General features: G+C 32.3%; 6 protein-coding genes across 6 annotated transcripts; 2 read left to right on the top strand and 4 right to left on the bottom strand.

The window, feature by feature from the left end:
• Nucleotides 1-18,963: 18,963 nt before the first annotated feature.
• LOC134716770 (homeobox-like protein HDP1) lies at nucleotides 18,964-19,608 on the bottom strand. The gene is made up of 2 exons (XM_063579778.1): nucleotides 19,366-19,608; nucleotides 18,964-19,290 (listed from the first exon to the last, which is right to left on the bottom strand). The coding sequence occupies exons 1-2, from the start codon at nucleotides 19,606-19,608 to the stop codon at nucleotides 18,964-18,966; spliced, it is 570 nt and encodes a 189-aa protein (XP_063435848.1).
• Nucleotides 19,609-32,197: 12,589 nt separating this feature from the next.
• Nucleotides 32,198-43,644, bottom strand: LOC134715817 (uncharacterized). Its single transcript, XM_063578298.1, has 2 exons — nucleotides 43,556-43,644; nucleotides 32,198-33,923 (listed from the first exon to the last, which is right to left on the bottom strand). Exons 1-2 carry the CDS (start codon nucleotides 43,582-43,584, stop codon nucleotides 32,408-32,410), a joined length of 1,545 nt encoding a protein of 514 aa, XP_063434368.1. The 5' UTR covers nucleotides 43,585-43,644; the 3' UTR covers nucleotides 32,198-32,407.
• Nucleotides 43,645-47,294: 3,650 nt separating this feature from the next.
• LOC134714137 (neuroplastin-like) lies at nucleotides 47,295-54,909 on the bottom strand. The gene is made up of 4 exons (XM_063575381.1): nucleotides 54,838-54,909; nucleotides 50,106-50,402; nucleotides 49,258-49,530; nucleotides 47,295-47,709 (listed from the first exon to the last, which is right to left on the bottom strand). Exons 1-4 carry the CDS (start codon nucleotides 54,896-54,898, stop codon nucleotides 47,594-47,596), a joined length of 747 nt encoding a protein of 248 aa, XP_063431451.1. The 5' UTR covers nucleotides 54,899-54,909; the 3' UTR covers nucleotides 47,295-47,593.
• Nucleotides 54,910-56,639: 1,730 nt separating this feature from the next.
• LOC134715816 (uncharacterized) lies at nucleotides 56,640-74,709 on the top strand. The gene is made up of 12 exons (XM_063578297.1): nucleotides 56,640-56,798; nucleotides 60,042-60,198; nucleotides 61,229-61,297; nucleotides 62,622-62,698; nucleotides 63,374-63,424; nucleotides 64,378-64,451; nucleotides 66,208-66,327; nucleotides 67,890-67,970; nucleotides 69,426-69,564; nucleotides 71,340-71,422; nucleotides 72,439-72,535; nucleotides 74,523-74,709. Exons 1-12 carry the CDS (start codon nucleotides 56,709-56,711, stop codon nucleotides 74,694-74,696), a joined length of 1,212 nt encoding a protein of 403 aa, XP_063434367.1. The 5' UTR covers nucleotides 56,640-56,708; the 3' UTR covers nucleotides 74,697-74,709.
• Nucleotides 74,710-82,017: 7,308 nt separating this feature from the next.
• LOC134715815 (lamin-B1-like) lies at nucleotides 82,018-93,995 on the bottom strand. The gene is made up of 11 exons (XM_063578296.1): nucleotides 93,468-93,995; nucleotides 92,305-92,437; nucleotides 91,682-91,831; nucleotides 90,814-90,984; nucleotides 90,302-90,427; nucleotides 89,477-89,697; nucleotides 86,522-86,729; nucleotides 85,054-85,173; nucleotides 84,306-84,425; nucleotides 83,651-83,740; nucleotides 82,018-82,862 (listed from the first exon to the last, which is right to left on the bottom strand). The coding sequence occupies exons 1-11, from the start codon at nucleotides 93,878-93,880 to the stop codon at nucleotides 82,833-82,835; spliced, it is 1,782 nt and encodes a 593-aa protein (XP_063434366.1). The 5' UTR covers nucleotides 93,881-93,995; the 3' UTR covers nucleotides 82,018-82,832.
• A 7,688-nt stretch (nucleotides 93,996-101,683) lies between these two features.
• On the top strand, nucleotides 101,684-114,659 carry LOC134716769 (multiple inositol polyphosphate phosphatase 1-like). Its single transcript, XM_063579777.1, has 5 exons — nucleotides 101,684-102,505; nucleotides 104,710-104,831; nucleotides 105,674-105,783; nucleotides 108,807-109,203; nucleotides 114,486-114,659. Exons 1-5 carry the CDS (start codon nucleotides 101,794-101,796, stop codon nucleotides 114,657-114,659), a joined length of 1,515 nt encoding a protein of 504 aa, XP_063435847.1. The 5' UTR covers nucleotides 101,684-101,793.
• Nucleotides 114,660-144,179: the final 29,520 nt, after the last annotated feature.

Here is a 144,179-nt window from a genome sequence, read left to right as displayed (position 1 = left end):
AGGGAGATAATTTGGAACTTTTTCAATGATGTATACATTTCAAAAGTCATCTGGGGACAACACGAATTGATTGTTTTGAATGATTTTTGTACCATATGATAAAGTAACAACTACAAAAGGTAACAAATACAATTTGTAATGAAAAGCAAATGTTTAAAAGTTTTTCTGAAATTTTTATACCCTCGAGCCTCCTTAACTGGTGAGCTGTGGAGTCTGCACAGTGGCGGTCTGGACCCCTCTTGTCTTGGTCTGTAGGTCTGTATCTGCAAGAAAAAACCAGAGTGCACATTAGTTCCACATTAATACGACAATTTTGGAAAAAGGGTCCACTAACATTAAGGTCTACTTAACTGGTGAGCTGTGGAGTCTGCGCAATGGCGGTCTGGACCCCTCCCGTTTTGGTCTGTAGGTCTGTATCTGCAAGAAAAAACCAGAGTGCACATTAGTTCCACATTAATACGACAATTTTGGAAAAAGGGTCCACTAACATTAAGGTCTACTTAACTGGTGAGCTGTGGAGTCTGCGCAGTGGCTGTCTGGACCCCTCCTGTCTTGGTCTGTAGGTATGTATCTGCAAGAAAAAACCAGAGTGCACATTAGTTCCACATTAATACGACAATTTTGGAAAAAGGGTCCACTAACATTAAGGTCTACTTAACTGGTGAGCTGTGGAGTCTGCGCAGTGGCGGTCTGGACCCCTCCCGTCTTGGTCTGTAGGTCTGTATCTGCAAGAAAAAACCAGTGCACATTAGTTCCACATTAATACGACAATTTTGGAAAAAGGGTCCACTAACATTAAGGTCTACTAAAGGGGGTTCTCGGGTCTAAATCATTTATATAGGATTTCTCTATATTTTTCTATATATGAACTTTATCTTATAGTTAATAGAAAAATAAAATAAAAAAGTGGTGTCACCGTTCATTTGCGCTCACAATCTGCCTTCGAAAGAAGCATACATTTTTGTAAATGAGGGTTTTTTCTGTTGAAGTAATAGGAGAAATAAAGTTAATATCGAAATAAAAAAAGAAATTTATTACAGAAATCGCTCAAATTTTACAATAATTTAGTTTAAGTACAGCTTATATGGAAATTGTATTAAAAAATATAGGTCACCGGTGAATTGTAAAAGATCGTTCAATTTTAAAGCCAAAAAATGGCATTTTTCCACCAAAGGGAGATAATTTGGAACTTTTTCAATGATGTATACATTTCAAAAGTCATCTGGGGCCAACACGAATTGATTGTTTTGAATGATTTTTGTACCATATGATAAAATAACAACTACAAAAGGTAACAAATACAATTTGTAATGAAAAGCAAATGTTTTAAAGTTTTTCTGAAATTTTTATACCCTCGAGCCTCCTTAACTGGTGAGCTGTGGAGTCTGCACAGTGGCGGTCTGGACCCCTCCCGTCTTGGTCTGTAGATCTGTATCTGCAAGAAAAAACCATAGTGCACATTAGTTTCACATTAATACGACAATTTTGGAAAAAGGGTCCACTAACATTAAGGTCTACTTAACTGGTGAGCTGTGGAGTCTGCACAGTGGCGGTCTGGACCCCTCCCGTCTTGGTCTGTAGGTCTGTATCTGCAAGAAAAAAACAGAGTGCACATTAGTTCCACATTAATACGACAATTTTGGAAAAAGGGTCCACTAACATTAAGGTCTACTTAACTGGTGAGCTGTGGAGTCTGCGCAGTGGCGGTCTGGACCCCTCCCGTCTTGGTCTGTAGGTCTGTATCTGCAAGAAAAAACCAGTGCACATTAGTTCCACATTAATACGACAATTTTGGAAAAAGGGTCCACTAACATTAAGGTCTACTTAAGGGGGTTCGCGGGTCTAAATCATTTATATAGGATTTCTCTATATTTTTCTATAAATGAACTTTATCTTATAGTTAATAGAAAAATAAAATTAAAAAGTGGTGTCACCGTTCATTTGCGCTCACAATCTGCCTTCGAAAGAACCATACATTTTTGTAAATGAGGGTTTTTTCTGTTGAAGTAATAGGAGAAATAAAGTTAATATCGAAATAAAAAAAGAAATTTATTACAGAAATCGCTCAAATTTTACAATAATTTAGTTTAAGTACAGCTTATATAGAAATTGTATTAAAAAATATAGGTCACCGGTGAGTTGAAAAAGATATTTCAATTTTAAAGCCAAAAAATGGCATTTTTCCACCAAAGGGAGATAATTTGGAACTTTTTCAATGATGTATACATTTTAAAAGTCATCTGGGGCCAACACCAATTGATTGTTTTGAATGATTTTTGTACCATATGATAAAGTAACAACTACAAAAGGTAACAAATACAATTTGTAATGAAAAGCAAATGTTTTAAAGTTTTTCTGAAATTTTTATACCCTCGAGCCTCCTTAACTGGTGAGCTGTGGAGTCTGCACAGTGGCGGTCTGGACCCCTCCCGTCTTGGTCTGTAGGTCTGTATCTGCAAGAAAAAAACAGAGTGCACATTAGTTCCACATTAATACGACAATTTTGGAAAAAGGGTCCACTAACATTAAGGTCTACTTAACTGGTGAGCTGTGGAGTCTGCGCAGTGGCGGTCTGGACCCCTCCCGTCTTGGTCTGTAGGTCTGTATCTGCAAGAAAAAACCAGAGTGCACATTAGTTCCACATTAATACGACAATTTTGAAAAAAGGGTCCACTAACATTAAGGTCTACTTAACTGGTGAGCTGTGGAGTCTGCGCAGTGGCGGTCTGGACCCCTCCCGTCTTGGTCTGTAGGTCTGTATCTGCAAGAAAAAAACAGAGTGCACATTAGTTCCACATTAATACGACAATTTTGGAAAAAGGGTCCACTAACATTAAGGTCTACTTAACTGGTGAGCTGTGGAGTCTGCGCAGTGGCGGTCTGGACCCCTCCCGTCTTGGTCTGTAGGTCTGTATCTGCAAGAAAAAACCAGTGTACATTAGTTCCACATTAATACGACAATTTTGGAAAAAGGGTCCACTAACATTAAGGTCTACTTAAGGGGGTTCTCGGGTCTAAATCATTTATATAGGATTTCTCTATATTTTTCTATATATGAACTTTATCTTATAGTTAATAGAAAAATAAAATAAAAAAGTGGTGTCACCGTTCATTTGCGCTCACAATCTGCCTTCGAAAGAAGCATACATTTTTGTAAATGAGGGTTTTTTCTGTTGAAGTAATAGGAGAAATAAAGTTAATATCGAAATAAAAAAAGAAATTTATTACAGAAATCGCTCAAATTTTACAATAATTTAGTTTAAGTACAGCTTATATGGAAATTGTATTAAAAAATATAGGTCACCGGTGAATTGCAAAAGATAGTTCAATTTTAAAGCCAAAAAATGGCATTTTTCCACCAAAGGGAGATAATTTGGAACTTTTTCAATGATGTATACATTTCAAAAGTCATCTGGGGACAACACGAATTGATTGTTTTGAATGATTTTTGTACCATATGATAAAGTAACAACTACAAAAGGTAACAAATACAATTTGTAATGAAAAGCAAATGTTTAAAAGTTTTTCTGAAATTTTTATACCCTCGAGCCTCCTTAACTGGTGAGCTGTGGAGTCTGCACAGTGGCGGTCTGGACCCCTCTTGTCTTGGTCTGTAGGTCTGTATCTGCAAGAAAAAACCAGAGTGCACATTAGTTCCACATTAATACGACAATTTTGGAAAAAGGGTCCACTAACATTAAGGTCTACTTAACTGGTGAGCTGTGGAGTCTGCGCAATGGCGGTCTGGACCCCTCCCGTTTTGGTCTGTAGGTCTGTATCTGCAAGAAAAAACCAGAGTGCACATTAGTTCCACATTAATACGACAATTTTGGAAAAAGGGTCCACTAACATTAAGGTCTACTTAACTGGTGAGCTGTGGAGTCTGCGCAGTGGCTGTCTGGACCCCTCCTGTCTTGGTCTGTAGGTATGTATCTGCAAGAAAAAACCAGAGTGCACATTAGTTCCACATTAATACGACAATTTTGGAAAAAGGGTCCACTAACATTAAGGTCTACTTAACTGGTGAGCTGTGGAGTCTGCGCAGTGGCGGTCTGGACCCCTCCCATCTTGGTCTGTAGGTCTGTATCTGCAAGAAAAAACCAGAGTGCACATTAGTTCCACATTAATACGACAATTTTGGAAAAAGGGTCCACTAACATTAAGGTCTACTTAACTGGTGAGCTGTGGAGTCTGCGCAGTGGCGGTCTGGACCCCTCCCGTCTTGGTCTGTAGATCTGTATCTGCAAGAAAAAACCAGAGTGCACATTAGTTCCACATTAATACGACAATTTTGGAAAAAGGGTCCACTAACATTAAGCTCTACTTAACTGGTGAGCTGTGGAGTCTGCGCAGTGGCGGTCTGGACCCCTCCCGTCTTGGTCTGTAGGTCTGTATCTGCAAGAAAAAACCAGAGTGCACATTAGTTCCACATTAATACGACAATTTTGGAAAAAGGGTCCACTAACATTAAGGTCTACTTAACTGGTGAGCTGTGGAGTCTGCGCAGTGGCTGTCTGGACCCCTCCCGTCTTGGTCTGTAGGTCTGTATCTGCAAGAAAAAACCAGAGTGCACATTAGTTCCACATTAATACAATTTTGGAAAAAGGGTCCACTAACATTAAGGTCTACTTAACTGGTGAGCTGTGGAGTCTGCGCAGTGGCGGTCTGGACCCCTCCCGTCTTGGTCTGTAGGTCTGTATCTGCAAGAAAAAACCAGAGTGCACATTAGTTCCACATTAATACGACAATTTTGGAAAAAGGGTCCACTAACATTAAGCTCTACTTAACTGGTGAGCTGTGGAGTCTGCGCAGTGGCGGTCTGGACCCCTCCCGTCTTGGTCTGTAGGTCTGTATCTGCAAGAAAAAACCAGAGTGCACATTAGTTCCACATTAATACGACAATTTTGGAAAAAGGGTCCACTAACATTAAGGTCTACTTAACTGGTGAGCTGTGGAGTCTGCGCAGTGGCGGTCTGGACCCCTCCCGTCTTGGTCTAGGTCTGTATCTGCAAGAAAAAACCAGAGTGCACATTAGTTCCACATTAATACGACAATTTTGGAAAAAGGGTCCACTAACACTAAGGTCTACTTAACTGGTGAGCTGTGGAGTCTGCGCAGTGGCGGTCTGGACCCCTCCCGTCTTGGTCTGTAGGTCTGTATCTGCAAGAAAAAACCAGAGTGCACATTAGTTCCACATTAATACGACTATTTTGGAAAAAGGGTCCACTAACATTAAGGTCTACTTAACTGGTGAGCTGTGGAGTCTGCGCAGTGGCGGTCTGGACCCCTCCCGCCTTGGTCTGTAGATCTGTATCTGCAAGAAAAAACCAGAGTGCACATTAGTTAAATTAAATAAATGTGACAGATAGACAAATATCTTTAATGGGGGAGTTTCAGAATAAAAATATCTATCTTATCTGAAAATTATAGACTAATCTAATAACACATAATTAGTCAACGTGCTGTATTTGCACAGCATGAGATTTTTGGGGCAGGATAGTAAACATGGTAAATATCATGAAACTTTTTAAAATGCACACTAACCCCCTGTACGAAATTATAAGGCGTATTACGCCTGGAAATAAGGCGTAAACCAGGCGTAAGTGGTAGTTACGTGTCTAGATCCAAGCATAAGGGAGCAGGAAACGTAAATTTCTAGTCCTTACGGGCGTAGAAAAAAGCAGTACACCTGGCGTAAATTGAAATAAGCAAGGAGTAAGTTTTCTTACCGGTGTAAATTTTCTTATGGGCGTAAATAAAAATACCCATAATGCTTTGTTTAAAGGATCATGAAAATTAGGCTCTTTAGTTTGCAAGAGTTGGACACATGGCAGCTTCATATATTCAGTGATAATTTGCTTGTTTTGTGCTTTTTGAAAGAATCTGAAATTGGAAATACTGAATCAAATAAATAAATGAAAATTGTTAAATAAAAGGAAAGTAGTAATACATGGTAAATAATAATAATGTGAGTATTACTATTAGTTTAGTATTATGTTCTATCAGATTTTTTGAAATCCCAAAACCTTTATCCTTGGATAAATTAATAACACTAAAATCTTTTACTTTAAGTTAAATTGCAGTATTGTCATTTATATTTTAGTTCAAAAGACAATAATTTTCAAAAACAACTTAGTTAAAATGCTAATTTTATTTCAAGAAAAAGTAATTGTCATAATTCTTATTTAAACTTAAACTTATTTGAGCCATTGTTTGCATAAAATGTATTTATTTCTATAGATAAAGCTTCTTCAATGGTTAATATTTCAAGTTTTTTGTCAAACAATAAAAAATAAAAGCAACAGCATAGAAGTTTGTATCAAATACACAAAAGTACACAGCAAGGTTAATACACTGAACTAAAATAAGTGTAGTATTATGTAAAGATATTACACCTGGTTTATTTATTGACCAGGCGTACTCATTTGCATATTACGTCTATTTTTTTGTGAACCAGGCGTACTCATTTAAATATTACGCCTAATTTTACGCCTGGTTTACGCCTTAGTTATGCCTAATTTACACCTGGTTGACGCCTGGACATGCATTTTGTAAACACTGCAATGCTGCCAGGATAAAGTATGATTTTTACGCCTGGTTTCCTTGTCATATACGGGCGTCACAGTTCATACAGGCCATATCAAATTGTTTAAAATTGTTTAAAATGTTAAGTGTAATTATGCTTTCAAATGCATGTGTGTTTATATGATTTTTGATCATGAAACAAGGTATTAAAAAGATAAAACACCCAAATTCGGTTATTATTATATATTTTTTTTAAATCCATATATTGCGTTTTTGTTAGAAATGTGATTTTTGGGGTGGGTTGGTAAATAACTAAGAACTTTTTTTAATGTGCACTAACCCCTAATGTTTTTTGGCTTAAAATGTTAAGTTTGTCTGCTTAACTGCATATTAACTGTGGAAAAACGTTTAACAGAGGAAGTGTGCCATTTTTTATGTAAATGTTTGAATTTAGGCCTGTTTTGGTTGAAAATTTCTGATTTTTGGGGTGAAAATTTATAACAAGAAAATATTTTTGTATGTTTTTATACTGTGTGTTTTATGATTTTTTTTGTCTTTGAGGCAGATTATTAAAAAGATGAAACACCCAAAATAAGTATTTATTAGACAGTTTTGGAAAATTCATATATATTATGTGTTTTATGATTTCTTGTCTATGATACAAGGTATTAGTTTAAACATATTTATTTAGAGTGGATTGGGAAACAAGTTTTGCAACTTATATTAATCCCTTTCCACTTTGCGGGTGCGAGTGCTGCCTTGTAGCGGCATTAGCCTACTCTTTTTCGAAATCTACAAGGGTGTCTTTAACGTGCAAGAGATTTGGCTCTCTCTTAACACGGGTCAGCCATTTATCGTCCCTTTCCGACGGACTATCATCTTTTCCTTAAGACCATACAAGGTATTAAAAAGATGAAACATCCAAAATGAATTTTTATTAGATAAGATTTTGAAAAAATCCTTATACTGTAAATCCAGAATTTTTATTATTGCGAATAATGCGACTGAGTTGTAAACGCAATAATTAAAACTCGCATTTTGTAACATTTTAACTGAATTAAGCATGACTTTTCTCAAAATCGTAAAAATTAAAACCACATTCAAGTGTAAAATGACAAAATCGCAATAATAAATGCACGCAATAATTTCTGAATTTACAGTATTGCTATTTTTTGTTGAAAATAAGCATTTTTCTCATACTCTGTAAATTTCCCTATAGTCAGTTTATTGTCTCAATTTTTCATGCCAAAACCATTTAATGTAAATGTGTTTGTGCGAAGAATAAAATATTGTATAATAATTCATGGGGGCTTGAATAAATCGTTATCTCTCAGGGTAAAATATTTGTCATAAAGGGCCAACCTGTGGTAAAATCTAGATATATTCAAGACCCCATGAATTATTTCGATTCTAATAGGACAAATACGGCATTTTTTTGGATCGAGGCGTACTAGATGGAGGCCATTATTTGCCTTTCCCATAAATTAACGCACTTTTAGATTGGCGTAAAAGAACGGAGCAAACAGAATAAGTGACATGCTCAAACTATTCACAAAACTTATTTAAATATATTTGGATGAATTTTAATGACAACTTACTTATATGTCTTCTATGTATATGAAAAAATGGGCTTATACCACATTTTAGCATCGTTTGTTTGCGTTTCCTTGCTGTGATGATTTTCGGTATCAAAAGCGTGTATTTTCCCATAAAATGCTTAAATTATAACGTCACCATTCTATGACGTCGGGTACTTCATTCATAAAAAAAACATACTAAATCCAGTTAGTCAGGAGCCTATAATTCAGTACGTGGGAGTACGATCGGAACAGCCAATGCAATATATTCATATTTTACCACGGGTGTGTACTCAAAGCGTTTGAAGGAGGTCGTGTTAGAATGTATTGTATGTAACAATCTGTCCAAAAAAATTGCTGTAAGAGCGCTAAAGCAGCCATTTTCCATAAATTTGTAATTTCCAAGGGGTATAACTCTCTTCAAAAATGTTGATTGGCCATCATTATAGAAAATAACAGTAACCCTAGTTATTTGAGATCTCTGATGATTTGTGATTAGGATATTTTGACAAATCACGATCACGATCAAATTTTAACCAACTTGACACTTATTCAATAGTATGTAGTAGCAGAAAATGAATGCTTGACAACTGAGTTAAAGAACATTTCTATCCTCTTATATAAGGGAACAGCAAGTCTCATAAAGTACATAAAATTCAAAAACATACGTGAGATGAAAATTATCATGATAGTCAGTGAAGTTGAAAATAAAGTAAGAATGATGTTTAAGAATGAAAAATATTTATACTGAAGCCAAATTAAAATCTGTGTGGTTCCAGTTACCCTACCTATTTTACATTTTAGTCTTAATAAGAGCCTACCCTAAAGATTTAATGGGGGGATTTTTCATTAAGTCGGAATAATTTGCTCCTAAAGACTCAATGTAAAAAAAATTAAAAATCCCTACCTATCTACAATGTACCCTACCTTTTGTTTAGATGTAACAAGTTTGGGTCAATATAAAAAAGAAGATGTGGTATGATTGCCAATGAGACAACTATCCACAAAAGACCAAAATGACACAGACATTAACAACTATAGGTCACCGTATGGCCTTCAACAATGAGCAAAGCCCATACTGCATAGTGAGCTATAAAAGGCCCCGATAAGACAATGTAAAACAATTCAAGCGAGAAAACTAATGGCCTTATTTTTGTAAAAAAATGAACGAAAAACAAATATGTAACACATAAACAAACGACAACCACTGAATTATAGGCTCCTGACTTGGGACAGGCACATACATAAATAATGTGGCGGGGATAAACATGTTAGTGGGATCCCAACCCTCCCTCTAACCTGGGACAGTGGTATAACAGTACAACATAAGAACGAATTATAAAAATCAGTTGAAAAAGGCCCAACTCAGAGAACGTGGCCCGGTACTTATTCATCCCGACACAAAAAAGACACAATAAACAGATCTGAGAGTACTAACAGTTATCTTGACAGCTAGTTCAAAGCCACCAACAACCATTAAAAAAATCATTCAACTAAGACTAAACTATCAATCCATACACATCCAACATCCAATAGATTTAGTGTAAATATAAACAGCCAGAGAAAAACATGACCTTATGCAATGCATCGACAGATTGTAGATCCATGAATATGTATTTACATATAATATACTAGGAATATTTAGTTAGCTTTTAATTTACTGATAACAAAGTCAATATTTATACCAATAAAACAATATTCAATGATCTCATTACAGTGTTGAATAGGTAACCTTTTAGAATAAGTTTATTTAAAGGAGCGACAAGTTTACATGGATCATTTCTAAATTTCTGGGCACGGTTAACAACATTTCCATAAAAATGAGGATGTGCTTTCCTGTTTGAAATAAGTTTTCTACAGGTACAACCAAACTTCAAAACCAAATCTTTATATCTATGAAAAAATTTAGTAAAGGTTTTAAGTAATTTATGGTAACGATATCCCTGGTTTAATAATTTACCAGTAATACATAGTCAAGTCAGAATAAATAACTGTGCCATGAGTGCATGATATGCCCTTCGTCTTGTGTAAGAAGTTTTATGCAATAAGCAGAAATAGTTTTGAGATACAGCACGACATGTGAAAAAAAGAAACTCAATAACTCTAGAATAAAATTTTAAATCATCACCAAAAAATATACAGATATATAGATTAATATGACTAAGAAGTGTGTAAAGTTTTAAGCAATAGTCATTAATGGTTTTTAAGATATGATGAAACATGTGAAAGTCCCTCTTTTTTTTTTTTAGAGAAAACTTAATAACTCTGGAAGTAAAATTTTGAATCACCAAAAAGTATACAGATCTTTAGATTGATATAACTAAGAAGTGTGTTAAGTTTTAAGCAATAATTATAAATCATTTATGAGATACAAAGCATGCAAAGTGACATGTGAAAACCTGTGAACCCACCCTTTTATACAAAAAACTCAAATACTCTAAAATAAAATTTTAAATCATCACCAAAAAGTATACAGATCTTTGGATTAGAATAATTAAGAAGTGTGTAAAGTTTTAAGCAATAATCAGAAATCATTTTTGAGATACGGTGCAACATGTGAAAAAAACACACCCCTGTTTTAGTTAGAGTTCCATTACTCAAAAAGTTTAAATCCTATTCTCACCAAAAAGTATAAAGATTGTTTGATCATCATAAGAAACAACTATCTTCAGTTTCATGAAATTTGGACAAGGGGTTCTCAAGTTACAGTGTGACATGTGGATTCTGGACAGACAAAAAAGTAATACAGTAAGGGACAGAAGGACAGAGGGAAGCCAGACATTTGTATACCATTATATGTCACGTCAAAACTTTGATGTGGGTATAAAAAGTGGGGTATTCCCTGTTTAAGAGTGTACCAGTGTTTAGAAAAGGTATACAGGGACTTCCTTTTCTAAAATTTATGGTATGAAATGTACCTATGAGCATTTTCAACTACATATCGGTTGTATTTGTAAATACTTGAAGCATTTCAGGAACAACAATGCATGATTAACTGAAGCATTGTTTTTTTCTACAACTAAAAAAATGCAAATCTTTAATTTAGAAATCAATTGATCAAGCTACATGCTCCAGGTGTTACTGACCAGAACTGAATTATGTTCACTTCTATTGAAAAAAAATCTATTAGTTGAATTTAAATGCCTAAGTGATTAACTATCTTTTTGTCATCTCATAATTGATGAAAGATAAACCTTCTTTCCTATTGCTTCTTCTGCTTCTGTCAGATAATAGCCATAAACAACGAATTGTTTATACTGCAATGGTTTGGTGCGCATATCAGACCACCCCTCTCCCCAAAAAATTTAAAATTTGATTCAGCTTTGTCATATGATACATATACATGCCTCATACATTTCAGATCTTTTCATTCATTGCATTCATTTATTAATATATAAAATTGTGCAACATCTTATACTGTCTTTTAATAATGTTAATAATTTAAAAAAAAAAATGATAACAGAGTGGATTGGGGGTACTGTGTTTTTATATTAATTTAAATCCTAGCATTTACCGGTGTATTCGACTCATTTGAATTTGTCAACTTTTATTGGCATGAGAAATATGGACTTGAAATGAATATGATGGATCGCAGGTAACAATAAAAGACATTAATCTAGCCATAAACAGAAGGGATATGAAAAGTCTGCTTAGCAAAATACAGGTTAAAATCCCTAAATATACTTACTTCGTTCTTCTTTTTTTGGTATCCAGTTATCCATCAGTTTGGTGTTTACCAACTACTGCGCATGCGTACTAGGATTTTTTTTTTTTTTTTAAAGAATAGTACCAGCAAAAAATAAATAAATCCTAACATGACATGTGGTTAAAACTATTTACATACCTACCAAGGTTACTGTGTTATATTGTAGATAATTGTAGGTGTCAACTTTTCTCTAAAATATAAATAGTGTAGCGGAAATTAACGTGGGAGGGGGAGGAGGAGGAGGAGGTCACATTTGGAAGCAGTTAATTCCATTGAGTAATTGTTAAAGGAAAAAAGGAATAATTCTAACAGTATTTGTATGGCACTGCGACAATATGGTCACGTGAACAATTCAAACGAGAAAACTAAAGGCCTTATTTATGTCTGAGACTACTATAACACATTATAGTAATCTCAGTTTATTACATTATGAGTTTAGTTGGGTTTATTTTAAGTCTGCGTTGTTGTAATAAAGGATGGCCATTTAAGAGTATTTAACATGCCTTTATGATATACAGTCATACCTAGTCGCACTCCGGGTCATCTCAAGTTTATTGTATTGTTCACCAGTATGAGGGTTCCAAACCAAGCAAGCCGCATACTCTAGTTTTGGTCGAGCATTTACAAGTGTCGTAAGAAGGTATTCCTGATACTTAGTGACGTCCTTTATGTTTGGGATAGATGTTTATATTTCTTTGAACCGTTGACAGTCTATGCTTTTGTTTGCATTTGCAATAATATTGTTTGTGTGTTGATCAAGTCCATTTTAAATCAGGTTGAAGAGTAATATCAAGATAGTATGATGAAGAGATGATTTTATAAAGTATGACTGCGACGAATGTAATTATGTTTGACGGTAGCTTTCTTGTTTGAAGCAGTTAGAGCTTTTTCATAAAGCATGTAGTTTTAAGGTTTGATTGGCTTGTTTGCTTTGTTTGAATAAACTTTTACTCAAGCATCAAATAACATGAAACAAGCTGCAGCCCCACCTATATATTGAGTACAATGTAAATCTTAATTGTAATGTTCGAGCAAACAGTTATACACACAAATCAAGAAAGTTCATATTAAAACCTTTAAACTACATGCTTTAGGAAAATAGCTGTAACTCGTTCTCGACATTTAAGATCACTGAACCTATATATAATATATATATATATAAAAACGTTCGCGTGTAAAAATCAAATTACGCCGTTAGTTACAGCTAGGTCATTTTTATGGTACCGTCGAAGAAAAATAAGACGATTGATAATATAAGGAAGTTCCAATCATGCTTTTATATTAAAATAAAAAAAAACATTTACCCGACAAATACAATACTACTACCGGTCTTTATTAACCATGAATCGGGAAATTAAGGACGAACTATAAAACAGGTCTTCACTAAAACTTTAAACTGGGATTAAATATTGAGCCATAGACTATAACTTAATTCAAAATTAGTTTGTCAACAGTCTAGGTCGACTCAATGTATTCAAATAAGAGGGGGCATTACACACGGCTTCCGTAAGACAGGTAACGGTCAAAGATTTGGAAAACGGTCCTCGGATAATCCAATTTTGAGATTGAAGTGTACATGTGATACAGATACTTCATAAATAGTTTGCAGATGTGGATTAAAAGGGGGGTCATATTGCCCGTCCCGTTTTTATTGTGGGGGGAATGGTTGATTATCCAGGGAATCACTGTCAAAGCATGACTGGACTGGGCCTCCTTTTATGCAGTCAGTAGGCTGTCAACGTATATTTGTTCCACCTAACAGAAGTTCCACTGGAAACTTTGTTATAAACATTGTTATAATACCCATTCCTGTTGGAAAAAATATTCTATATACCATTTATTCCATTAGGAACATATACTGTAATATTTATTCCTGTGGAAATAATATTCCAGAATATTTTTTCCTTTTGGAACTTTTATTATGGAGGAACTTCTATTCCGTGACAAGTGTTGTTCAAAACTGTGAGACGTATTCTCTCATATAATTTTTCATAAATATAGCATATGGAATATCATATTCAGCGCATTTTTAAACATCCTGGTCTAGACATGTGTTTCAAGGGATGTGAATATGAGTTCGCACCGAATGAAAAAAACACTCCCTGATTTAGAATAAAATATCAAATCCTGACATCTCGAAATTCGAAAAAAGTGATCCTTGACCCCATGTGTCAATCCCGAAATCCCGAACTTAAAAACACCCGATCCTGATGTCTAGAAAAAAGGTCCTTTCCCCTCTCATGTAACTTGCGTCTAAAAAAATGACTGAACTTTAAAATTTCCCTCTAATTTGCTCCCCTTGAACTCTATTTGGCCCCTTCCCCTTCATTTTCCTCTACATTTGTTTAAAAGTCATATATACTTTTTGGTCCATTTACAGTAACAGCTGTTTTGTGATTTTGATTCGGTTTCTGTGTATTTGTGTCTTTGTGTATTTGTATAGGAAGGAGGTTTTAGGTCTTGTTTTCCTAAACATCTTATTGCTATTTGTCTGCCATGACTGGACATCACCCAGGTTCCTGTAAAATTTTGACTTCACAATGATACAAAATAACTGATGCCACAATGGAAACGGGATTGTTGTATGACATCAATAGTTAAAGTGGGACAGATCATCTGGTCAGCCGACAATAGTAAGTGATATTAAGTGACTTGAATCTAAGAGTCATTTGCTTAAATCAGTTCCAATAATGCATTGGACATATATAAATATGTAAGGTTTTTCTGTTGGTCAAATGACAATTTGTATACGACAGCAAAAAATGTTTTTGCGTCGTATAATGGTATGATGTTGTCGTCGTCTCTTCGTCCGAAGACACATTTAGTTTCCAGACAATAACTTTAGTTTTAGTGAATGGATTTTTATAAATTTTAAACAGAAGGTTCAATACCACTAAAGGAAGGTTGGGATTGATTTTTGGGTCGTATAAAGCTGCACCCTGCGGAGCATCTGGTTGTAATATGTACAACAATCAAACATCAACCCACGACAAACTGAATGTTATTGAAAGAAATCTAGAGGTCAATATACAGTCTCCAACAGAAGACAAAAAAAAAGAAAAATATAGCGAATTTTGGAGAATTTATATTATTACATGTCATGTACATGCATTTGAAATATTTTTAAAAGATATATTGTTTCATTTTTTTTAGTTTTAGGTTCCACCTAGCTACCATTTTAGAAATATTGGGATTTCAATGCTAGTCTATTAGAGGGATATTTGATTTTCATTGGTTGTACATGTAGATATGGAATCTAATTTTATCATGAAGTCAGATTTGAAAATGACTTGAGAAAGGAATTGTCTGTAAAGACCAAATGTCAGTTTTAGTTTTATATATACTTTAAAATTTTAGTCTTACAAGTATATAATTATGTGTACATATATCACTGATTCAGTGGCAATGGTAAATAGACCATGACAAGTCTTAGATCACATTTTACAGTTCTGAATGTTTGTTCATCAGGTGACTAAAATTAGGTGGAGGTGTGTTCCTATTTCCAACAAAGGGGTACTCAACCTATATCAATTTGTGCATGAAGAAAATTGATAGCTGCTATAGATACTGAATGATTATACCACAAGAAAGTTTTAACCTGTGCATATATACTTGAAATACGATAAAAAAAAAATCATGTCTTTTTCAGGACTTCTGATCCAACCATGTAGAATGGCATGTTATTGAGAAATGGGTTTGGTCGATGAATGTTCGTGAAGGACCTGTAGTACAAAGTATATCACTGGATTTAGCTCTTTGTCTAAGTATATTATTAAAGTACTTTGCTTTGAGCTCAGTTCATTGTTATGCAATTCATTCTTTGTGAAATAAAGATTTGACAGTCAACTCTCATGTACAAGGATTTGTCAAAGAAGTATCACTCTATGTACAATGTAAGTAATAGGGAGATAAAAGCATTCTATTTCGATTGTTCATTGGCCAAATTAAAAAAAAAGACCAAATTTACCTGACAATGCTACTCCCGCAAGTGTAGTAATTAACATTCACTGTATCAATGTTAATTCAAACAAATTAAGAAATAAACAAATGAATGAAAAATGTTCAACATGTACGATAAAATAAAGTTTTAGAAATCGATTAGGACAGATAGGCCTTATATTTTTTTTTAACATAATTGAAGGACCATTTACACTCATGACCAAGTCATCAGTAGGCAGTGCAGATGTATTAAAACAACCTAGCATCATATTGCTACAGTAAATGTTAATTAATACACTTTCATACCACAACAAATACTGTATTGGTACATGTATCACTTATATTTAATTTAGTATCTATAACAGAAAAAAATGAAAAGAGAATAATTTTGCATAACCTTTTGAATACTACTAGTATTACTTTTTAGATATTTAGACATCTTTAAGATTAATTTAGCTGTTGATAATATCTACTTGACATGCTTAAAATTCTATCAGATTACGTTTGGAGCAGTTATGAGTCTTTAAAGCAGGGTCACAAAGGTTCTTTTGGTGAAATCATTGTCATATTGGTCAAAAAATTTCTTTGCTTCAACCAGATTTGGAGGGATATTATCAAAGATTGATAAAAAAATCAGCACAAAGGTTCTCTTCCTAGATCATATAACCCCAAGCATCATGTCAGGCATTGTCATTACTAAAACCAATAAATGTATTCTAATATGAGGAACATTTTAACAAAAAAAATTACTTATGATACTTATGATCCACCACAAAATAATATAAATAGAACCATACAAATAGTAAGCAAATACATATAAAAAAGATGTGGTATGATTGCCAATGAGACAATTCTCCACAAGAGACCAAAATGACACAGAAATTAACAACAACAGGTCACCAATTGACCATTAACAATGAGCAAAGCCAATACCCCATTATCAGTTATAAAAGGCCTCCAAATGACAATGTAAAACAATTCAAACGAGAAAACTAACTAGCTACAAGATGAATCCAAATTCAAAGATGTGGAATATATTCGATCATAATCATTTGGTACTAACTAATGTAATTACCGTCTCTTCCATGCCCGTCTTGAACATAAAAAAAACTAAAACTAACGGCCTTATTTATGTACAAAAAATAAACAAAAAACTAATATGTAACACAAAAACAAACGACAACCATTGAATTACAGGCTCCTTATATCATGTTATCAAATCTATATATCATCTCCCGTTTAGAAAAAAAACCATGAAAAAAATAACCTATTATGTGTTGCTCTCCTAGCTACAAGATGAATCCAAAATCAAAGATGTGGAATATATTCGATCATAATCATTTGGTAACTAATGTAATTACCGTCTCTTCCATGCCCGTCTAGAACATAATAAACTAAATATTAAATAAACAATACTCCTAATGCTCAGGTTGGTTGTCATCGTGCAACGCCGTTGATAACCCCATATAGTTTTAAACATATTTATTTATAGTGGGTTGGGAAACAAGTTTTGCAACTTATATTAATCCCTTTCCACTTTGCGGGTGCGAGTGCTGCCTTGTAGCTGCATTAGCCTACTCTTTTTCGAAATCTACAAGGGTGTCTTTAACGTGCAAGAGATATGACTCTCTCTAAACACGGGTCAGCCATTTAACGTCCCCTTCCGACGGACTATCATCGTTTCCTCAAGACCATACTCGCAGATGGATAAAACCATATAGGAAAACATAGAACTCCCTTTTGTCATAAGACACTGTTAAACATCCAAACATACTATCCACACTCATCTGTGTCCACACTTGTTTAAAATATTAAAATTCTATTTAAAAGTATTTACCAAACTTCCCATCTACAGAGTGAGTGTCTTCTGCTATACATGCCTCATCCGACAAGATAATCCATTTTGAGTTGGTTTTGAATTATATGACAGTGAATAGTATACCAAGTTTTAAGATCAGACGTTTTCTTTTTAGATACAAATGTAGAAGACAATACAATCTTATCATATGAATACAATTACATAGCTATGTTGAGGGAACAACATGGGAACGGGATAACTATCTGGTGGAAACGACAAAGCATCTTGTGGAAACGACAAAGCATCTTGTGGAAACGACAAAGCATCTTGTGGAAACGACAAAGCATATTGTGGAAACGACAAAGCATCTTGTGGAAACGACAAAGCATCTTGTGGAAACAACATAATTATTCTTTCAAAACTACATTTTGCCGCCGTAGTTTATATAGTTTGATTGCAGTCAATCAAAATCTGTTGTTTAGCTTTTCAGACCTTTGTTGAATTTGAAAATGTAAATAAATAATAAATAGACGGAACATATCTTATTGAAAGCAAACGATGTGTCTACTCTAAGCAGTACAGAACTTGCGCCGAAGCTTAACTTAAACGGTACCACTAATAGACGATAACCACTCTGACTGATTTACTACAATTGATAATTCTGAAAATGTATAAAACAAACTGAACATGATTTGTTTAATAAATGATCAGTCTTTTAATGTATACGCACGTCGACAGACGTATTGTCATGCTTCTTTTCCGTCGCTATAAAAATAACCGAGGACATATCAGCAAGCAATCTTGTTGTGAATCTGTGCCAAAAATTTCACCAGTAACAGGATTAAGAGGACGACCATTTGATATTTCCCACGGGAGGAGGATTGTATTCTTTATTTTAACTTATTTCGCAGCGCAATCTAATTTTCGACATTTTTTACATATAACACAGGTACGGCGTTGTTCTGTAATGTCTCCTGTAATATGGAGAACAGACTCTTTTCTTTGAAATGGACCCTAGTTATAGCTAGTCCACTACCTACAAAGCTGAAAGGGGCTGTATGTTTGCACTCCGTCCGTCTGTCCGTCCGTTATCAGTCCTGTTAATCAGTTTCACGATTTTCCCCCGTTATTTTTGAATGTATAGATTTGATATTTGGTACATAGTTTTATCCTGACCAAATTATTACAGATCAAGTAATTTAGTATGTTATATAACGTTGAAAGATTTGTTTAAATAGACTATTTTAAATTTTACTCAAAAACGCAAATGGAAATGAATATGCATGAAGAAACATATAAATGTAAAAAAAACTGCTGTTCCTTGCGGGATAGAGGGCTCAAAAAGGATTCAGAATGAGATGAACAATTGAATAAATATTCCGTGACTTTTTTCACTTTATTCTCTTCATTCACTTTATTCACTCGTTATTCACTTTATTCACTTTATTCTCTTCATTCACTTTATTCTCTTTATTCACTTTATTCTCTTCATTCACTTCATTCACTTCATTCACTTTATTCACTTTATTCACTTTATTCACTTTATTCACTTTATTCACTGTATTCTCTTCATTCTCTTCATTCACTTTATTCACTTTATTCTCTTCATTCTCTTCATTCACTCTATTCTCTTCATTCTCTTCATTCACTTTATTCTCTTCATTCACTTTATTCTCTTTATTCACTTTATTCTCTTTATTCACTTTATTTACTTTATTCACTTTATTCTCTTCATTCTCTTCATTCTCTTTATTCACTTATTTCACTTATTTCACTTTATTCACTTTAATCACTTCATTCTCTTCATTCACTTTATTCACCTTATTCACTTTAATCACTTTATTCACTTTATTCACTTTATTCACTTTATTCTCTTCATTCTCTTCATTCACTTTATTTACTTTATTCTCTTCATTCTCTTCATTCACTTTATTCTGTTCATTCACTTTATTCTCTTTATTCACTTTATTCTCTTTATTCACTTTATTCACTTTATTCACTTTATTCTCTTCAATCTCTTCATTCACTTTATTCACTTTATTCTCTTCATTCACTTTATACATCTTTAAATGAAATAATATTAATATAAGATAAATGATTGTCTGAAAATCAACCTACATGTTTTTTCATATATTTTCCTGACCATATGAGCATTTGGACCGTAATTGTATTTGTTTATGTAACAAAAAATGTGTTCCGGTGTGACATTCGTTCCGCTGGAGTTAATATGAAATATTATTATTTCACGGAAAAAATGTTCCAGCATTATAATTTGTTCCGGACCTATTTTATGATTAAATGAGAAATAAGTTCCGAAACAAAATCATAGCTCCGTGAATTTTGTTCCGATTAATATTAAGAGTTTTTTTTTTTAAAGTTAAATAAATTCCTGTGTTATTATTTTTAAACAAACATATACATATTTTGACTAAATGATTTGGATTGATAGCGTAACAGCCCTTTGTGGATTTTTGTCTCTAAAAAATATTAAACTCCAACAAAAAAACATACCTCCCCCTTCAGTGAAGCTAAATGGTTGCTCCTTGTTATTGTTTTCTGCTGAAAATGAATTTATTAATGAATAATAATTATAGATGACAATTCTTACACTCATTATCTTACAGTGCCATTTCATATCAATTTTCCTTTCTTTGCGTTTTTATTAAAATTTAGAACAATAAACATCTCACTTGTTTAATTTGAAGACTATGAATACTGTTATATACAATTCATAATTAATATCTGGATGTTCATATTGAATTCTTAGTTTCTTGCATCTCCTATATATGTGATCAGCAAGAGAACCAATCTGATTGTCACTAGAAAAGTTTTAATTTCCAATGAGAATATTGTTTTGATAAGTTTTTCCATTTAGACATCTAAGCACAAGGAACCATAGAGAGGATTGTTAAGTTGATATTCTAAAGATTTTGCTATTTTCTAGAATGCTTTATAAATTTGAGGGGGGGACCCTGCTCAGCAGTATACATTTATTCCTGATCATCTTCTATTATATTATTTGTCACAAACTTATTGTTCAGAGTTTATATGACAATAAATATTTGAATCTTATTCGTGGTCCCCAAGGGTGTTTGGGAATAGAAATATGGTCACTTGGTTTTCTCCTGATCGGCAGTAAAACGCTTGCCGAAGTGGCGCGTCCTTTTGGCTGTGCGGGATGTACCAAGTTTGCAGTCACGTCCGGTCAGAATGGGGACGTTAAAGCCGATGATTTGTGTATAGAGAGTCCTGAATATGCATGAAATATTTGACACTGGACGTTAAGCAACCAAAAATCAATCTTATATTTGTGGATTTTCTGCATCAATTTCATGGACTGATTCTGAGTCAGTTTTATGACATTTCTTGCGTTCTGTTTTTATATTGGCTTACTTTTCAAGTTTTTATACGACGGCAAAAAATCGAGTATGGAAATGGGGAATATGTCAAAAATTTGCTTTCGAGTAACTCTATCATGTCATTCACAATAACTATGGGTCTCTATAACAGTGTATGGAATTGTACCTGAGGGTCATATACACAAAAGGAAGGTAAGATAATGGAAATATGAAGCGGACGCTGAAAAATGGCACAAGATTATCTAATTCGAACAGCTTCCAAATTCCATCCTGCAGAACACAGCTAGTACAGAAAAGAATCCTATTTTCCAAGAACTATATTACCGACTGGAACAAACTAACGGATGACATTGTAAATTGCATTTCAGTATTAAAGACTCTTTCGTATCTCATACTAATTGTATATTTATCAATCTATATGTCTTGTTGTAAGTTTCCTCCTTTGACAAAATCTTCAATTTGTTGAAGGCGGTAACTATATGGTAGAATATATAAAAAATAGAATATTTAGGGATACTGATAGTGGGTAATCTAGGCAAAGATCGAAACCTAAACCCGAACTTGAAACGGCACCACAACCCGAACTTGAAACGGCACCACTACACTCAATCATTGTGTTGTCATGTTTTCACAACAGCAGTGGTGAGAGTATTAATGTGTAAATATCGAATACTTTTTAATACCAAACCTCAGATTTTTCCTTGTTAAAATTGAATGTAGCCGCCTACAATAATTAATCTGTTACAGTCACAAGCTTCATTTTAATATCCGTTTAAATGTCATATAAATTGAAGAGATAAAAAAAAAGGTTAGCACAAGTATTATTTTAATTTTTCTGCGGGACATGAAAGTTCTTTAATTCTTTACTATAATATATCTTGATCCTCTATCCCACAATATAGGTGATGACAAACGTAATATTAGATCTAGTCTAAGTATAATTTACGTAACCTAAAGTGTCTGAAGCATAATAATGAATCCTTTTTATTGCAGAGTACCTTTTTTTTTTTTAAATTTATAGTATTTATTTTATTTTTTATTTTCAGTTTCAAGTTGGTATGCTTCCTGTTGTTGTTGAAATTAATTTGATTTGTCACAGTTAGGGGAAGTACTAGTATGTTGATTTCAATATGACATCTGGGACTTCCTCTCTTGTTTCAATTTCATTTTCATCACATTTAATGTCCCGCTGGCTATTATAGTTAAGTATGAATATGGTGATCTCTGGTCAATGTTCAAACAAAAGTAAGTCTATTCTTATATATGTTATGATATGGATGAAAAGAGGCTAATTGATCAAACTCCAAAAGTAAAATTAGAAAAAAAGAAGGTTTTCATCATACCAATAAAAAGGAAAACAGAAGCTGGTTGTTTTCCTAATAATATAATTTTTTTTTATTATTCCTTCAGTTTCTTCAAACAATACATGTGAACATCTCTGTGAAATGTAAGTGCGTACAAACAAATAATATCGATAAATTTGTCATTTAACTCTGTAAAAGTTTTTTTAATTCAATATTTTTATGTGCACACGTTCAGTTGACCAATTGTCAACTGATTGTTTATGTAAGGCGCATTATTTAAATATTTACCTTTTCATAGTGGTCTAGAGTTGAGCATGTATTTATATGATCAAACCGGCAAACCAGATAAAAAAAATAATTGATTATTTCTAACATTCAAAAATACAAGTGGCTTCCCTTTTCGACATAAAACTAAGTAATGAGGTGTGTTTGCCACAATGAGACATATCCATGCACCACAGTTCAGATGTAGTGGATATATACAATATCAGGTCACTTGTATAGAGGACCTTCAACAATGATAAAATTCCACATAAAATATGTGAAATAATTCAAATCTTAAAAATGGGGGCCTTATTTATAACAAAACATTTATGAAAAATACATATGACAAGTCTTTCGTAACCTTAATGAATGCATGCTTTTAAGTGTTTTATTATTGTGCAAGTAATACAATTCCTTCTACCTCTAGGTTACACAGTTACATACAACTTTAAAATCAGGATAGATGTACTGCGGACCATTAAATTCCGGCGCAGGACGTTTGCGATTTTTCATAGGACATTTGCGCTTCTTTTTTTTGAACACTTGCGCTTAAAATCATAGGATATTTGCGCTTTTTTCATACTGTGAATGCCCAGCATGAAAAGGAACACATGGTACATGCAAACAGTTTGCTGATGTCACGATGGTGCTGATGCACTTTACTCAAACAGGAGACGTACATATGGAAAATTGCTGCACAGAAAACCTCCAGACTTTTCACAAACCTAAAGCTTTCTACAATGGTATTGTAACGTTGTTCAAAAATTCTAGAAAAAAACCCCAAGTTAACCAAAAAGTCAAGCATTTTAGATTTACCGATAAATTAAGTGCTGAAAATACTTTTACAAATAGTAGGTACATGTATATATGTTATCTGTTGTAATTGCTCGACAATTAACTTTTTTCGCTCCTCCGGCAATATTAAAGGTCCAGTGTCAGTTGTTCTCTGTCATAGTTTAACTTTCAAAAACATTTTCCTGTAACTGCTCAGTAACTTGAAACTAATCATGATTACATGCTCCTGGCAGAATATGATTAAGAAATGAAAAACTTTGCAATGCCCCATTTTTGCAAATTGGAAAAAAAAAACTTGAAAAAAATAGTTTTATAAGACCAAGGTCACATGACACAAGTCAGTATAATTGTAATCCTGCAAAATAATGTCAAAAGGGAACCTTTTTTTTATTCAAAAGCAACACATATATTTTCCATGATCACCAGAAAAGACACACAATATTCCGTCTAAAAAGAAACATTAAGATAGTATCCTGGATAATCCACGACCAGCAAAGTTTCCCAATTTGGAGGGGGCAATGATCATGTCAGAAATTCTTTCTTTAATAAATTTTTGCTCATTATCTTCCATGGATATATCCTTACGCCATATATATCCAAAAGCAGCTCTTCAAAATGCAGTTCATGACCATGACTATTTTGAAAGGCTATTTACTGAGTATTGGATAGATAATGTGCTAATGGTAAGTCTAAGATTGGATAACACAAAATATATGATGATCATGAGCAACCAATGAGACAAGGCTTGCCATCAAGATATTTATTCAAGAAAGATTAATCTAGGATATCCGATAAGGTGTAATTTTTTCTCCTCATATTATAATCTTTTAACAAAAAATATGTATTTTACACCCATATTTTATAATTAAGTTACATGACAATGGACGCATGGGCGTATGACATTTGCGCCGATTTTGAAAATTTTCATTCTTTCATTTGCGCCGATTTCATTTTTTGATTTGCGCCGATTTTTTATTTGCTCCTAATTAGATTTACAGGTAAATTAATACTTGTACATGTACTATACCATTGGTGAAATTTGGTTCTAAATGTTTTTCATTTATGTTTAAGATAATTTTGATTCATATTTTTCTGCAACTTCATTGTAACATGATAGACATATTGCACACTGAAACGAGCCGAGGAGACAATTCTTTAATCATCAAGGGCCATACATATCGGAAGATAACTGTCCTGAAATATAACAACATATCTTACTAATGTACTATAAAACTGTGTAAAGCCAGAGTCACCACTGATTTTATTGTCAAAACACAGATCGAGCATAAATATGTGGCAGATGTCCGAAAGACAGAAGAGGCTAAAGAACTACGGTTACGGTCAGGGAAAATGTCTGGAGATGTATCTTGTAGGCCTTCTTCCACCTCCCCACTGTGAGCAGGGGACAACAGTTATATACATGTTATGATTGACAATTCATAAATTTGTACAAGTGGCTAATGGAAGAGGTCTATAATGTTAAATAAAAAATATCATGACTTGGATGGAGAGTTCTCTCATTGGCACTCATATCACATCTTCTTATATCTATTCACCTGTAATTTACCTTTAAAAAATCGGCGCAAATGAAAGAAAATATCGGCGCAAATGAAAGAAAAAATCGGCGCAAATGAAGTGCAGATCGGCGCAAATGCAAAACGCCGGGACGCATGCATAGTAAGAACTTCTGACCATATCATCAGAAACATTCTTCTTGGCACTTTGAGATGAAGAACAGCAACGAAAGCACTGTTCCTTTGCATGTTTTTCGTTTACTTATATTCCACATATCATTTGGTTTCTATCAATTTGTTTTGATATACATGAGATCCTTATTATAATTAGCATGATTAACATTTTTACATGGTATTCACAGACTATGAATTCTTATTCCGCAAAAATAAAAAATTAAATGTTTGTCGTATATCTGAACTATCCCAAGATCGCGTGTTCAAATCTCACTGCCAGAGATGGGAAAATTAACCTAACTTAACTCTAACTTTACTTTCAATTTCAAAATAAAAACTTACAAAATGTTTTTAAAATAATGTGTGTGCCAAATTGCCCCCCCCCCCTTTTTCAGCATTTTTTTTTAACCCATTTGTTCCATCGGGCTCGGTCAAGGGTATGCCTGATCAAGCTAGCATTGGTACTTCAATGAATTTTCCCTTGTAAAAACAAACTTTATGTTACTGATTGATTGACAACGGATTAGACAAAAGACCAATGTCCAAGTTTGAAATTGGAGGAAAAGAGCGTCTAAAATCAGTTATTTTGAATGTTTTTGAATGTTTATTGCAAGGCCTATAGCTCGCTATTCCGCTCTAAATACCAATATGATAATGTGTCGGCATAAGGTATAAGGTATGGATGTAATTAGGGCTAAAGGGTCGCAGCAGTCCATTCTATTAGTCAAAATTGGCTATTTCTTAAATATCACGCGTATTTTGGCATTCAGGTCCTCCGTAATCCCTATGAAGCGCATAATTTATGTTTTGTAACCATTTGTTCCTCTACTAATAAGCTTTCAAATGGTGTGTAAAGTTTTTTTTAAGTAGGCGCTGACGGGTCGCAGAAGTTCATTCTATTTTTCAAAATAAACTATTTCATAATGTTCTGACACCCGTATTTTAATTTTTAGTCCTTTGTTACTCCTCTACTATGCGTTGCGAGACATATTGATTATATACCTTTTGATACTCTGTCAATAAGCTTTCGAATGAAGTATAATTTATATCTGTAATTACGGGTTAAAAGGTCGCAGCAGTCCATTCCATTATTTAGAATTGGCTATTTTCATAATTTTCATGCGTATTTTGGAATTTAGGTCCTCGTAACCCCTCTATTGATCATTGCGGCACAATAGACATATTATAATATATATAAATATGGGACGAAGAACAGCAAAGGTAATGTTTAATCGTGATCTCGAACTAGAAAAAAATATTTTCTCATTTGTTGTGTGTCCCCTCACGGCTTTATGAAACAACTTGAAGTGAACACTGTTGGTATTGTCTTATGTCCACCATAATGACTGACACTTCGTGTACAACACTGTTGAATATAAAAATTCGTAAGGGTCCCGCGGAACCGAGTGTCTCGCCTACTTTTGCTGTAACTCCCAGCCTCAACAAAAATAAGGAAAACAATCAATAAAAATATTCCTCTTGATTCTATCATTTGATGGTAAGAAGCTTCTGTCCAAGTTTGGTAAAAATTTCAGGATAGTTTATGAATCGAATTTATGTTTTAAAAACTTAACTGCAGATTGTATATGTAATGTTAACTGGAAGAAAAACTAAGTCCATTTATAAGTAAAATACAGATACACAGGTACCAAATATTAACAAAATTTCCTCTCTAGATACTAGCTTTTGATCATCAACAAGCGTCTGTCCAAGTTTGGTACAAATTTAAAATAGTATAAGAAAGTCATTAAATTTTAAAAAAATTGAACCACAGAGTGAATGTGTTGTTTCCTGGCAGAAAACCTAAGTCCATTTAAAAGTTCAATACGGAAAAAATCAAAAAAAAATCCAAATTTACTTCTGGATACTATCTTAAGATTATAGACAAACTTCTGTCCAAGTTTGGTAGAAATCCAATATAGTTTAAGAAAGATATTAAAATTTTAAAAACTTTAACCACAGAGTGAATGTAATGTTCCCCGCAGAAAAACTAAGTCCATTTATAAATAAAATACAGAAAAAATGGAATTTTATTTTTACAAAATTTACTTCTGGATACTATCTTATGATCATAAACAAGCTTCTGTCCAAGTTTGGTACAAACCCAGGATAGTTAAAGAAAGTTATTAAAATTTTAAAAACTTTAACCACAGAGTGAATGTAATGTTTCCCCGCAGAAAAAAACTAAGTCCATTTTTTAAAAGTAAAAAAACCCAGAAAAAATGGAATTTTATTTTTGTAAGCTATACTTCTAGATACTATCTAATGATCATAAACAAGCTTCTGACCAAGTTTGGTCGAAATCCAGTATAGTTTAAGAAAGATATCAAAATTTTAAAAACTTTAACCACAGAGTGAATATTTGTGGACGCCGCCGACGACGGAATGTAGGATCTCTTAGTCTCGCTTTTTCGACTAAAATCGAAGGCTCGACAAAAATGTATACGATAGTAAATAATTTACCAGATACTGTTTTTGCCATTGACCTGACCCCCAGACTATATCAAACGCTTTTCTAAAATCAATAAAGGTACAATATAATTGTTTACCTGATAAATAAATAATAAGAGAATGCATAATGAAAATGAGATTAAATGTGGAATAGCCCTTTCTAAAACGGGTCTGGGTTCTTGGAGAGAAGTTCTATCTTTTTAGCTTATTCGAATAATAAAAGAGGATGTTCCAGTTTTCTTACGATCATTGAAATAACCCAACATTTTCCTGACTATAATAATGTCAATACAACAATAGATTTTTTACTAGAGGTTTAAATTTTGAAAGTTGATTGACTACCAATATGGTAAAAAAATAGTGAAAAACTAGGCTTGTTTCTGAATAAGACTTATCGTAAACACTCAATTGCACTAGAATTATATCCGTATTTGCAGGCCCATACTGTGCTAAAGTAATTTAGTTGGGGATTTGTTGGCACCATTCTTAGTTCCTCTTTGTTGGCCACTAAATCTGAAGTCATATATTCAGGGTTGGGTAATTACTATTGCTTTTCTTAAGCATAATTTCACAAAGAGATATAAACTTTTCTCATTACTGAGGAATTAAAGTCTTCTCTGGTTTCTTTGGTTGATCATCTTCTGGAGTTGACTAGCAAAACAGATGTATCTTCTATCTTTTCCCATGTGTTACAAAAGTTTATAATGTTCCTTAGTTTTTCAAACTTTGGATTATCCATAGATGACGCTGTTTTTGATTGTGTGTATAGAATATTTCTTCCAACTGGAAGGTATGTTCCAAAATTTCAGACCTGGGTAAAGTTGTCTGATATGAGTTCATGATATAAATCATGCCTTTTTTATACGACCCCCAAACAAATTTGGGATCGTATAATGATATGATGTCGTCGTCTGCGTCGTCCAAAGACACATTGGTTTCCGGATAATAACTTTAGTTTAAGTGAATAGATCTTTTTGATTTTTTTCAGACGGTTCAATACCACAAAAGGAAGGGTGGGATTGAATTTGGGGATGATGGTCCCAACCGTTTAGGGATTAGTAAATACAACGGAATTTGATGAGACTGTCATCAAATTGAGAGGGTTTTAATCCACCATTTTCTACATTTGAAAATACTTGTACCAAGTCAAGAATATGATAGTTCTTGTCCATTCTTTTTTATGTGTTTTGTTATTTGATTTTGCCAAGTGATTATGGACTTTCTGATTAGATTTTCCTCTAAGATCAGTATTTTTGTGATTGTGTGTACCACAATATGTCCCATATAACAAAGGGGAGACTGGGATTAACTTTTGGGTTTATTGCCGAAAATATGTAGGGATTAGGGGCCAAAAAGAAGCATGTTTCTAGTTTCCAAACAATCATGACAATGACTTGTGTTTAATTAGTGTATGGATCTCTCTGAAATTGTACTACAAGATTCAATACTACAAAGTTGAGTTTAAGGGTTATTTCTCAAAGAGGTGTTTCAAAAAGTATGGGGGGGGGATTTTTATATTACCTTTTTTTTTAAGGATTTCCTTTTTTTCAAAATTTGAAAAGCTTTAAGAAGAAATCTTCAATTGCATAGTATTGTGCAATAGATTTGTTAGATCTTTGACCACATTAATTTTGTGACATAAACCTATATTATGCCCAAAAAAAATTAACAATCCAAATTCAGATAGTATCAAGCTTGAATATTGTGACCAAATTTGCCCCAACTGTAAAGGTTATGTGCTGTTGCAGAGTAGGTCCTTAATATATGCAATAGGCTATCTGAAGCCAGTTAGTCCATGACTGAAGAGCATGAGTGGCAAGCTCCTGTAATATAACTGACATATGATAGGTTTGGGGTCTAAAGACAAGTACATATATATTGTAAATAAAACAAAGAGCTTTCAAATTATTATCCTTTTACTTTGGATACAAATGCCAAAAGAGGCTGATACATATAATAATCACAACAATCATGGTTAATAAAAAACAGTTACAGAAAATACAGATTCAACATACAGATATATAACATCCCCACCCAAAAATGGAAAATTCCATAGTTTCCCAAAATGTTAGATTCGTACTGAAAAAACAACAATATTTTTTCATTTATATCTAAGAATTGAATGCTTCTTTTTGTAACTTTATTGTAACTGTTTAAGGAATAACATGTGATGTGCAGTTAGCCAATAAGAATAAAGTATTATAATGAATAAAATTGAAAAAGGAAATGCGGAATGTGTCAAAGCGACAACAACACGACCATAGAGCAGACAACAGCCGAAGGCCACCAATGGGTCTTCAATGTAGTGAGAATTCCTACACCTAAAGGTGTCCTTCAGCTGGCCCCTAAAAAATATGTATACTAGTACAGTAATAATGGACGTCATACTAAACCCTGAATTATACACAAGAAACTAAAATTAAAACTAATACAAGACTAACAAAGGCCAGAGGCTTCTGACTTGGGACAGGCACAAAATTGCAGTGGGGTTCAACATGTTTATGAGATCTCAACCCTCCCCTATCTCTCTAGCCAATGTAGAAAAAGTAAACGCATAACAATACTCACATTAAAATTCAGTTCAAATGAAGTCCGAGTCCGATGTCAAAACATACATCTAATGTAATTATATAACAATACAACATAAAAAATAATACGCAAATTTTAAACTTCATTGTCTATTAATTTCTCATGTTAACACATAGATATATATATGACCAATTGCTGGTTACTCTTTAACTTCAACATAAATATGCTGTGGCGAAATCTTATAAAATGGAGTAGGGGCAATAAGGCCCTTTAATATTTGGTCTAAAAATTACTGCAAATTTAAAAGTTATCATACATATTCTTAAATTACTGAAAACTCAACTAAGGTACAAGGTATTCAGATAAACAAAACAAATTTGACATTGAACAAGTTACCATGGCAACAAAACATGACTTTATTTACATATTTTGTAAAATTTTGTGATTTTCCTTGTTTTTCATCATATTTTGAGTATGTATTAGATTGAAAAATTATATGCTAACCCAAGAAACAACTTTGTATTTGGTGAGATTATGTCAATAATTATAATAAAGCTTCAGTTAAGTTATTTTGTTGTTTCTTGGCTATGCACCATGTTTCCGCGATGGAAATATAGATAGAAAACTGCATAAATTCTGCATTTTCATCGTTTTCGTGAAAAATTGTACATTTTATGCTGTAATTGTGATGAGATCAGATAAAACTCTTTATTATTTTCTTTAAATATCTTCACCCTATGCATTTCTAAACATTATGGGCCAATTTGAAATAGTTATCAAACATTTAATTTTCTTGGGCCAAAACCAGGCCTTTAGTATATTATCATTTTACTGAATTTAAGTGTGCTTACTAAAAAATGGAGACATAAATTTGGAAGGGGTATACAAATTAATGGCAAGTAACTCACTGTCAACACTAGGGACTATATTGTGGACAAAGACAATCAAGGGACGACAATTGTGGTCTTGGACCAAATCATTGTGTCATACATACATGTACCATGTATTTGGCAGACAACATAGCCTAATGTAAAGACTGCATACAATTAAAAACTCACACAAATCCCATTTATAATCTCAAATGTTTTATACTATAAATTGAATTGACTGATAGTAAATAAAAGCATTACATTGACCATGAAAACACGTTTGATCATTTATATTCAGGTCCCAATTACTGACACCAGATGAAAAAGGGGGGTCAATATTCCTTGACCCTTCAATACATTATACTTAGGATTTTTTGTTAGACTTGTTGTAAAAATTGTGAAAAGTCTTTAAAAAAGTAGCACAAACAAGGAAAAATCAAAAAAGACTGATCTTGATATTGAAAGTTTATGTTCAAAATGAAATTTCAAGTATTTTCTATCAATATCAAAGTCATACATTATAGTCAGTTTAATTTGTAATATAAGTAACATTATGACCTAATAGGCTATTGACTAAGGATTAAGACTAAAGAAAACAAATGATTTCTGATTATTTTTTTTGTCTCTTTAGGTGTCACACCACCAATTACTCCCTTGAATTTAGAACATATGTTATTTAAGTAGCCCTACTCTGACACAAATTAGTGCTTTATTTTGATGTCCTTGTTTTAATAATACTTGAACTAACTAAAAAATTTGCAAAAAATGAAACTTTGGTTAAAGAGAAATATATATGTAGACCATTTTGAGCCCAATTTTACTTGTCTATGAGTTTGCATTAAAAATTTTAAAAAGATTAATGCGCTCCACAGTATACTATTTTAAGATTTCCAGAAAACCAGGGTTTATTTTTGGAGTATCACTTTTTGAAGGTTAGTTTTTTTCTTAGAAGGCTTTAAATGTATGTTGAAAATTGGCATACAGAAAGCTGATACATGTAAAATTCGGGATATACCTGGTTTCTATGAATTTAAATTTAAGGTAAAATATTTAGAAAGCTGTGAAAATTAAAAAAATTGGTTGAACAGATAGGGATATTTAATTGGTGGTCTGGCACCTATAGAGTTCCAGAAAATAGATTCTACATACAGATATATAACACTCCTCAGTTGTTGTTTTTTTACAAATTACTGTGGATTCATTTATTTTCGTGGGTACCAATTTTCGTGGTTTGAAGAAAACATACATATTCGTGGATATTTAATTTCGTGGTTTTGGCAAAGTCTACACTCATTCCTTTAGAAAATTGGTAATTCGTTGAACATTTGAATTCGTGGTTCTCCTGTACCCATCAAATCCACGAACATTAGTATCCAACGAATATTAATGAATCCACAGTATGTCGATGTATAAATTGTTAGCTGTCAATGGCTGTGTCCATATCTACAAATCCAACAATATTCCATGAATCATCAGATTTTTTAATAATTAGGTCATCCTGAATAGACATTACATCAAGTATTATTCCTGCATGTTTTCCAAATTCAAAAATGCTTTGTTTTCACAATTCTTTCATCATTCAAGTAAGATTTATGTGGTTGAATCAAGGAGTTTGTTTCTCAGAATTTTTATAATACTGTAGCAATCGTTTTGATGGCAATTGAAGAAATCCAGATTGTTTAAGGTCATAATATGCTTGTGGAGACCTTTTAAACAGAGTAAGACACAAATTAATTATTTTAGGGTCCCACCTTCTCTGGCGAATATCTGTACCTTTCTTACAGTTATTTAGTTGTGATTTCAATAGTATTGCAAAATTTTCTGGAACATCCATTTTTGAAATTAAATTCAAAATTTGTTCGTGATTGTTGTGATCCTCTTCTGAAAGTGGAATAGAATTATCCTCTTTTGAAAATGGAACAGAATTATCCTCTTCTGAAAGTGGAATAGAATTATCCTCTTTTAAAAGTGGAATAGAGTTATCCTCTTCTGAAAGTGAAATAGATTTATCCTCTTCTGCAAGTGGGCAAGATTTTCCCATGGCTTCTTTATCATTACTTTGAATTGTTACAGTTGTATTACCAGGTATAGATTCCAAAGATCCTGTTTCAATACAATTTTCACTATTTGTTATTTCTGTTACAACTTGTCTTTCTGGCCCACATTTTTTCTTTTTGTTCAATTGGGATTTATTTTCATCTTCATGAACCTGTTTCTTGCTTTTATTCTTCAATGGTGTTTTATTATATGAATGTTCATCTTCATGAACCGGTTTCCTGCTTTTATTCTTCGATGGTGTTTTATTATATGAATGTTCATCTTCATGAACCTGTTTCTTGCTTTTATTCTTCGATGGTGTTTTATTATATGAATGTTCATCTTCATGAACCTGTTTCCTGTTTTTATTCTTCGATGGTGTTTTATTACATGAATGTTCATCTTCATGAACCTGTTTCTCACTTTTTTTCTTTGATCTAGTTTTATAGTATGAATTTTCACACGTGTAACAAGTAATACTTTTTGACGTCAAGTTTATCAACATTTTACAGGATTTTGATCTCTGAGTTACGTAACAATTATCCGGGTCATTCGACATACAACAATTTTCCTTAAAAAATGCATTTGAAATAATCACAGCTTGATTTTTAATCCCAGTACAAAGTTTAAGGGAACATATGACTTTAAGCATACCATCCACATTTTTCTGGTTTATCTCCAGTGGATATCCAGTTTTGAACTCCATATTATTTATTGTCAGCCATGTGTCGTCTTTGCCAAACGTAACATCACAAAATTGTTGTTCGCCATCAACAACAGTTTGTAAAGGATATCTCAATGTATATGCAATATTTTCTTTCAAAGTTGAACAGTGAGCTGGAATAATTGCAAGACTGTTGCTTTGAGGCCTAACTTTCAGATGTTTGTAAACAACAATTCTTTTGGAATTATCAAATTTGAAACTTGAACTGACACCAAAAATTCTGGGTATCAGCTTACCAATTAGTTCTTTACTGGGAGGTGCTTGTTTCTTCAAGGAATAGAAGGCTATGCAAGCCTCATAAACATCTGTCAATTTTGTGTCACATTCTTCTTTTTCATTTACATAATTAACTGATAACCTGCAATATAAACACAAAAAAAAACCAATATGAGTGCTTTTTTTAACATCTAACAACATAACAGTGACTAAATTAAACAACAAACAAACCCAACATACCAACCCAATCTTGTTTAAATTATGGCACTCAAGTTTTGGCAAACCAAATTTTTTTAATGTGCCTCCAAGGGGGGCATCCAGGATTTTGGAAAGTGGGCGAATGTTTTTGGGGACCTTTCATACCCTAAAAAACACATAAAATAAGGGTAAAATTAACTTTTTAAACAGTTTCTTGTGTATTTATATTTAGTAGCTGTAAAGGGTAAGGGTAGGACATTTTTTATGCTTTATTCTCCCTATTAACTGTTCGCATAAAATGATAGTATGGATTCAAAGCTATGTACTGATATTTGATGTGAGAAGACTTTTGGTTTTTGCACTATAACTTTAGTTTAAGTAGACGACGATGCCAACGTGATACCAATATACGACCAAAAATCAATTTTTGCAGTCGTATAAAAAGATATTCCAATTGACATTTGACAAATTCATTAGAATAATCTACATGTATACATTGTATGTTTTATTTTGGAAAAAAGTTTGTTTCCAGGTTTTGGACCCTGAGAAAAAAGTTGTTTGTTTCACCCTCAGCTGCCACTATATGTAATGCCAAAATTGAAAGAAAAAAATTGTTTTCGGTTTGCCCCGAAAATCAAATGGTTGCTGCTTTACATCTGCATAGTCAAATGTATAATATTTTTTTGGATTTAGATTTCAGTTTTATTTTTTTTTCTTCATATTTAATATATACTTTTTCACATTTTGATAATGAAAAGGATTCAGATGTACCTAGAACAATCTCATTCGTTATTTTAATCAAGGAGGTTATATGACCTCCTTGTTTAAACAAAAAGGAAATAATGTTCAGATGCAATATTTAAATAAAGAAATTAAATGTATTTCTATGTGCAATTTTAAGAAAATAATAACGGAAAAGTACTTTTCTAATTATCTTAACGTTATTTTCAATAAACATTTTTTTGGGTAAAATCCATGTTTTTAACATCTTCTTTTCAATGAGGTATATTAGATGATATACGACCTTGGTCTATCCTAGGTGTCAATATTTTTTTTTTAAAAGTGCAAGAAAGACTTCCTCTTAATTTCAGTATGAAAACAAATAAAATAGAAAAGCAATACATGAACCTAAGACCGCTGACTGCCAGGTCACCAAAAGACTGTTGCATAATTTGTGTTTGCTTTTGAATTGAAATAATTGACTGTGAATAGAAGAAGCCAGTTGAAGGATATATTTACAGCTTCTATTTGAATAATTATTTTTAAGCTTGACTATTTTATTTATTACTTGGGAATGTTCATAATGTTTCCGATTATAACTCTTTGGCAAATCCTAATATCTACTAACTGGATGATTTATGTAAATTGCACAAAAGTATCCGAGTATCGCAATATAGTTTATGCACTCAGTTTGCTTTAAAAATAATCTAGAATTCTGGATGCATTAATTCTGTCTATCATATCTTAATATTTTGTTCTCATGGTAAATGCTGTATGTGGTGAAACCTGTGGCATGCAATTCATTGGGACCTCTTACGAAGAGACTTATTTTAGTCTCATAAAACATCTCAAATTTTGAGGATTTCCTGATTTTACTTAAATCAATTCAAACATTATACAGGGAAACTTAGTTTTGCCGAAGAATTTCTTAATTCAGAAGTTTATGAATACCTTTACACACTTTCAAATAACCAATTTATTTTTAAAAAGGTATGTAGATATAAAAAGATACCACAATTAAAATGATGTTCGCCAGACTGGAGTTAAGTCTGCAAGAAAAGCATCAGTGACGCTCGAATGAAAAAAGTTAAAAGGCTAAATACATGTACATTACAAAGGTAAGGAATCTATTCTTTGGGAAGACAATCCTTAGCTTTTTGAACAGTTCAAAGTTTATAATAGGACAGTGACTCAAAAAAGAAATAAAATAGAAACAACTCGAGGTCAGAATACCGTTAGTAATGATGACCTTGCTTGAAAGTCACATGTAAAGCTCTTTCTGTCTTGTCCTGTATTTAGATAACAAAAACGAACATAAGCTTTCACGAGTGAGTTTAATAGTATTGCATGCTAGTATTTTAGCGCACAAAATAGTAACTAGAAAGCATCTAACTGATACTCAAGAAAATCTAATAGTTGAATTCGAATGTCAAACGGTCTACATTAAATGTTTTGTCTCCGGTTTCATTGAAGTTTTATCCAGAATGTTTGAGAACGCAAACCAATAGTGTGCTTTTGAAATGTGATCTATAATGTGAATGAATCAAGACGTGTCGGATAGTTGGTCAACACAATGATTACAATTTTCAAAACCGTACCATAGTACAAGTATGTAGATGCTGTATAAGGTTAAACTATTTAAAAAACAAACAAACAAAATTTGAATTGAAATTTCATAATAAACTAACGTTCCTTTTAGTAATTTTTTTTCAAATCCTTTGAATATATATAATTTCAATAAATACAAACGTCAAGTATTTACGGATGGACATTTTATTTATCAAATGAATCTATTTTCAAATTCAAACATTCCACTTAACTCGAATAATTCAAGCCCTTTCCGTGTCCGATTTTCTCCCACACGAGGTTAATGTAGCCTTCGTAGATCAGCGGAATATAAGGACTGAATTATTCGGGTTACATTCCACTATGTGAATATATTACTATGCAAAATATAAGGAAAGGCTTCTTAATCCATACCAAAACAGTATAAAATAATCAACATTATGGTTGTAATTAAATTGTGTTGTGATAATTGTAAATTATTTTTACGGTTGATGTGAGCTGCAAGGATTTAAAGTCATGCTTTATGAATTGAAAACACACAAGTATTTTTATTCATGACCGTTTAAAATTTGAATAATAAATTTATCTTACTTTCTGTTTTTATGGATATATAATAATACAAAAAAAAAAAAAATTACTCATAAAACCCAAATAACAAAATGGTATGAAATAAATAACGTAGACATATAAGGGTTCTTGTTTATAAACATTTTTTTTTGTATGATGCAAGAATTTACTAAGATTTAATTTTTATGTTTCCAGTACAAATGAATATTTAAAAATACCAAAAACAGAGTATCTTGTCATATAAAATGCTTATTTCTTAATTGCAACTCTGAAAACATTCTGATTTCAATCAATGTTAGTTTCTTCAGAAACATAAATACAGTATATATTTTATATATATTTCTTTGATTCGGATTGAATAAAATAAATTTGATAAGAATATTATCTTTCTGTTTTCCAATCTAATATTAATATTTTAACCAGAATGTTCTCTCTTGTAAGTCAATGACGAAATACACAGTATCCTGTGGTTCAATCTTCAAACATAATTAGTTTACATGTTATCCAGACAACAGACACTACCACGTTATAATTAACCTAGAAACACACAGTGTACAGTGGTCGTTTTAAAACATACATGTATAATTAGGTCCAAGACCACAATTGTCGTCCCTTGATTTTCGTCCCTTGATTTTCGTTGTTCACGAATATAGTCCCTATTGGTAACAGTGGGTTACTTGCCATTAATTATTATACCCCTTCCAAATTTATTTCTCCATGTTTAATGCCTCAAATTGTAAGTAGGGGGTTGAAATTACACTGTAAAAAAATTTGGGTCCAGAATTTTTAAGGAAAGTAGTGATTTGGTCCGGGTGAAAAAGGTTGAAAAATAGCACTTCGGAAGCTGTCTAAAGATTTTAAGACGCCCTAAAGATAAAATTGTCCATATTTTGAGTTAGAGACGATGAAGTTTTCTATAATTTTGATATAATTTGTCCCAAAAGTAGTACAACACACTGTGAAAATTTCATTGAGAAAGCGCAGGTGGGATTTTTTAAATTTTCATTTATGTTCTAAAAGAAATGCACTACGAATTAATTGTGTTCTCGGACCTAAGAGGTGAAGTCTGTAAATATAGAATCTGTACTTTGGCAACTTCCCTAAATGATTTGGTGGTGTCAATTTGTCAAATAGCATGAAACTAAAGGATTTAAACTTTTATTCTATAGAATTTCTGCAAAAATGACCAATTTCGGCATTTTATGGTCAAAATAGGCATTTTAAGGCTGTTTCAATATTGATGCATACATGGCATCCTGACTTTCTATCTGACAGGTTTTCATGTGTCAATACTTGTGTTTCTATGCCTTTATCTAGTTCTTCTACTTGTTTATGAACTCAGAATCTACAGAAAAGAAGATTATCTCAGACAATAAGTGCAAAATGTGTTGTATAAATGACCCTTGTCTAAAGCCCTGTTTGGATGATGTCAAAAGTGGTGTTCTTGGTACATAAAATTTGAAGTCCACAATAAAGACCTCACTAAATTTGTACCAAAAGCACTTTACAATGTCTATTGTACCTGTTCCATTTCACATAATATCTTTCTTTTCTTCTGTAGGATAGCAAGTGGTTTAAATATAAGCCTGTTGAGACTAAAATTGCATTCAAGTTTTTCACTAAAAAGCCAGAAATCTTTGTATCAGACCATACTGTCTGCAAGAAAGTTAATTGCAAGAGCCTTTTTGTGCTCAGATTTATTATATTATGTCACATGAGTATAGAAATGACAAAAAAAGACACATTTTTTTTATTTCTTATAGCCTCAATATGCATTTTTTAATGTAAATATGTGGCACGGCCTAAATGGACCCTTATTTTTTTTTCAAGTCTTACTTGGCTTAAGACCCTTTTAAACTAATATGATATGTTATTTGTAAATTTTCTTTCCTTTTAAGTACATTCAATACATATGTAAGGATTATTTATAACCAAAAAGCTTCACAAATTTAAAATTGCTGGAAAATATTACATCTTCATGTAAGGCCCCCTTTCATTGAAAAACCACAATTTTTAGGCCTAGGCTGATATAAATTTGACTTTTTAATAATTATGCTAAGTCTGATAAGTCAAATGAGTACTCTATTGCTTTAAGTACATAATAAATGATATATTAAGGCATTAAAAAAGAAGTTTTTTGCAATATTATAATTTTTAAAGCCCAACATGTTGATAGTTGAATTTTTTCAATTTTAACGTCAAAATATAACACGCAAAATTGAGTATAGAATAAAACATATTGTCTATAATATATATCCTATTGTTATGAAACTTTGCAAGCAGTGTTATAATTTATAAAGCTTTGGTCATACCAAGTTTTTTTTAAGATTTGTCAACTCTTTCTATCCTATTAGGTTCGAGACCACAATTGTCGTCCCTTGATTTTCGTTGTTCACGAATATAGTCCCTATTGTTAACAGTGGGTTACTTGCCATTAGTTATTATACCCCTTCCAAATTTATTTCTCCATGTTTAATGCCTCAAATTGTAAGTAGGGGGTTGAAATTACACTGTAAAAAAATTTGGGTCCAGAATTTTAAAGGAAAGTAGTGATTTGGTCCGGGTGAAAAAGGTTGAAAAATAGCACTTTGGAAGCTGTCAAAAGATTTTAAGACGCCCTAAAGATAAAATTGTCCATATTTTTAGTTAGAGACAATGAAGTTTTCTATAATTTTGATATAATTTGTCCCAAAAGTAGTACAACACACTGTGAAAATTTCATTGAGAAAGCGCAGGTGGGATTTTTTTAATTTTCATTTATGTTCTAAAAGAAATGCACTACGAATTAATTGTGTTCTCGGACCAATTGCATCGCCAATGGCCATGTTTACATGAAAGCTTATCTCATAAATTAACACAACTGGTTTCAACGTTTGACTCTAATTAAAATAATTACGCATATATAAAGGTAAATATTAGCAGCTTGTAATTGCCTGCAAGGAAGTATTTAAATTCTCATTAAAATAGCTTGCGTCCAGTGATAAGGCATCATATGTAACATATCTATTTATTATACTTCACGTTAAAATGCCATATTTTGATTGGCTAATGCGAGGGTGTCATTTTACTCTATCACATAGCTGAGAGGGTGACAATTTTTTTGAATGTTACCCTCTTGTCTAAACCAATCAAAAATAGACAATTTAAAGGACAATGGATTGAATTTACATCAAGTAGATGAATACAATGCTTAAGTTTTACGTTTTGGATCAAATTTTATTATCTAACTGTCAAAATAAAAAAAAACCATCTTGTTGTTTATTTCTAATACTCGTAACGTTGTTATGTACGTGACGTCATAGAAAATCCTTTTGAAATAAAATTAATCTGTAAAAGACAAAAATGGTAGGACGTTCAGTATAATAAATTAAATAACACATAGCTGAGAGGGTGATAGAGCAGATTGGTACCCCTTGAAAAAGCATTGTCAACCTTGGCTTCACCGCGGTTGACAATGTTTTCTCGGGGTACCAATCTGCTCTATCACCCTCTCAGCTATGTGTTATTTATATAATAGCAACTTAAGATGATAATGCTTTAATATTCAACAGGTCAATTAACAAGCTATTGCGCATGTATATGAAAGGTGGCAAAAGTAAGAACAGATGTATTCTAAATAACATCTTGTGTTCCGAAAGACTATGGACATTGAGGGTTTACCCCCAAAAAAAATGTGGTTAATTGCCAATGAGACAACTCTCTGCAAGAGACCAAATAACACAGAAATTTGCAAAGTTCTATAGGTAATCGTACGAGCGTAGTAAAGTAATGAGCAAGGCTCATACCGCATAATAAGCTTTGAAAGGCCCTAAAATATCAATGAAAAAAACAAGTCAAACAAGAAAAGTTACTACCTAATTTATGTACAAACAAGAATGTGTCCAAATAACACGGATGCCCCACTTGCACTATAATTTTCCATGTTCAATGAACCGTGACATTGGGTAAAAAAATCTAGTTTGGCATTAAAATTAGAAAGATTATATCATAAGGAACATTTGTACTAAGTTTCAAGTTGATTGGGCTTCAGCTTTATCAAAAACTACCTTGACCAAAAGCTTAACCCTGAAGTGGGACAGACTGATGAACGAATGGTATGACGGACGGACGAACAGAAGCACAGACCAGAAAACATAATAAAAAAATATGAAAACAACTTCAGTGTTGACTTGCTAGTGATTACATTAGTAACTACTTAATACCACTCGGCCACCTTGGTTGAAAATATTGACTTGATATTCAATTTAAAGTTAACATCATGACAAGTTATAGATCCAGGGGTCAAAAGTAGAACCTCGCCCTTCCCCATTTTCTCAGCTTCATACAAAAAAAGTTTATATTTTCCTGACCGTAATATTGTATATTTATTTGGTACTTCAACAGTTTGGTCTAATGACAAGGTCATAGATTCACATGAGATATATATGTTTTGTATATATAAATTTGTATATTTGTCATGTTTGTATAGACTATCACAATTATTGTATGGTTCGGTTTCTGTTTCTGTCGGATTACATGTACAGCCTCCTTCAACAAACTGAAGATTCTGCTATATATATGTTTCTGACAAGTTCTGTTTTTCGGGAGAAGACATCCAAATAATTAATTGTTGCTGTAAAACCATAGAAGTAAATATATACAGTGAATGCATAATTATTTTGATTTTTTTAAATATTTTGTGTTTTTCAGTTAGTGCTGCCACCGTAGGAAGGTGTCCCAGAAAAATATTTAAATAGCCTTGCCAGATGTCATAATTATTTGGACTAGCCACTAAAACAAAACTTGCACTAATGCAAACTTGTACCACTGCTAACTCGTACCAACTTATTTAAATGCATTTAAGGTCAAGTGACAGTAAATGGGCTATGTCACAGATTTCAGAAAAATTTTGCATACAACTCTGGATCGATGAACTTCAACTAAAAATCGAAATAATAATGCATTTATCTCATTTATCATTTAAAATATTACTGATTGAATTCTTACAAAATTGGTGAGCATTTGTATAGAAAGCACATAAAATCGGCATAAAACCTTCTAAAATTTGTCTTAAAATTACAAAATCTCTAATTCTACTCCATAGATTTTTCTTAAAAAACTATATGTTGTTGATACATAAATTACCGTTATAATGATATAAAATAAAGATAGGGTCACCGACTTCGTTTTTACGGTATTCATCATTCAATGTTGTGTTCTTTGTGAAAAAATACTATAAAACGTCGAAATAATCGAAACGTCGCCGTGTTGCCGGCCGTAAAACGTTGATTTTTGACGTTTTTCACTACAAACAAGGTGAAAAAATGATTTTGAGACAACAAACGAAGTCGGTGACCCTATCTTTATTTTGCATCATTATAACGGAATTTTATGTGTCAACAACATACAGTTTTTAAAGAAAAATCTATGGAGTAGAATAAAAGATTTGGCGATTTTAAGACAAATTTTGTATGTTTTTTCGCTGATTATAAGTGCTTTCTATACAAATATTCACCCATATTAAAAGAAATCAATCTGCAATATTTCAGATGATAAAAGAGATAAATGCATTATTTTTTCGATTGTCAGTTGTAGTTCACCGAGCCAAGATTGTATGCAAAATTTGAGCAAAATCTGCGACATAGCCCATTTACTGTTCCTTGACCTTAAATGGTGAATATATACTTTACTTTCACTCCATACCTCTTACATTTTGTAAGTCTGTAAAATGTATATAATTTGAAAGTACAATGACCAATGTGTAGCTAATGTTCCTCGTCTTTTGGATCTGAGACTACTATAATACAGTAGTCTCAGATTGGATAGAAAAATACCGTGGCAGATGTAGATTATTAAAGTATTATCAGTTTCACCCCAAGAAAATATTAACTTTTCATGAATAAATCTTACAATGTCTAATTAGCAGTTAATAAAAATGATTTCCAAAGTTAAATTCTTAATGTCTATAAACAAACAATGAAATGTAACTGTTTCCTGTTAAATATAAGGGGTTACCGAATTTTCCCGCCAAAAAGCACATGGCTTTCAACAATTGTAAACATAGCATACAATTTGTGATCATGGATTACAGCTTTAATAAATTCAATTTGGATATAATAGATATTCATTTTAAGGTACAGTTAAAGCAATGTTTTAACTTTCTTCTGGATTAAGTTCTAGTTTGAAAGGTCAGTTTTAAAAACAACATTCACTATTTTTGTCGAAGTTTTCATTAAAATCCAGAATAAAATTCAAGTAATTCAACTTTATTTTTTAATATTAAGTTTACAACAAAAACACCTTAAAACATTCATATTTTTAATGGTACAAGTTAACAGTGGTACGACTTCCCAGTGGTAAGAGTTAACATTTTTGGTATGAGTTAATGTGGTACAAGTTAACTTGCTTCCGTCAATACCTATAGCCCCAATTTAAAAAAAAAAACAACAACAGAGTCAGAGGGACCCCTTCAATTATAAAGTATTCAATGCTGGCATGGCTGAGAACCCTTTAGTCCAGATATTATGACTTCTTGGAAGGCTATTTTAAATATTTAAAAAAAATATGATAGCTTTTCAAGATGTCATCTGGTCATAATTAATTGGACTAGGAACCACTTTTGAAATTTAGGAATTTCTGGGCATGTTCTCGCCCATTTAAATAGGCAATAGAAATTCTAAATGAGAATATCATTAGGCAGGTAACAGCATTTAGGTATTTTCTATTGATGAAATCAAATATTACCATATAACTGCATCAATCTGATTAGACATAATCAAGTCTTCATTCTCGCACTGTTTTTGTTTTCAAATAAGGATAATAAAAGTTAGGGGAGAGAAACCATTGAGAATATGTTGCCGGTCCAACGATTTACCGAAAAGAACCGAGAAGGACTAAATAGAACCGAAAAAAGAATCGAAAAGGGCATACATGTGTATATTTATTTTGTAATCAATGTATATACACGTGAAATTTTGATTTAGTTAAAAATTCCTCGTAATAAATGAACGCATAAATCAAACTTTTATTATACATATATTAAACAAAGAACGACCCAAAGTCGTCATGTGTCCGCGGCACTTTCTAATACAATGTAAGATGATGATGTAATGACATGAAGATCTGTCATTACATGTATCATTGTGTTTAGGATTTTTTTCAATGTGTGTCAATAAAAGCTTCCGAGCTCAACCCTAGCCCTAACATTTTGTATAGTGTTTCGGTATTGTTAATGAGAGCTAGAATATCAGAGGGGGGGACAGGGGTAAGGGAGAAAGGGAGAAAGGGGGTGGGAGAAAGGTGAAAGGGGTAGGAGAAAGGAGAAAGGGGGTAGGAGAAAAAAATAAAATATGAAAAAATAAAATATCTCTCTTTTTTCCGGTAAATTAAAAAAAATAAAATAAGGAGAAGAAGAGAAAGGAGAAGAGGGGTAGGAGAAAGGAGAAGGGAGAAGGGTACCCCCTGTCCTCCCCCTCATATCACAGAGTTTGGATTCAAAAGTCATAAGAAGTTTTGTATGGTTGAGTATCTCACATATTAATTATTTTAAGATTTACAGTCAACAATTATAGTTCCCGTTTCTTTTATAACCAATTATTGGTTTCTTCTGAAAAAAATGTTTGCAGCTAGGTTTTTGTGAATTTAAGCCGAAGTATAAAATTTAGTAGTATCGTTATAAGTTTTCCCCCGTTGATGATCTTGAGTATTAAGTAAACGGTCAATTAGTTCTGTATTAAAATCAGGAGATGTGGTATTATTGCCAAGTAGACAACTATCAACCAAAGCTATTTAAAAGGAAGTGTATGTAAGAAATTATCTGCAATCGTTCGGCCTTCAACAATGAGAAAACTTAATACCATAAAGTCAGCTATACTGGGATGTCCCGACATGAAAAATATGAAACGATTTGATTTAGATAGCTAAAAGCCTAATTTATAACAAAAAAATATAACAAAAACAAATATGACATACATGAACCAATGACAATTAATAATCTACACGCTTCTTACGTGGGACAGACACATAACTTGAAAATGTGGCGGCGTGGGACACTGGTATTTTAACAAAGCATAATGTAAGAACAAACAATATATGTGTTATTGTATTATAAATATCGTTGGGATATATAAGTACCGGACCACGTCCAATCTGTGTAGTCCATATCAGGAAAGTCGCCTCCCAAAACATCAATATAATAATAATAAAAACAATCTGTGTAGTATTGGTATTTGTATCCATCTAATGAGTTAAGCCTTCTTCAACTGATTTTATTAGTTCGTTCTTATGTTGTACCGTTATACCACTGTCTCATGTAAGGGGGAAGTTTGATATCCCGCTTACATGTTTAACCCCGCCACATTCTGTATGAATGTACCTGTCCCAAGTCAAGACCCTGTAATTCAATGGTTGTCGTTTGTTTTTGTGTTATATATTTGTGTTTCGTTCTTTGTTTGTACATAAATAAGGCCGTTAGTTTTCTCGTTTTGTTTTTTTACATTATCATTTCGGTACCTTTATAGCTGTCTATATGTGGTATGGGCTAATAAAAGAAGTACAGTGACCTATGTTTTTTTTATGTATCATTTGGTTTCTTGTGGAGAGTTGTACCATCGACAATCATACCACATCACCTTTTTTATATTTAAAAGTCAGTTGAAAATGTCTACTCATCAGATCGATACAAAGATGAACAAGAATGTGTCCATAGTACGCTGATGCCCCATCCGCACTATCATCTTCTATGTTCAGTGGACCGTTAAAATAGGGTAAAAACTCCAATTTGGCGTTAAAATTGGAACGATCATACCATAGGGACATACAATTTTGTTGATCAAAAACTTTAATCTGCATGAAACGGGACAGACGGACGAACGGACGCACAGATAAGAAAACAGAATGTGCATAAATGGGACATAAAACAGCTTACAAAAACATAGAATGAACGTGGCAGGTTAACAACAACAAAAAGAAAAAAAAATAGAGATGTGAAAGCACTCTCAGTTACTGACAGCTAGTTCAAAGCCAATAACAACAAAACAAAATATTGTATTTTCGCATATTGTTTTCTATTTCGTCTTTCTACAAGACGTTTTTTTAAAGACTGCTAGTATTTATTATACCGCGCATTCGGTGGTTGATCAAGAACTTTTTAAAATAGGGGCCACTGCCTGCCATAAAAAAGGGTCCTCTACAGTATTGCTTCATTGATTCCCTATATATATATATATATTCAACCAACACAATGTGTCTCGGAAATTAGGTGTTTCAAAACTAGTTATCTCAGAAACTAGGTACTTCAGAGACTAGCCGTTTCAGAACTAGGTGTCTCGAGATACTGTTTCTCAGAATAAGGTGTTTCAGGAACCTAGGATTTTTGAAGCTTGCTCTTATTTAATAGTGGAAGAATGGTTATAATATAATTTTTGAGAAAATCAGTTGTTAGGACCTCGGAGTCAGTGGAAGTATTTAGGAGAAATTAACGTTTTAGTTTTTAGATTACTTTTTAATACAAAGTAAATATTGTTGTTTCTTTATCAAGTTTCAAAGTTCAAAGGTTGGTCTCGTAGTTTGTAGTAAAACTTCCAAGTTGCAGTTAGGTTTTGAGCTAGCCTAAGCAAAAACTTGATATTGGATACCCGGATTACTATATAAGCTAAGTGGTTTAATTTCTATTTACAACAGAAAAATGTCTTTGGAATTATAATTAGTCATGGATTTTACATCAATATAGTCAATTCTGTAAAAGGGAACACATTTTTTCTCAGTTTAACCGAATTTCCAACATTTTATTATATTTTGTTTTACTGTTGTAAAATAAAAAATAAATTGTAAGCATTTTATTACTTTCTTTGACCTTTAAACATTTTCTCGTCTTGAAAATGCATGAATTATTTGTCACTGGACGTTCAACAAGTGGAAGTGGAAGTTTTTAACGACATTGACTGGCTATAGTTGTAGCACTGGACGTTTTCAATCAATCAATCAATCAGATATTTTCTGTCGTTGATTATCTTTTTCGATGGCTTATAGATCTCTTTGTAAGCTCACTCCAAGATATAAGAAGCACGTCGTCCGTTCAAAAATCGTCTTCTATGAAACTATACTGAAACGAATTAGAACGGCAAATATTGTGTGAAAGAGTCTGAGATTGTCGAGTTTATAACTTTATCCAATATTTTGATATTTTTAACAAAAATTACCACCATGTAGAAAAAGACTGAAAAGTGGTTTTTAATTGACATTGTTAAGATTAGTCAAATGAATGAAAATTGTTCGAACTCAACTATATTCATTGTGTTTTTCCGTTCAAAATTAAGATTTATACACAACTTGAACTTGACATTATCAAAATGCGTACCACAAGTAACGTGGGCCAGCGTAATTTATGTCCTTTTCTTTAACATGTTAGCTATCAAAACAAACAAGTCTCGCACTTGCTAAATGCCTACAGAAATAAGAAAACAATATAGTCATAAAAGACAAATTTCTTTTCTATAGCATATCTTTATTTTGCATTTTCAATATACATGTAGATCACTAGGAAATTTAAGGTATATAGTAAGAAATAAAATAAAATGACGCAACTATGTATAGGAAGGACGAGGGTGCATCATTATTGGCTTTATTGCTGATTCCAATCGATCAGATATGTGAAAAGATTCATTGATCGATGTTATATATTCTTTGTATATATATTTGAGAGCTACCGTCTCAGTTTGTCTGTCCTTCCTTCTCAAGGCACGTTGTTCCTTCTTCCTCTTTCAATGTCTTCTAAGTCCAATGTCAAGATGATTTCCGGTCTGTTTTCTTTTTGTTGTCTTTACAAAACATTATTATCAAAACAAGAACCAATACTTCAAGCACTATTCCAATAAACGGCCACAAAGGTGCTAATTTTTCTGAAACAAAAACAGCAAAACAACTTGCATTATCCACATTTTAAGACTTTACACCTTTCATGAAGGCTAGTTTTGCAATTATGAAATAGGGAATAATGTGAACATTTGTTTATGTTTTTCTACGTTACCAATGCTGAAATCAATGCTGGTCATTTGACTGTTTCCTATAGTTTCATAATTTATATTTTACTGACGGTTTGTTATTTTTTCCTGCATGGTTTGAGGACATTGTTTTATACCTTTATAGATCTTTATAAAATGGTATTTTCAATAAAAAATTTCATTTCTCCATTGATCTTATTTATTAATTGTGTTAATGTGATATTTGAATATTCTATCAAACCAGCAACAATAATTCTAAAAAAAAAATACACTTAAAAATTCTTCCTTTTATCTCCATGTTTTATGTGTGTGTGTGATCTAGGTCAACATTGTATTAATGATGTACTAATGGTCAGATGAGTAATGGTATCAGATGTACTTTCAATTTATTAAAACATGGGTACTTTATTAGATATAGGAAGATGTGGTATGAGTGCCAATGAGACAACTCTCCATCCAAATAACAATTTAAAAAGTAAACCATTATAGGTTAAAGAACGGCTTTCAACACGGAGCCTTGGCTCACACCGAACAACAGAATAATAAGAATAAGAATAAGAATAAGAATTTTATTAGTTTGAAATCCAAACAATAGGATTGTTACTAAAATACACAACAAAAAAAACAAACAAACAGGCATATTAAAATTACAAAACGATAGTCAATAAACAGTTACACTACAAACATGTAGCATTGAAAGAAAAACAAAAACATAGATTACTAGTATTAATTATAATACTATTTTTTGACAGCATGCCTCCTCTTTAAAGTTATGAATTAAAATATTATGCTTATATATCAAAAAATATGTTTAGGAAGATGTGGTGTGAGTGCCAATGAGACAACTCTCCATCCAAGTAACAATTTAAAAAGTAAACCATTATAGGTTAAAGTACGGCCTTCAACACGGAGCATTGGCTCACACCGAACAACAAGCTATAAAGGGCCCCAAAATTACTAGTGTAACACCATTCAAACGGGAAAACCAACGGTCTAATCTATATAAACAAAACGAGAAACGAGAAACACGTATATATTACATAAACAAACGACAACTACTGTACATCAGATTCCTGACTTAGGACAGGTGCAAACATTTGCAGTCAGGATCCTGATGTTCAGCAGTTGCGGGTCCAGGGGTAGGGGGTCCGGGGTTGGAACCCCCTTTTTGGACGATCAATGCATTTGAATAGAGACATATAGTTGGAATGGTTTTACACTAGTCATTTTGGGGGCCCTGTATATAGCTTACTGTTCGATGTGAGCTAAGGCATGTCGAAGACCGTATACTTTGACCTATAGTGGTTTACTTTTATAAATTGTGACTTGGATGGAGAGTTGTCTCGTTGGCACTCATACCACATCTTCTTATATCTATGATAAGAGGTAGACATAACTTGTGCTTATGGTGTCCTGTCGTACCATTTGTATCTATAATGGTCTTACCTCTTACACGGACCAAAGTTGTAAATGACTTTCTTCCAATACTCCATGATGCAGAGCAAGTATAATGACCTCTGTCCGAAGTTTTAACCGGTGAAATCTGAAGTGAACCATCTTGTTTTCCCTGTGTATTTGACAATACTATTCTATCATCGTTGAGCAATACTCCATCTCTGTACCAAGTAACTGTAGATTGGAGAAAACTTGGAACAGGACAGTTTAACATTAAATCTTTGTCTTCTATAAAACTGTATGATTGGTCAAACTTGCTGTTGTCTGAAGAAAATGGAAGATATATTACATTGATATACTTGTGATCTAAACATCTTTTTAACTAGTCTTTTTTAATGTATGGTTTTACAATTTTGAATTTTTGACTTTCATTTTCTGAAAGCTAAAATGACGTGTACAAATACAATATAAGGTCAATGTCAGCAAAAATCAACTCTTTTGTATGATTCTTGTAGAACTGCGAAGTTTACCGAGTCCTTCAAAGGTTTCGTGTTGATTAAAAAACAAAATATGTGTTAGATATTGATCTAATATTGTTTTTGTTATACTATATATTCTTCTTCTATATATTGACTTCGGTATACACGTGTGCTTCTTGTCACATAAGCTATTCTTTTCTGAGTGTTATCTTGAAAATCAAATAACTCAAACGAATAAGCCGTTGCATTATAACTGTTCAAAATTATTACTGCATGCAAACTCTAATTTTCGTCCAACGAACAAAAAGACCACACACGTGCATACGTGCATACCCATTATTATAGTACTGAAATAACAGATACATGTAAAAGAGAATTTTTGAAATAGATAATAGTTCGATCAAATAGTTGTTTATATACCTGCAAGAACTATAATCGTAACATTGGCAGATGAATCGTTTGAAATGCATGTATATATTCCTCCGTCTGAAATATCTATGGACGATTTTAAAATATTTAATTTTACAGTTGATGAACTTGCGCTCGCATTGTTAAAAGTAACATTTGTCTCAAATCCGACTAATTCTTGTCCATTTTTCCTAAAGATGGGTATTACACTTTCATTGGTATGTCTATAGGTGTATTCACATGTCAGAGAGAAAGAACTTTTTTCAACTGTTTGGTGTAATTCGTTTCCTTCTAATATTTTGGTAGATCCTGGAAAAAAAAACAATAAACAAACACTCGAATTATAGACTGTGTTACTGTTAGATGAAAATAATTAGTATACATGTATGCAAATGAATTTTTGCAATAGATGAATGGCGATTTCATTTCTCATATTCATTAGATACATATACTCATGTTGGTCTAACACAAATAAAATTACATGGGATTTTCCTTACATTTGTACATAATGATAAATCTAATCAATGACAAACTTTTGGGGTTGTGTGGCTTCTATTCTAGAATCTTGGAATCAGCATGTTTATTAATAAAAGGAGACAAAAAAGTTTAAAAAAAAATGAGAAAAGTCGGCCAAAGAATAGAGAATAACGGAGTGCTAAATTAATATAGAGAGGAGAGAATATAATGGGCATACCATAAAAAAAATATGGTTTACAAAATTTGGGAATACAAGAACCCTGTCTTCCCCTTCAAGATTCTCATTAATGATTGTGTCACTATATTTTAAAAGAAACCCATTACCGATTCTTTGACAGACTGAACGACTCTTCATCCAAGATAACAAATGACATAGAAATTAACAACTATAGGTCATCCAATAATGAGCAAAACCCATACCGCGTAATAAGCTATAACATGCACTTCTATGCTATTTTTTTTTATGTATATATAAAATAGTGACCAAAATGGCATGGTACAATGTTTCCTATTTGTTTAATGTTTACCATAAAAGGAAAACTGTTCAGTACCAAATGGTGAAATTTCGGTCAGGATATTCCAATTTGTATAAGCGACAAAAACATACAAAATGTTATGGGGAAATAAAGCATTTTCCACGCGGAAGTCCATTCAATTCAATTCAAAGATTTTATTGTTTAAGGTGGTACCTAACACTACAGGGAGATAACTCTGTAAAATCAGCTAAACGTTTTAATTACGTTGTGTTGTACAGGGAATATTAAGCTTCTCAGCGATCAAAATTGGTGTTTGTCAAACTGCTATATAACCAGTGTAATTTTTCTGATAAAATGGTTGGTTCAAAATTTGTGAAATTTTTATATTTTTGCTAAAGGGTCTAAGTAAATACTTTGTCAAAATTTTAGGAAAATTAAACGAGCCAAATTAATTTTAGTGAAAGTGTTGGGTACCACCTTAAATATCCAAACAAATGGATTGGACAAAGGCTCAGCCTATATAAATCCTTTCCCATACAAGATTGATAAATAACGTTCGTTTGCATGTAACATCTAGTCTCACAGAGAGTTTATAGCGGAGGGACCGTGTCTTCTTATAATAAAAGGTAGCACTCTATTAAAGAGGAATGTATAGTCTTTTTTTCATATTACCAGACTCACTGTGACAAAAATGATTATCTTTAGAACTTATATATGTTACAGTGAATTTGTATAATCAGGGATTATGTAGAATCCCTGATTTTTCAGGGAATATGTAGAATCACTAAAATGATTAGTTATTATATATAATCCCTGAAAAAGACCAGTGATTTTACATAATCACTAAACATCTTAATAATTATTCTACAAATTCCCTAATATGATTTCAGGGATTATGTATAATTTAATGGTCATTTGTTTGATAAACAAAATTAATTTTTAAACAAATTATAATTTTAAGTTCCTTTCATTTTCCTTGCCAGATGAAATAATTTTGCTTTAACAAATGTAAACACAGAGGATGATCTAAAAGATATAACTAACACAAGGTGTCAAGATAAGACTTCAAAATTAATAATAATAATAATAACATTTTCTTCATAACGATAGCTTTACATGTATTGTTCGTTTATTAAAAGCCAGCATCAAATGGATATTCATCCTTTATTTGTAAATCCACAAGCATGTTATTTGTGATACATGTAAAGCAAATGGAACAGTAGATTATGGAACAACTGTTTTGTGTGGGTTTTTCTGTTTGTTCAAAGAACAATTTGCAAGAAATTCAAACTGTGAGAACTTAGGCATCTAAATGTATAAAAAAAAACATGCAGAACTTGGGATTGACAAATAGAACAAACGTTAAGAGGAAGCTTGCATATTCTCATAGCAATTCCACAGGATAAAATAGAAAAGGGAAACCCAAAAAAACATAATGGCAATTGTTAAAAAAAAAGTCTGAAGAAGGATTTTGCCTGACCACAAAACAATGGTATCTTTCTTGCTCGAACCAGTTCAAGGTTTCAAATTTCCATTTTTTTTTTCTTTTGGGGGAGGGTACATTCTGATGTTTTTACTGAACTTTTTATTTCTCTTAGGCGTGTTGTTAAAATCTGATTCGATACGTGCAGGAACAGGATTTTTTTAAATATGGATATTGTGGTAAAAACAGATTATTTTAATGTATTGGGTTTAACATTTTAATATTAAGTGTGCCTAACTTTAAAAAAAAAAGAAGGGTTTATCATTTTGACATGTTGTGCTTAACATTTTACAATTTTTGTTACTTTATTATGATGCTTTTATGTGATTTTAAAGAATAAATTATTTTCTTTTATTCATTATCTTTATAAATAAAACATTTTCTTCATTTCAGTTATTATGTAGAATCCCTGACGTTTTTTCTACTGAAAATTTCAGGGATTCTACATAATCACTAAACTAGCCAGTGATTCTACATAATCCCTGAAAATTTCAGGGATTCTACATAATCACTGATTATACAAATTCACTGTAACATATACATGTTCACACAATATCAATATATTACAGTACAGCTATTTAATTTTTACCACCTACATCTATAACATTTTCTATGATATATATTGTATTCAATAGATACGGGGCGCCGAATGGGACTCTTGTGGTTTTGTACAAAATTCAATTCTGTCATAACAAAATCATTTTTGTCTTACAAAACTATGTGCTACAGACTTGTTTTGTGAGAACTTCAATTTTGTGATGACAAAATTCATATGTGTAGACAAAATTCATTTTTGCCATGACAAAATTCATTTTTGTAGACAAAATTCATATCTGTCATGACAAAAGTCAATTTTGTCTAAAAGGTATGCAAATATAAACATATTTGCATACAAAATTGACTTTTGTTACCAGATATGAAAATTAAATCACAAAAGTCAATTGTGTGAGGTAAGATTCAATTTTGTGAGACAAAATTGACTTTTGTGAGACAAAATTGACTTTTGTGAAACAAAATTAACTTTTGTGAGACAAAATTAACTTTTGTAAGACAAAATTGACTTTTGTGAGACAAAATTCAATTTTGTCATTTTTGTTGAGACAAAATTCAATTTTGTCATTTTTGTTGAGACAAAAGTCAATTTTGTCATTTTTGTTGAGACAAAAGTCAATTTTGTTAATTTTGTTGAGACAAAAGTCAATTTTGTCATTATTGTTGAGACAAAATTCAATTTTGTCATTTTTGTTGAGACAAAAGTCAATTTTGTTAATTTTGTTGAGACAAAAGTCAATTTTGTCAATTTTGTTGAGACAGAAGTCAATTTTGTGACGACAAAATTCAATTTTGTAACAACAAAATTGACTTTTATGAGACAAAATTGACTTTCGTGAGACAAAATTTACTTTCGTGAGACAAAAATCAATTTTGTTGAGACAAAATTCAATTCTGTCAATTTTGTTGAGACAAAATTCAATTTTGTCAATTTTGTTGAGACAAAAGTCAATTTTGTCAATTTTGTTGAGACAAAAGTCAATTTTGTCAATTTTGTTGAGACAAAAGTCAATTTTGTGTAACAAAAGTCAATTTTGTGTAACAAAAGTCAATTTTGTGTAACAAAAGTCAATTTTGTGTAACAAAAGTCGATTTTGTATGCAAATTAGTTCACAGAAACCAAACTAAACTAATTTGAATAAAAAATTGACTTTTGTCGCTCAATTTTCAAATTAGGTAACAAAAGTCAAGTCTGTGTAACAAAAATGAATTTTGTCATGACAAAAGTGACTTTTGTCCGCTGATAGATAATTTTGTATGACAAAATTTTAAATTTGTAGTATGATACAAATTTTGTTAAACTGAACTCATTTTTGTTGAACAAAAGTCACTTTTGTCCGTACAAAATTGAATTTTGAGTACAAAACCACAAGAGTCCCATTCGGCGCCCCGTAATAGATGCGTGTTTTGTCTACAAAAGACTTATCAGTGACGCTCGAATCCAAAAAAGTTAAAAAGGTAAAAAAAAGTACGAAGTTGAAGAGCATTGAGAACTAAAAATTCCTAAAAGTTAAGGTAATATATATTCCTGATATAGAAAAGCCTTAGTATTTCTAAAATTTTAAGTAAAATTAGACAAGTAGTCTACATAAGTACACAATGAGAATGCTTTGCAGTTGGTATAAAGAAGGTCTATTGCCATTTCCGCCATGTAAGGAAAATGATATGTTTCTTGTTTTTTCTATGTCAGTAACCTTGAGCACATATAAAAGTCGCGGTACTATTAACTTGGTTTCTTAAAAAAACATCGTCTTACCTGAAATACTAGTTAATAATCTTAAAAGCCATAGAAGAGACTGTAGACTTCTAGTGTGCATTGTGATTAATTTACATTGTTTTCATCATACACCTTAAATTAACCATAGCCGGAAACAATAAGTACGAGGACGGATATTATAATTGTTAAGTTTATAAAATCGCAAATAATTTATGATTGTAAAATTTACTAATCCAGTAATTAGTACTTCGGTTTAATATCCCATGGTGAGATAACGGCAGCTTGCATGGGAATTGACACAGTCACTTGTTTTCTATCCATGGGAAGATCTACTATCCCTATATATTACGAGATCTTCCCATGGATAGAAAACAAGTGCCTGTGGGAATTGACCTTCCCTTAATTTAATTTTCTACTTGGGGGGGGGGGGGGGGGGGGGGCAATTTTAATGTTGTTTTTCCTCACCATATTAAACTTGGAAAATGTGTTGATGGGTCAATGATACTTCTGCAGACGTGGACTTTTTATATAGTAAAAAATAAAGCTCACAAAAAAATTTATTTAGCACTGGCGTAGGGGGCGGGATAAGGGCACGTTGTTCCCCCCTTTCATCAAACTTTGTTTTGCTTGTCATTTTCGGAAGTTTCAAGGTTGAGAGGCTCCGTACGGTTAGTCAGGGCGTTTCACAACTTTGCTCTCTTATAGTTCTTGGTCGTGGTAAATCAACTGTGAGTTCATATCTAAAATCATATGAGTTATCTTTAAAATTTAGTATATTGTGTAAGAACACTGGACAGGATTTTGTCACAATTTTGTAAGTTTCTAATGTCGTGGTTCTCAGCGTCTGATTTCAAGTATTGGAAGTTTTAAATTAGATTGTTCAAGTATTTGTTTGTATGATTTATTGTAGTCATTGTAGATGAATCTTAGAGCTGGTTCTTGCAGGTTTTTGCGTGTGTTGCACTCGCTACAAAAACGCCATGAGAGTGAGCAGTGACTTAATTTGGGTTCTATATGATGAAAGAATGGTAAATTGTCAATTTTAGTTTTTGACATTTTATTCGTGTGTGATGCAATTCTTTTCAGAATATTTAACTGTCTGGCTGCTTTTTTTACATATGTTTGATATGTGTGGGTTAAAGTCAAGCATAAACTCAATAGTCACTCCAAACAATTTTATTTTATCTTTGCATTTGATGTTGATTCCATTTCAGTTGAAGACTATGTTTTTCATTGTGTTTTACTGCCAATCGCTATATATGGCTTGGTAATTTTCTGGATTAGCCTGCATTTTATTTAATGAGAACCATTAAATTAGTGACCTCTAAGGATGTGATAATAAATGCCAAAGAAAACCCAGATTTTGAAATAGTATACTAGTCACCGTCTTTTACAAAGAATCATTTCGTTGATAAAATATTAAATAAAACTGGCCCTACTACGATATAGAGCCCTGTGTGAACCTTTATATATATGTCTAGTTTGACCAATTTTGACACATGGTTTTCTACGAGTCGGGTAACTATTTAATACATTTAGATAAGATTCACTCAGACCGTAGTTGTTCAACTTCATGAGCAACAAGTCATGAGGTAACTGCAGTCGAAAGCTTTACTCAGGTCCACTGATTAAAATGGCTGTTTCCCCCAAAAAAATATTTTAAATTCAAAAAAGAAAATTTAAATTAATTTATTTTCATGAAAAGGCACCAAGTCACGCACAAAAACAAATATTCATAAAAAAATAACCACAATATGCCAAACTGATTCTATAAAAGGTGGGTTTGTATTCACTTTTTGTTTATTCCTTCTTTCGGTCTTAAGACAAAGCACGACAATTAACTCGCTTCAACGGAAGTGGAAGCCACATGTTCAACAATCAAAACACTATCTTTAAAGTTTAAATTTAACATGAGGAAGCGAACTCTGATTCGTCCTAAAGACGTTGGCAGCAATGCAACTTCGACTGAAAATAAAGCCGAGAATTTAAAATCTGGAAAGGTGTTTAAAAGCTATTGCATGTGAATATTTGAAATATTGAAATATTGAAATATTGAAAAAATATTGAAATTGTACTATAGCAAGTGTATTAAGTTATCATTTGCCAGATGAAAAGTTGGTGTTTTAATAGTAGAAAATTATAGATCACAGAGGGTTCACATTTATTTTATCAACTTGTACATGGTTTATAATTTTCTATTACCCTTCAGTTTTTTCAATATAATTTGTCCTAATTGAAAATGAAATAGGAAGAAGTTTAATCCTACATAATGGAATAGTCTTAATATTATAAAGATTTCAACAGTAAAAGTTTGTGCAGAATCTGTCAATATTTAAAAAAATCATATTAATGATGAACATTTTGGAATGGGAAGAAGTTTAATCCTACATAATGGAATAGTCTTAATATTATATAGCTTTCAACAGTAAAAGTTTGTGCAGAATCTGTCAATATTTAAAAAAAAAAATCATATTAATGATGAACATTGGAATGGGAAGAAGTTAAATCCTACATAACATTTTAATATAAATGCAGCAGTTTATAAATGTATGCGACAAGTATTTAAATTATTGTGGAAACCATCGTACAACATGTATAGAAGTACAGAAAAATTATTCGTTCTATTTATGCGCACAGCTCACAGTTAAAATAAGTAATTTAATATCAAGTAAATTATGAGGCGGCAAAAGAAGTTTTCAACTTAATGATCGCCGCAATAATCCAGGTAGAATCCAGGTAGGTAGGTAGGTAAAACATACTTTTGGTTAAGATTAGAATTGATTTTTGCTGGGTTTTAAAATTAATATAAAGTATATCAATGTATATAGTATTCATCTTTTTAATGTTTCTTCTGAGACTTATAGATATATGTTTTAGTCCCATGTTTTTTGCATGAGTATAATCCCTTTTAGGATTCTGTGTCCAGACAGGGACAATCTATACTATCAGGACTGGTCATGACAGCCGTCTCTGACCTCACAAGAGTTCAAAGCAATTCATTTCATACTTACAAACATGACAAAGTGTTCTTCATAACTATATGTTCAAGTTCCATGAAGTAACATTTTTATGATTTTTTTACATTTTGACTTTAGTCTTTAGTCTTTAGAAGTGTCAACTTGACACTATAATCTCTCTGTAATTTGAATCACACTGGTAAATTTACGTCACTTTTGTATAAAACTCATTGGTACATTTGTATTTATAATGTGGCACTGCAGAAAAAAATATGTAACTTAATAAATAATTCAATAATTAATTACCCCAAAAAATTAAATTAAAATTGAAAAAAAAAAAAAAAAAAAAATTAACCCTTATAAAACCTTAACTATCTATTTTGTGAACCTTCCAGTATCTTTAATAAAGACCCCTAACAAATGCTGAATATCTTCTATGTGATGTTTGTAATTATCATTTTCTGTTGTTGCTAACAATACTTTAGATTCAAGTGTTAGTTTTGCTGTTATGAAGTAGAGTGCTGAGCGGAGTTTTTCTCTAGCCTCCTCATAATTTTCACAATCCAGTAGGTAATGGTCAACTGTTTCTACTTGTCCACAGCTGCATTTGTCGATGAGTGCTGGGCATATTGTTGATTTGTAAAAGTTTAAATTGCAATATCCTGTTCTTAGACTTGTAGTTATTCTATATATTTCAGTTGACGGCTTGTCTTTTGGAAGTGTATTTTTTACATTTTGTTGAAAGGCATAATATCTTCTTCCTTTATCACAAATTACAAAACAATTTTTTTGAAAGAATTAAAGAATTTGTGGATAGTTTTTAAAATATACATGTAGACCTTTAAACTTTGAGATGTTTTGTTTGTAAATTTTAAGTGGCTGGCATCTTGTTCAATATGTACCCTCTTTTGCAATGTTCTCCAAAACAAGCTGTTCAGTGATAATTGAACTTTTTTTTAGCTGAACTTTTGCTATCACTTGGCTTCAGTTTGGTGTAAGATAGTTCAATCATATTCTCCTCTGAAACTACTGAACCAGCTCCAACCAAACTAAAGCTGAATGATCCTTGGGCCAAAATAAAAATAAAAAAAATGTTTGTTTCCCCTCCCCCCATCTGGGTCAAAAAATTATTTTCCACAAAAAAAATGATATTATTTTTATTCCTAATAATTAGTTTCCATTAGTGCTTGAAAGCAAAAGGATTGATAATCTAAATAAGAACACTCAAATTGAACACAAAAAATGATAAGTTGCCTCGACTGAACAAGTTAAACCACTCATACTCATGTACATGTATGACATCCAGTTAAAAAAAAATATAACCTGCCGTCCTGGTCTGTTTACAAAGGGTAGACCGTGGGGAGGGGAAACAGACATTCTTTTACATGTAACCTTAGGGTATTTTTATTTAAAATTTGTGTTATATTTTCTGTTTTGTCAAAAAACATGGCTGTCATCATGGTCATGGGTAAAACACAGTTTTTGGCTCATATCTCCATGAAATTTTTGGATAAATCTAAAAACCCATTGTTGGGTTGCTGCCACTAAATTGATAATATTTAGGAAATTTGGCAGTATTTGGTTTTTTATCTTTATTACTACTATTAATGTTAAAGATAAACTGTTAACAGCAAAAAAGGTCAGCGAAGTAAGATCATTAAATAAGTTTATACGACCAAAATTATCAATTGACCCCTTAAGCTTTCAGCTGGAACATTTTGCTGTTTTCAGCAAATACAAGAAGTTTGAAGCCCTGAAGCAAAGACATGTACAGGAACCTGATGTTCAGGGTTGTTGTTTGTTGATGTGGTTCATAATTGTTTCTTGTTTCTTGTTTTTGTTATATAAATTTAACTGTTGGTTTTCCTGTTTGAATGGTTTTACATTAGTCAATATTTTTATAGCTTGCCGTTCAGTGTGAGCCAAGGCTCTGTGTTGAAGACGGTACTTTGACCTATAATGGTTTTAATACTTACAAGTACAAATTGTGAATTGGATGGAGAGTTGTCTGATTGGCACTCATACCACATCTTCTAATTTTTACATAGATATATTTTAAAAATAAAAATACTGGTGTTTATCAAGATTAATGTATTGTGAAAGTTATCTGATTCTTTTTTTATTTTCAAATTGTCAATTTGTGACTTTTTCACATATACTCCTACATGTATGAGCACTGAACAATAAAGTTGATAAGTTCCATTTCACAAGTGTTGAGGGGAGTGTGACGATTTAGCTTGTAAACAAAAAACATTTTACTTATACATTTTATTGGTCTATTTCTAGCCAACCACTAGTGTGAAGGCTTCCAGAAAAGAAGTAGCTGGGGTTTGTAGGAAGATCTGTAAAGTTATCCAGTACCTGATATTAATTCTTATCATCCCACCGTTTTTGAATTATGCATCAATTCAGAAAGAAGTAAGAGAATTGATTCCAGAGAAAGGTAAAATTACAATAGTTTTGGACTTGGTTTGTTAAATATACAGTGCAACCTGCCTAATCCAACACACTAGGGCCTGAGGACCAGAAATAAATGTCAGATTAAGCAGGGTGTAGGAACTCTCATGTTTTTTCTGCAAGGATAGGCATATTTTTGGACCATGAAAATATGTTTAAGCAGGATGTTGGAATACTCAGGTTTTTTCCTGCAAGGATAGGCATATTTTTGGACTATGAAAATATGTCAGTTTAAGCAGGATGTTGGAATACTCAGGTGTCAGATTATACAGGTTGCACTGTACTATGTATTTGTCAAGTTCAGAGAATGTCTTTCATTCTATAAGGTCATGGTTACAAGTATATGTACAAGTTTTAAAAGAAAGGACTTGAATCATGATACAATCTATAACTTTTTGATCAAATATATTCTAACCTACAATGTACATAATTGTACACAGAAAAATTTCAAAGTCAAAGAACTCAGCATGTGTTTCTATCCTCTATAAAGCAAAAGTGAATCAGTATCAAGTTCAGTTGCAGTTTTAGGGGGGAAAATTAGTGACCATTTGTGTAATTACAGTTTTTGTCTAACACATTGTAAAAATCATATGATGTGTATTGTAATGATGTGTGTCCAACATTACTTGTTTGGTTTTAGAGGTATATGAAAATATTTATCTAATTAATGAACTGCACTTGTTCTAGGTATACATGAAGTTATGATAATATTTGATTATTGTTATGTTTTGTGACATAATTCGTTAGAATTTTTTGATTCCTCAAATTTGAAAAAACATTACTTGGTGTTCATTCAATGATAATTTATATTATTTTCTGAATTGGTTCAACTTTAGTTCATGTAAATTATTGTATATTAATATTTATCATAGTAGTTTTATTGTTATTGTTTCTTATTGAACCAAGTATAATTTTAGGGACAACAGAACTATATAGAAAACCAAGGTACATTGTCATACATTTTCATTGCTAAATATATGAAACAAATGGCTCAACTAGATTTATTTTAATTTTAGGAAGTTTGTATGATGTAGGATGGGGTCAAAAGATGTTCAAACTATGTGAAGGACAGGGACCACCAACTGGTATGAATTATATAGAAAATAATACAATAATATACAATTACTGTCTTTTTGTGAGGTAAATGTGTGGTTTTATTGACTTTTGAAAAACTGATATTCACTGAGGAAAACGGCCGAATAAAACCACATATTTACCGAAACAAAAGACAGTAAATGTTTTATTCCATATTCCCAGAGAAATTAATGTAATGAAAAATATTTACCAAAACCAATTGTACCTCAAACGTTTTTTACAAAAATTATACACGCAAAAGCACGCGACGTTTTGCGTGGTGAATATCCTTTTTCCGCAGGTGAATATGCTTATTTATTCAAAATCCCATTCATATAGAAAAACCTACTAATATTTTATCAATATGGAATAATCTAATTTATTGCATAAATGCGCTTGAGATATATCTTAAATTGAATGGATTCAGTTAAATTAACCTTGGTATTTAAGTGTAATACTGCTAACTTCTGCATTGAGATATTTTTATGCCCAGCTGCAGACAGGGCATTATGTTTCACCATTGTCCGTCTGTACGTACATCCCAAAGTTGGTTTCTGTCTCTAATTTTAGTTTGCCTCAACCAAATTTGATTAAACTTATACATGAAGTTACTACCACAAAACACAGATCAAATTTAAATTTTGATGGCGTCACTTTAACCTATTTAGTGTTATGCTCCTTTATAAGTGGAAAAATTGACAAATTTTTAGTTTCTGTTCTCTTTCTTAAGTATGCTTTAACTAAATGTTATGAAACTCATATGCAATGCTTATTACTACAAAACACAGATTAAGATAGAATTTTGGTTGCGTCATTTTAACTGTTTTAGAGTTATGCCCCTTTAAAAATGGAAAAATTCATCTGTGTTATTCCCCATTTATTGAAGATAAATTTTCACTTGTATGTGAGAATTAAAAAATACAGAGCAAGAAATTGTTATCTTTAAAAAAACTGAGCATAAACTACAGCTGTAATGGCTTTAGAACTTTCATAGATGTGTTCATTTGTTGAGAAAATGAAACAAATATATGAGATTTTTCAGTACATTCAACTACTGATGTTGCAAGGTTTTTGTGATGGAAGTGCTTTTGCCTTTCCAATTTTAAAATAAACAGCATTGTATTAATGTTCTGTAATACATCCACACCATTTAAACCCTAGTGGATAGTGGGCAATTGTACCACATCTCATTATTTTTATATGAAAAATATCTACTTTTTGAATTCTGATACAAAATGTGCAGAAAAGTATTTAAAAAAATGTTGAACAAAAAAGTATTTACCTGTATATATCTGTATATATTGTTTTTATATAATAAATACCTTTATTTTGCAGTTATATTTGAGTCACCTGGTGGAATGACATCAGATGTTTGGTCATTGATTTATCCACAAGTCGCCAAAATTGCCAGAGTAAGAATACATTTTAACATGGTTATAAATCTTTATGCACATAATGTATAGGCATTAGCAACCAATATATTTTGGTTTAACAGAAATGGCTAGTTAATAAGCACAGAGAATTTAAGTTCTATGAATAAAAATGTATATTGTTGATTTGATATATCATCTAGAATACATTTAAAATTCTATTGTTTGCTTCACTACCTATGAAATGTCTTCTTCAAGAGGCATCACAAACAAACTTGACAAAAAAATTAAATAGGACAAAGCAGTTATTTTTGGTTTGATTAAGTTAGAATAAACTCAAAACATTAATGTTGTTCTATCTTGCAAGTCAGTAATTCAACTCATTTGAATCTTTATTTATGCAAACTTCAATTTAACTGCCTGCCTAAGCATGTTTAGTTGTTAAAAAGTAAAGAATGTCAAAAATCACTCATCATTGAAATGTGAAAAAAAGTCAAATGTAAGCTCCTTTTGTTGACTGATTCTCTCAACAAAAATCACTGAAATACAGGTAAAACAATGATTTACATATTTTTTATAATCTACAACATGAAAGCATTCAGACCTTGAAACTTGTCCTTTTACGATTACAAGTCTAAGTGCTGTGTATTTATATTTACATCATGTTATATTTCAAAGTGACAAACTAGTGTGCATTGATTTTTGTTTTTATTTTAGGTATGTGTATATGACAGAGCTGGCTTAGGATTTAGTGAAAGACCTTTAACTGTATGTTTGATATATGTATGATTTGACTTTTGGTGATATTAATGCCACTTTTAAGCACCACATTTAGGCTATTTCGTGGCAGTCAGTTTTTATTGGTGGAGGAAATCAGAGTGCATGGAGAAAACCACTGACCTGCAATAGTAAAAGTGATAATCCTAGTCAATTAAGATTAGAGTCGAGTTCACCCAAACGAGCGGGGTTCGAACTCACAACCTCAGTGTCCGTCTGTTCGTACTTAGGCCACTCAACCACCTAAGCCCCTGATATTTTTATGACAATATCCTATGTTCTTTTGAACAATATTAAAACTTTTTATGAGAGTTCCACTTTAATGTAAAAACAAAAGCATTCTTTTACATCCTTTCTAGGTTAAACTTAGGTAAATCATAACTTTATCTTCCAAAAGTAGGTCATATAATTCACAAGTTTATCAATGGAATACTTTAATCCACAACTAAATCCTTCTGTGGGAGAAAATAAATCCCCCACTTTAAGTGGTAGAACACATACAGATAAATATTTTATCAATACACCTAATCACTATTTATTCCATTCCGGATAAGTTCTAAAATTACACAACTTTTTCATCCAGTTGAAGCTATCTGGGACCCTGTTTAAACAATTCACCATGCACGATACTTTTTAATGAGACCTGTTTAAACTACCATAAATATTTCTAACAAAATATTTTGTTACTTCAATTTTAATTTCGAAAAAAGTAGATCATACACATTAAAGTTTCTTGATGATCGCTTTCTAAAGTTTTTCCTCCCATAGCTCTCTACTGAAAAACCTCTATTTTCGGCCGCTGCCTCAATTTGGACCCAAACCGGAAGTTGTATAAATGACTGTTTTTCCCGGATTGGACTAAATAGCGATAAGGTGTATGGGTATGTTGTTTTAGAAATGTAATATGATCATTATTGCAGGCAATGTTATCATTTTTCTTTCAGAATGCTACTGAAGCCGATGGGACTGATGCCAAAAGTAATTATAAAAATAAATGGTTCCCCTTTACTGTAGAAAGGTGAGATAATATCAAAAGTCTATGCTTTGGTAACTAGCATTTGTAAAATATTGCTTGCAGAATAAAATGTCATTTTAATGATGTATATCCTGTCTGTACTGAGATCCTCTGTTATTAGAAATATTGAACTTTAAAAAAAAAAAAACAACGCATTTTGTTCAATTATCAGATACTAAACCCAACTTGAAAATTAGAAATCATGTCAACAACTGTTGTATGTCATATCTTAATATTTTTCCTTATTTGCAGAATTTTCAGGGAGTTGATGACAAATTTTTGATTGTTTCTGTTAAATGAATTTACATCTTTTATAGACTGAAACTGTTAAAGCTGGATATCATATGCAAGGATCCTGAAAAAAATTCACCTAATTTCGGTCATTTTGATATAACTTAAAAAATTGGTGCCCTTCTTGATAAAAAATATTGTCAAAATCAGATTACTGTGCACATGAGTATGCTCATACTCTTAGCATCAACACACTTGTTTAACTGTTTCATCGCATTTACTGCATGATTTTCCCTACCATTTTCCTAAAATTGATCATGAGCTATTAAGGGAAGGCAACAGTTAGATATTAAAATGATTTTACTGACTCAAAACAATTATTTCTCAGTCATTGCTAAGTTTCTTTCAATTTTGCAGTCAAAATTCAAACCAGATGTTAGCCACAATACTTAAAAAAACAACCCCGGACTCATTTCCGGGATTAGTTTTGTTTATCAAATTCACATTAAATCATCGACCTTTTTAATTTTAATTTTTTTACCTTTGATAGTGTTTAAATGTTAATGTTTGCACTTGTTTTATTTAGTATGAAATCATTTCAAATTCATGATTTAGTGTCTAATTTGTGGAAGACAATTTCAAACATGTGTATTACACAGTAAACTAAGCAAATTTGTAAGTAGTGAAAAAATACTTTTCTTAGGTAAATATAAATTAAGTTTTAAACAGAACAGAACTTAAAAACTTCTCTCTGAAACGACTGGGCCAAATTTAACCAAATTTGGACACAATCATCATTGGGGTATCTAGTTTAAAAAAATGTTTGCGGTGACCCGGCCAACCAACCAAGATGGCCACCATGGCTAAAAATAGAATATAGTGGTAAAATGTATATTTTTGCTTAAAACTGAAACCAAAGCAGTTAGAGCAAATCTCACTTTGGGGTAAAATTGTTTATCAAGTCAAAATCTATCTGCCCTGAAATTTTCAGACAAATCAGACGAAATTGGTAATTTTAAATAATTTTGCAGTTTTTTGGTCATTATCTTGAATATTATTATAGATAGAGATAAACTGTAAACAGCATAGTGTTCAGCAAAGTAAAATCTACAAATAAATCAACATGATCAAAATGTTCAGTTGACCCCTTTATAGTCAATTTTTAACAATTTTTAACAATTTAAAAATTTTTGTAAATTTTTACAAAATATTTTCCTCTGTAACCAATGGGCCAAGTTCATTATAGATAGAGATGATTGTAAGTAGCAAGAATGGTCAGTAAAGTAAGATCTACAAACACATCCCCATAACAAAAACACAATTTTGTCATGAATCCATCTGTGTCCATGGTTTTTAAAGATTGAATATTTGGTATCAAATCTGTCTGCAATTATTTTTCTAAGATCAATATCTCTAATCTACTACCGATTTTTTTTTTTATCAGTGCATGCTACATTTCATAGAAGAGATCACTTGTTTGTACAGTTAAACACTAAAGACTATAGTTCAATAAATTGTGTAATTTCAGAATGGCAGATGATTTATATCAGCTGATGACAGTTAATAGCCAAGAACCACAACCCTTTATACTCGTTGGAGCAGAACTCGGAGCTTTAGTATCCCAGTTTTATGCCCAGATGTTTGAAGGGTAATTTCTTACTATGCTTAGTGCCAACCATACAGTTGTTTTCTTAGTTCTTACTGTGGATTCATTTATTTTCGTGGATATTGAAAACATTGAATATTAGTGGATATTGTATTTCTTGTTTTTGCCAAATCTGCATACAATCCTATAGAAAATTAATATTTTTGTTGAATTTCAATCTATGGTTCATCTTTACCCACTGATTCTATGAAAATTGTTTTCCCACAAATAATAATGAATCATCAGTAACTTAAGAATATTAGTGAAAAAAACACCCTGTTCTTATATTACATTCACTGAAACATTAGCCCTTAAAAAAGTCAGTCTCAAAAAGAATGTCATACAATTCCTTTGCAATAACATATCTGGTTTGAGCAGATATTTTCACACTCACTGAATAAGATATATAAGATGCATATTTTTAATTTGTAACAACAAAACAAAGCATATGTATACAAAGGATCAAACAAGAGCTTTACCAACACAAGTCATGCTCTTTCTAATTACACCTGTCTGATACTATTGTAATAGTTGTTATACCGTATAGCGGGTTATTTTCGCAGGTGTAAAATTTCGTGATTTACCTTGAATAAGGTATATGAAATATTTTAGCGGTTATTATTTTGGCAGATTGAAAACTTTCATCAATACCTTTGCAGGTACCCTTTTAAATTGGTGGAATTTATTTTGGCGATTTTGTTCTATCCACGAAAATAAGTGACAATTTACACACCGCGAAAATAACCTGCTATACGGTATGAGAGTCACTGTTTAACAGGAGGATAAAGTACTTAAAACTATTATTTAAAAATCATTTTATTTGTATTGGATGTCTTTATTTTATTCTTATTCTTATTGCAATAACTACATTTCCAAGTGTTTTATATTTATCTCTGAGGACTAATTATTTACAATATCAGCTGTGCAGTTCTGTATAAATGTTTGCCCTATATAGAGGTCATCTACATTTCTTTCAATAGTCACTTTGTTCAACATTTGAAGTTATTTTCAGAGAGTGAATTTCCTTTGCGGTTACACTAAAGTTTGATATTTTAATAGGGGAGATAACTGTTGGTAAAAATTTTGCAGATTTTTCTTGATAAGTTTCTTATAAAGAGATGTGGTATGAAAGCCAATGAGACAACTCTCCATCCAAGTAACAATTTATAAAAGTAAACCATTATAGGTCAAGGTACGGACTTCAACACAGAGCTTTTGCTCAAACCGAACAGCAAGTTATAAAGGGCCTCAAAAATTGCTAATGTAATACCATTGGAACGGGAAAACCAACAGTTTATTCTATGAAAAAACTAGAAACACTTATGAACCACATCAACAGACCACTTAACATCAGATTCCTGACTCAAACAATTGCAGCAAGATTAAACGTTTTAATGGTACCAAACGTTCTCCCTTTTCTGAAACAATAGTATAACATCACAACATAGAAAGACACATTATAAAATATCAGTTGGAATGACTTAACTCAATCAAAAAAAGTAGTAGCATATTTAACTTTTATTGATCTTTCGTTTTACTATTGATTTTTCTTTCACAATTTTCAGACAAGTTTTAGGAATGGTACTGATCAACCCTTTATCAGAAGATTTATTTGAACAAGATGGTGGAACTTGGCTTCAACATTGGTAACCATAAAGCAGTACATATTTATCAACTTTATCTTAAGTGTTTTTCAGTACATTTTCGTGATTAATCTTTAATTGCCTGTTTCAGAATTAGATGCATTATGGATAATTTTTTAAAAGGCATTCACCAAAATGTTGAGATTGGTTACTAATATCCTTTAACACTGAATTCAAACAAAATTTTCATTATTTTAATACAGATAATGCAATTAATTACCAGTAGTCCTTATTTTCTGAAACTGCAAATTGTCAAACTAAGACAGATTTATGAATTGACACTCCTTTCACAATGTTTCACCAGTCTTTCAATCTGTATATTGAGCTGCAACTTTTTCCTGTTTTTCTGAAATTTTGTTTTTAAGGTGAGAGATATTTACAGGGTTTGTAGATAAGAATGAGAAATGACATAACATTTTTGTTTTGGTTTAGGACCTTATTAGATAATTTAACATTAAAAATAAATCACATTTTTGTCAAGCCTTTGACTTTGGTCGAGAAAGTGAGAAATAGAGCTCCTACATTTCATCGTCGTCGGCAGCAGTGCCCACAAATATTATCTCTGTGGTTAAAGAAATTTTTAAATCTTTTTTACACTATCCTGGATTTCTACCAAACTTGGACATAAGATTTTTTATGATCATAAAATAGTATTTAGAAGTAAAATTTGTAAAAAAAGAAATCCTGTTTTTCTGTATTTTACTTATAATTGGACTGTTTTTCTGCCAGGAAACATGACATTCACTCTGTTGGTAAAGTTTTTAGAATTTAAATAACTTTCTTAAAATATCCTGGATGTGTACCAAACTTGAACAGAAGCTTGTTAATGATTTATCCGTATTTTATTTATACATGGATAAATGGACATAGTTTTTCTTCCAGTTAACAAAAATGGTTAACATTACATACAGTCTGCAGTTGAAGTTTTTAAGACATTTATTAGATTCATTGAGTTTTAACAAATCTGGACAGAAGCTACTTACAATCAAAAGATAGTATCAAGAGGAATCTTTTTATTGATTTTCTCCTAATTTTAGTTGAGCCAGTTATAAACAGTAGACAAGACACTGGATTCTGTGGAACCCTTACTAATTTTATTTAAAAAAAGGATATGCATAGTAAATTTGTCATATATTTTGTATATAATTACAGACAATTTTTGGGCTTGTCAATATTTTAAGGAATTGCCAGAAACTATTCAATTTTAAATGAAAAGCTTATGATGGTATACATTTTGAAAACAGTTGTTTTGAATACGCTATGATGAATATCTACTGAAAGTTATGGGTATTAGATAACAGCAATTTGACCAGATCATAAGTTTTTTCTGCAATATGAAAAAAAGAAATTATAAAACCCTGATAGCATTTAAAACCTAAAGGACAATTCATTACATTTAAGATTGATTTAAATTGAAATTATCACATAAATCATTTATTAGAAAATTATTTATTTTAGGTATAACTACATAATTCCTTCCTACCAGACTTTACAGTTAGGAGCAGCATTAGGTATAACAAGACTTGCATTACTGTTAGGACTCCTATATCACCCAATGTCAGGTGCTGAACTGCCTGAAAAAGTAGAATATAGACAGGTATACAGTAAAATAGTTTCTTGAAAATTAACCTATTCATGATTTCATGTAAATATTCAAAATGTCACATTGGCTCAGAAGCTAGGCTTTTTGTTATAAAATAGCTTGAATTAACAATTTAAAACTATTTAGTTAAAAAAAATGTACACCAAGAAATCACATGTGTCTTAAATTCAATAAGAATTTGCCTAAAAAACTACATCAGTTTGTTGTGAAAGCTGCAATTTCTGAAAGAATCCAGTCTAACTTTTATTAATGGTTAAATTTTTATATTTGGATGTATAATTTTGTCAAACTTATTGTTACTATAGGCTAAAAGCATGTGATAAATGAGAAAATAGTGGATATCAGGGGCGTAGCTAGAAAGAAACGACGTGGAAGCAAATACCGCCGAGCGGAGCGAGGCGAAAATTTTTTGGGACCCTAATATGCAAAAAATATAGGACGATTGAAAAGGAGCTATATGTAGATAAAAATTAAGGAATGTAAAACTATAAATCATCTGAATAGAGTAATACATAAACAACACATATTTGTGATGCATAATTACTCAAAATTGTCCAAAATCTGCTCTTCGGGTCTGGACAGAAACAAACTTTTCTATTACTTTGTCAATATTCACACTGAAATCCTGAAGAATATGCAGTTCAATGTAACTGTCGTTGTTCATTGTTGATCGTACATTAAATTTGTTTCGAATATAATTCGTAGAACTGTGACTGCATGATAGATCTCAATAATGACAAAGTAGCACTCGTGAAATGTTATAAACCAGCGTACGTGTTCGGCATCGAGCGACCTCCCAATTGAATTCGTCAAATTTACATGCCAGGTCAGTTTCGTATGTTTCAGACAATATTGAGATTTGTTCGTTTGGGATATTTTCTACAAGTTAACACGATGAAGCAGATACAGCGCAAAGAAGCGATTTTTTTATAAGACTTGATGCGTCTCCACTCACCAGTTCCCCTATCATATGGTCTATGAACGCAAAAAAAAAAAAAGAGACTTTCCAATACTGTTTAAGCACCGTGGTTGCAGGTTGATTGGCCCCAATTGTCTGTCGATCACATTGCCAGTCGGCATATTTTTAACGATATCGAATGGATCTGATAATTCTAATGCCGATTGGTACATCTCATTCCAAACTGATGAACTGTACACTGTAATTTAAAATGTGCTTCCGCCAAAACTACATGTCTTAGACTGGGTATTACAAATTCAAGTCTTGTAAAAGATACAAGTTACCTTCCGATTTTGCCATAATCTCAAAAAAATATATTTTGAAACCAAATGTCCTTATTTAATGTCATCAATTAAAAAAGTGACAACATATGTGTTTCCTTTAACATTCAATTTATAAATTTTTAATTGCCATTTCTTTCTTGCATGCCGAATCAATGTGCACGCAACTGCGTGTTAGCATATAAGTAGCAACGATCTTTTTCTGCAGGACTAGAATACTTGTAACTAGGTTGTAAACTAATATCCGGGATAGATGAAAAGACACAAACAGTCTCCGAACTTTAAACAAATATCCTAATCATAATAGTCTTAGATAATACATGCATCACACTGTCCAACCCCGATTGACCAACTTATCTCTCTTTCTTCTCTCTTTTTTTTTTTTTTTTTTTTTGAAAACGACGTGGAAGCACGTGCTGTCGTGCTTCCCGGGTAGCTACGCCCCTGGATATAACTAATAACTATTCTATATCAAAATTAATTGTTTTATCATGAATGTGATACCTTCATACACATTGATTTCATTTCAGAAACATTTAATGTGCCATCCAAAACATCTTAGTTCAGTGGTAGATGAATATCATTTTGTAAATGAATCTTTTTCACAAATGAAGTAAGTAATCTATATGAAAGTAAAAATTTGTTGTAGGATTGCCAATGAGACAATTAATTTCCCACAAAAAAAACTAATTATGTAGATGTTAGATTTATAGGTCACTGTATTATTTTCAACATTGAGTAAAACTCCTACCACATATAGAATATTGTGCATTTCAAACATGATAGAAATTCCATGTGTAATGAACACAGTTTTTCCTGATAAATGTTTTTTCAGTTCCTCTTGATTCTGAACTGATCATTGGTTTTAGACAGTATACACAATCTTTACCTATTATCTATTAAATCCAATAAGTACAAAAGGATGTGATAATATTATAGCAGGAGAATATAACTGGAAATCAATAGAATCAGGAAAGACTGAATAAGAATTAGACATCTCAAAATTCTGTTTTTCAACATAATGACTTGATATTTTGAGAGTATTATACAATTGAAACATAAATATTTTTTTTTATAAACGTGCTCTTAATTTTTACTAGTTACATTGCATGTTATCCTAGAAATCAGAATTTTAGATGCCAAACCCCCATAGTTTATATTTTGAAAATTATCACCAGATGGTATAAGGGAGATAATCCTTAGTTTATTTAAATCCTGTTTTCTAATGAATTTTATATTTACAACTGCTATCAGTCTTTGGCTAAAATTGTTCATCTTAATATTAAATGTTATCTATTGTTAAAGAAAATCTATTGGGATATCTTTAGAAGTGTTTCAGATTTTAAGTCCTATTAGAATATGAAAATAAGCAAAACTCCATTGAGCACAATCGCAAACCAATTTTAAAAACATTTACTTTTCAATAAACTACATTGCTGTTTTATACATATTAAAAAAAATCAAAAAAAATCTGTATTTCATTTCTACATAGTTTTCAAAATAAATTAGTTAACCTGAGGGAATATCCTTTACGTTGGAAAATTCCTGAAACATGATAAAATCCAATCTGTATTGTTAGATGTTTGTTGGTTTGTTCTTAAATTCTAATGTGTATTTCTTACTTTTCAGGACATTACGGATGATAAAGAGTTTACCGGACAATATTTCGGTTACAGTTATAAATGGAAATTATTATGATGAACAAATGCCCAGTTATTTAAACAAAGTATGTTATTTTACTGGTTTTCCATACACTTTTTATATAATAATGTTGTGTTAACATTGACTATGCGAAAGTAGAAGCCAGGGTGAGAGACAATAGTGCACGACTGAAGGGGAGTTCACTATTGTCTCAAACCCTGGCTACTATTTTCCATAGTCAATGTTAAACACAACATAAATAACATTATTATACTGACTGTTTACTATTTGAATAGTGATATTAGTGTATTATACTGCATATACATGAATTTATACTGCAACCAGTTGTGTTTATTTCCTGAATATAGTAGCATAGCTATAATTTGTATAATGTCGATTTCATCATGGAACACTTTCTCAACAATCAGAGGTCCATTAAGGGATATAAAAAAAAAGTTTGACATTTTTGTTACGATAAATAAAGCTATCATTTTATTGGTTTTAGTTGCAGTATAAAAACAATACTCATATAACTCAATAACTCACAAAAAATCCAATGATATTGGATTATAACTATTTATCTGTAATTTAAAAAATGACTTCTTAATTATTCAAAAAATTGTGGCTTCAACAGCAGTAAGCAGAAGTAAACAAAGAACAAAAACATTCCAACAGAAATTAAAGTATTTTAAATTCTCCGTTACAATTTCAGAAAAAAAATTAAATGAATATATTTTCTATTTTCCCCTGATTGATCAATTGTAATTGTTTATTAATTGTCATGCTTATAAATCCAACCCACTTGTCTGTCAAAGCAACTTAGCTGCGGAACTGTAGCTCATTGGTCCTTATGTTATTTTTTGACTATTTGTGGACTGGTAAGGACCTATGAGCTACGGTTCCCCAGCTAAAAGCAACTAAGCTCTGCCTTTGCACATAAAATTGACAATGATTGACATGAAAATCAATAGTCTGTTGCAACAGCAAGGCACACTATTTTCGCATATTGCAGTTAACGCTATATATATCTTTAAAAAACAATGCAAAAATAGAGCAATTTTACTATAGAAGGACATCTTACAGGAAGTATAATAATGAGTTGTAGCAAAATTTCCATTCAAAGGAGAATTTCCAGTGATGGATGAGACAATACAATAATCTTTTTGGGTATAGAACTATTTTGCCATGCCTGACCAGCAATCATTTAAAAAAGTATTGTATTTTTCTCTCTTGAAGTTATTTGTCTCTAATTTTCCATAAATTAAACACTCTTTATTTAATTTGGTAGGATTCTGAAGTGTTCACAAAACAAAACAAAATATTTGGTGTTTGATACAATGCTCTTACCTTTGATTTATTCATTTTCATGGGTACCAATTTTCATAGATTGAGGACAACTTGTATTTTCATGGATACAATGTATTTGATTTCATAGTTTTGGAAAAAAATTCTGCATACAACTTAAAAGAAAATTTATGAGATTTGTTGAACAAAAACTATGATTGAAATATTCATTGTTTTGTTTATTTTGTATTTGAATTCAGATAACCTGATTGTACTTTAACAGAGGCGGATTAAGAGGATTTTTCAGGGTGTCTGCCCCCCCTTTTTGGGGAAAATTTGGTTGATTATATATATAGGGAATAAATGAAGCATGACTAGAGCCTGCCTCCTTTAAGGCAGTCAGTGAGCCCCCCTTTTGAAAATTTCTGGATCCACCACTGTTTAAGCCTACATACATAAACTAAATTTTATCATGAATGACAGATGAAGTACACTAAGTGATGATAATAGCTTACATGAACCTTTGGTCATGGGAGTTTAAAATGTCAATTATTTAATAATTGAAGACAAGAATGGAAAATTTTGCCTTTTAACACAACTGTACTGAATAAATCTTGACATAAGCTAGAAAATATTCATTATGCTAAAACACTGCAGGGTTGTAAAAAACCTAGGGTTTTATGAGAATAGCCCAGCCCTGTTCGGAATATTGTTTTGACAATTTTGTTTTAATATGCTTGAATCATAGAAAATAAATGGTCTAATTTTATAATCATTTTCTGTTTCAGGCTTGGGCGAAATCAGAACAGACATTACTGACCAAACATTACCCTAAGGCAAACCATATAGTTATAAACGGTGCAGATAAACATATGTTATATAGAAATCCTAGAGCAGTCATAGACCCAGTCAGTCGGATCATCAGACAGTATAAAAATAGAATGAAAACAAAACAGCAATAAAACATTAACCTCTAACTTTACTGATTTACATTTTTTTTACTTTTTAGTTTTCTTTTCTTTCATGGTCTTAGCTCTGCATTTTTTAATTTAAAAAATTATGACAAATTACTATGGCATTCTCTGGCATTGCCATATAGGAAGTTCATTGTATAAAAAGGGTGACTGATGAATGATGTCATGCAGAAAGAACACGTTTTTGCTATTCACCAAAATTTGTTTCAATTTATAATGAATTTATTCAAAGATGTGGTATGATTGCCAGTAAGAAAACTCCCCACCAGAGACCAAATAATGTATCTTTCACAATACAGCCATCAACAATGTCAGAGAAAAATTCATACAGCAAAGCAAGCTATTAAACAAGAGTACACACACTGAAATGTCTGGCCTTCTTTACTAACTATTGATTTTATGTTGAAATTCTTAAAATAAAGCTTTCCTTTCACATAAACTTAACAAGATCCAAGAAAATGAGGTCAAGGTCTGATGAACCAATATGAACTACAATGTTACTACATGTACACCTTGCAATCATTCCATACAAAAAAAATGTGCTTTAAATATAGTTGACCTATTGCATATAGTATCTAAGAAACAAACTTAACCAGGAAATCATAAGATTGACCAATGAACCATGAAAATGAGGTCATGGTCACATTATAATTTCCAGACAGACCAATACACCTAACAATCATTCCATATAAACAAAATAAAGTAGACAAGAAAAACAGATGAAAAAACAAAAACTTAACATTGAGCAATGAGCCATGAAAATGAGATCAAAGTCGATTAAAACATGCTTACCTGACACGTACATCATAAAATATTTGCATACACCAAAAATAGTGGACAAATTGCATAGTGTTAGAAAAATAGAACAAAGCACAAAAACTTTAATCACTGAACCATGAAAATTAGGTCTAGGTCAGATGAAACTTACCAGTTGGACATGTAAACCTTACAATCATTCTAAACACCAAATATAGTAGACATATTGTATTTACTATTAGAATAACAGACAAAACTCAAAAACTTAAAACTATAACCACTAAACCATGAAAATCAGGTCAAGGACAGATGACACCTGCCAGTTGGAAATTAACACCTTACAATCATTGCATATGCTAAACATAGAAGACCTATTGCTTATAGTATCTGAGAAATTTACTTGTTCACTAAAACTTAAGATTGTTCACTGATCCATGAAATGATTTGGATGTCAAGTGAAAACTTACAGACATGAGGACCTTACAAGATATGCACATACCAAATATAGTTATCCTATAACTAATATTAAAAGAGAAATAAAGAATACTAGAAATCTTTTTTATGCACCCGCTGTACCAGAAGTGGCATTAAGTTTTACCCTTATCTGTCTGTAAGTATGCTGGTTTCCATTCTCTTAACTTAAGTTTGCCTCAACTAAATGTTATGAAACTTATACACAATGCTTATTACTACATCACACGGATTAAGTTTGAATTTGATGGTGCCACTTTAATCATTCTAGAGTTATGCCCCTTTATAAATGGAAAAATTGCTGAATTTTTAGTTTCCATTCTCTAACTTAAGTTTGCCTAAACCAAATTAGTTCGCCTCAACCAAATGTTATGAAACCTATACTCAATGCTTATTGCAACAAAACACAGATTAAGTTTGAATTGTGGTGGCGTCATTTTAATTTTCAAGTAGTCCTCTGAACAATGAAAATGAGGTCAAGGACAATGGACATATGAAAAGACAGAAACTAACAAGGCATCTATGTACAAGGACTGAGGGATCCAGGTCTGCTACCTTCTAATTAATCTTTTAGGAAGTAAGCTAATGCAGTCAATTTTGACGGAAACCGTCTAAAAATTAACCAAAATGCTAAAATTTTGAAAATTGTAGTGATTTAGCATGTTTTAATGGTGCTAGAATGCCATATGTGTGCATTGTATTGTCAAAAACAGCTCAAATTTATGTAGCAGAAGCATTTTACTTTATAAAATATAGCGTAAAGATTACATTTTCACAATTTTCTAAAACTGCTATATTTTGGGGTCAAAAAGGGGTCATACTGAACCTACTCCTTTGTAAACCTTCATGGATTGTAATGAAACCTGGACAGAATCTTATCTTCCAAAGACCAAGAAAAAAGCATCTTAACAGTGTTTTACTGATAAATAGACTCACATTTTAAATCCTCTTTTACTTTTACACTAACAGCAGCAATCTCAGGTGAGACACATGGTTGCATGGAACCCTAACAAATTTGTGGGTATTGATATTTATATCAGTTAGTCAAAATCAAACAAATATTAAATTTGATACATTAATGGCTCCAATATGTGCAGATAACTGTATCTTGGCATTGCAGTCATGTTTTTCTCCAACTGTTTATGTTGTCTTTGTACTAAATTCATTTAGTTGGGATAAGGATGGATTAATATTTTAGTTTTTATTGGCTTTGAACTAGCTTTCAGTATTTGGGAGTGCACCCAGATCTGTGCATAATGTGTCTTTTTGTTGTGGTGATGTATTAGAACTGTTGGGTCCACTCATGTTTTTTTTGAGATGTGTACCTGCCTTGAATCTACATGTATCTAATGAGTTGAGCCATTTTTCTCTATTTCTTATGTTGTTCTGTTACACCACTGTTCCAAGATGGGGAGGGTTGCTGACTTCATAAAACTTGGACCTGGACACATTATTTATGTGTCTGTCTAATACCAAGAGCCTGTAATTCAGTGGTTGTTGTTCTTTGTTGTACATCATATTTGTTTTTGTTCATTATTTTCGTTTATAAATCAGGACATTAGTTTTCTTGTTCGAGTTCTTATACATTTTGTCTTTTCAAGGTCTTTAATGACTATTTAGTAAGGGTTTTGTTCATTGTTGAAGTATATACTGTCATTTGGTCTCTTTTGGTTTAAAGTGGGAGGTTTGACATGCCACAAAACCAGGTTCAACCCACCATTTTGATCTTTAAAAATGTCCTGTACCAAGTCAGGAAAATGGCCATTGTTATTTTATAATTCGTTTCTGTGTGTGTGTAACATTTTTTAATACGTTGTGTGTCCGTTGTGTCGTTTGTTTTCTCTTATATTTGAGTACGAATTCACATTACATTACTATATCACTGTACTTTTCTATACCAAATTCATGTATTTGGTTTTGATGTTATATTTGTTATTCTCATCGGATTTTGTCTAATGCTTAGTCTGTTTCTGTGTGTGTTACATTTTAATGTTGTGTCGTTGTTCTCCTCTTATATTTAATGCGTTTCCCTCAGTTTTAGTTTGTTACCCCAATTTTGTTTTTGTCCATAGATTTACGAGTTTTGAACAGCAGTATACTACTGTTGCCTTTATTTCGGAGAGTTGTCTTATTGGCAATCATATCACATCTTCTTAAATTTCTTCTCTCTCATGTACAACTTAGTACATCAAGAATTTTACAAGTGATACTAATTAACACTACAGCAACTAAGACACAAAACAACTGAAAAAGAATGATCAGATTTTTATTTTTTCTAAATAGAAGCATTTTTTGTTTATCTTGAACATATAAAACTAAATGATAAATAGATAAAACACAATATAAACATGGTTTATGGTCAGTAATGGTCAAAGAGTCACAACCAGATAGTTTTGGTTCATATACAACAATTTGGTAGCACGGTTTTGAACTTTTCAAACACACAAATATTTATGTGCAAAATATGTATTTCTATATCAAGTGGTTTACTTAAACTAAAAAGTCTCATATTGTAATAAGTCTTGATTTGGAAACTTATATATTCTTTAAGCTCCTAAACCAATTTTTTAAGCGAAAAACCCTTGTTTGCTTTTAATTAAGGGATTTAATAATTTGCAGTAAAAAAGCATCATTATAAAAAACTTTTAACAAGACCTGTATTAAAGTCCAAATTCATTATGAAATCTAGATTTCATGTTTTCAGTAAATTCTTTTTAATTATATTTTTCTAGATCGCTATTTGAATTTCTCAAAGCAAACTAATTTACAACACTCAACTTTTCTATGAAATGCTGGACATTGAAAATTATACATCAGCTTGAAATAAACAGTAAAGTTACCATCAAGATTGTTAGGTGGGTTATATGAGTAACATATTCATTTATCATTATATTTTTTTTCAATTTTTAAAACAATTTTTTTACATCCCCCTTTTTGTGTACGTCCAATACTGATGTTATTGATAACCAAAAAAACAATGATGTATCAGAAGTATTTCTACAGTAATGCACCTATAGTCAAATGTCCATTATGTCTCACCAAGCAAACACACCCTCAAAATATTGAAAATAACTACAGCACCAAAAATAATATCAAAATCATCTGAACAACTTGTGAAATATTTATGCAAACAAAAAATAATATTTTTTTTAAATAAGCAAAATATGTGAAGTTATTTCCCTTGAACATGTTTATTCAACAAATAAAAAATAAACATATTGTCATGCTGAGACTATCCCCACTTATTTTTCAAAGAAAAACAGGAAATATATATCTCGGCAAATTCAAATCAAATAAAAAGATACAATTAATCCTTATCAAAAAATACCACATATGAATTCATTCTGTTCAGTGATATCTGACCCAAGTTAGAGAGGCACTGTTATGTTGTTCATGTGTTTTTAACTGTTACCTTTGCATAAAAACAGACAATGATTTATGAAATAGAAGTATCATGATTACTGCTGTATGATCAAAAATAAAAATTTGCCATGAAATTACTGGTCTAGAGAAGTAATAATCTGCATCTCATCATATTTTAATGAAATAGCATACAAAATATTTTATAAGCTTAAGAAGGACCATCCTTACAATTCAAACAAAGTGAAGAGAATATAGAATCTATATAGTGTATCTGTGTAGCAGATAGAATTTGTATTAAGAGAGTATTTTGATGAAACTAAGGAAATAATCGCTTTTATTTGTAAGCTGAACATGTATATGATTATTAAAAAAAAGCCTATTTTCAAATTATAATTATCTATAGCCAGGACAAAAAAAATCAATATTTAAATGTTTACAAAATCTATATATAGATGACCAAGGTTACAACATGAAATAATAAATGAAAATGCCCAATTTCAAGGAGTTGTAAAATCTATCAAAAAGACCTGTCTCTTTCTATGACTTTCTAGATATCACTAAAATTGTTGATTTCTTAAAGTTTTTCAGCATGAATCATAAATTACAAAAACATTTTCCTCCCAAGCTTTTAATTAAATCCTAAATCAAATAAATTAAAAAAAATTAAATGCAACCCTAACCAAAAGTACCATTTATAAAGAACAACTTCACAATACACTGATCTAGATTAATAAAAAAAAATAAGTTTCATGTTTCATTAATTTGCATCAACACAATAAAACTAATAGAATATGGATATAAACTATAGATATGATGGTATGTTGTAAAGCTGCCTTTTAAATGCCATTACATTCACTTGTTTATTGAGTGCAGTTTCGACTTTCTAGTCTTCCTTCTTCAAGAGTTGCAATGTTTTTGTGGATTAATCAAATCTGACATAGAAAGGGCGAAACATTGCTGTATATAAGGCCGTCTTGATCGTTAGGTTTCTATATTGATGGAATTTATATTTCACCTTATGGAACAAGCAAACTTATTATTTACTTTTACCTTATGCTAAACCAGAGAAAAGTGTGTGCCAACAAATATATATTGTAGCTACATGTATGTGAAAAATACAATGCAGAAACCTAGTAGCTATGCATTATTATAAGGTTTTTACAGATTAATTATTCCTAGCTACACTGAATTTTTTGATTTATTATTCTAACTTTAATGCATTTCTATTTTGTTTTGCTTGAAGAATTCGAAGTATCTGCAAACTTCATATTTTCTATGAGGACACTTTTTATATATTTTAAAAATACTCTTTTTCAAAATGGGTGGGGTCAATTTTTATATCTTTCTTTAACTAATTGTGTAAATTTAACTACACTTAAAAATCTTAGAGGGGCCTGTATCAATAAATATGGAAGTCACAAAATGATTTTTATAAAATGTGCCACTGTCACCATTAACAAGTGAGATAAAAGTCTTTTCAGTCTTTTAAATTTTTATTTTACCCTGTTATATACAAAGAAGCACTAGAAGGCAAGAAAAGCACCAAAACCTAGTATATCCACAAAACTGGAATATAAAGAAATTCCTTTTTGTAATTATATTGACTGCTAATATTCGACTAGGCAATATACAATTTACTACTAACGTATAAAAACAGATCCTAAGTAACAAATAAAATAAAGGAACATAATAAAAATATTTACACATCAAATTAGATACAGCAGGTTGATATTATGCAAATATAACCCTATATATTCAAACATAAGTACTATTTATGATATTAATAAACCGGCTGTCTACAGCTAGTTGAAAACAAGTTGTCTACTTGTTTGTTGATCATAAAACATATCCAGACTATAGAAAAGACATTTTTTTTTGTTGGCATTCACAAAAACCTTTACAATAAAAAGTAATTTTGTTTTCACGATCTTTATGAATGAATAATAAAAGAAATAGAAATTGTCAAAGAAAGGAGCAAAAGCTACATTTATTAACAGAGAGAGATTCTTTAGTTTTTTTGCTTATCTATTTCTTAACACAGTTTCACTTATACTAATCAGCTATTACATATACATGTATAAATATCTTATAGTAAAAATTATAATAATAATCATATAAAAATTCTTAGTCATTTATAGATATGTATCAGATGACTTGTTCAAACAACGATACATTTGTAATACACACTTGCTTTTGCAAGACGTTCAAAAACAAAACTAGGAAAATTGAATTGATCAGGTAAAGCCTCAGATCAAGGTACAAAGCCATGCATAATCTCAAAATAATGGAACAGATGCCAAAATGAATCATACAAAAAAAAGCCCATTGCACAAGACAAAAACACAAAGTATATTATCACATATATAGTCATTCTAGATGTAATCACTGAGGAACGTAGCTTTACAAAGCAAATATTTTGAAACAAAGTCAGAGACCACATATTTCTAAAATCTATCCTATGAAAAATGTATTTTGTATTTTCATTTTTCAAATTAGTTTTAAGCTTTAATTAAATTGAATAACTGAAGAAAAAAAGATATTCCTGAAAGACATAAACAAGACCCAGGGAAGATTCTTAAAAATCTTAACTATGGATGAATTTCAAATAGTTATAGTACATTCTAAATGCAGGTGATATAAAAAAAAATGTTTTAATAGGTGGGTACCCAATTTTCAAAGTGCCTTCCCTGGGTAGTATATATGTGTTTAATTGGAACAGCTGACATTAATGCCCCATTTTTCTATGCTTTTGCTGCCTTAATCAATACAGAATATTGCAAGTTCAATAAGATTGTGAATGGAATAGCATTTGTTTTTTGTCTGACATCCATGAAAAACTTATTTAAAGGGACTACAGTTGAAGGAAAAATGAACACATTCCATAAGACATGAGGTATAACGTCCCTGAGAAACACTCAAAAAGCCTCCATCAGTCTTCATTTTCCAAAACACTCACAATAAATCTCTCTTAACAACCTTCTTTACATTTCTTTCAAAATTTAAACAATGAACAGGTACTTGTAAAATACAACCTTATAAAAATCAACCTTTCAAATACAACTTTTTCAACGTAAAACTTTCTTTATAATAACAAGTTACATCTTAAGTAAAAGACAATTACAATATTTCAGAGATAACCCATATATAAACTGTTCTTTTCTCAGTCTTTTCTTTAATGGTTTTCTTTTTAGGATAATCTTTGCTACATTCTTCAGTCATTACATGTATGGTGTACTATTCTCTATATAAACTATGTGGAGCAACTGGTCCTCAGGCAGTATTCTAGCCAGATGTCACATGCAGGGTGCTTATCTTAAATACTGGCATAAAGAGCAACGTATTTGTGACATGTGATCTCATATTTAATCATTAGTATTTAAATTCCCAACTTAAGTATTCTGCCATCGAGGGCTAGATATTTCACACTTAATTACCGGACAAGGACACATGATAAAACATAACGATGTAAAGAACTAGCAGTGCACCCTGCATATATAACCTGGCTAGAACATATGAAGCACTTCAATATAAGGATTACATTACAGCACATCCTTCCTTTTCTCTCTGAAAGTATAAATAAACCAAGAAATTAGGAATGAATATGGACTATTTTGTGATAAAAATAGGAATTTTTTAATATTGCTTTTTTCACAGGAATATATGAATGAACTAGTCATACGAAACGAGTGATTGGTGAAAAATATTGTTTATACAATTCTTGAACCAATGCCTGATATATCATAAACTTAGGTCTTTAGTGCAGGATTTTACCATTTTTTACCCATCCATATCCTATTATCGTCATTTTTTTCTCTCTCTGTCGGTTATGATATGAAAATATGGCAGCTAATTAATTGTTGTGTTTTGAAGCCGTAGTAAACAATCAACAAAGAAGCATGGATATTTAGCAAGTGTCTTCGCTGAGTTTCCTGCATACGGAAAACATTTTATTTTCTCAATTTGAAGTTTCAAATGATAGAAAGCTGAGTCTACTATCATTGAAATATTCTCTCTTGAGTTGTAGCCATTTTTCATTTATATTTTTTCTCATAAATTACTGTCTTTGATATCTACCCTATCATTAAAAATAGTTGTCCAGATTGGCATTAAGCAACCATATTATCATACTTTTTTAACATTTAAAAAAAAAGTTCGATAAATAATATTTATTTCCAATTTTCTTTTCAAAATAATTTGGACAAAAAAATATCTTCAGAGTCTACAGTACTGTATGTGTAATCCTTCTTCCAATTATGTGTCACAGAAAAAAATTGTGTACGATACACACATGGATACAGTAACATCCATATCATATGCACAAAAAAACACAACAGCAAAGTATCCCTACTTACCCCTCTAGACGAATCAGTTGTATCATAACTGGTTCTGAATGAGGAACTTGTTCTAGAGATCGTCTTGGACAACTTTCTGCTAGCTACCTCCTGTTTAACACAAATAAATAAAATCTTTATAAATTCATGCAAATACAATTTATTTTATTTAAATGGAATAAACAACTGCTTCTGTACAAATAATTTGTTGACACAGAGATGTGTCTAACCTTGAATTAATTTTATTTATAAACCATAATGCAACATTAATATCATAAATTCATTTTTTTAAACTAAAAATACTGAATCTGCTTTGTTTCAATTGTGCATCCAAAGAAGTTCTCATACAAGTCGCTTGTAAAATTAATAGATTACAAGTGTAACACTTTACTCCATAGTAAAATTATACAAGTGTAACATTTTTTTCCATATGAAGCAGAATGATAAACTTTGGGTTAGATCAAATATCAATACTGGTTTTGTTATAAACTGTTCCTCTCTAAATGATACTTTCAGACATTAATTAATAAAAAAAAAAAACACAAAAAAAATTGCATTGGTTTGTAACTATTCACTGGAGATTTTTCATTGCAATTAACTTTATGCATTTGGGAGAAAGTATTCATTGTTCAGTTTAAGATGATAATATAATTTCCTGTCAACTGCAGTTACTTACATCTCCATCAGAATTGATTAATTCTGCTTTCATCAAATCCTTACTCTTTAACCATTTCTGAGTCTTCATGACAAGATCACTTGGTGGACTATGTGTCTTTCCAGTACCAGAGCTCCATACCTTAAAATACAAAACATGTCTAGGATTGACAAATATACATGGCGTTCATTATCACTGAACTAGTATATATATTTGTTTAGGGGCCAGCTAGCTGAAGGACACCTCCGGGTGCGGGAATTTCTCACTGCATTGAAAACCTGCTGGTGGTCTTCGGCTGTTGTCTGCTCTATGGTCGGGTTGTTGTCTCTTTGGCACATTCCCCATTTCCATTCCCAATTTCATGGATTCATTTACTTTAGTGGGTACCAACTTTCATGGATATTCTGATAACTTTAAAGGTTTGAGATGCAAATTACTAGGTGTAAATAGTACTTAGTTATGTAACTACCTTGTTTGCTTGTTTTTACTACTCTATAGATCTTTAGTTGTATTTCCATTTTTTTTTCCTGCTTTGAAAAATCATCTTTAGATTATGTCTGTTAATTAGTAGACGTATAGCCAAAGCTTTCATATTGATTAAACCTGAACATGAAAAAATGTTTGCATCAAGACATTAAGCTTCCAACAATCATCTATTAATCATATTAATTTTTAGTTATTTCTTTTAAAGAGAAACTAAACATATAACTCATAGTGTTTAATCATTTAATAGACTTCAATATTGTTTTAATATTCATTTTCTACTTACAGTACATGTCTGGCCAGCCTTTAACTGCAATGTGCGGTGGAATTTGTAATGAGCTACTTCGTCAGCATCTATATCATCTGTATGTTTTAACTTGAGCAGCCATCCTCCAATTGGAATATCCTAATAATAAATACGCAGTTATTTTTAATTCTAAAACCAAATTTAAGTTAGCTGTTTGTGCAAATTTAAATAATTCTTTTCAAGTAAATTTCCTATCTATATATCTAAACTGGATCTAGACTTATCACAATTTATTTTTTTATTCTACAGAGTTCTATACTTCCAGGGGTAAGCTTGGTAATGTTGATTTTGATTAAAATATGGTCCAACAATTATACTTCTGTTGAGGCAAATGGACTTAGGGTCGTATCGGTGTCTTTCTTCATCTTGGATTGTAAAACACTGAGAACCAAAGGTCCAGATTTTTAAAACTAATTTATAAGAATATTACTCATTAATTTCAATATTTATGCAAATGTTGATTATTTCTGTTTTTTTTGTTTGTTTTTTTTAAATTGGCATTATTTTCTGAAGGATTCTACATGGAATTTTCCTATTTTGTATTTTAGCCGGAAAAAACGTACAGTGACCCTTTTTTTTCTTTTGATATTCCGAAAGCATTGTCTGAAAGCTATCTTTTCCCTAAGTATTTAACAATTCTATCATTTTTTTTGGTTTCTAATCACAAAATTGTGTTTTTCCCTGTATAATCCTTACACAATGTGTCATTTTGTCATGCCCTGAAGCTTGAGAAAATGCACGGTGACCTATCATTTTTAATATATTTTTCAACATATAGCAATAGATACTACATTTTGGCACAAAGTATGAACCAATTCTATCATTGTTATTTTAGACTCCCATACCACCTGAAATATACATATATATTCTATCTATTAAAAGTGTAAATCTTAAATCAAATATGGACCAATTATAGAATATTTCCAAGTTTATAGTTTTGAATATTTTGAGTTAGAACTTAAAACAAAAATGTGTTCATAGAACATTTGCATTTTCTATATTCAGTGAACCGTGAAATTGGAATCAAAACTCTAATTTGGCAATGAAATTAGAAAGATCATATCATAGGGAATAAGTGTACTAAGTTTCAAGTTGATTGGATTTCAACTTCATCAAAAACTACCTTGACCAAAATCTTTAACCTGAAACTCACACTATCTTTTTCTATGTTCAGTGGATCATAAAATTGGGATCAAAACTCTAATTTGACATTGAAATTAGAAAGACCATATTATTTAGAACATGTGTACTAAGTTTCAAGTGGATTGGACTTCAACTTCATCAAAAATTATCTCCACAAAAAATTTAACCTGAAGCGGGAAAGACAGACGAATGGACGCAGACCATTACACATAATGCCCCTCTACTATTGTAGGTGGGGCATAAGAACAATATAACAATCTTAACTGTTTTTTGTATATGTGTAATCATCATAGTTAAGATGTACCTCATCAGAGTTGTTTTTTAGCTGTATATAACTTCCATCAGCATCTACATCACTGACAACCACGTTACCAGTAGCCTCACTAGTGGAAGATAATCCACTGGACGTCTCGCCAAACTCTGTTACTTCTTCTGACAATGCCACTCTCTTCCTCTTAGCACCTCTGCTAGGAGTACCAGGAGACAAAGAACTAATACTACTAATATTCAGTCTGAAAAAGGTAATGATATAAAAATAAGAAGATGAGGTATGATTATCAATGAAAAATTTATAGACCAGAGACCATATGAGAAACCATAGTACAGCATATATGTATTTATTGTTAGTTTAATTTCCATATTTAATAATTATTCCTGTATATGATTTAATGGTCATTAAAAAAAAGAGCAAATTATCAAAATTCTAAACTTGGTTAATAAAAAGATCCTGTTTCTCTGACTAAACTAAGTGTTGATCTCCATCTATTGCAGTTTATATTACAAATCATATTTTTGATGACAATCACAATAAGAGGATATTTAGAAATTCTTAGTATCATTATCAAATATCAATGAGGTTGAGTTTAAGACTAATATAATTGTAAGTATGATTTATTTGCAATCTTCTGATTGTGGTTTTCTACAGACATTAGCACCACGAAAGTATTTTACAATTGTAAGTATGATTTATTTACGATCTTCTGATTGTGGTTTTCTACAGACATTAGCACCATGAAAGTATTTTACAATTGTAATTATGATTTATTTACGATCTTCTGATTGTGGTTTTCTACAGACATTAGCACCACGAAAGTATTTTACAATTGTAATTATGATTTATTTACGATCTTCTGATTGTGGTTTTCTACAGACATTAGCACCACGAAAGTATTTTACAATTGTAAGTATGATTTATTTACGATCTTCTGATTGTGGTTTTCTACAGACATTAGCACCACGAAAGTATTTTACAATTGTAATTATGATTTATTTACGATCTTCTGATTGTGGTTTTCTACAGACATTATCACCATGAAAGTATTTTACAATTGTAATTATGATTTATTTACGATCTTCTGATTGTGGTTTTCTACAGACATTAGCACCACGAAAGTATTTTACAATTGTAAGTATGATTTATTTACGATCTTCTGATTGTGGTTTTCTACAGACATTAGCACCACGAAAGTATTTTTTTAATTTGTAACTATTAAAATAGAACATTAAAAATCCAATCTTTTTAACAGTGAGTCAAAAACAAACAAAAAAAAAAACTGAAGAAAGGCCTACGATTGGCAATGGTTAATACCAATGAATTAGACTTCAACCATATAATTGAAGGTTGATCATGGATATCTCTACAAAACATTGCATCACATAATAATTACATTAGATGTATGTTTCATTATAACACGTTATTCTGATTGGCTAATTGCACATCACATGTTATTTCGTAAGCAATTGCATGAGACAATAACATTTCATTCATGATCACACAAGGTCCCACAATAAAGTGCACAGGTGAATTTAAATATTAAAATTCATGAAAATCGTGTTTTTATAATCCTAGCTAAAAAATGTAATTATAAGTATTGAATGCTTCTTTTTGTAACTTTATAGGGTTGTAAAAGCCTTAACTGTGCGTACATTTTTGAATGAAGCGCTTCCGCGCTTCATACAAAATGTACTTTGGTCAACGCTTTTACAACCCTATAAAGTTACAAGTAACTTTATAGGGTTGTAAAAGCCTTGACTGTGCGTACATTTTTGAATGAAGCGCTTCCGCGCTTCATACAAAATGTACTTTGGTCAACGCTTTTACAACCCTATAAAGTTACAAAAAGAAGCATTCAATTCTTAATTGCAATACAATTGGTGTTTTCAAAATTCAGGTTAGTAAGAAAACACAACTAAAATAACTTTTAAAACTTTTTTTTAAGGTTTTCAGGAAATCAACATTAAAACAGTTTTAATTAATTTAAACACCAGAGTGGAAACAGTGAAATGTCTCGCTTGCTTTACTGAATTTTTATGTCTTAGCATTTCTATGTCTCACATTCTGTAATGAAAGACACAAGGTCTGACAATAAAAACAAATGCACATTATGATAGTTTTTTTTTCTGGTTCTTCGCAAACAAATTCTGGTTCATCTCTTTCAATGCAGTTTGAAATACATTTGCTTTGAGGGCTAATTTAGCTCACAATTATACCTTCTACTGTGACAGTGACACTTATTTGGAAATATCAAATCATAAAATGTATAATTAAATTGTGTTTGCCAGAAAAATTCCTGAAAAAGTTAACTTTATTCCAATTATAAAATGTTAACAAAACCTGAAAATTCAAAAACTTTCTCTTACTTTTCCTTCTTATGCTTTGTTTGACCTCTTAACCTTTTGAAACTATGTAAAGAATAATTCCATTACTTGATAGATTGGTTAGAAATGTAAAGTACTTTAATCTTTAAAAGACATACATGTACATTGTACTAACTTATTTGCTTTGTAAGTTACTTCATAAAATCATTACAATGTTTTTCTGTTACTTTAACTTAGCAACTCATGAAAATATAACTTAATCTTCTGTCTAAATTTTGTTCTCCTACTGTGGATTCATTTATTTTTGTGGGTACCAATTTTCAGGGATTAAACAAATTTACACTTTTGTGGATATTTTATTTCATGGTTTTGCCAAAGTCTGCATTTTAACTTATGGAAAATTGAAATTTGTTGAATATTTACTTCCTGGTTCACTTGTACCCACGAAATCCACAAAAATTGGTATCCAACGAAAAATAATAAATCCACAGTAGAAAAAGTCCTATTAGCTACAATTTGTAGTTTTAAATTTAAATTATGCATAATAGGAAATTTGAACCAAGTATTGTTGGGATACCTTTCACTTATGTTAGGTTAAATAATCTTATTAACTTAGCTGTGTCTATGGCGCATTGTTTGCATAAAATATTTCCATAATTACCTGTCTTCTTCTCCTTCCAACAGTTTTCGGTAGTTGGCTATTTCAAGATCAAGTTTGATTTTAATCTCAAGCAGATCACTGTACTCTTGGGTTAATTCGTTAAGGTTTTCTTGTAGAGCCGTCATATCTAAATCTTTCTGAGCTAATCTTTCTAGGAAATCATCTTGTTCCTTCATTATTTGAGCTTCCAAAGTTCTAACTCTTCCTTCTAATGAAACGTTCTAAAATAAAACATTTAAAGTCTTAACTTAATATTTTGTGATTTTCGGTGACTTAACTTATTATCTAATAATGTTTTTCTCAGAATATTTATTGTCTATTGCTAAGACAAGTTACAATACAGACAGATATGTAGTTAAATATCAATCAACAATAAAATAAAGACTACTCTGGGTTCAATGTTTTCTAAAATATTGAGCGTTGTAAACTGCAATTATCTTTTATTGAATGTTTTTTTGTGATTTTCTGAAGGAACTCTTAAAATGCAAGAAAATAGGTATTCTATGAGTGGAAGGGAATCCACAATAATCATTTCTGAAAAGTTGAAAATAGGTCAAGTTATTTCCAGAGTGAAGACAAAGACAGTTAATAAATACAGACAACCAAACCATTTTTAAGAATCAAGGAGTCATTCGATCACACTTCATTTTTTTATGTTAACACCCGTGTTAATTTTGATTCAATAAAATAAATTGCATGCCCACTTCTGTGTAGGTGGGCAGACTACAAATTTTGCCAACCAGGTGCCCACTCCAATTGTGGGTGGGTGAACAAAGCAAATTTAACCAAAGTCGAAGTTTACTCGGTATATATATATAAACATACCTGGTCCCTGAGTCTTGCTAGCTCTGAATTGAGTTCATCCACTTGTCTACGATAGGTATAAGCATCATGGTTATGTACAGTGGAATCATTCATTGTTCTCTCTAACTGGGACTGGAGGTCATCAATCTGTTTGATAAAGCAGATAAACATTTAATATAATTTCCTAATGCATTGTGGCCAGTCTTTTAAGTCTCAGTGCTATTCTATAGGTTTAAATTAAAGTGTGGTTTAAGTCATGTCCTGAAAAAAGAGTCAGTAGGTGGGCATTTTTGTTCGTAAAATTAAACAATATCGAAATATTTTTTGGAAGTCTAATCCCCCCCTTAAAAAGGGTTTTCAGAGTCTGATTTTGATATCATACATGCATCTACTAGTAGTTCACCAATTTCGCCATGTTTGGTTGAAAAATTTACAGACATATTTTTTTTATAATTCTGTTAATATTTTTTTTCGAATTTTCAGCCATAGTGTATACTTCAAATGACAGAACTTTAGAAATCAAAACTTCTTACCCTTCTCTCATAAACTGTCTCTATTTCTTGTTTGCCAACAAACAGCTTCTCATCACTTTCATCTCTCATTTGTCTCAATGCATCCTGAAGTTTAGTCTCATAGTCCATTCTTACACTTGAGTCTACTTCTTCCACCTCTCTTGTGGTTCTTACTCTGGTTTCATTCAATTCCTGAAAAATATTCCAGTCAAAAGAGGTGTAAGTAAATTAGCAGTGAAGCAATCATGACTGTCTATAATTCAATAAAACAAAATAATTCTGATTTTGTTATATTCTAATGACAAATTAAGTACATTGTTATAACAAACTTTAATTTGAGTGTTTTCTAAAGTTAATCATAGGTTAGATAATAACTAGTTTAAATTCAATTCTTTATGAACAATGCTTTTAAACCAAACCTAAGAGAGGAACACTTAACTTGACTTCATGGCCAAAGTATGTCACCTATGCCAAAATAAATCTATGATTCTACAAGGAACTGATGAAAGTTTTCTTTCATTTTTAAGTGGTTATAAATGGTAGCATTAGAAAATCAATCAAATTTGTCTACATTTTACTGAAGATTGTTGCTCCTATTTTTCTTCAAAGAAGAAGTTTAGCATACTAATGCTGTCACAATTTCATGTTGAAGCTCTGCCTTTTTATATTTGCATTGAGGTTTTGAAATTTACAAATTTTGGTTCAATATCAATTTAAAGAAGTACATATTTGCACCATTTTCATTGTCAAATGATTGTAATTATTTTTTGGGGCATATATATCAATAATTCACTTGTTAAATTTTGAAAAAGGGAGACCATCCATAAAATTACAATATTAGACCTCTATGAGTCAAAAGCAAAACTTATGACAATATCCTTTGATATACCTGTTCATGCATTTGTGATTTAAAGGTCAGTTCCTCCTTCATTGTCTGTAATCTGTTCTGTAGGTCAACCCTAGCTAAGGTTTCCTCTTCCAGCTGCTTTTTGCTGGTTGCAAGCTGTCTTTCTAACATTGCAATATCACCTTTAATTTTCTGCAAAGGGAAAGAAAATAAAACTTATCTTGTAAATTACATAAAACTACAATGTTAAACCTAGAATCTGAAAAGAAAGAAGCAAATTTTTGAGCAGTCAGTATTTTCAAAAGGGAAAACAGACCACATGGGCATCCAAAGTTTTAAAATCAAGGATCAAACATTTTTAAGTACCTCAAATTTTTTTTTAATTCCACAAAGATATGAACATGTTCTGATGCAAGGGATTAGTCTAGATGTTCAAAGGAACCTGTATTACAAACATGTATTTATAATTGAACTTTGCAAATTTTGGTAGTCAAATTCCCCACTTTTTCAAGAACTCTGATTAGAGATGTGAAATGTTAATTACGACCCTAGACAATATTTATGTTTAAAGGGCATTTTGTTTAACCATGTTAGCTGGTGCACAAATCTTTTTTTTATTTTTTTGTTATATAGACATTATTATTGTAAGTGTTACCATAACATACATTATATTCCTTTTCCCAATGTTTTCTTTGTTGTTCAGATACAGCCAGTTTACCTTCCAAGTCTGCCAAGTCCTTTTGTAAACCATGTAGTTGTCCTTCAGCATCCTTAGCTTCCTTGTCCCTTTTATAGTATCTGTTTATAAAACAAAATTAGAAATATGCCGGCATATGATGATTATATGATAACTTCAGTTTTGTGACCTTAGAAGCTAGTAAAATATTTATGTAAAATAACGATCTCTTTTAAAATGTGGTGTAAATACATTTTCTTTTGTGACTTTTTAATTTTTGAAGCATCTGATGATTTTTTAGGAGGAATTATATACGTTTTGATTTTCACTTCTATTACATTTTCATTCCTCCATTTTCTGTGTGTCACTACATTGTACAACAGATATTTTTAGAGTAAGACAAGTCCTGTGACTAAGTTACTTGCATAGTACATGTACAGTCACTCATATGCGGAATGTTTATGTCAGTTTTAATAACATGAAAAAACATTTTGTAACTTTTTGTAGATCATGTTTCATGTGTTATGTATCTTTTTTGATTATCAACATGATCAAATTAAATATGTTTGCAATTATTTAATCATTAATTATTTGGTGACAAGTTTATTTGCCAAATAACAGCAACAAATGAAAACAAGTTTTGATGCTGGGGTTTTATGGCATAAGTGCTAGCTTAATTGTATATGACTCTAGTCAATCACATGATCATAAAGGTGCCTTAAATGTTTAAATTGACCATTTTATGGTTCAAAAATATTGTTTTCACTTTAGTTTGCTGAATGTTAAAACTCAACAACAATATTCAGCTACAGTCTACAAGTAGTGTAGTTGACATGTTCAGCATATGATAAACATGTATGCACATACATAAAATAGCATGTCCAATAATAGCTTCAGAAACATTAGCTCTCAGGTCCTTATGTTATTTTTTTACTATATCTGTGGTCAGCAAAATAGTTAAAAATTATCATAACTTCATGTAAAGCACCTTATGGCTACAGGATCGCAGCTAGTCCAGTACATGTAACTGTAAGTCTTAACAAGAAACCTGTATTTTGTTGGGAAGAACTGTCTTGGATAAACTTCAGATATTTTTGATACTTTTTGCAGTTCAAAAATCTATCAATTTATGTTTTATTAACAAATTCTTACTTAGATCTCCATTCATCTGTTTCAGCCTTCAGCTTAGATGCCTCAATTTGCAATCTTGCTTTCTCCTTGGCAGTGTCATCAAGCAGTTTTCTTGCATCTTCCAACTCTGTTTCGTACAAGTGTTTTACACTTGATACTTCACGGGTGACGGTCTCTTCTGTTGATTTTACAGCAACTTGTAAGCGGCTATTCTCATTTTCTAGATATCTAACTCTGTCGATATAAGCTGCTAGTCGATCGTTCAAACTTGAGAGCTCCTCCTTTTCTGCTTGACGGGAGATGCGTGCTGGTGATGGAGACCTCGCACGCCGGCCGGGTGAAGATGCTGCAGATGTGGACGGGGTTGACGTCCGTTGTGTTGTAGTGGTTGTAATTATGGTTTTCTTACTGCTTTTGGGGGTTTTGGTTGCCATCGCTATTTAATTTGTTAAAACAAATGTAAAAGGCGATTCCAAAGTTGCAGAGATGTAGAACCGGAAGTCACCTGGAAAAGATGGCGAGTTAGCGTGGGTTACGCGCCTTTTCGATCACGTGATCGAGACCTTTCACATTCTATTTTTACGCCTCATTAACCGTAAACACTTTCTGGTTATAATACTTTCTCCTGTCAACCATAAAAATCAAAACCAGTTCCCGACCAAGGATTTGTATAGTAAGATACTCTAATATACAAATTCCTTCATTATTTGTAAATAAATATTATGAAAATTGAAATTGTAAAGAAGGGGGATATGGTGTAAAAGCCTGATAACGGATATTATAGAGGGGGAGGGGTCCTGAGCTATAAAAGGCCCAGATATGACAATCAAATCGGAGAAAACTAACGGCCTTATTTATATAAAAAGATGAACAAAATAGCATTTTTTTGGTAAGTATAAATTAAAAGTCCGGCTGATATTTCGTTAGATAGGCCACACTAAGTTAGAACTTAGTGCTTCCATCGCAGCCAGTCTTTTTGTCAAGATGTTATAACATTAAGATAGCATCATTGTTATGGTCGAAACTAATTATATTATTTACAATATGAACTCGAAATTGATTCTCGTCACAATCTTGTATTTAATAACTTATAAACACAATAATAATCCGTCGGTTAACTTGGAGCTATTAAATACCGTGACGGTTTTGTACTAGGCTTTATTGATATAAAAGATAGTTTCTTGCTTTTTGTATATTGTCGTCTGTTGAGATTACAACTTAATATGTTTTATTTCATTTCCAGCCGCAAGTATTTAATAAACATAACTCCCAATTTTAATTTATTTTATTATCAAACTCGGACTACAATTTGATTTATTGCGCAATTTCCAACCGTGATCAAATTTTATTTATTGGGGGGGGGGGGGGGGGGGGGCGTTCAACGACATTGACATTGCCCTTGAGGGTCTCTATGGTAAGACCAAACCAGTCACTCTGAACATTTGATACAATTCAGTTAAGTAATATATATAAATATAAAAAGAAGATGAGGTATGATCTTGTAGTATGGTTATTTGTTCACTAGGACTGGGCCATTTTTTCGGTAGTGGTCTGTCAATTACATTACACTATTCTCTGCCCTCGATATCACCTTTTGTGTTGCTGGGGCATTAAACACCCATTACTAATGAATAAATCCTTCATTTGAATTTAAAATGTATATCAATAATCGTGTAAGAATTTGGCTATTGTTGAACTGACGACAAAAATAAAAGTTGCTGGGGCTCTAAATTACACCAAAATGTAAACGGAAAAGATCTATTTGACAAATAATGATAATATTTATGCTTGAATGATGTGTGTTGTAAAATTCAAATCTGATGATAAACCAGAAGAGACTGCACTGCTTATGCAAAACGTGCTTGCATGCTACAACTCCCCAACCTTATCATTCTGAAAACCATATTTAACATCATTCACTTTCATAGAATCCAATTCAATTTTCTACCCTTTTGATGGACAGACGGATGGACGGACCGAATGGTATGAAACTAGATCTGATTTCGCCGTTTGTGCAGAATATACAAAGGCATAGTTAAAAGAGATTTTTTTTTTCTAAATTGTTTCCCAGTCTTCAGCTATATAAGTACAGGAATAGGAACAGAGATTTTGGTCATTAATATAAATTTGAGCGTCCATAATGATATGGTAAAATCTGCTTTGTGTAAGAATTGACGTGTTTAACCCTATCAGGAAATGAATCACCGGAATTGCAATTTAAGAAATACATTCGTCTGTCTTTAATTGTTAGACGAGTCAATGATGCAATTTATAACATACGATGCAAATATTAGATACTTCAGAAGTTCACGAGGGCGTTAGCCCGATTGTGCGTGTTTCTAATTAAGTTAAACACCAAGATATTATATGATTAATGCAAAAGGCATATTTTATAAATTGAGGAGAGGGTTGATGAAGAAAGGGCATGCTTAATTTCAGTATTGAAAATATTTGGAAATATAAGATTATCTCAAGTTATCAAAGTTTATTTAAAAGAGATAATTATATATGCATATATTTTTTTCATATTTTTACTAGTTCGTCATGATAACCTATACTTAGTTTTGTAAATAATCGGAAACGTGCAATTCAGCATTTTCTCATTTATGAAAACCTAGCGGAATAACTCTAGAACAGTAACACGTACGTGCACGGCCCAAATTAATTTGAACTCTGTCTGCGAGTTTGGGTTTTCAGCAGTGTTATAAATTTCATGAAATTTACATAAAGTAAACTTAGTTGAAGAGCAAAAGTCTAAAGGGCGTAACTCTAGAACGGTAAGTGACTCACCGCCCAAATTCAAACCCTGTCACTCTTAGCATTATGTTTGAGTTTTATACAATTTTGACGAGGAAAGCTTAAGTAAAAGTGTGGAAACGAAAATGGGACGGATAGACGTTCAAGGGCACTGGTTGACTAGCGGGGTGAAAAAGGGGGGAGGGGGTACTGAATATTTTTTTTATTCTCATCATGCTCTGTTGTTCATAAAAACTGAAAATATTAAAAATTGACAATGATAAGGCATTGTGTGAAAAATGGAAATCTTAAAATTAATATGAATGTGTACAAACTAAGAGTTCCCTGAGGAGAAGGAACAAGGGGGTTCAAATAACAGCAGAACTTGCAGTAAATTGATTTGGCTTAAAACAGATAACGAGGAATTGAAGTGGGACAATAACAGATAACAGTGAATGAAATCTTAAAATCAGTCTGGCCCAGGACCAATACAGTAGATCTTATTATATCACTGGTTGTATTGACCTAGCTATATGTCTTAAAAGAGAGATATACATTCATTTTAGTTACGAACCTCATCAGGTATCCTTTGCCATATGTTTACCTTTTTGTTATTTTGATAATTGTTTTTTTTTTGTTCAAATTACAATTGTACAAAGTAAAAATACAAATTATAATTTGTACATTTTTTGGGTTTACAAATCATCATTTGTACATAATCAAAACTTGTACAAAGTATACATAAAAGGTGGACCTAGGTCTATTCTCGTCAGGTATGATCTGTCCCTGTCCCTATGTTTTCCTCCTTTGTGATATTATAAGAATTGTTCAAATTTGAATTTTACGTATATAGGGGGATTGTTCCTTGCATACATGTATATCAAATTCAAATCAATTATTATGATAACAAAAAGGTAAACATATGGCCAAGGATACCTGATGAGGATTTTGTTCAGCTTTAAGTGAATTAAGTAGTAAAATTTGCAAAGTATGGGTTGTCTTCAACTTATTTACGTCTCAGAAGAGACCATTCCATCTTTTTAAACATTCAAAGTATATAAAAAAAAGTCAGTTAAACAGAATCAATGTGATTGCTTATCAACTGACCTACGATTTATTAAAGATCATGATATAATGTATTTCAAAGGAAGGTGTCAAACGCGGAGATGCGTTTCATGACATATAATAGGTTTTTAGCAGTTAAAGTAAAAACAAATGTTACATTGTATTTGCGGTTTTCATAATCAATTTCTTTGCTAATCGAAGTTCCAAAACATCCCTTACTCACTTTCACAATTTCATCATGGCACGGTCAAGAAAACAGTCGGCAGGTGAGATTCTTTCATAATACTAGTATCCGTTATGAAAGATAGAAAAACTGTTTCAAGCGAAAGGTTAGTTATGTTTAGGTTGCAAGTGAGAAATAAGCCGAATTAAGTACCGTATTACATGCTTGGGATCCCAAGAAAATAAACATAACTTCGTAAATGCATCTCATTCTGATTCTAGTTGTTTGTGGCGAACTCAGTAAAGTCTGGCACGACCTCCGAAAATCGAAAAAGTAAAATAACAGATATTATGAGACGACAATTAAAGATCGCTGGTAAAAGTATACATTTTCGTTTGCAAAATATAATACTAGTATTGGTCAGGTGAACTGTGGTGCCGATCTGTCTCGTCTCACTTTGCGTCCGTCGGTCCGCCGGTCTATCTGTCAACTCTTCACATTTCCATCTTCTTAACCAAGCTTGACAGGGCTGGTGTTATATATATCTAGTGTTAAAGTAATTCATAAGTAACGCAGTTAAATTTCACATAAAGATAAGATAAGATAAGAGATAAGATATTTTATTTTCCAATTATGGGCCCCAAAGGGCATAAACATTACAACATCAATAATTTTTTTTTTTTTAATACAATACAAACAATGAGATAAAAAAAAAAAAAAAAAGTTAAACGAGAACTATTTAAGTTCTTAAAGAATACGTAGATAAAGAATCTATAGTATGTTTTTTTTTTAATACTAATGCATTTTATTGCAAGTGTGGTTGATATAGATAACAAACAAGTAGCCCAAAAAGAAAAAAAGAAAAATAGATATCCACATATGTATAGTACACAAAAAGTTGGATCAATTAAATATATAATAATTAGCCAAAAAGAAAGTAGAAATTAAACATGTCCATGACTCATCCTGTGTCAGCAGCAAATAGGAAAGCATTATGGTTTCCTAAAGGCAGCTGACACCAGGGGGCGATACCTTATGGGCCATAGGCATGTAAAATGTGTGTAAATGTCTCTTTCCTACCTGTATCAAAAGCAAACAAGGAAGCATCATAGGTAACTTGAATGCAGTTGATACCAGGGGACGATGCCTCAAGGATATAAGAGAACATTTGAATAAATAATATATCTTACAATTTTTTTTTTTTTTTAATCGGCTAGTATGTTTGTGATATTCAGATGAATATAATTTTCTATGTCCAATCAAATGTATATACACACATAGATCTCCTTTAACTAATCTTCACTAAGGAAGATGTTTGTATATAAAATTACATATTATTTTAAGTAACTCAACATTTTCTACACTAAATAACCAGATAATTTTGCTTTGACTGTTCATATGATTAAAATAAGAATTATATTGTGCAATACTAGCTAACATACAATTTCTATCATCCTCAAATTTGTTACAATCAAATAGAAAATGAGCCTCATCTTCGACAGTATTGGAAGAACATTTATTACATATTCTGTTAATTCGGGGAATACCCTGATATCTACCTAATTCTATTTGTAATCTATGAGAAGATACACGTAATTTAGTAAAACTTCTTCTAAGTTCAAAATTCTTGATCAATGTTAGATATTTTTCAAAACCAAAATTTGTTTTATATAAAAGGTAGGTTTTCAGTTTACTGTCTGAAAATTTATCTATTTGTTTTTTCCAACAGCTAATAAACAATATTGATAGCTTGGTTTGTATATATTTCTTAAATTTGTATAAGGATTCACAAAATGGAGCATTTATGGCATTTGTATAGTCAATACCAAGTATTTTAAAAACAACATTTATTGAACCATACCATGATGTTATATTCATGTGATGTAGTGTCTTTGATTGTGTATATGCCTCTTTTAATAGAGGAAAATTATCACCTAAATTCTCTAATCTATACCAGTACAATAACATTCCTTTTATAATATTAAAATATATTGGAAATCTTCCAAGTTCAGATAACACTGCAGCATTTGTTGTTTTCTTGTGTACCCCAAGTATAAATTTACAAAATTTTATATGAAGTTTCTCACAGGGTAAACCTGAATATAATTTTTCAAAAGATATATCTTCCTTCTTACATTTAGAGGAAAGAGAATTAAACATCCCCCATATTTCGCTACCATATAATAAAATAGGTAAATGAAACCATGTACAATTGAATTAGACACATTGACGATGTGCAAAACAATTATTTATTTGCGGTATTCCTGTATTTCTTTATGTCACATCTACCTAACCAGCATAATGTCTTTCAAGGTTTAGTTAAGATATTACCTGATATTGCTATATATAGATCATTTTACAAGTGCTGGTGTCTTGATTGTAGATTGGTTTTCACAGGAACACAGAATCAAAATAAAATGTCGCATGATCTTCAGCTTCTGTTTGTGGGGCTGCAAGCTTTATAACTATAGCTTCAAACTCACTCAAACATGCAGTTATGAATCCCTTAGTGCTTATTAAAGTTAGGAGATTGTTGTAAATTTGTAGGAGACCGTGTCGTCATAACTCGGTGGTTCTCCGCGTAACAAGGACGTATATTGTTAAACCTCTGTCCGTCCATCCGTCAGTCAGTCGCTTGATATTTGGTCCGGATGATCATTAGGAAGCATACCAATCTATTACTAGTACGTCATTATTGCATTTCCCCCTGAAGATATTCGATTGACTAATATGTAAGCAACACCAGTTTCCCAAGCAAACATTGACATAACGTTAACATTTGCTAGAATTTTTTATATGGAGGGTCAGCTTGTGTACTCCTGATTGAAGTCTGTCTCTATCCTTATTGTTTTCAGTCACGTTTTTTTCTGGGAAAGGTGTTGATTAAGGCGGTTTCAGCTTAAACCTTTAATTTCTCGCTAATTTTACCACACAATCGTTCGAGATATCTACATTTCATCCCTTTAGAAGAATATTTCAATAGTTTTACCTCAGAAAAAAATTTCGCCTCGCTCTGCTCGTCGAATATAAAACTTGGCGCCCCCCTAACCGGAAATCCTGGATTCGCCCCTGGTAATTTAAACTGGAATGGTCATGGGCACGACTGATTTTACTCATGTTTATGTGATGTATGTTACTGGAATCTTTCTGCAAATACATATAACCTCTATATCACCAATGAAAAGACCCCAATAGATTTAAGATGTAACATGAGACAACTCTCCATTCAAGTCACAATGTTAAACTTTCTTCAATTTCTACCAAAGATCAAGAAGATTGGCTGTCAAAATGCTAACATCCCAATTTTCAATAACACTTAACAACATATATACAATCTCAAAATAACAGATAATAATAAAAATAATAGTCCTATCATATAACTAACAAAGAAAAAGACAATAACATCTAACAGCAAATATATTTTCAGGATAAATAACTTCTAACAGCAAATATATTTTCAGGATAAATAACTTCTAACAGCAAATATATTTTCAGAATAACAGATAACAAAGAATTTCATGACCCCATAATAGCATAACAGTTTAACCCCTTGAGGCCCATATATATACAGGCGGACCCAGAGGGGCTTGGGAGACCGACACCCTACTTTCGTGGGAACAATTTGGTTGATTATATAGGGAATCACTGAAGCATGACTGGAACGGGCCCCTTTAGATTAGTCAGTGTCCCCCTTATGAAAAGTTCTAAATCCGCAGAGGCGGATTTTTTATTTTTTTTTTGGGGGGGGGGGGGGGGAGCCCGGCCCTCCCTTTTTTGGGAAAAAATTGGATGCTTATATAGGGAATCACTGAAGCGTGACTAGAGCGGCCCCCCTCTTAGGTCAGTCAGTCCGCCACTGATTCGCCTTGCCCCCTTTCTTCCCTCAATTTCCAAGACTGTATTAAAATAAAACCTGTGGTATTTTACTTGCTGTAGATTTGAGAGATTTAGAAGGATTACTTCTAATTTCAGTCATCACAACATTTTAAAATATAGGATTATCTTTATCGAAGTCATTTTAAAAGAGATATATTTGGGGGTTGGGTACAACTTTGTGAGTAGATTTATCCTTGATGTAAAGATTGCAAAGGAGACAAAGAATGAAACAGTTTCCTATAGTTAAAGCCAAACTTAAGGCAAAATCTTTATATCTTTGAAACAATATCATGCTGTGAAAGGTTTTAAGTAATTTGTGGTATGAAAATCTTTGACTTATGATAACAAAATTAAGTACATTAATTAAAAACAACAATTTTTAAACTACCGACAGCACATGTTACAGTTCATGTTTATTTTACACATTTATATATATGTGCTCGGCATCAGGTAGATAAGTGCAGACTTTCATTGGAATTTAATGTTTATATTCAAGATTTTCTAGAAATGGAATATATCATTATTTTGGCAGTAATGTTATTTTCAATTACCAAAGTGATTCCTCAAGACAATTTAAAGAAACCTATTTTTAATGCTATGACTCCGTATTTTTGGGTAAAAAATATCAATGAAATCATTCCGGAGAATAAAGATGGATCATTTGTGTATGGAGGACATTCATGTCATATTACAAATTTTAATTACTTATTCAGACACGCTGCTAGATATCCATCTTTACCATGGATACAAAAAATGGATAACATCTCCACAATTTTAAGAGAGAATCCATTTGTTGTTGCAAAACATCCGTTTATAGGTAACTGGAGAACCCCATTTCCAAAAAGCAAACAGTATCAACAGTCTGCCGTTGGAGATGAAGAAATGCTTCAGCTCGGGGAAAGATTTGGCAAAAGATTTAAAAACAATGTACGCAAAAATGCTGGCAAGATTATGTTTGAAACGACGTCGAAAGATAGGACAAAGCAAAGCAAAAGCAAGTTTTGTCTGGGTTTAGAGAATGTAATTGGTAAACAGTCAACGACAACATCTACAGACGATAGATTACTGAGGTATTACGACTACTGTGGTAAATACATAAAAGAGGTTGACCAAAACGAAGAAACTTTGACTGAATTTTACAAATTCTTAAATGGAGATGAAATGAAATCTGTTGTCAACAAAGTAAGACAGAAAATTGGAACTTCTAAAATCGAACCAGGTAAAACCCGAGGGTAAAACATTTGTATGATACAGTACTGTTTGTCCGATGGCTGATTTCGTTCGAAAAATTTTTGCAAAAGCAAACACTTCGTGTAAAAATGACCATGTAACAACTTATACTACCATTTTGGACATTGCCATGGCAATAAATCAAACAGACAGGCTAAATGAAAACAAACAAAAATATATTGCCATTGTTTTTAACCACGATAGATATTTCCTAGCTGACTATTGGTTGAGAACTATATACCGTGGTTCTTATGAGTTAACATGATTAAACTAAAGATTTTGAACGATTATTTTAAAAGAAAAAAATGCAATATATATGTTTTACAACATGTACTATTTATTTGAAACCAGGTCGAGACGTTGCAGAGATCATTGCGATTGTAAATGTTTTCGTTAATTTAGTAAAGAGATGAATCTATTAAAGCAGAGATTTTTCGCAAATCGGATATATAAAGCAAACATAATCAAAGTACTGAAGTACTGAACATCGGATGACCGCAGGTTCTTATGGATGGTCAAAAGCGCATGTCACAGAAACAGATCACATCTCTATACCTGAAACTTGGGTTAATTTACAGAGATATTTTTTTCTGATAGAAGTTCATGCTTGGATGATGAATAAATGACAGGAAATTCAACCTCACCTTAATAACTATTATATTGTAGTGCAAGAAATCAGTATACCTTGGACTATTATACTTATATAATAATAGTCGTAGAGAATACACTGGTTTGTTGTTATATATATTATTAATATTACGATTGCATGTATATATAATTTTCATCTATTTGTATATGATAATTCTATTCTACTATTATTATAGTGCAGTGCAAGTGCATGGTGGACACTCTTCTGTAAAAAGGCTTAAAGGCTGTAAAAGCAATTGCTGCCATGTTAATGTTTTGGGGACTTTTTTTTTCATCTACATGTATAAGAATTAAACCTGACAGGACATGGTTGTCTAGTGAAAAGCAAGAAGGTGTTGACTTTATATCAATAAAAGACTTAAGCAGGAAATCATTTTTAATATGTTTTATATTTCACAAGGAGACAACAAGTTTACCAGGCTAAAGTTGGGGGTAATTATGGATTATCCCCTGGTAGTGTTTGTAACTGGGCAATAATTACTTTTATTTAATTAATTTTAACAATTTTCATAATTAAGTTAAATTAACCATTCAGTTAAAACATTTCACCTTTCGAGACGCTAATGTTGAAAAATGGGACAGAAATAAAATAACTTACAAAACATAAACATGTAAAAAATAAATATATATTTCAGCTTACTAAAAATATTTTCATAGTGTTACTTTGACATCATTTCTTAAAACTAAGTCCCACACATAATTGTTCATTTGATATGTGTCATCCTCATGCGATACGAGAAGTTTTCATGTCGCTAAATAGTCTTCTTGTCGCTTAACTTATTCTTCTTGTCCGTTCTTGACGCTTCTTGTCGCTAAAATTCTTCTTGTCGTTATTAGTGAGACCGCTATTTTTAGATTACAGGTGGTCATTTACACTACACGTATAACCTGTGTAGTGATTTTTATTTTACGATAAATTTATGAATGAACGATAATTTTATGAATGAACAAGAGCACCTGACCTCTTTCTGAAACACCAATTAAACATGTAAAATCGTATTTATTAAGATATAATTCAGTCAAATTTTCACCACTAAATCAACAACTGAAATGATTCCATATTTTGTTGAAACATCGTACTACCGGAGAACAGAAATCGCAGGTATGAAAATGCACTTTTTTCACTGGTGTTGAAAACCCAAAACTAATTTGACTATAATTTATGAATGACGGAAATTTAAGAGATAACAATACATCGGAGTGACCTCAAGGTCATCCTCTGTAAAAATGAGATAAAACGTGAAATGAAACATAACTTTTATGTATTTCAGACTCTGAATAGAACAGGTTCACTGCGAAAGAAGAGTTAAGTTATAGTAATTTAATGACACAAAATCCCTTCATGTATTTAAATATACGTATTTGGTGAAGAAACACCGTTGCTATTGCTGCTGTTAACCAAACCGTAATTAAAACACGCAGCAATGCTTATGAACTGAACTTTTTAACTGGTAATTTTTCATTACACCTCTCTAATGTGTTGTTTTGACATGACTATTTCCTTACTTATTACCGTTTTTATTTTATATGTCTTTTTTTTTACAGCGGAAGTTGTTACCATTCAACAAATATGTGCGTTTGAACTTGGTATCTTTGAAAAATCAAAGTGGTGTCAATTCTTTGAGATGGAAGATCTACTGATCATTGACTATCTAATTGACATTCGTGTAAGTACTTAATCTTGATAATTTTCTCCTTGATCACATTTAAGTTTTCAGTAATAAAATGTATCGACAGGTTGTATGTAATTCTTAAGAGTACCAATTGTGCCCCTTTTAGAGCAGACTTGTTCCTGTATTGTTATGTTATCATTGCCAAGATCAGTAAAGAACAGTCTTAATTCCGCTTAAATGATAAATTCAACAACCCTCAATGTTGTCTTGATGAAATCGTTTCGTTAAATTTATTAAGAACACGAGAAACTCTACATAAAAATAACGACAAAAAAGGACGTTTTTTTCGTTTGATTTGTTAAAAAAATTGTCTTTTCTAGCTTGCTTTGTGGTATGTTTTATGTTCATTGACGAAAGCTGCGCGTTGACCTATAGTTGTTAGCTTCTACAGCCATTTTCCCTATTGAATGTGACTGTCAATTATACCATATTTTTTTAAATTGACCAAACTCGTAGATTGTCTGGGAGTCGGTGTTAATAGTAACTCCTTTTGTATTAAGATCTATTATAAAAAATAAAAATGAAATAATAATCTGACATAGGAAAACAGTATGAGCATAAAACATGCAAGTATACAGAGTATATAGCTAATAGATACAGGGGCGGTTGCAAACAGACGTGTCTCGGGGTTGGGCACCCCTTTTTGTTTGACAACTAAGGTTTTAGGATTGGGACATATGGTATAACCCCTTTAAAATGGTGGTCAGTGGTTTCCATTGGGCACTCAAGCTTCAAGTCCACCCATTAATAGAATATGACCACCTCGAAATAGCACAATAGTGCTAAAAATGGCGTAAACACCAACCAATTTAACAATAGTAATTTCTTCTTTATAGAACTACTGGGAGATGGGATATGGCTACAATATAAATTGGCAGACATCTTGTGCATACACGTCACGGCTGTTTAAAATGTTTAGAAATGTTGTTTATGGAAAACCACCAAAGTGAGTATATGCTAAGCCTATAGGTATAATAATGTGTTCATTTTTATATATGGATATGCAATGCAATGGTCTTAAATACCTACATGACTTTATACAATCAATCATCACCCACTATATTTCCTTCGTGGTGTTTAACATATTTATGATTTATCGTGGTCACGATGACAAATTATTTCACCGACAAAAAGACAAATAAATAAATATCTGAGAGTTCTTGCAGTTACAGACAGCTAAATCAAAGCCAATAACAACCGTAAATGAATGTGGGTACTGTGTAAGAGTGTTATTGCCTTTCAAAGTGTTAATTAAAAAAAAAATACATCTGCCCAATTCACCAGACAATAAATATCCAAAGATCAACATCCAGTGGCGGATCCAGAAATTTTCATAAGTGGGGCCCACTAACTGACCTAAGAGTGGCCCGCTCCGGTCATGCTTCAGAGATTCCCTATATAAGCAACCAATTTTTTTCCAAAAAGGGGGGGGCAGGCCCTGCCCCCCCCCCTACATCCGCCTCTCAGTGACATCATATTGTGTTCTCGTGTTTAAGGAAGTTCGCTACTAAGTTTCAAAATAACAAGCTTGTCATACCACTAGTATATATTGATAGAGGATTGATAAAGGAACTAAAAGATAAAAAATAAAATGTAGGCCAATGTGATTGTTTTCGAGATATATAAGCCAATGAGATTTTGGCGGGGAAATGTTCTCTTTTGATTTTTCATAGCTTTATATATATCAGTGACAAGTTTTAAAAAGTTCTCAAAAACTATGTAAAAAATAACAAAGATTTTATATGATTTTTACAGATGGCTTATAATGATACATGTAAAACATTTATAAAAAGAAATATGGGTGTCAGTGGGCTTTTTTTCAGTTAAGGCATTCAAATAGATAAAGTTATTTTTTGTCTATCTGATGAGTTAAGCTTTTTTCAACTGATTTTTATATTTCGTTCTTATGTTGTACTGTTATACCACTGTCCTAGGTTAGGGGGAGGGTTGGGATCCCGCTAACATGTTTAACCCCGCCACATTATTTATGTATGTGCCTGTCCCAAGCCAGGAGCCTGTAATGCAGTGGTTGTCTTTTGTTTATGTGTTACATATTTGTTTTTCGTTCATTTTTTTTACATAAATAAGGCCGTTAGTTTTCTCGCTTGAATTGTTTTACATTGTCTTATCGGGGCCTTTTATAGCTGACCAATGCGGTATGGGCTTTGCTCATTGTTGAAGGCCGTACGGTGACCCATAATTGTTAATGTTTGTGTCATTTTGGTCTTTTGTGGATAGTTGTCTCATTGGCAATCATACTGGTCACATCTTCTTTTTTTTTATAAAACCAGAGGATTACGAAAATCTGACAAAACGAGGCAGTTGAGAAATATCACTATAATCCTTTACAACCAATCTTCTTACAGTAACCAAAAGACATAACAAAAATACCGGTCTGAAGTTTTCTAGTCTTTGGTCATCAGTTTCACAATATATTCTGTTCTAAGTCTTTTTTTTCTGGTGAATAATACTCGCTCTGATATATGATTGTTTTTCAACTGAGACTACTATAACACAGTTATAGTAGTCTCAGTTTTTCAACTATCAAAAAGAAAGTTACGACAAAAATTACGATTAAGTCTTCCTCAAGGAAATGAAACTCTAAACATTGTGAACCGCAATATATTACATCTTATTAAATGTTTGTTAGAGAGAAAAGGTCTCGGAACGACACTCAGAAAGCAATGTAATTTGTCTACCCCAAACAACTACATTTTAACAAACGGTTTCACTGCTAAACACATTAATCTTAAAAGCATGAGTAATGGTCCCTGTTAAAAAGTGCCCGAAATGGTAAAAATTGCCAAACGGGTTTTAATTATTTATCATTTCCTTTTCCATTTATATAGGCCACGGTTTATGAGTTATACCGTCCATTGCCTTGTTATGAAATAAATAAAAAGGTGATATCAGGGGGAAAGTTAAATATTGTGTTCGGTCTCTAAGTTTTTCTAAAACCTACGATTCGAAATCGTGCGTAACATTATCTGATATACATCTAATGTTTGTAACTGGACCAATCCATCCATCAAGTAATTTGCACATGAACATTCGGCGTAAAAGGTCGTTGTATATTTCCATTATCAATCATTTCTCTTCGGTGTTCATACATTCTGTCATATATCAGAATGCACTGAAATAGGCATTTATCGTAGATAGAAAAACAATGCGATTAACTTAAAATAAGTAAGTAACTCTATGTCAAAACTGACAGACGTCCAAACGTATTCGATCTAATTAAAATCAAATATTTCACCAAACTGTGTTAGACTTAATGAAACATATCGAATGGTCAGAGTGAAAGATCCGAGTTTAATCAGTTTGCAGAATTCTTTTTTAATTGTTTGCCGATTTTATATATGCATGTGTCTGTAAGAAAACTCAAATTTATAAAAAGATTTATTATAAAAAATGCAGATTAAGCGTGCAAGATTTATATGGAATGCAAGGAAAGTATTCAATAAAAGCTTTCATATTATGAAATAAATCTCTTATTTTTCAACCTATAATGGTGAACCAATACGAAAAGAGTACTGCTTTCCTCAACAGTTAATGATCTGGCAAAAAAGTAAACTTTTGGCATAAATGCGCTGTGGAAATCGTCGAAATCCACTAGCATGCTCTTGGAGTAAGATAATCATAAACAGGAACTTTAACAGAAAAATTGTTTCTATAGCAAAAAACGACTTCTATAGTTGAATTTACCCTAAAACGGGAAAATAAATTCTTACACTAGTACTAATATATTTTGCTATTGTCTTGTGTTATGGCTATGCTTCCTTTTACTATAAATCTTATTTGGCGGTTATCTCTATGACTTTAAATTGACATTGAAATCGTTTAATTCTGCCCTGTTATAATAGAAAAATCTTAAAATATCTTAAATCTAGTATTGGTTTCTGTCTGCGTTAAACAGTGCTGCTAATATTTAAAATTAAATTTATTATAGTTCTATTTGATACATTTCAGTGAGACATACCCTGAACCTTTTAATATACAGTTTGGACATACTGATACTATTATTCCACTGTATACGGCTTTTGGGCTGTTTAACGACTCACAGAAAATTTTAGCAGACAACTACCAAATGAACAAGAACAGAACATTTAGAACTAGTTTGATTGGTCCCTTTTCAGCCAATCTTGGGTTTGGATTATACAAATGTGACACAACCATGGACTACGTAATTCGACTATTTGTAAACGAGGAACCAGTAGTTATTCCGGCATGTGGACAGACCAGTTGTCTGTTTTCAGAATTTGAAAGGTATTACCATCATCTTGCGAACTGCAATGTTAAGCAGATATGTGAAATTAATACCAACATGACCGGTAACAGTTTCATAATGAGTTCAGACTTTTTGATGGTATTGCTTTTGACTCATCTATCTTGCATACTGATACTGTTCAAATAATATTTCGGGTTATCTTTTATTTCACAAACAATCCAAGTATAAATACTAAATATTTTTTTTATTCAATACAATTGAAAGAAGAGCAGTAGCAGACGACACAGACAGACACCCTTTGTATGTGGCATTTAAACATGTGGGCCTTTATTTTCTGAACTCGTGTATTAGGTCATTAACAAACCAGGTAACTAATAATTAAGTTACGCTTATTAAAACTTTTGTTGATGCACACTTACAAAACAGAAATGATTGGTATTCCGACAGGAACTAGATGTGTCCCTTCTTTCGCTTATGTGTCCCTTACTGAAATAAACTAATTAAATTCATCCATGGATCTGAATTTACTCTAACTTGTTATTGTTTGTCGTTTTTATTGACATTGTCAAACAGTAAAAATATCATTATCATTGGAGAATAATGAGTTAACCTTACCTGAAAAGTTTATTTCTTATTGAATTGGCTCTGGAGTCTCTGAAAAACCAAAATTTGGATATTCGACCCATAAATAGATGACTTATGAATTAGCTAACAAGGACCCCACCAAAAACCTGGGTTGGTCTGAGGTGCTCTGGAAGGGTGAACAATCCTGCTCCACATGTGGCACCCGTCATGTTGCTAATGTAAGTACATTGAACTCGGTGGGGACAAACTATTAAGCCGAAGGAAAACGGACAACACCATGACAAACAAGAAAAAAGACGAAAAGACAATTAACAGTTCTAAAAACACCACTCACAGTAAAAAGAGACCGAACAAAACGAGCTACAGCAAAAACCAGTGATTGAACTTGCCATAAACTAGAAGTTCCTTTATAATATTCGTTCACAATTAAATGAATATTCTGGATTATTTCATATTGGTATTATTTTAGTAGGTTTCTCTATATGAATTGGATTTTGAATAAAAAAGCATATTCACCTGAGAAAGTGTTATTCACCGCGCTAAACGTCACGCGCTTTTCATGCAATGTTATGGTAAAATGTTTCATGTAAAATTTGTTTTGGTATATGTTTGTCATGAAATACATTTTATTTTTGCGGAATATGGAATAAAACAATTACTGTCTTTTGTTTCGGTAAATATGGGGTTTAATTGACTTTTGAAAAACTGATATTCATTTCCGCCGTCGGCCTCAATGAATATCAGTTTTTCAAAAGTCAATAATATACAATTACTGTCTTTTGATGAGGTAAATATGCGGTTTTATTGACTTTTGAAAAACTGATATTCACTGCATGAGGCCGACAGCCGAAGAGTATATCAGTTTTTCAAAAGTCAATTAAACCCCATATTTACCGAAACAAAAGACAGTATTTTTTTTATTCCATATTCCGAGAAAAGAAAATGATTTAACGACACACATATTATACCAGCACAAAGTTTACATAAAACGTTTTCCGTAGCGTTGCATGACTAGTAAAAGCACGTGACGTTTAGCGCGGTGAATAACACTTTCTCAGGTGAATATGCTTTTCTATTCAAAATCCAATTCGTATAGAGAAACCTACTAAAATAATACCAATATGGAATAAAACCGCATATTTACCTCACCAAAAGACAGTAATTGTATAATATTCTCTCTATTGGAAGAAATGTTACAGTATTTTTTCCTAACGGAAAAAGGGTTCCAATATGTTTTATAAAAGACGTTTTTTATGCATATGTGGTGGATAGTTGTTTCTTAAGCAGTCTTCGTTTAAATCAACTGATTTCTCTTTTTATGCCCCACCTGCGATAGTAGAGGGGCATTATGTTTTCTGGTTCGTTCGTCCATCCGTCCGTCCGTCGTACCGTCCGTTCGTCCGTGCGTCCGTTCGCCCCACTTCAGGTTAACGTTTTTGATCAAGGTAGTTTTTGATGAAGCTGAAGTCCAATCAGCTTGAAACTTGTTGCTTATGATATGATCTTTCCAATTTTGAAGCCAAATTAGACGTTTGGCCCCAATTTCATGGTCCACTGAACATAGAAAATAAAAGTGGGAATTCCAGGTTAAAGTTTTTGGTCAAGGTAGTTTTTGATGAAGCTGAAGTCCAATCAACTTGAAACTTTGTACACTTGTTGCTTATGATATGATCTTTCTAATTTTAAAGCCAAATTAGACTTTTGGCCCCAATTTCATGGATGTTCCACTGAACATAGAAAATGAAAGTGGGAGTTTCAGGTTAAATTTTTTGGTCAAGGTATTTTTTGATGAAGCTGAGGTCCAATTTACTTGAAACTTAGTACACTTGTTGCTTATGATATGACCTTTCTAATTTTAAAGCCAAATTAGAGTTTTGAACCCAATTTCACGGTCCACTGAACATAGAAAATGAAAATGGGAGTTTCAGGTTAAAGTTTTTGGTCAAGGTAGTTTTGATGAAGTTGAAGACCAAACAACATGAAACTTAGTACACATGTTCTCTATATGGTATGATTTTTTTTTAATTTTAATGGCAAATTAGATTTTTTACCCAATTTCACGGTCCTTTGAACATGGAAAATGATAGTGCAAGTGGGGCATCCGTGTACTTAGAACACATTCAAATTTATTCGTTCATTGTGTAATCATACGTTTTTTGATTGAGTTAAGTCTGCCAATTGATATTTTATCGTATGTTTTTCAATGTTGTGATGTTATGCTATTGTTTCAGAAAAAGGGAGAAGGTTTGGATCCATTAAAACGTTTAATCCCGCTGCAAATGTTTGCACCTGTCCTAAGTCAGAAATCTGATGTACAGTATAGTTGTCGTTTGTTTATGTAATATATACGTGTTTCTCGTTTCTCGTTTTGTTTATATAGATTGACCGTTAGTTTTCCCGTTTGAATGGTTTTACACTAGTAATTTTGGGGCCCTTTATAGCTTGTTGTTCGGTGTGAGCCAAGGCTCCGTGTTGAAGGCCGTACTTTAACCTATAATGGTTTACTTTTTAAATTGTTATTTGGATAGAGAGATGTCTCATTGGCACTTACACCACATCTTCCTATATCTATTGTTTTTTATATAATAATAGCGTTTTTATGAGTTTCAAGAGGAACTTTTGTTGAACTGAAAAAACTATACATTTACAATTTCAAGTGCTCCGGAAGAGACAACATTTCCTGGTTCACTAGTAACATGCACCAATCGTGTTGCCCATTACAAGTAAATATTCGGTGACATAGGGTATTTGGCGATATTATAATCGCAGAAAAAGGTCAACAAAACTAAGTAGCAGTGAGATTGCTTATAAAGTAGATATCCTGTTTGATTTGTATTAATATGCTAGATCAGAACCGAAAACGATCTTGATGAAAAGTATTTTTCTCCCTTTAAGTATTGATTCTAAACAATATTATAGGATTTATAGTAATACAATCTGTTTTTAAAGCATATTCCAAGGATAAAAATGTTCTATAACACATTTTTGTAATTCAATATTCCACATCTAATATCATCCTATTCATGAAATGTTCAGATGACTTTTAACAATGATCAATATCACTTTTATGACCACATTAACCACCTCGCTGAAGTACGGCCATTATTCAGTTTTTATTTTTCCGAACAATGGCATGAGGATTTTATTGCACATTATTATATTAGATCCGAACTATTGATAAAATACTACAAATTAAAAACTGAAAAAATAATCAATGTCTATTTATTTTTCATTTAACGTAATTGCAAATCGAATACAACTTGAAAAAAATGAAATTGAGTGAAACATGAGATAAATACAAGATTTCTACGGATGCCATCAAGGACTTGTTGATTTTTACAGTATTCCAGTGTTTTAGAATGAAATGACAGCCATATATATTCACGATTTATACTGACGCCATTCCGAACTGGTTGATATTTTAATGTCTCTAAATTTCTCAACTTATTATCTTGAAAATGATAAATATTTATCATAAATTCCACATACCATGAACTACTACATATCTTCAAATAAATAAGATGGTGTGGTACACTCTACCCCAGTTTCGAAATGACGTTTTTAAAAGTCAACTACCACAAGTCACTGTACGGCTTTCAACACTGAACAAAGCTCATACCGCATAGTCAGCTATAAAGGACAAATTTGATATGCAGCGGCATACAAAAACCAATGACTAACCGGTGCGTGACTTGGGACAGGCACATACATAATGTGGCGGGTTTAAACATGTTTGCTGGTACCCAACGGTCTCCTCTTTTAACCGTCCTATGACCGAAACCAAAAAAAACCAACAACATTTTCTGCATAATAGGGTCTCAAATTTTTTTGCGGTACATCGTTTCTTTCTAGCTACGCCCCTGCAGAGTAAGATTCGCAATTACATAAAGTGGGATATAAAAAGATCTAATGAATATAGATATTATACAACAAGAACAAAATAATGTATTGTCTAAATTGTGAATAACATTACCAATACAAATAACTTAAATCATGCTGTTAAGGAATTTACAAACATCTTATTTCATAGTGCTAAAAAAGTTTTTGGTAGATCCTTGTTAATTCACCAAACCGAAATTAAAGTTAGGCCGAACAACGAGTGGTTTGATAAAAATTGTGCGATTGCACGTAAAGATTTTCATGTGGTTAGAAACTTTTTCTAACATCATCCATCAGACGTCAACCGAAAGATATGGAACGCCATAGCTGTCTTATGTGATAGTATTTATTATGTGATGGTGGGTTTTGCATTATATGATGTGGGTTTGTTATTATATGATGTGGGTTTTTTATTATATGCTGTGGGTTTGTCATTATATATATGTTGTGGTTCCGTCATTATGTGCAGTGGGTTTATCATTAAGTGCTGCGGGTTTGTTATTATATGCTGTGGGTTTGTTATTATATGCTTGGGTTTGTTATTATATGCTTGGGTTTGTAATTATATGATGTGAGTTTGTTATTATATACTGTGGGTTTTTTATTATATGCTGTGGTTAGGTCTTTATACGCTTTTTCTTTATGATCACTCTTCTTTATTATGATCATTCTTCTTTATTATGATCACTCTTCTTTATTATGATCATTCTTCTTTATTATGATCACTCTTCTTTATTATGATCATTCTTCTTTATTATGATCACTCTTCTTTATCATGATCATTCTTCTTTATTATGATGAGGTAAAATTGTCCGGTTCTTCAGTATGTATGCAATGAAATTTTAGCAACTGACGAAAAAATGAGGGATTCAACCATGGAACATGTATTGCAAGATTTAAATCTCAAAGCATACACTGAAACATTTATTGATGAAAAAATAATTATATAACGCCAGGATATTGTCTGCAAATTGTCATCTCATGAAATGAAAGCTTTATGTGTTTCAAGCAGGGCAGACATGATGAGACTACGGACAGAGTGTGCCAAGTACGGAACTGACAAGCCCCAAAGGGTCCGGTCTCAGTGTGGTCCTCCAAACTTTGACATTGAAAAAATAGTGTTATGTTAAACTACGTTCATCATAAAAAAGACAATATTATAAGTTGTTTGCTACGAATTTCAAAAGGACACATGCCTTAACATTTGCAATTGTTACAAAACAAATTATTTGCCTTTGAAACGTTTTTTAATCTAGCACAAGATGAATGTTGCCACTCCAAACAGAAACTACACATTACACTGGCTTCCTTTGAATCTGTATCTTGTGTGCAAATGTTGCATATGTAGATAGGGTTCTTTTTCTTCTCTTTATATACGTCCATAATAGCTTCCCATGCATCTTTTTGACAATACTTTTTGATTAAATCAATGTTAACAATTGAGTCCAAACAAGAGGCAGTTAAAAGTTCAGGTCTTGCTTCAACTTGTTCCTCTGTTATTGAAATGTTGTTATTAACAGCATGTTTTGATAGTATCCAGGAGTAAGCTTAGTAAAAAAAATAATCCATTTTTTTCGTTTTTTACTTTTAAATGAACTGAGATTTTCTGCAAGGAACCAACACATTTACTCTGTGATTATTTTTTTTAAAAATTTAATGACTTTCTTATCTTATTTTTAATTTGTACCAAACTTGGACAGAAGCTTGTTTATGTTCAAAGGCTAGTATCTTTTGCTAGGAAATTTTGTTAATATATTGTACCTGTGTATCTGTATTTCACTTATACATGGACATTTTCTTCCAGTTAACATTACATACAGTCTGCAGTTAAAGTTTTTAAAACATTTATTAGATTCATAAACAATCCTGGATTTTTACCAAACTTGGACAGAAGGTTTTTACAATCAAAAGATAGCATCAAGAGGAATATTTTTATTGTTTTTTTCTCATTTTTGTTGAGCCTGCCATTTACAGCAAAAGAAGGCGAGGCACTGGGTTCTGCGGAACCCTTACAATTTTTTTTTCTAAATGAGAGTTGTATTTTGATTTTTAGAATATATTTAATTTAATAGTTAAAAGTTTTTTTTTATTGTACTGTATTTTTAATGCTTGATATTGTGATAAAATGATTCTAAATTATTATTAAGCTTTTTTATTCTTTACTTATCACATCAATGAACAGTTTTATTCAAATAGCAAATTGCCTACGTCGTCAATGATTTAAGTAATTTGAAGAAGTTTGTGGACTCAGCTTTATGCACCCCATCGTACATACATGCAAGTTCATGTATAATTCCCGCGGTACTACGATTTCCCTATTATTTACAAACATTTGTGATTTTACTTTTTTCAATCAAAACCCATTCGGTGTAATTACTGATACCTAGCGGCTTTGGAAATTTCACAGTCCCTTGATTGTTTTTTTCTTTCAAATACCCCTCCATTTCCTTTCTAATAGCATGGATTTGAGGAGGCATTCATATTTTCTGAATTTGGCTTTTTAACTATTTTGATCTGAGCGTCACTGATGAGTCTTATGTAGACGAAACGCGCGTCTGGCGTATACAATTATAATCCTGGTACTTTTGATAACTATTTTCACCACTGGGTCGATACCACTGCTGGTGGACGTTTCGTCCCCGAGGGTATCACCAGCCCAGTAGTCAGCACTTCGGTGTTGACATGAATATCAATTATATGGTCATTTTTTAAAATTTTCTGTTTACAAAACTTTGAATTTTTCGAAAAACTAAGGATTTTCTTACCCCAGGAGTAGATTACCATAGACAAATTTGGCACAACTTTTTGGAATTTTGGATCCTCAATGCTCTTCAACTTTGTATTTATTTGGCTTTTTAACTATTTTGATCTGAGCGTCACTGATGAGTCTTATGTAGACGAAACGCGCGTCTGGCGTATACAATTATAATCCTGGTACTTTTGATAACTATTTTCACCACTGGGTCGATACCACTGCTGGTGGACGTTTCGTCCCCGAGGGTATCACCAGCCCAGTAGTCAGCACTTCGGTGTTGACATGAATATCAATTATATGGTCATTTTTTAAAATTTTCTGTTTACAAAACTTTGAATTTTTCGAAAAACTAAGGATTTTCTTACCCCAGGAGTAGATTACCATAGACAAATTTGGCACAACTTTTTGGAATTTTGGATCCTCAATGCTCTTCAACTTTGTATTTATTTGGCTTTTTAACTATTTTGATCTGAGCGTCACTGATGAGTCTTATGTAGACGAAACGCGCGTCTGGCGTATAAAATTATAAACCTGGTACTTTTGATAACTATTTACACCACTGGGTCGATACCACTGCTGGTGGACGTTTCGTCCCCGAGGGTATCACCAGCCCAGTAGTCAGCACTTCGGTGTTGACATGAATATCAATTATATGGTCATTTTTTAAAATTTTCTGTTTACAAAACTTTGAATTTTTCGAAAAACTAAGGATTTTCTTACCCCAGGAGTAGATTACCATAGACAAATTTGGCACAACTTTTTGGAATTTTGGATCCTCAATGCTCTTCAACTTTGTATTTATTTGGCTTTTTAACTATTTTGATCTGAGCGTCACTGATGAGTCTTATGTAGACGAAACGCGCGTCTGGCGTATAAAATAAGAATCCTGGTACTTTTGATAACTATTCCCGCTTGAAAAAGTTGTTTATATTATGAGATATTGTTCAACATTTGTGTGCATATATATTAATGATTGTTTTTATTTATGTATATACAGACAACAAAACATTTAATATCATTAATTTACTAGACCCCCCCTAAAAAAACCAACCAAAAACAAAATAAACTTGATGTATAAGATTATTTTAATAATCAATTCTGGTTCAAATATACTCAGAGACAGCATGTACCGTGTAGACAGAAAAGGTATCATCTAGAAAGAAATAAGGGACGGTTACATAGAACCTATAGTGTGCAATCTCCAAATACTTGGCAGGAAGACACGAACCACAAGCTTATACGATGGAATATGATAATAGCTGGTGGTATCGATGGGTTCAGTTGTTTGATTACTTTTCTTGAGTGTGTTGACAGGAACATATATATGTTGGTGTTAGTGATCCAACTAGACGGAGTTAACTACAAAATGTACAAACATGTTGTTCGTTGTGAGCCAAGGCTCCGTGTTAAAGGCTGTACATTGACCTATAATAGTTTATATTTATAAATTGTTATTTGGATGGAGAGATGTCTCATTGGCACCTACACCACATCTTCCTATATCTATGTACTTAAAAACTGTTTCCCCAACATATCTTTTCTGTGCCATTCAAGACAGAAAAAAAATATAATGATAGTTTATTGATCAAGACGAGGCTTTAAAATACGGATATAATATTACATACAGACATAAAACATAATTATCCAAATGATACTGAATTTCACATTATTTTGTATATACAAATTAAAACATTACCCAATTGACAACTACATATATATATAAATAAGTAACATAGGTAATTACAGACAAAACAAGCGACTACAGATCATATATACACACATAAGGTTGCATGAGACTGACAGATAAGTCAAATGGTAACACTATTCTCATCACCACATTTATTAGTTTGCATTTGGAGTGTCCAAAAGACGACGGCGACAAACCTTCACACTTGGGCGACTCAAAGCCTCGTTCACCTTTTGAACCACAAGGTTTCTGAATGTCTCTTCTTTTCAGCACTCTGGGTAAAAGTGGTTAACATATTTCCTTACGGCTAAATTAGCCATAGGCAATCTTCCCTTTTTGCATTTATCCTGCCCCCGTTCCAATTGTACATATTTCTTTAAGATTTTCTTGCCCGAAAAGGTGTGGCATTAGTTCTTTTACTGATATTGACGCAAAGTTACCGGCGGAATGGGCTCTGTCTTTCAGAATGGTAAGTTTATCACCTGAAATGATCATTTCTTCGGGGGTTGGTGTTTTCTTCATCTGTGTCATCGTCACTAGTAACAGCCAGAAGTCCTGGTGTTGCCTGCTCTGTGTTGTTTAATACCGTTCTAAACTATCCTGCTTAGTGTGCAGTTTGTGTTGTTCGGTTTCCATGGCTTTTAGAAGCTTCTCAAAGTTTGCCATCATGGTCAATAGTCTGGATTGGCCGCAAATCATCACGTCAAACAATCGGTATATCCTGTTGTTGTCCGGGAATATGTTGTTGGTGCTGGTGGTTGAGAGGTCAATATTTCAGGAGCTGGGGGTGGCTGCTCCTTGTCTGATGAAGGAGGACTCCCTGTCAAAATCACATTTCCAGGTGTTGATTTCTGAAAATGAAACAAAAGTGTTACTGAAATGACTGTTTTAAGTGTTTATATATTTGGTTATACAATTCAAAATACTGTAATAATTCGACAAGGGCTGTGAGAATGTGGTATACAGGGGTCGAAATCAGCGCTAGTCCGGTGGACTGAGACCAGTAGAATTTGCGTCAGACCTATAGATTTTGTCAGCTGGTGGGTATTATGTATTCCAATTCATCAAGTTAATTTATAATATCTCGGGTGAGCGTCCTTTACAACAACACTAATGTCGAAAATTCTGAAAGGAGATATTATATAAATTGCCGGGAAAAATATTTAAAGCAACATTCAATATAGGAAGCACGGAATTAAGTTTATGAATTCGACAAAAGGAAACGTTACTTTAAAAATCTTGGGAACAAGATATAGCATCTTTTGAACCAATCCCGGCTATTGAAATGGGGAACATTTCTGGACAGCGCTTTAGACGACCCAGCTAGGCATCCTATGGTCGTCATGAAGATTGTGATGAACTCGAAGACAATGTTGACATTTTGTCCGTCCTTGAGCCTTATCTTGATAAAGAAAAAATAAAATAAAAGATTTTCAGTCCACTGGTCCGACTGGCTAGTACACAAAAACGCTTAAATTCGAGCCCTAGTGGTGTTCATAATATTTTTTTGTTTCATTCTTTGACACCATCTAGACTCGCCCAAGTACATGTTAAACATGTTAATAATGAAAGTCTTGAAACAAACTTAAATGTCTCCCCTTAATACATTTTACACAAAGTATAACCTCCTGTTACCTCAAACCTGACAGAATAAAACAAATCTTCATTGTTAACCACCTATGAAGTCATTTGGATTGAATATCTCCTGTTAATACATTATACACAAAGTTTTACCCGCCGTCAACTCAAACATGACAGTATAAAACAAATCTTTTTTATTCTCTCCCTATGAAGTCATTTGGATTGATTATCTCCCCTTAATACATTATACACAAAGTGTAACCTATCGTTACCTCAAACCGGACAAAATATGATTGATTGATTGAATGTTGGTTGCTTAATGTCCAGTGGCAAATATTTCATGCATATTCAGGACGAGAACAAGTTCACAATAAATACAATAGGTAGGCTGATACAATAGAGGCCATCTGGGTCGGAGAAATTTGGACTGCCACCGAAAAAGGGGGGTATATCGAATAGGGACAGAAATTTTGCCTTGCAACAGGCCACCTAAGGACCCCTCAGAGAGTTGTTGCAAGGGTTCTTAACGTACAGAGCGTGGCACTCTCTTTACACGAGGCAGCGGATTTAACGTCCCCCTTCTGACCGGACGTGACTGCGAACTTGATACATCCCGCACAGCCAAACGGACGCCCCACTTCGACAAGCGTTTTACTGCCGGTCGGGAGAAGACCAAGTGACCATATTTCTATACCCCAGTCACCCTTGGGGACTACCTGACAAAATAAAACATATCTTAATTGTTCACCCCTTATGAAGTCATTTTGGATTGATTACCTCCCCTTAATACATTATACACAAAGTATAACCTACCATTACCACAAACATTACAGTATAAAACAAATATTTATTCATCTCTCCCTATGAAGTCATTTGGATTGATTATCTGCCCTTAATACATTATACTCAAAGTATAACCTACCATTACCTCAAACCAGACAGTATAAAACAAATCTTTTTTATTCTCTCCCTGTGAAGTCATTTGGATTGATTATCTCCCCTTAATACATTATACACAAAGTATAACCTACCATTACCTCAAACCAGACAGTATAAAACAAATCTTTGTTATTGTCTCCCCATGAAGTCATTTGGATTGATTATCTCCCCTTAATACATTATACACAGAGTATTACCTATCGTTACCTCAAACCTGACAAAATAAAACATATATTTATCATTTTCTCCCAATGAAGTCATTTGGGTTGAATATCTCCTGTTAATACATTATACACAAAGTTTTACCTGCCGTCAACTCAAACATGACAGTTTAAAAAAAATATTTATTCTTCTCTCCCTATGAAGTCATTTGAATTGATTACCTCCCCTAAATACATTATACACAAAGTATAATCTATCATTACTACAAACATTACAGTATAAAACAAATATTTATTCTACTCTCCCTATGAAGTCATTTGGATTGATTATCTCCCCTTAATACATTATACACAAAGTATAACCTACCATTAGCACAAACATTACAGTATAAAACAAATATTTATTCTTCTCTCCCTACTAAGTCATTTGGATTGATTATCTCCCCTTAATACATTATACACAAAGTATAACCTACCATTACCTCAAACCTGACAAAATATAATATATCTTTATCATTTACTCCTTATGAAGTCATTTGGATTGAATATCTCCTGTTAATACATTATACACAAAGTTTTACCCGCCGTCAACTCAAACATGACAGTATAAAACAAATCTTTTTTATTCTCTCCCTATGAAGTCATTTGGATTGATTATCTCCCCTTAATACATTATACACAAAGTGTAACCTATCGTTACCTCAAACCGGACAAAATATGATTGATTGATTGAATGTTGGTTGCTTAATGTCCAGTGGCAAATATTTCATGCATATTCAGGACGAGAACAAGTTCACAATAAATACAATAGGTAGGCTGATACAATAGAGGCCATCTGGGTCGGAGAAATTTGGACTGCCACCGAAAAAGGGGGGTATATTGGATAGGGACAGAAATTTTGCCTTGCAACAGGCCACCTACGGACCCCTCAGAGAGTTGTTGCAAGGGTTCTTAACGTGCACAGAGCGTGGCACTCTCTTTACACGAGGCAGCAGATTTAACGTCCCCCTTCTGACCGGACGTGACTGCGAACTTGATACATCCCACATAGCCAAACGGACGCCCCACTTCGGCAAGCGTTTTACTGCCGGTCGGGAGAAGACCAAGTGACCATATTTCTATACCCCAGTCACCCTTGGGGACTACCTGACAAAATATAACATATCTTTATCATTTACTCCTTATGAAGTCATTTGGATTGAATATCTCCTGTTAATACATTATACACAAAGTTTTACCTGCCGTCAACTCAAACATGACAGTTTAAAACAAATATTTATTCTTCTCTCCCTATGAAGTCATTTGAATTGATTACCTCCCCTAAATACATTATACACAAAGTATAACCTACCATTACCTCAAACCAGACAGTATAAAACAAATCTTTGTTATTGTCTCCCCATGAAGTCATTTGGATTGATTATCTCCCCTTAATACATTATACACAAAGTATAACCTATCGTTACCTAAAACTTGACAAAATAAAACATATATTTATCATTTTCTTCTAATGAAGTCATTTAGATTGAATATCTCCATTTAATACATTATACACAAAGTATAAACTATCCTTACCTCAAACCTGACAAAATATAACATATCTTTATCATTTACTCCTTATGAAGTCATTTGGATTGAATATCTCCTGTTAATACATTATACACAAAGTTTTACCTGCCGTCAACTCAAACATGACAGTTTAAAACAAATATTTATTCTTCTCTCCCTATGAAGTCATTTGAATTGATTACCTCCCCTAAATACATTATACACAAAGTATAATCTATCATTACTACAAACATTTCAGTATAAAACAAATATTTATTCTACTCTCCCTATGAAGTCATTTGGATTGATTATCTCCCCTTAATACATTCTACACAAAGTATAACCTACCATTACCTCAAACCAGACAGTATAAAACAAATCTTTGTTATTGTCTCCCCATGAAGTCATTTGGATTGATTATCTCCCCTTAATACATTATACACAAAGTATTACCTATCGTTACCTCAAACCTGACAAAATAAAACATATATTTATCATTTTCTCCCAATGAAGTCATTTGGGTTGAATATCTCCTGTTAATACATTATACACAAAGTTTTACCTGCCGTCAACTCAAACATGACAGTTTAAAAAAAATATTTATTCTTCTCTCCCTATGAAGTCATTTGAATTGATTACCTCCCCTAAATACATTATACACAAAGTATAATCTATCATTACTACAAACATTACAGTATAAAACAAATATTTATTCTACTCTCCCTATGAAGTCATTTGGATTGATTATCTCCCCTTAATACATTATACACAAAGTATAACCTACCATTAGCACAAACATTACAGTATAAAACAAATATTTATTCTTCTCTCCCTACGAAGTCATTTGGATTGATTATCTCCCCTTAATACATTATACACAAAGTATAACCTACCATTACCTCAAACCTGACAAAATATAATATATCTTTATCATTTACTCCTTATGAAGTCATTTGGATTGAATATCTCCTGTTAATACATTATACACAAAGTTTTACCCGCCGTCAACTCAAACATGACAGTATAAAACAAATCTTTTTTATTCTCTCCCTATGAAGTCATTTGGATTGATTATCTCCCCTTAATACATTATACACAAAGTGTAACCTATCGTTACCTCAAACCGGACAAAATATGATTGATTGATTGTTGGTTGCTTAATGTCCAGTGGCAAATATTTCATGCATATTCAGGACGAGAACAAGTTCACAATAAATACAATAGGTAGGCCGATACAATAGAGGCCATCTGGGTCGGAGAAATTTGGACTGCCACCGAAAAAGGGGGGTATATTGGATAGGGACAGAAATTTTGCCTTGCAACAGGCCAACTACGGACCCCTCAGAGAGTTGTTGCAAGGGTTCTTAACGTGCACAGAGCGTGGCACTCTCTTTACACGAGGCAGCAGATTTAACGTCCCCCTTCTGACCGGACGTGACTGCGAACTTGATACATCCCACATAGCCAAACGGACGCCCCACTTCGGCAAGCGTTTTACTGCCGGTCGGGAGAAGACCAAGTGACCATATTTCTATACCCCAGTCACCCTTGGGGACTACCTGACAAAATATAACATATCTTTATCATTTACTCCTTATGAAGTCATTTGGATTGAATATCTCCTGTTAATACATTATACACAAAGTTTTACCTGCGGTCAACTCAAACATGACAGTTTAAAACAAATATTTATTCTTCTCTCCCTATGAAGTCATTTGAATTGATTACCTCCCCTAAATACATTATACACAAAGTATAACCTACCATTACCTCAAACCAGACAGTATAAAACAAATCTTTGTTATTGTCTCCCCATGAAGTCATTTGGATTGATTATCTCCCCTTAATACATTATACACAAAGTATAACCTATCGTTACCTAAAACTTGACAAAATAAAACATATATTTATCATTTTCTCCTAATGAAGTCATTTAGATTGAAAATCTCCATTTAATACATTATACACAAAGTATAAACTATCGTTACCTCAAACCTGACAAAATATAACATATCTTTATCATTTACTCCTTATGAAGTCATTTGGATTGAATATCTCCTGTTAATACATTATACACAAAGTTTTACCTGCCGTCAACTCAAACATGACAGTTTAAAACAAATATTTATTCTTCTCTCCCTATGAAGTCATTTGAATTGATTACCTCCCCTAAATACATTATACACAAAGTATAATCTATCATTACTACAAACATTTCAGTATAAAACAAATATTTATTCTACTCTCCCTATGAAGTCATTTGGATTGATTATCTCCCCTTAATACATTCTACACAAAGTATAACCTACCATTACCTCAAACCAGACAGTATAAAACAAATCTTTGTTATTGTCTCCCCATGAAGTCATTTGGATTGATTATCTCCCCTTAATACATTATACACAAAGTATTACCTATCATTACCTCAAACCTGACAAAATAAAACATATATTTATCATTTTCTCCCAATGAAGTCATTTGGGTTGAATATCTCCTGTTAATACATTATACACAAAGTATAAACTATCGTTACCTCAAACCTGACAAAATATAACATATCTTTATCATTTACTCCTTATGAAGTCATTTGGATTGAATATCTCCTGTTAATACATTATACACAAAGTTTTACCTGCCGTCAACTCAAACATGACAGTTTAAAACAAATATTTATTCTTCTCTCCCTATGAAGTCATTTGAATTGATTACCTCCCCTAAATACATTATACACAAAGTATAATCTATCATTACTACAAACATTTCAGTATAAAACAAATATTTATTCTACTCTCCCTATGAAGTCATTTGGATTGATTATCTCCCCTTAATACATTCTACACAAAGTATAACCTACCATTACCTCAAACCAGACAGTATAAAACAAATCTTTGTTATTGTCTCCCCATGAAGTCATTTGGATTGATTATCTCCCCTTAATACATTATACACAAAGTATTACCTATCATTACCTCAAACCTGACAAAATAAAACATATATTTATCATTTTCTCCCAATGAAGTCATTTGGGTTGAATATCTCCTGTTAATACATTATACACAAAGTTTTACCTGCCGTCAACTCAAACATGACAGTTTAAAAAAAATATTTATTCTTCTCTCCCTATGAAGTCATTTGAATTGATTACCTCCCCTAAATACATTATACACAAAGTATAATCTATCATTACTACAAACATTACAGTATAAAACAAATATTTATTCTACTCTCCCTATGAAGTCATTTGGATTGATTATCTCCCCTTAATACATTATACACAAAGTATAACCTACCATTAGCACAAACATTACAGTATAAAACAAATATTTATTCTTCTCTCCCTACTAAGTCATTTGGATTGATTATCTCCCCTTAATACATTATACACAAAGTATAACCTACCATTACCTCAAACCTGACAAAATATAATATATCTTTATCATTTACTCCTTATGAAGTCATTTGGATTGAATATCTCCTGTTAATACATTATACACAAAGTTTTACCCGCCGTCAACTCAAACATGACAGTATAAAACAAATCTTTTTTATTCTCTCCCTATGAAGTCATTTGGATTGATTATCTCCCCTTAATACATTATACACAAAGTGTAACCTATCGTTACCTCAAACCGGACAAAATATGATTGATTGATTGAATGTTGGTTGCTTAATGTCCAGTGGCAAATATTTCATGCATATTCAGGACGAGAAAAAGTTCACAATAAATACAATAGGTAGGCTGATACAATAGAGGCCATCTGGGTCGGAGAAATTTGGACTGCCACCGAAAAAGGGGGGTATATTGGATAGGGACAGAAATTTTGCCTTGCAACAGGCCACCTACGGACCCCTCAGAGAGTTGTTGCAAGGGTTCTTAACGTGCACAGAGCGTGGCACTCTCTTTACACGAGGCAGCAGATTTAACGTCCCCCTTCTGACCGGACGTGACTGCGAACTTGATACATCCCACATAGCCAAACGGACGCCCCACTTCGGCAAGCGTTTTACTGCCGGTCGGGAGAAGACCAAGTGACCATATTTCTATACCCCAGTCACCCTTGGGGACTACCTGACAAAATATAACATATCTTTATCATTTACTCCTTATGAAGTCATTTGGATTGAATATCTCCTGTTAATACATTATACACAAAGTTTTACCTGCCGTCAACTCAAACATGACAGTTTAAAACAAATATTTATTCTTCTCTCCCTATGAAGTCATTTGAATTGATTACCTCCCCTAAATACATTATACACAAAGTATAACCTACCATTACCTCAAACCAGACAGTATAAAACAAATCTTTGTTATTGTCTCCCCATGAAGTCATTTGGATTGATTATCTCCCCTTAATACATTATACACAAAGTATAACCTATCGTTACCTAAAACTTGACAAAATAAAACATATATTTATCATTTTCTCCTAATGAAGTCATTTAGATTGAGTATCTCCATTTAATACATTATACACAAAGTATAAACTATCGTTACCTCAAACCTGACAAAATATAACATATCTTTATCATTTACTCCTTATGAAGTCATTTGGATTGAATATCTCCTGTTAATACATTATACACAAAGTTTTACCTGCCGTCAACTCAAACATGACAGTTTAAAACAAATATTTATTCTTCTCTCCCTATGAAGTCATTTGAATTGATTACCTCCCCTAAATACATTATACACAAAGTATAATCTATCATTACTACAAACATTTCAGTATAAAACAAATATTTATTCTACTCTCCCTATGAAGTCATTTGGATTGATTATCTCCCCTTAATACATTCTACACAAAGTATAACCTACCATTACCTCAAACCAGACAGTATAAAACAAATCTTTGTTATTGTCTCCCCATGAAGTCATTTGGATTGATTATCTCCCCTTAATACATTATACACAAAGTATTACCTATCGTTACCTCAAACCTGACAAAATAAAACATATATTTATCATTTTCTCCCAATGAAGTCATTTGGGTTGAATATCTCCTGTTAATACATTATACACAAAGTTTTACCTGCCGTCAACTCAAACATGACAGTTTAAAAAAAATATTTATTCTTCTCTCCCTATGAAGTCATTTGAATTGATTACCTCCCCTAAATACATTATACACAAAGTATAATCTATCATTACTACAAACATTACAGTATAAAACAAATATTTATTCTACTCTCCCTATGAAGTCATTTGGATTGATTATCTCCCCTTAATACATTATACACAAAGTATAACCTACCATTAGCACAAACATTACAGTATAAAACAAATATTTATTCTTCTCTCCCTACTAAGTCATTTGGATTGATTATCTCCCCTTAATACATTATACACAAAGTATAACCTACCATTACCTCAAACCTGACAAAATATAATATATCTTTATCATTTACTCCTTATGAAGTCATTTGGATTGAATATCTCCTGTTAATACATTATACACAAAGTTTTACCCGCCGTCAACTCAAACATGACAGTATAAAACAAATCTTTTTTATTCTCTCCCTATGAAGTCATTTGGATTGATTATCTCCCCTTAATACATTATACACAAAGTGTAACCTATCGTTACCTCAAACCGGACAAAATATGATTGATTGATTGAATGTTGGTTGCTTAATGTCCAGTGGCAAATATTTCATGCATATTCAGGACGAGAACAAGTTCACAATAAATACAATAGGTAGGCTGATACAATAGAGGCCATCTGGGTCGGAGAAATTTGGACTGCCACCGAAAAAGGGGGGTATATTGGATAGGGACAGAAATTTTGCCTTGCAACAGGCCACCTACGGACCCCTCAGAGAGTTGTTGCAAGGGTTCTTAACGTGCACAGAGCGTGGCACTCTCTTTACACGAGGCAGCAGATTTAACGTCCCCCTTCTGACCGGACGCGACTGCAAACTTGATACATCCCACATAGCCAAACGGACGCCCCACTTCGGCAAGCGTTTTACTGCCGGTCGGGAGAAGACCAAGTGACCATATTTCTATACCCCAGTCACCCTTGGGGACTACCTAACAAAATATAACATATCTTTATCATTTACTCCTTCTGAAGTCATTTGGATTGAATATCTCCTGTTAATACATTATACACAAAGTTTTACCTGCCGTCAACTCAAACATGACAGTTTAAAACAAATATTTATTCTTCTCTCCCTATGAAGTCATTTGAATTGATTACCTCCCCTAAATACATTATACACAAAGTATAACCTACCATTACCTCAAACCAGACAGTATAAAACAAATCTTTGTTATTGTCTCCCCATGAAGTCATTTGGATTGATTATCTCCCCTTAATACATTATACACAAAGTATAACCTATCGTTACCTAAAACTTGACAAAATAAAACATATATTTATCATTTTCTCCTAATGAAGTCATTTAGATTGAGTATCTCCATTTAATACATTATACACAAAGTATAAACTATCGTTACCTCAAACCTGACAAAATATAACATATCTTTATCATTTACTCCTTATGAAGTCATTTGGATTGAATATCTCCTGTTAATACATTATACACAAAGTTTTACCTGCCGTCAACTCAAACATGACAGTTTAAAACAAATATTTATTCTTCTCTCCCTATGAAGTCATTTGAATTGATTACCTCCCCTAAATACATTATACACAAAGTATAATCTATCATTACTACAAACATTTCAGTATAAAACAAATATTTATTCTACTCTCCCTATGAAGTCATTAGGATTGATTATCTCCCCTTAATACATTCTACACAAAGTATAACCTACCATTACCTCAAACCAGACAGTATAAAACAAATCTTTGTTATTGTCTCCCCATGAAGTCATTTGGATTGATTATCTCCCCTTAATACATTATACACAAAGTATTACCTATCATTACCTCAAACCTGACAAAATAAAACATATATTTATCATTTTCTCCCAATGAAGTCATTTGGGTTGAATATCTCCTGTTAATACATTATACACAAAGTTTTACCTGCCGTCAACTCAAACATGACAGTTTAAAAAAAATATTTATTCTTCTCTCCCTATGAAGTCATTTGAATTGATTACCTCCCCTAAATACATTATACACAAAGTATAATCTATCATTACTACAAACATTACAGTATAAAACAAATATTTATTCTACTCTCCCTATGAAGTCATTTGGATTGATTATCTCCCCTTAATACATTATACACAAAGTATAACCTACCATTAGCACAAACATTACAGTATAAAACAAATATTTATTCTTCTCTCCCTACTAAGTCATTTGGATTGATTATCTCCCCTTAATACATTATACACAAAGTATAACCTACCATTACCTCAAACCTGACAAAATATAATATATCTTTATCATTTACTCCTTATGAAGTCATTTGGATTGAATATCTCCTGTTAATACATTATACACAAAGTTTTACCCGCCGTCAACTCAAACATGACAGTATAAAACAAATCTTTTTTATTCTCTCCCTATGAAGTCATTTGGATTGATTATCTCCCCTTAATACATTATACACAAAGTGTAACCTATCGTTACCTCAAACCGGACAAAATATGATTGATTGATTGAATGTTGGTTGCTTAATGTCCAGTGGCAAATATTTCATGCATATTCAGGACGAGAACAAGTTCACAATAAATACAATAGGTAGGCTGATACAATAGAGGCCATCTGGGTCGGAGAAATTTGGACTGCCACCGAAAAAGGGGGGTATATTGGATAGGGACAGAAATTTTGCCTTGCAACAGGCCACCTACGGACCCCTCAGAGAGTTGTTGCAAGGGTTCTTAACGTGCACAGAGCGTGGCACTCTCTTTACACGAGGCAGCAGATTTAACGTCCCCCTTCTGACCGGACGTGACTGCAAACTTGATACATCCCACATAGCCAAACGGACGCCCCACTTCGGCAAGCGTTTTACTGCCGGTCGGGAGAAGACCAAGTGACCATATTTCTATACCCCAGTCACCCTTGGGGACTACCTAACAAAATATAACATATCTTTATCATTTACTCCTTCTGAAGTCATTTGGATTGAATATCTCCTGTTAATACATTATACACAAAGTTTTACCTGCCGTCAACTCAAACATGACAGTTTAAAACAAATATTTATTCTTCTCTCCCTATGAAGTCATTTGAATTGATTACCTCCCCTAAATACATTATACACAAAGTATAACCTACCATTACCTCAAACCAGACAGTATAAAACAAATCTTTGTTATTGTCTCCCCATGAAGTCATTTGGATTGATTATCTCCCCTTAATACATTATACACAAAGTATAACCTATCGTTACCTAAAACTTGACAAAATAAAACATATATTTATCATTTTCTCCTAATGAAGTCATTTAGATTGAGTATCTCCATTTAATACATTATACACAAAGTATAAACTATCGTTACCTCAAACCTGACAAAATATAACATATCTTTATCATTTACTCCTTATGAAGTCATTTGGATTGAATATCTCCTGTTAATACATTATACACAAAGTTTTACCTGCCGTCAACTCAAACATGACAGTTTAAAACAAATATTTATTCTTCTCTCCCTATGAAGTCATTTGAATTGATTACCTCCCCTAAATACATTATACACAAAGTATAATCTATCATTACTACAAACATTTCAGTATAAAACAAATATTTATTCTACTCTCCCTATGAAGTCATTAGGATTGATTATCTCCCCTTAATACATTCTACACAAAGTATAACCTACCATTACCTCAAACCAGACAGTATAAAACAAATCTTTGTTATTGTCTCCCCATGAAGTCATTTGGATTGATTATCTCCCCTTAATACATTATACACAAAGTATTACCTATCATTACCTCAAACCTGACAAAATAAAACATATATTTATCATTTTCTCCCAATGAAGTCATTTGGGTTGAATATCTCCTGTTAATACATTATACACAAAGTTTTACCTGCCGTCAACTCAAACATGACAGTTTAAAAAAAATATTTATTCTTCTCTCCCTATGAAGTCATTTGAATTGATTACCTCCCCTAAATACATTATACACAAAGTATAATCTATCATTACTACAAACATTACAGTATAAAACAAATATTTATTCTACTCTCCCTATGAAGTCATTTGGATTGATTATCTCCCCTTAATACATTATACACAAAGTATAACCTACCATTAGCACAAACATTACAGTATAAAACAAATATTTATTCTTCTCTCCCTACTAAGTCATTTGGATTGATTATCTCCCCTTAATACATTATACACAAAGTATAACCTACCATTACCTCAAACCTGACAAAATATAATATATCTTTATCATTTACTCCTTATGAAGTCATTTGGATTGAATATCTCCTGTTAATACATTATACACAAAGTTTTACCCGCCGTCAACTCAAACATGACAGTATAAAACAAATCTTTTTTATTCTCTCCCTATGAAGTCATTTGGATTGATTATCTCCCCTTAATACATTATACACAAAGTGTAACCTATCGTTACCTCAAACCGGACAAAATATGATTGATTGATTGAATGTTGGTTGCTTAATGTCCAGTGGCAAATATTTCATGCATATTCAGGACGAGAACAAGTTCACAATAAATACAATAGGTAGGCTGATACAATAGAGGCCATCTGGGTCGGAGAAATTTGGACTGCCACCGAAAAAGGGGGGTATATTGGATAGGGACAGAAATTTTGCCTTGCAACAGGCCACCTACGGACCCCTCAGAGAGTTGTTGCAAGGGTTCTTAACGTGCACAGAGCGTGGCACTCTCTTTACACGAGGCAGCAGATTTAACGTCCCCCTTCTGACCGGACGTGACTGCGAACTTGATACATCCCACATAGCCAAACGGATGCCCCACTTCGGCAAGCGTTTTACTGCCGGTCGGGAGAAGACCAAGTGACCATATTTCTATACCCCAGTCACCCTTGGGGACTACCTGACAAAATATAACATATCTTTATCATTTACTCCTTATGAAGTCATTTGGATTGAATATCTCCTGTTAATACATTATACACAAAGTTTTACCTGCCGTCAACTCAAACATGACAGTTTAAAACAAATATTTATTCTTCTCTCCCTATGAAGTCATTTGAATTGATTACCTCCCCTAAATACATTATACACAAAGTATAACCTACCATTACCTCAAACCAGACAGTATAAAACAAATCTTTGTTATTGTCTCCCCATGAAGTCATTTGGATTGATTATCTCCCCTTAATACATTATACACAAAGTATAACCTATCATTACCTAAAACTTGACAAAATAAAACATATATTTATCATTTTCTCCTAATGAAGTCATTTAGATTGAGTATCTCCATTTAATACATTATACACAAAGTATAAACTATCGTTACCTCAAACCTGACAAAATATAACATATCTTTATCATTTACTCCTTATGAAGTCATTTGGATTGAATATCTCCTGTTAATACATTATACACAAAGTTTTACCTGCCGTCAACTCAAACATGACAGTTTAAAACAAATATTTATTCTTCTCTCCCTATGAAGTCATTTGAATTGATTACCTCCCCTAAATACATTATACACAAAGTATAATCTATCATTACTACAAACATTTCAGTATAAAACAAATATTTATTCTACTCTCCCTATGAAGTCATTTGGATTGATTATCTCCCCTTAATACATTCTACACAAAGTATAACCTACCATTACCTCAAACCAGACAGTATAAAACAAATCTTTGTTATTGTCTCCCCATGAAGTCATTTGGATTGATTATCTCCCCTTAATACATTATACACAAAGTATTACCTATCGTTACCTCAAACCTGACAAAATAAAACATATATTTATCATTTTCTCCCAATGAAGTCATTTGGGTTGAATATCTCCTGTTAATACATTATACACAAAGTTTTACCTGCCGTCAACTCAAACATGACAGTTTAAAAAAAATATTTATTCTTCTCTCCCTATGAAGTCATTTGAATTGATTACCTCCCCTAAATACATTATACACAAAGTATAATCTATCATTACTACAAACATTACAGTATAAAACAAATATTTATTCTACTCTCCCTATGAAGTCATTTGGATTGATTATCTCCCCTTAATACATTATACACAAAGTATAACTACCATTAGCACAAACATTACAGTATAAAACAAATATTTATTCTTCTCTCCCTACGAAGTCATTTGGATTGATTATCTCCCCTTAATACATTATACACAAAGTATAACCTACCATTACCTCAAACCTGACAAAATATAATATATCTTTATCATTTACTCCTTATGAAGTCATTTGGATTGAATATCTCCTGTTAATACATTATACACAAAGTTTTACCCGCCGTCAACTCAAACATGACAGTATAAAACAAATCTTTTTTATTCTCTCCCTATGAAGTCATTTGGATTGATTATCTCCCCTTAATACATTATACACAAAGTGTAACCTTTCGTTACCTCAAACCGGACAAAATATGATTGATTGATTGAATGTTGGTTGCTTAATGTCCAGTGGCAAATATTTCATGCATATTCAGGACGAGAACAAGTTCACAATAAATACAATAGGTAGGCTGATACAATAGAGGCCATCTGGGTCGGAGAAATTTGGACTGCCACCGAAAAAGGGGGGTATATTGGATAGGGACAGAAATTTTGCCTTGCAACAGGCCACCTACGGACCCCTCAGAGAGTTGTTGCAAGGGTTCTTAACGTGCACAGAGCGTGGCACTCTCTTTACACGAGGCAGCAGATTTAACGTCCCCCTTCTGACCGGACGTGACTGCGAACTTGATACATCCCACATAGCCAAACGGACGCCCCACTTCGGCAAGCGTTTTACTGCCGGTCGGGAGAAGACCAAGTGACCATATTTCTATACCCCAGTCACCCTTGGGGACTACCTGACAAAATATAACATATCTTTATCATTTACTCCTTATGAAGTCATTTGGATTGAATATCTCCTGTTAATACATTATACACAAAGTTTTACCTGCCGTCAACTCAAACATGACAGTTTAAAACAAATATTTATTCTTCTCTCCCTATGAAGTCATTTGAATTGATTACCTCCCCTAAATACATTATACACAAAGTATAACCTACCATTACCTCAAACCAGACAGTATAAAACAAATCTTTGTTATTGTCTCCCATGAAGTCATTTGGATTGATTATCTCCCCTTAATACATTATACACAAAGTATAACCTATCGTTACCTAAAACTTGACAAAATAAAACATATATTTATCATTTTCTTCTAATGAAGTCATTTAGATTGAATATCTCCATTTAATACATTATACACAAAGTATAAACTATCGTTACCTCAAACCTGACAAAATATAACATATCTTTATCATTTACTCCTTATGAAGTCATTTGGATTGAATATCTCCTGTTAATACATTATACACAAAGTTTTACCTGCCGTCAACTCAAACATGACAGTTTAAAACAAATATTTATTCTTCTCTCCCTATGAAGTCATTTGAATTGATTACCTCCCCTAAATACATTATACACAAAGTATAATCTATCATTACTACAAACATTTCAGTATAAAACAAATATTTATTCTACTCTCCCTATGAAGTCATTTGGATTGATTATCTCCCCTTAATACATTCTACACAAAGTATAACCTACCATTACCTCAAACCAGACAGTATAAAACAAATCTTTGTTATTGTCTCCCCATGAAGTCATTTGGATTGATTATCTCCCCTTAATACATTATACACAAAGTATTACCTATCGTTACCTCAAACCTGACAAAATAAAACATATATTTATCATTTTCTCCCAATGAAGTCATTTGGGTTGAATATCTCCTGTTAATACATTATACACAAAGTTTTACCTGCCGTCAACTCAAACATGACAGTTTAAAAAAAATATTTATTCTTCTCTCCCTATGAAGTCATTTGAATTGATTACCTCCCCTAAATACATTATACACAAAGTATAATCTATCATTACTACAAACATTACAGTATAAAACAAATATTTATTCTACTCTCCCTATGAAGTCATTTGGATTGATTATCTCCCCTTAATACATTATACACAAAGTATAACCTACCATTAGCACAAACATTACAGTATAAAACAAATATTTATTCTTCTCTCCCTACGAAGTCATTTGGATTGATTATCTCCCCTTAATACATTATACACAAAGTATAACCTACCATTACCTCAAACCTGACAAAATATAATATATCTTTATCATTTACTCCTTATGAAGTCATTTGGATTGAATATCTCCTGTTAATACATTATACACAAAGTTTTACCCGCCGTCAACTCAAACATGACAGTATAAAACAAATCTTTTTTATTCTCTCCCTATGAAGTCATTTGGATTGATTATCTCCCCTTAATACATTATACACAAAGTGTAACCTATCGTTACCTCAAACCGGACAAAATATGATTGATTGATTGAATGTTGGTTGCTTAATGTCCAGTGGCAAATATTTCATGCATATTCAGGACGAGAACAAGTTCACAATAAATACAATAGGTAGGCCGATACAATAGAGGCCATCTGGGTCGGAGAAATTTGGACTGCCACCGAAAAAGGGGGGTATATTGGATAGGGACAGAAATTTTGCCTTGCAACAGGCCACCTACGGACCCCTCAGAGAGTTGTTGCAAGGGTTCTTAACGTGCACAGAGCGTGGCACTCTCTTTACACGAGGCAGCAGATTTAACGTCCCCCTTCTGACCGGACGTGACTGCGAACTTGATACATCCCACATAGCCAAACGGACGCCCCACTTCGGCAAGCGTTTTACTGCCGGTCGGGAGAAGACCAAGTGACCATATTTCTATACCCCAGTCACCCTTGGGGACTACCTGACAAAATATAACATATCTTTATCATTTACTCCTTATGAAGTCATTTGGATTGAATATCTCCTGTTAATACATTATACACAAAGTTTTACCTGCCGTCAACTCAAACATGACAGTTTAAAACAAATATTTATTCTTCTCTCCCTATGAAGTCATTTGAATTGATTACCTCCCCTAAATACATTATACACAAAGTATAACCTACCATTACCTCAAACCAGACAGTATAAAACAAATCTTTGTTATTGTCTCCCCATGAAGTCATTTGGATTGATTATCTCCCCTTAATACATTATACACAAAGTATAACCTATCGTTACCTAAAACTTGACAAAATAAAACATATATTTATCATTTTCTCCTAATGAAGTCATTTAGATTGAGTATCTCCATTTAATACATTATACACAAAGTATAAACTATCGTTACCTCAAACCTGACAAAATATAACATATCTTTATCATTTACTCCTTATGAAGTCATTTGGATTGAATATCTCCTGTTAATACATTATACACAAAGTTTTACCTGCCGTCAACTCAAACATGACAGTTTAAAACAAATATTTATTCTTCTCTCCCTATGAAGTCATTTGAATTGATTACCTCCCCTAAATACATTATACACAAAGTATAATCTATCATTACTACAAACATTTCAGTATAAAGCAAATATTTATTCTACTCTCCCTATGAAGTCATTTGGATTGATTATCTCCCCTTAATACATTCTACACAAAGTATAACCTACCATTACCTCAAACCAGACAGTATAAAACAAATCTTTGTTATTGTCTCCCCATGAAGTCATTTGGATTGATTATCTCCCCTTAATACATTATACACAAAGTATTACCTATCGTTACCTCAAACCTGACAAAATAAAACATATATTTATCATTTTCTCCCAATGAAGTCATTTGGGTTGAATATCTCCTGTTAATACATTATACACAAAGTTTTACCTGCCGTCAACTCAAACATGACAGTTTAAAACAAATATTTATTCTTCTCTCCCTATGAAGTCATTTGAATTGATTACCTCCCCTAAATACATTATACACAAAGTATAACCTACCATTACCTCAAACCAGACAGTATAAAACAAATCTTTGTTATTTCTCCCATGAAGTCATTTGGATTGATTATCTCCCCTTAATACATTATACACAAAGTATAACCTATCGTTACCTAAAACTTGACAAAATAAAACATATATTTATCATTTTCTTCTAATGAAGTCATTTAGATTGAATATCTCCATTTAATACATTATACACAAAGTATAAACTATCGTTACCTCAAACCTGACAAAATATAACATATCTTTATCATTTACTCCTTATGAAGTCATTTGGATTGAATATCTCCTGTTAATACATTATACACAAAGTTTTACCTGCCGTCAACTCAAACATGACAGTTTAAAACAAATATTTATTCTTCTCTCCCTATGAAGTCATTTGAATTGATTACCTCCCCTAAATACATTATACACAAAGTATAATCTATCATTACTACAAACATTTCAGTATAAAACAAATATTTATTCTACTCTCCCTATGAAGTCATTTGGATTGATTATCTCCCCTTAATACATTCTACACAAAGTATAACCTACCATTACCTCAAACCAGACAGTATAAAACAAATCTTTGTTATTGTCTCCCCATGAAGTCATTTGGATTGATTATCTCCCCTTAATACATTATACACAAAGTATTACCTATCGTTACCTCAAACCTGACAAAATAAAACATATATTTATCATTTTCTCCCAATGAAGTCATTTGGGTTGAATATCTCCTGTTAATACATTATACACAAAGTTTTACCTGCCGTCAACTCAAACATGACAGTTTAAAAAAAATATTTATTCTTCTCTCCCTATGAAGTCATTTGAATTGATTACCTCCCCTAAATACATTATACACAAAGTATAATCTATCATTACTACAAACATTACAGTATAAAACAAATATTTATTCTACTCTCCCTATGAAGTCATTTGGATTGATTATCTCCCCTTAATACATTATACACAAAGTATAACCTACCATTAGCACAAACATTACAGTATAAAACAAATATTTATTCTTCTCTCCCTACGAAGTCATTTGGATTGATTATCTCCCCTTAATACATTATACACAAAGTATAACCTACCATTACCTCAAACCTGACAAAATATAATATATCTTTATCATTTACTCCTTATGAAGTCATTTGGATTGAATATCTCCTGTTAATACATTATACACAAAGTTTTACCCGCCGTCAACTCAAACATGACAGTATAAAACAAATCTTTTTTATTCTCTCCCTATGAAGTCATTTGGATTGATTATCTCCCCTTAATACATTATACACAAAGTGTAACCTATCGTTACCTCAAACCGGACAAAATATGATTGATTGATTGAATGTTGGTTGCTTAATGTCCAGTGGCAAATATTTCATGCATATTCAGGACGAGAACAAGTTCACAATAAATACAATAGGTAGGCCGATACAATAGAGGCCATCTGGGTCGGAGAAATTTGGACTGCCACCGAAAAAGGGGGGTATATTGGATAGGGACAGAAATTTTGCCTTGCAACAGGCCACCTACGGACCCCTCAGAGAGTTGTTGCAAGGGTTCTTAACGTGCACAGAGCGTGGCACTCTCTTTACACGAGGCAGCAGATTTAACGTCCCCCTTCTGACCGGACGTGACTGCGAACTTGATACATCCCACATAGCCAAACGGACGCCCCACTTCGGCAAGCGTTTTACTGCCGGTCGGGAGAAGACCAAGTGACCATATTTCTATACCCCAGTCACCCTTGGGGACTACCTGACAAAATATAACATATCTTTATCATTTACTCCTTATGAAGTCATTTGGATTGAATATCTCCTGTTAATACATTATACACAAAGTTTTACCTGCGGTCAACTCAAACATGACAGTTTAAAACAAATATTTATTCTTCTCTCCCTATGAAGTCATTTGAATTGATTACCTCCCCTAAATACATTATACACAAAGTATAACCTACCATTACCTCAAACCAGACAGTATAAAACAAATCTTTGTTATTGTCTCCCCATGAAGTCATTTGGATTGATTATCTCCCCTTAATACATTATACACAAAGTATAACCTATCGTTACCTAAAACTTGACAAAATAAAACATATATTTATCATTTTCTCCTAATGAAGTCATTTAGATTGAGTATCTCCATTTAATACATTATACACAAAGTATAAACTATCGTTACCTCAAACCTGACAAAATATAACATATCTTTATCATTTACTCCTTATGAAGTCATTTGGATTGAATATCTCCTGTTAATACATTATACACAAAGTTTTACCTGCCGTCAACTCAAACATGACAGTTTAAAACAAATATTTATTCTTCTCTCCCTATGAAGTCATTTGAATTGATTACCTCCCCTAAATACATTATACACAAAGTATAATCTATCATTACTACAAACATTTCAGTATAAAGCAAATATTTATTCTACTCTCCCTATGAAGTCATTTGGATTGATTATCTCCCCTTAATACATTCTACACAAAGTATAACCTACCATTACCTCAAACCAGACAGTATAAAACAAATCTTTGTTATTGTCTCCCCATGAAGTCATTTGGATTGATTATCTCCCCTTAATACATTATACACAAAGTATTACCTATCGTTACCTCAAACCTGACAAAATAAAACATATATTTATCATTTTCTCCCAATGAAGTCATTTGGGTTGAATATCTCCTGTTAATACATTATACACAAAGTTTTACCTGCCGTCAACTCAAACATGACAGTTTAAAACAAATATTTATTCTTCTCTCCCTATGAAGTCATTTGAATTGATTACCTCCCCTAAATACATTATACACAAAGTATAACCTACCATTACCTCAAACCAGACAGTATAAAACAAATCTTTGTTATTGTCTCCCATGAAGTCATTTGGATTGATTATCTCCCCTTAATACATTATACACAAAGTATAACCTATCGTTACCTAAAACTTGACAAAATAAAACATATATTTATCATTTTCTTCTAATGAAGTCATTTAGATTGAATATCTCCATTTAATACATTATACACAAAGTATAAACTATCGTTACCTCAAACCTGACAAAATATAACATATCTTTATCATTTACTCCTTATGAAGTCATTTGGATTGAATATCTCCTGTTAATACATTATACACAAAGTTTTACCTGCCGTCAACTCAAACATGACAGTTTAAAACAAATATTTATTCTTCTCTCCCTATGAAGTCATTTGAATTGATTACCTCCCCTAAATACATTATACACAAAGTATAATCTATCATTACTACAAACATTTCAGTATAAAACAAATATTTATTCTACTCTCCCTATGAAGTCATTTGGATTGATTATCTCCCCTTAATACATTCTACACAAAGTATAACCTACCATTACCTCAAACCAGACAGTATAAAACAAATCTTTGTTATTGTCTCCCCATGAAGTCATTTGGATTGATTATCTCCCCTTAATACATTATACACAAAGTATTACCTATCGTTACCTCAAACCTGACAAAATAAAACATATATTTATTATTTTCTCCCAATGAAGTCATTTGGGTTGAATATCTCCTGTTAATACATTATACACAAAGTTTTACCTGCCGTCAACTCAAACATGACAGTTTAAAAAAAATATTTATTCTTCTCTCCCTATGAAGTCATTTGAATTGATTACCTCCCCTAAATACATTATACACAAAGTATAATCTATCATTACTACAAACATTACAGTATAAAACAAATATTTATTCTACTCTCCCTATGAAGTCATTTGGATTGATTATCTCCCCTTAATACATTATACACAAAGTATAACCTACCATTAGCACAAACATTACAGTATAAAACAAATATTTATTCTTCTCTCCCTACGAAGTCATTTGGATTGATTATCTCCCCTTAATACATTATACACAAAGTATAACCTACCATTACCTCAAACCTGACAAAATATAATATATCTTTATCATTTACTCCTTATGAAGTCATTTGGATTGAATATCTCCTGTTAATACATTATACACAAAGTTTTACCCGCCGTCAACTCAAACATGACAGTATAAAACAAATCTTTTTTATTCTCTCCCTATGAAGTCATTTGGATTGATTATCTCCCCTTAATACATTATACACAAAGTGTAACCTATCGTTACCTCAAACCGGACAAAATATGATTGATTGATTGAATGTTGGTTGCTTAATGTCCAGTGGCAAATATTTCATGCATATTCAGGACGAGAACAAGTTCACAATAAATACAATAGGTAGGCCGATACAATAGAGGCCATCTGGGTCGGAGAAATTTGGACTGCCACCGAAAAAGGGGGGTATATTGGATAGGGACAGAAATTTTGCCTTGCAACAGGCCACCTACGGACCCCTCAGAGAGTTGTTGCAAGGGTTCTTAACGTGCACAGAGCGTGGCACTCTCTTTACACGAGGCAGCAGATTTAACGTCCCCCTTCTGACCGGACGTGACTGCGAACTTGATACATCCCACATAGCCAAACGGACGCCCCACTTCGGCAAGCGTTTTACTGCCGGTCGGGAGAAGACCAAGTGACCATATTTCTATACCCCAGTCACCCTTGGGGACTACCTGACAAAATATAACATATCTTTATCATTTACTCCTTATGAAGTCATTTGGATTGAATATCTCCTGTTAATACATTATACACAAAGTTTTACCTGCGGTCAACTCAAACATGACAGTTTAAAACAAATATTTATTCTTCTCTCCCTATGAAGTCATTTGAATTGATTACCTCCCCTAAATACATTATACACAAAGTATAACCTACCATTACCTCAAACCAGACAGTATAAAACAAATCTTTGTTATTGTCTCCCCATGAAGTCATTTGGATTGATTATCTCCCCTTAATACATTATACACAAAGTATAACCTATCGTTACCTAAAACTTGACAAAATAAAACATATATTTATCATTTTCTCCTAATGAAGTCATTTAGATTGAGTATCTCCATTTAATACATTATACACAAAGTATAAACTATCGTTACCTCAAACCTGACAAAATATAACATATCTTTATCATTTACTCCTTATGAAGTCATTTGGATTGAATATCTCCTGTTAATACATTATACACAAAGTTTTACCTGCCGTCAACTCAAACATGACAGTTTAAAACAAATATTTATTCTTCTCTCCCTATGAAGTCATTTGAATTGATTACCTCCCCTAAATACATTATACACAAAGTATAATCTATCATTACTACAAACATTTCAGTATAAAGCAAATATTTATTCTACTCTCCCTATGAAGTCATTTGGATTGATTATCTCCCCTTAATACATTCTACACAAAGTATAACCTACCATTACCTCAAACCAGACAGTATAAAACAAATCTTTGTTATTGTCTCCCCATGAAGTCATTTGGATTGATTATCTCCCCTTAATACATTATACACAAAGTATTACCTATCGTTACCTCAAACCTGACAAAATAAAACATATATTTATCATTTTCTCCCAATGAAGTCATTTGGGTTGAATATCTCCTGTTAATACATTATACACAAAGTTTTACCTGCCGTCAACTCAAACATGACAGTTTAAAAAAAATATTTATTCTTCTCTCCCTATGAAGTCATTTGAATTGATTACCTCCCCTAAATACATTATACACAAAGTATAATCTATCATTACTACAAACATTACAGTATAAAACAAATATTTATTCTACTCTCCCTATGAAGTCATTTGGATTGATTATCTCCCCTTAATACATTATACACAAAGTATAACTACCATTAGCACAAACATTACAGTATAAAACAAATATTTATTCTTCTCTCCCTACGAAGTCATTTGGATTGATTATCTCCCCTTAATACATTATACACAAAGTATAACCTACCATTACCTCAAACCTGACAAAATATAATATATCTTTATCATTTACTCCTTATGAAGTCATTTGGATTGAATATCTCCTGTTAATACATTATACACAAAGTTTTACCCGCCGTCAACTCAAACATGACAGTATAAAACAAATCTTTTTTATTCTCTCCCTATGAAGTCATTTGGATTGATTATCTCCCCTTAATACATTATACACAAAGTGTAACCTTTCGTTACCTCAAACCGGACAAAATATGATTGATTGATTGAATGTTGGTTGCTTAATGTCCAGTGGCAAATATTTCATGCATATTCAGGACGAGAACAAGTTCACAATAAATACAATAGGTAGGCTGATACAATAGAGGCCATCTGGGTCGGAGAAATTTGGACTGCCACCGAAAAAGGGGGGAATATTGGATAGGGACAGAAATTTTGCCTTGCAACAGGCCACCTACGGACCCCTCAGAGAGTTGTTGCAAGGGTTCTTAACGTGCACAGAGCGTGGCACTCTCTTTACACGAGGCAGCAGATTTAACGTCCCCCTTCTGACCGGACGTGACTGCGAACTTGATACATCCCACATAGCCAAACGGACGCCCCACTTCGGCAAGCGTTTTACTGCTGGTCGGGAGAAGACCAAGTGACCATATTTCTATACCCCAGTCACCCTTGGGGACTACCTGACAAAATATAACATATCTTTATCATTTACTCCTTATGAAGTCATTTGGATTGAATATCTCCTGTTAATACATTATACACAAAGTTTTACCTGCCGTCAACTCAAACATGACAGTTTAAAACAAATATTTATTCTTCTCTCCCTATGAAGTCATTTGAATTGATTACCTCCCCTAAATACATTATACACAAAGTATAATCTATCATTACTACAAACATTTCAGTATAAAACAAATATTTATTCTACTCTCCCTATGAAGTCATTTGGATTGATTATCTCCCCTTAATACATTCTACACAAAGTATAACCTACCATTACCTCAAACCAGACAGTATAAAACAAATCTTTGTTATTGTCTCCCCATGAAGTCATTTGGATTGATTATCTCCCCTTAATACATTATACACAAAGTATTACCTATCGTTACCTCAAACCTGACAAAATAAAACA

Source organism: Mytilus trossulus, chromosome 4 (assembly GCF_036588685.1).
Source record: "Mytilus trossulus isolate FHL-02 chromosome 4, PNRI_Mtr1.1.1.hap1, whole genome shotgun sequence".
Taxonomy (NCBI): Eukaryota; Metazoa; Mollusca; class Bivalvia; order Mytilida; family Mytilidae; genus Mytilus; species Mytilus trossulus.
This window is presented reverse-complemented; position numbering and strand designations above follow the sequence as displayed.

Coding starts and splice junctions, on each gene's coding strand:
- LOC134714137 (XM_063575381.1), bottom strand. CDS start 54,898: ATGCACACTAGAAGTCTACAGTCTCTTCTATGGCTTTTAAGATTATTA. Junction 49,531..50,105: donor TACGATTATAGTTCTTGCAG/GTATATAAACAA, acceptor CATTTTCTTCAG/ACAACAGCAAGTTTGACCAA. Junction 47,710..49,257: donor AACTTTGGTCCGTGTAAGAG/GTAAGACCATTA, acceptor TTTTTGTTTCAG/AAAAATTAGCACCTTTGTGG.
- LOC134715815 (XM_063578296.1), bottom strand. CDS start 93,880: ATGGCAACCAAAACCCCCAAAAGCAGTAAGAAAACCATAATTACAACC. Junction 83,741..84,305: donor TAATCAATTCTGATGGAGAT/GTAAGTAACTGC, acceptor TGTGTTAAACAG/GAGGTAGCTAGCAGAAAGTT. Junction 82,863..83,650: donor CAACTGATTCGTCTAGAGGG/GTAAGTAGGGAT, acceptor TTATACTTTCAG/AGAGAAAAGGAAGGATGTGC.
- LOC134715816 (XM_063578297.1), top strand. CDS start 56,709: ATGAGGAAGCGAACTCTGATTCGTCCTAAAGACGTTGGCAGCAATGCA. Junction 60,199..61,228: donor AGAATTGATTCCAGAGAAAG/GTAAAATTACAA, acceptor TTTTAATTTTAG/GAAGTTTGTATGATGTAGGA. Junction 64,452..66,207: donor TTCCCCTTTACTGTAGAAAG/GTGAGATAATAT, acceptor GTGTAATTTCAG/AATGGCAGATGATTTATATC.
- LOC134716769 (XM_063579777.1), top strand. CDS start 101,794: ATGGAATATATCATTATTTTGGCAGTAATGTTATTTTCAATTACCAAA. Junction 102,506..104,709: donor AACTTCTAAAATCGAACCAG/GTAAAACCCGAG, acceptor TTTTTTTTACAG/CGGAAGTTGTTACCATTCAA. Junction 109,204..114,485: donor TGAGTTCAGACTTTTTGATG/GTATTGCTTTTG, acceptor ATATAACGCCAG/GATATTGTCTGCAAATTGTC.
- LOC134715817 (XM_063578298.1), bottom strand. CDS start 43,584: ATGTCTAATCAGATTGATGCAGTTATATG. Junction 33,924..43,555: donor CAGATTGATGCAGTTATATG/GTAATATTTGAT, acceptor TTTATATTGCAG/GTTATCAGTTAATTATGTAA.
- LOC134716770 (XM_063579778.1), bottom strand. CDS start 19,608: ATGTATAAAGTGAATGAAGAGAATAAAGTGAATAAAGTGAATGAAGAG. Junction 19,291..19,365: donor AAGTGATTAAAGTGAATAAG/GTGAATAAAGTG, acceptor GTGAATAAAGAG/AATGAAGAGAATGAAGAGAA.